This window comes from Pleurodeles waltl, chromosome 8 (assembly GCF_031143425.1).
Source record: "Pleurodeles waltl isolate 20211129_DDA chromosome 8, aPleWal1.hap1.20221129, whole genome shotgun sequence".
NCBI classification, from domain to species: domain Eukaryota; kingdom Metazoa; phylum Chordata; class Amphibia; order Caudata; family Salamandridae; genus Pleurodeles; species Pleurodeles waltl.
In genome coordinates this window covers 986,351,059-986,495,237 of record NC_090447.1, presented here as the reverse complement: position 1 = coordinate 986,495,237, position 144,179 = coordinate 986,351,059, and positions in this window count along the sequence as shown.

Genomic DNA, 144,179 nt, shown 5'->3' with positions numbered 1-144,179 from the left:
CTTTCTTCCGCTCAACAATGTAAAAGGAGGAATACCAGTGGTGCTATGTGGTGCAAAGTTCTAACTCCAGATCTTATGGTTAACAAATTCTTGCACCTCCTGTCCTGATGCTATTGCTCTCTGAATTCCTTCTTTCACTATTCTGTTTGCCCTTTCCAGCAAACCATTCAAGGATGGGGAATCCAATGTGACCTTTGCATGATGAACATCATTAATTTCAAGAAATGTGGGCATCCTGTGAGACGAGAAGTGTGTTCCATTGTTTGGAACAATTGTTCTAGGTGAACCCTCACTCATAAGCAGTCGCTCCAAAACATTGATGACGTTTCCAGTAATAGGATTCAAGCTAGCCTGGCTGAAGAATGGTGATACCCTGAAACCGGTCCCAGGATGCTTGTATCCGGTCCAGAGAGGACCTGGCTTGGCAGTTCGGGCTGGACTGTTCCCATGGGGAACAGGGTCAATACTGATTTGCATATGGCTGTGTCCAAACTGGGGAGGCATAGTGAGCAAAATAAATGATGGATTAAACCCAAATCTGTGACTGGGGGTGAATGTTTGATTGGTTCTGCATTCCGTCCATCATTTGTGTTTGTTTGCTTTTGTTGCCGTAGGTGCACCGGGTATGCCCAGACGTGGGTCCGGGCTCACCATGCAACTAGATTCAAGCTAGCCTGGCTGATGAAGGGTGATAGCCTGAAACTGGTCCCAGGATGCTTGTTTCCGGTCCAGAGAGGACGTGGCTTGGCAGTTCGGGCTGGACTGTTCCCCTGGGGAACAGGGTCAAGACTGATTTGCATATGCTGGGTCCAAACTAGGGTGGCATAGTGAGGAAAAGAATTGATGGATTAAACCCAGATCCGTGACTGGGGGTGAATGTTTGATTGGTTCTGCATTCCGTCCATCATATGTGTTTGTTTCTAGTACTAGGAGCATCACAAAACATGTGATACAACCACTTGGAATGATAATCTACTAGCAAAATCAAATATTTGATGTTGCTAGGTAGAACTTCATAAGGTCCTGAAAAAATCCATCCCAAGCTTGTCCCATGGTCTTTCCAGAAATAGAAAAGGATGGAGAGGTATCTCCTTTACTTTTCATCTTTTGTCAGACACCATACATTCAGTTCATTCATCCACCTAAACTTAACTTTTGACTCCAAGGAAGGCCAACAATAGTATCATTTGAACAGTTTACATGTCTTGGTGACACCCAAGTGCCCACTGTGTGCAGCCATTATAATGTCCTTTCTTATACTCTCTGGTGGAATGAACAAATCATGATGCATGATCATGTCATTAATGACAGACAACTCATTGGCCACCTGGAAGAAGAGTTTCAGCCCTCTAGACAATTTCCTGCCCTCAGGCCAGCCTTCTGCTCTGAACTTCTTGATCTGACCAAGTACTGAGTACTTCACATATGCTTCCTGCCATTCTTGTTCAGTGACAGGAGCACATTCCTCCACTGCATCCACTGCTGCAACCACACATTCAGTGTCTTCCATTTCATTTAGAACCTCCTCACATACAGCCATGCCTGACCAGCAATTCGCCCTGAAGTTCTTCCAACCTGGCAAAAGTTTTATACTGAAGTGATACACTTGCAGCTTGGACAAAAGCTGTACTAGCCTCACTGAGGCTCTTCCTGAACCACTTCCAGCTATGATATGCATGAAAGGTTTGAGATCAGTAAAAACCTTGCACTCTCGTCCCCAGAGGTATGTCCGGAATTTGGTGATGGCCCACACACAAGCAAGAGCCTCCCATTCTATTGTACTGTAATATGTTTCAGCAGCCCTCAACATTCTAGATGAGAAGGCAACAGTGTGTTCCTTGCCTGACACCCATTGACCTAGGACCGTCCCTAATCCATTTAAACTTGCACCCACATTAATTAAATCTTTGCAATTGTCCTGAAAATGATGTAACGCAGAGGCCCCCAGAATCAGATCCTTAACTCTTGCAAAAGCCATAGAGAGCTCATCAGACCATGCAAACTTTGCCTCCTTCCTCAATAGAGCAACTTAAGGGTTCCACAACTTGTGCATAACCATGCACAAACCGGGCGTAGTACTCTACTAGTCCCAAGAACGAACACAGTGCATCCCTGTCTTTGGCAATAGATGCTTCTCTAATTACTTTAATCAAAGAAAATTTAGGTTTGATGCTTTCCGATGAGATCATGTGTCCTAAATACTCCAACCGTTGTCTACCAAACTGCACTTGTCTTTTCATATAGTCATGACTACTTTGGGTAAAACAGACAATACCCTATGCAGTGTCACATTGTGCATCCCCCAATTTTTTGCAAAGACCAGTATATCATCTTGGTAGGCTTGTACCCCTTGAATGTCTTCCAACAAATTGCCCATGAGCTTTTGGAAGACAGTAGCTGCAGAAGCTAATCCAAACAATAGCTTGAGGTACTTGAACACCTCAAGAGGTGGGACAAAGGTGGTCAGTTCTTGTGAGGTGGCCATTAGCTGTATCTGGTGATAGGCCAATCGCAAGTATATAATAGAAAATAACTTGGCACCCCCCAACTAGGCTAGCAATTCTTGTATTTTGGGGAGGGGGTAGCAATCCACCAAAATGTTCTTATTTAAAGAGCGCAAATCAGCGCAAAGCCTGACCTCCCCTGATTTTGTTCTTGCTATCACAATAGGGGAAACCCATTCTGAATAGTCACAAGGCGCTATTACTCCTTCAGCACTTGGGTTTCTAAGAACAGACTTGAGCTCATCTCTTGCACTTAGTGGAAGAGAATGTACCATGTGAACAACTGTTTGAGCATCAGATTTGAGTTAAATCTGATGTTCAAAGCCTTTAATAGTCCACAGTTTGTCAGAGAACCCCTCTGGAAATTGTTTCAAAGATTCTTGACTTCCAGCACACGTGAACCATCACCCACACATGCCACATGGAGTGTCTCACCTTGCTAGCCAGCTGGAATGTCACCTAAAATGATGGCATTCTTAGATCCCCAGCACCAGGTACGGGCTCATTCTTGCTAAGTCCTGTCAACCAATGATATTACGCTCCTTGACAGCTACATATAAATTTGTGACAGTACATCTAACCAAACATTCTAGCTTGAAGACAAAATATCCCAGCATGTCTAGGTCTGATTCTCCAAAGGCCTTAGGATTCACTTCTGTCTGCTCAAGTTTGGTTTTGTCACTCCATTTTTCAAGGGACATGATCTCTGACAGAATAGTGATGAGTGATCCTGAATCGGCCAGGACTGGGATCTTGACTTCATCAATCACTGCAGTGGCCCACTGCCCTTTGACTTTGTTCTCAGTATTACACTCAGCGGTTAATATGCCATTGTGTAGTATTTCAGCATACACAGCCACTGAATCTGAGACCATTATGGTATTGGTTTGAGTGGATCTGTTACCTAACTTACATACCACCTGAAAGTGACTGGTCTTTTTTACATAAAGAACATCTCTTGCCATTGGCGGGGCACTTGATATTGTTGCCAAGGTTAAATTTTAAACCACACCTAAAGCAACTTAGGTTTTCCTTTTTAAAAGGTTGTTTGCCAATTTTGCATACATTTACCGCATTAATGGTGTCAGACAAATCCTCCTCTAGAACATTTAAGGCCTTTACTGTGTGTTCACTGTGAATTGCTTTTGTTGAAATCATTGAACGTCTAATGCTCTTTACAATGTCAATGGTCTCTAATAGCATGGGTTTCTTGCAGCTGAGCAGATGTTCCTGGATCTTCTTGGAGAAGCAGGCAAACATAAATTGGTCCCTAATATATTTCTCAGTATGCGCTTCGAACTCACATGTAGATGCTAAAATCCTCAAGGCCAAAGTGTACTCTTCTACAATCTCATCCCTTTGTTGCCTTCTCATGAAAAAATTATGCCTTTCAAGCATAATACTTGACTCCTCTGTGTACTGTTTACTCATGTGCGCTAATGCCTCTTCGTAGGAGTTCCAAACCTCCCCATCAACAGAGTTTCCTTCTGGTGACGGAATAGTTGAAAGATTCTCAAATACTCGCGTGCTGCAAGGCCAATGAAGCAATACAATATCGCAACTTTGGTTTCTGGTGAGTAATTAACTGAATTTATGGCTACCAGGTAGTTTTTGAAAATGTTTACGCCCTGAGATCACGTAATACCGGGTTTGCTTGGCTGCTGAAGAAAGGAAGGTGGCTGTGCAAAATGCAGTGCAGTGGTCATAACAACTGATGCAAAATTCTATTATGAACAATAAGTCACAGGTGTGCCTGTCACAGTGTGTACATACAATGATAAGAAGACTTACTTGTAATTTGTTGCAGGGCAGGTGTGCCTGTCACCTGGAAGACAGGTGAGACAAAACACTTGCTTTCTCGTTTTATGGCACTACCTGAGAAACACTGGGAAAGAGAGTTGGGCATTTCCAACCGCTAAACTCAAACCATCGGTGAGCGCAGAAATGATGCTCCCTTGAAACAGTATGTTGGCCCTACGACAGTTCCCAAACAAAGATGGGTGCCAGGGCATCACTTGCGTGATGACGTAATTCTGCACTGTGCGCTGACTGGAGTTCAATAGGAGGCTACAAGCGGTGCTTGAAAATATTGTGGTAACACCCTTGAATCATATGTCTTGCCCAGTAATGACGCTCACCACTTACTTTAAAAGTTTGCCGCTTAAAAGTTATGCATGGCCCAGTCAATGACAATGCAGCCTTCCCGCTGCGCACCTGTCAGGACGTTGGACAGCTTAAAGACCCAACAGATGTCCAGGAGAAAACGAAAAGGGCGGTTGGTGGGTGTTTAGCACTGGTGAACTACGTTTGTCTCCAAGATGTAAAGATGGGCTCTGGAGACATGTAGGTAGTTTTCAATGTTTATTCATGTTATCACACCCACAACCAGGAGTGTCCGTCATCTGCGACGTGTGTCCAACAACTGACTCAATGTTGCAAACAACCTCATAGATATCATTTGACTCCCAAATACAGAATGCATCTCAAACACAAACATGGCATACACAGCATCCTCGTGCAGGGGTTGCCAAGAGGATGCTCACAAGGATGCTCAAAACTCAACATTACAAGGGTGAATTAGAAGATGAGGTAAATATATATGAGAGATTCAACTGCAGTGCTAAGTATCATGTCTAGTGTGTTGCTGCACTGTGTACCAATCGAAAGGTTAGGACTGCTTAGGATCGAGAAGACCATTTCAGTGTCTGTTTTATTAAGGAGAGGAACCTAAAATTAAAGTTGATTACTTGTTTCGAGTTATGGATGAACATCTAGTAGACATAAATGAGTTCCTCTGCTGACAACATTAGTTGCTACACATTTGGAAAGAGTGGGACTCTGCCACAAACAGGTCCATCTTCTTGTACAGCTGAGCTGCAACACAGATACATCTGAGTTCCTGCATACATAGGGGGTCATTCCGACCCCGGCGGGCGGAGACCGCCAAAAGACCGTACCGCGGTCAAATGACCGCGGCGGTCATTTTGACTTTCCCGCTGGGCAGGCGGGCGACCGCCAAAAGGCCGCCCGCCCGCCCAGCGGGAAAGCCCCAGCAACGATGAAGCCGGATCCGAATGGAGCCGGCGGAGTTGCTGGTGTGCGACGGGTGCAGTGGCAGTTGCAGACACTGAAAATCTTAATGGGGCCCTGTTAGGAGCCCCACGACACCCGTTCCCGCCAGCCTCTTCCTGGCGGTGTAAACCGCCAGGAACAGGCTGGCGGGAAGGGGGTCGGAATCCCCATGGCGGCGCTGCTTGCAGCGCCGCCGTGGAGGATTCCCTGGGGCAGGGGAAAACCGGCGGGAAACCGCCGGTTTCCCTTTTCTGACCGCGGCTTTACCGCCGCGGTCAGAATTGCCCCTGAAGCACCGCCAGCCTGTTGGCGGTGCTTCCTCCGTCCCCGGCCCTGGCGGTCCATGACCGCCAGGGTCGGAATGAGGCCCATAGTGCTGAACCCCGGTCTAGACAGAGCAGAGTCCAAGCACAGATGGAGCAGAGATCATATATATTTATTGTTGAGCTAATTTAACAACAGTTGCTTTCTATCACTGAACTACTGCTGATTCCCTGGTATATATAGAGACCTTGTTTACAGGGCCAGTTGAGCTATTTCAGCATTCCATCCAACAAGGTAAAAGCTGATCTCTGTGGAGTTAAGATATTTGGCACAGTTGATATTCAGTGGATGTACCACAGACCTGTCTCCCAGGTTAGTCTCCAACATGGCTTGCCTATGATAGGAAGTGAGGAGGAGGAGAGGGGGGATGAGCTTGAGAGAGAGGGAATTGACTGAAGAAATTGTGGAGCGAGATAAAGAGAAGAGATAGAGAATAGTGATAAAGAATAAAGCTAAATTGTGAGAGAATACGGAGGGAAAAGAAAAAGAAAAGAGAGGCAAATGTTACTGAGACTGCAGAGTGTGAAATGAGAGATGGCAGAGTGACTGATTTGTGAACAAGCAGCACAAGAATGGTGCAAAAGCACATTATGCAGCACATTTTACTAATTCCGTTTGCTTCCTTCTTCACCAGATGTGTGGGTCTCTCATTGTCAGTAGCTGGTGCTAGCCCTGGCAGAGGACGCTGCAGGTAGCAATCTCCAATGCAACATTTTGAACACCAGCACCTTGACAGCTGGGGACCTGGGTTTGAATACAGCTTAGCACTTAAATGAAAATTGTGCAGTTCTGGGTAAAACATTTACGGGCATATTTACAAAAAAGTGGTGCATCATAGATGATGCGCCACTTTTCTTCGGTCCCCCTAACGGCACCTAACGACACCATGGTGTCGCTGTATTTATGATACAGCACAGCATGGCGGTCGTTGGGACAATAGCGTCAGAATTTATTACGCTAGTGTGGTGCTTTGCTGAACTAGCATGAAAAAGTTTGACGACAGTGCAGCAAAGTACAAGGAGGCCCATAGGTTGCTATGGGTGTGCCATTTTAATGCCCGTTTTGAGCAGGTGTTAAAAATGATGTAAAAAATGGTGCAGTTAAATCTTGTAAATTTCATTGCACCATTTTTGCGGACCTCCTAGTGCCGGAATGCCCCCTTGCATTCATTATGCCTGGTGCAGGCATAATGTGGAGCAAGGGGTCGGAAAGTGGCTCAATGCATGCATTGCGTCACTTTGTAAATATGGCGTGGCAAAAATGCCTCCTTAATTGCCACAGTTGCTAATGTGGTGCAAAGAGGTGCTAGGGGCTCGTAAATGTGCCCCTTAATCTCACTTTGCCTAAACTTTAAATATGTGAGATGCTAGTTTAAATGTGTGTAAGTCAAAGATTTAAGGCCCCACATGACATCACTACCCATAATGTACTGTGCTCTTTTGCTAACCAGTTAGATCAGTGAAATTTAAATATCACCAGATACTTGTTTTTACTTTGTGAACAGGTATTCTACTTATTGTGCTTTGTGAATCCCACTACAGTTTGAGCTCTCGGTGACCCATCCTCATTTTGTGACAGCCATGTATAAGCCCCCACCCATAACTTTATTATTCCCAGTACCTGCTCCACATCATTAATGGAAATTATGTAAGTCTACTTCTCTGTATCTGTGGGAGCACATTTATGTGCTCATTGTTTATTATTTTGGCTTCTGTTGTTTTACCTAAGAAAAGACTCCTCCCAATATGGCTTCACTGCTTTCTTTTCTGTGTCAGACATTAAGACCAGACACAGGACTCATTGGAAATCATTTTGTAGACTTCTGATGGTTCAGGTCTGGTGGACATGTTTGATGCTCCAGCGGTGCTAAATGTCTCAGGGGAAAGCACTGGCAAAGCCAATAGATCTGGCTAGAAAATATTGGCATGAATAAATGCTGTTGGCATGCATTAGCACATTAAAGGCACACCCGCTGGCTTTGCTAATATGTTTTCTCATACTGGCTCAGAGGATGACTCTGCCCCCATAGCTTGAACTACCAGCACCCTCCGAAGTTCAAGTCTAGCTGCGCCCGTGTCATGAGATGTGTCTCCATTGTATGACACTTAATTAATTTTAGCTTAAGTGTTATGGGGTTAGCACCACAGAAGGCTACATGTTGTTTTAAGGAGAGACTTTCAAAGCTTAAATGGAGCACTGAAAAACTAATCACAATGCTGGTGGACTGAAGATAATAAAGCCTGGAGGTGTAGAAAGAAACATGTTTTCCCAGAATGAACTTCGTGCGTCTCATCTAGGTGTGTGGTTGGAATCAGTACAGGGTAAGTGTTAATGTGTCTTTAAGACTTTGAGTTCAGTGAAACCTGAAGAAAGAATGGAAAAAAGAAAGAACAAAAGTGAGAGAGTTGGTTGGTGTGAGGTATCTTACTATCTCAGGGGTTTGTACCCCCACTCCCATCTGATCACTCTATATGTCTGCCATGCTACCCACACATTCTCCCATTTCTTAAGGTAGCCGCAGGATTGATAGATTACCTTTTCAGCTCTCTGGCACCAGCCTAAGTCTGACTTCCAGTCTTGAAATCTAGGTGGGTCAGTACTCTCCCAAACCTTTGCAATATTTTTCTTGGCCACTCCTGCAATCAATCACAACCATGTTTTCTGGAGTGTAGTCCGGGCCTCCTCTCCCGACACTAATAGGAGCCATTTTGCATCTAATGTCAGCTCAATTGACATAACTTGGGGCATAGCTTCCACCACACCCTTCCAATATACCTGTATAATCAGGCACTCCCAGAGGATATGATAGAAGATGCCTTCCAGCCCACAGCCCGTGAGGCATATTGACGTGGGAACCCTACACATCTTGGCCAGTCGAGTCCTTAAGTAATAGGATCTATGTAGTATTTTGAGGTGGACTAGTCTAAACCTGGTGTGACTTGATATTTCACATGGGCTTTGGATTGCTTCAGACCATTCTTCATCTTCAAGGTCACCTAGATCCGCAGCCCATGCTTCCCACAACTTCATCAGTGGATCAGTGGAATTAAAGACCAGCTTTCAATAAATAATTTTGATTGCTTTGTTCAGGATATATTCCATTAGAAGCCAATCCTCTACTGGCGATGCCTCCGGGAGCTGCTCCCCCTCTAATATATGTACCCTCAGTGCATGTCCCAGCTGTATTTATCTATAGTATTCTAAGTCTGCCAACTCGAATTCTTGACTAAGGGATTCAATTGTAATAAATGCCTGATCCCTCCAAATGTCTCCAAGATGTTCAATATCTATCATTTCCCAGTGCCTAAAACCTTCAATCCCCCCACCTCACTGAGATGATAGCTGGCCCATAAAGGTGTCTTGCCGGTGAGTCTATTGTTCTAACCCAATAGTCTATTCGCCTCCCTCCATACTCTGACTACAGCCTGAGTATATTCTGGTAGTCCTCTCTTACTTTCCTTCCAGTAAAGGATCACTTTGAAGCCACTGCGACCCATTGCATCTCCGTCCATTCTATACACCGGTTCCTGGCTAGCAGAAAAGCCCAGTCATTGATCACCATCAGCTGTGTTGCCCAGTAGTACTTATTTATGTCTGGAATCGCGAGTACCCCATCATATAAGCCCCTCGGAAGTTTGGCTAGGGCAATACGTGGTGCCCATCTTGCCAGAGTAAGGATTGGACCTCATAGTCAATTTTCTGAAAGAAACTGTGGGGGAGCTTGTACTGGGTGTTTTGTAGCACGTATATCAGGAGTGGCAGCGGCATTATCTGATATAATGCTGCTCTGCCCATCAGGGACAATGGCAGCGTGCTCCAGTGGGCAACATCTCTTTTCTTCAACTGTGGGAACAGGTTCTTACTCAAGAATTCTGTGGGAACAGGTCCCTACTCAAGAATACCCCAAGATACATAAACCCTGCTTCAACCAAGGGTGTCACACACCCCCTAAGGAGCTGTGTAGTGTCACCTGACATAGGGAAAATCAACGAATTAGCCCATTTAATTTGATTGCCCGAATAGGTGCCAAAAAGGTCAAATTTATGCAAACTCTTCTTATTGAATGGGCTGGGTCTGACAAATAAATTAAGACATCATCTTGCGCTCCTCCCTGCTCTCACCACATCTCACCCCGCAAATCAGCGGGTCTTGTTTTATCCAGGCCACAAGCGGCTCAAGGGCCAATGCAAATATCATTGGGGAAAGTGAACACCCCTGTCTTGTGCCCTTTTGTAATGTGAAGACCCGTGAAACCATCCCATTGACCCTAACTCTGGCCAGGGGCTTCTGGTATAAGAGCCAAACTCATCCGCAACACTTGGGGCCAAATCCCAGCCAAGACAGCACAACAAATATATAATTCTACTCAATGCTATTGAATGCCATTTTTGCGGCGAGAGACATTACCCCTGTCTAGTCCGATATCAACCGTGAGGTCTCATGGAGCACCCCAAACAAACACCTCAAATTGAGACAGGTGCTTCTGTGGGGCATGAATCCTGGTTGGTCTGCCTGCATAATAGATGTGATTATTGGGCGAAGTCTATTTGCCAATATTTTACTAACACCTTAGCCTTGACATTCAGCAGGAATATCGGTCTATAAGAGCTGCAATCAGTGGGAGGCTTACCCTTTTTATGTATTACTATGATAGTGGCTGTACGTTGGTTAGCCTGCGGACATCCTATTTTCTGCATCTCTCGGAACATAGCCAGCATATTTGGGGTTACCTTGTCAACCATTCATTTATACACTTCTGCTGGCAGTCCGTTGGGTCCTGCCGTCTTCCTGGATTGTAAGTTCAGCAGAGCCACTGCCAGTTCCTCAGTGGACAAGTCTGCCTCTAATGCCTCCCTCACCTCATTCCTGATTGTTGGCATATCTATCTCACCCACCAGTTCACTACAGTTGTTTGCAGTTCTAGAGGTCGTGGACGTATAGAGGCCCTCATAGTAATCTGAAAATGTATCTGCTATGAAGGCATTAGTTGTTCTGAGGATGGCGTGCCTATCCATGACCTCCAGCACCCAGGATTGATCTCTATCTCTTTTCTAGAGCCAGGCCAGTAGTTTATTAACCTTATCAACAACATCGTAGAAGCGGCACTGCACTGCCAATGCATGATGTTGTGCCCGCTCCTTGGCCAATATTCTAAAGTACTGCTGGTGGAGTTGCAGCTGGTGTCTACCCTCTGTCTGAATTCTGGCTTCTAAATCTTACATTTCGGCTTCAAGTCTAGTGCACTTTAGATTGTGCTCTTTCTTCATACCTCCTATTAGTGCCTGGGCTTTGCCCCTTAGGACAGCCTTGAATGCACACATAGGGAGTCTACAGTGCCTTGGTTTTCAACAAAGTAGGCTTCCACTCCCTCATTCAATTTCTCCCGAAGCTCCTATCCTACACGAACCATGGATCTATTCTCGGGGTAGTACTAATTCTTTTTCTGGTCCTTTAACAGGATACTCACAGGGGAGTGATCGGAGATCCCCCTAGCCTGACGTGCCACCTCTTGAAATCTTTCCGCACCCTCACAATGAGTGATCATATAGTCTAGCTGGGAGAAACTATTGTGTGGTGCGGAGTAGAATGTGTATTGTCTCTGCTGTGGATGGTGTAGTCTCCAGAGATCCACCACGCCCAAAGCCTCCATGAAGGACCATAAAGGCCCCCACTTACTTGTTGCACCAGCCGCAGTCTCCCTATCTACCCCTGGGTCTGGGTCTACCACTGCAGTCATGTTTCCCCCCAAAACCAGGATTCCTACTGGTAGGTGCAATAATAAGGCGCGTATTTCTGGCAAGGTCGTACTATGGCATTGTGGAGGGACATAAATGGAGCATATGTTGAGTGTTTCTCTTTCCCATTTTACAGTTATTGCCACATATCTACCCTGCAGATCATGTTGCAGTTTTAATGACACTGAGTTTTTGAGTAGGATTCCCCCGCCCCCCTCCCCACCCCGGGAGTCTGTGGTATAGCCAGCATGTGCCACCAATAAATAGCCAAATCTATTTAGGGCTTTATAGTGATTCCCTTTGAGATGTGTTTCCTGGAGTAATATAATGTCTGGGTATGCCGAGGTAGACACTCAAGCACCAACGTATGCTCTACCTTGTTTCCCAGACCATTTACATTCCAGGTCCAAATATTCAATTCCTTTTGCTTCTGGCTCCCCATCCTAACTTCGAAGTGATGCTCCCAACTCACCGTGTGCATGTATCCCACCCCTCGTGTGCTGCTACCTCATCTTTCAGCCGCCGTTGCCTCCCTGTTTTTGACCCTTGTGTATGTGAGCAATTAGCCAAACAGATAAAAACAATAATTAACTTCATCAATAATTCCAACCCCTCTAACTCCCACCTCCCTGCTACCGTGCTTTGTGAGTATAAAACCACCCACTGTTGCAACTTGCAGAGTGCCTGTCGCCCCACAGGAGCCATGCTATAACTGAGTATGGCTAGCTCCGCCAGTAATAACTCTGATGTACATCAATAAACAGTGTTTATTACTCCCCAAATTTTATAATGTTATAATCCAGTTCCTTCTGATCAACTAAGTGTCTGTGAAGTCAATACCTTCGTCCGTCTGATTCTCTCCTTACCACAATAGTCTTAAGGAGTAATTTTTAGCCCATTCCAGGTTCTCATATGTCCTTTAGTGATTCATGGACTCCTGGTGCTCCGGTGAGTCCGATCTCCACACCTCCTCCTCGGCTGTCCGTCTTGTGGCTCTCTGGTCTTTGGTGCCTTTTTTGCGTGCCATTCGCCAGCCCTCGATCCAGTCCCGAGCCTTCGCTGGGGAGGCAAAGTGCCATGACTTGCCCTCCTTCATCACTTGCAAGCGGGCTTAGTAGAGCATTATGTACTGGATACCTTTGCCCAGCAAGGTCTTCTAGACTTCTTCAAAATTTGTCTCTGCTTTTGAACCGGCAAAATGAAATCAGGAAAAAAACAGACTGTTGCATTTTCAACCTTCAGGTCCCCATGTGTGTGTCTCTGTCTCTATAGTTCAGTATCTTGGCTATTAGGGTCCTAGGTGGGGCCTGGGTTTCAACCGCAGTCCCGGTGTCCTGTGGGCCCTCTCTACCGAGAGAATTTGGACAACCGTTTACGCTTAAGGGTATTTTGGGTAAGATCCCCCAAGATGAGGTCCACACTTGGGACCTCTGCATCCTCTGTGACCCCTACAACTCAAATGTTATTGCGCCGTGCCCTTTCTCCCTGATCTTCCAGCTTGGCATTCATAACTGTGTTCGGGCCGAAACATGTCCCTCTAGCCATTTCGTTGTCACCTGTAGGCTGTCTATGTTCTCCTCTGCCATTGTCACCTTCACCGAGATTTTCCCCAAGTCAGCCCGCAATAATCCAATATCAACCGTGACTGTATCTAGTTTATGCACAAGTTGGCACCTCGATGTCTGCCCAAGCCTGCAGGGTCCTCTTGAGTGCACCCTTCTCCCCCAGTCTCGTCAGGACAAAACCCACGTGCTGCAATATCTGGTCTGGAGCAGTGCGTTTCTCCTGGGGGTTGGATGCCTCCCACGTGTTGCACTCTGTCTGCCTCAATGGTGTGGCCCTTGTCACCGCCGCCAATGCCTTTTTAATTATAGGGCAAGTAGTGGGACACCTTACGTTGCTTTCTTAGTGGGCAGCTAAGGGGTTGGTTGCTGTCTCGCATCAGCTGCTTGGGTGGGGGGGGATTGCTGTTTCAATTTCTCAGGGCCTAGATGTAAACAGGGGGCAACACCTCGCCGCTCCCTGCAACGGGTAGACGACAGGCCGATGTGGCACTCCTCGGGCCTCGGTGCAGTCCGTCTCCACAATGCACAGATGCCGCCTACGTCTGTGATAGTCTTCCCAGGCCCGGGCCTTTAACACATGTCCAAGTTTTGCAGCCTCTTTGTAACTGCCAGGGCGGGGCCAGTATCCACCTCACTCGGCCTCTGGCAAAAGAAAGTCACCAGTGGGAATGGCCTCACGCTCCAGGTCCCTCGCGAGCTCCCTCCAGACATGCTCCCCCCTTAGGGATTCAGGGAGGGCACAGGGGAGCGAGGACTCACCTCAGGCGCCTCACTCCACCAGTCCAGGACCTTCTGCAGGCCCCAGTCTCCGCCGCCGCCCTCGCCAAGCCGGTCGGTCCAGGAACCCAGCCTATCCGAATCCTTTCTGGCCACCCGGACCACCGTCCCTCACCCGGGCCGCTCCGGGTGGAGGGGTTATTGGGAGGTTGGGAATAGCGCCTTCTCCTGTAGGGCCCTAGTGCCCCGGGACCATAGCCACAATCTTAACCTTATTTTGTCAGTTCAGCTGCTCCTTTTCCCGTCCCATGACCGCAGATCGGGAGTAGATTATGTCTCCCGTTGATGCCAGGGTTGGTACTGTTGTATTGAAAAAGGAGCTTGGCAGATGGTTGTCAGATTGTGAGTGATATTTCACTGGCGACTATGGAGCCAGCTCAGTGTGTGGCCATTTTCTCTCATGGCTAGCCACGCCCCATTTCAGTCTCACTTTTTAAAGCCAACGCAGATACCATCAAACACAGCGGTCCTTTGCTGGTGTCTGGATCATGACAAGGCTAATTCAGCCTCTCATCCTCCTAAGAGAGATAAATTGAATCTCATTTGTTATAGTAATAATGTAACACCTGCTTCTTTAGTGTTTACAACCACAGAAGTACAACATGAAACCTGTATAATCCTCACAGTTGGTGATGCGGCATTTGGTAACTAGAGCTAGGTGATTTTTTTGCTGTTCAGTAGGTGACACTGTTAGACCTGGCAGCTCTTGGTGTGGTTTCCCCTGTCTTTTTGCTTCTGACCTCCTGTTTTTGATCCTGTGCTAAATTTATTTTTTGCTAGCTTTAGGGCTCTGGGAACTTTAAGCCTACTGACCAGTGCTAAAGTGCAAGTGATCCTTGTATAAATTCTATTGGTGATTGATTTCTTCATGATTGCCATATTGGGTTTACTAGTAATTCCCTAGAACAGTGCACCAGGTGTTCCCAGGGCCTGTAAATCAAATGCTACTAGTGGGCCTGTAGCACTGATTGTGCCACCCACCTGAGTAGCCCTGCAGACAAGTCTCAGGTCTGCTATTGCAGTGTCTGAGTGTGCAGTTTTAAACTGCCATTTCGACCTGGCAAGTGCACTGACTTGCCAGGCCCAAACCTTCTTTTTTACTACATGTAAGTCACCCATAAAGTAGGCCCAAGGCAGCCCCATGGGCAGGGTGCAGTGTATTTAAATGGTAGGACATGTACTAGTATGTTTTACAGGTCCTGATAGTGAAATACTGCTAATTATGGTTTTCACTATGGGAAGGCACACGTTACAAAGACTCCTCTTTGGAGTTTGCCTACTTCAAAGACAGAATTGGGTATAAGTACTGGACCTCTGACACCACATAGTTATAATCCTCCTGGACTGAGGAAATTCTGCCAGGAAGAAGTGCAAGATGCTGTAGGAGGGACTGCCACTCTGCCTGTTGCTTTTTTGTGCTGGCCTGCTGCTTGCTGCTTCTGTACTGGAAATGAAAAAACTGACCTTCGTTTTCTACATCCTTCCAAAGGTTCTCCAAGGGCTTGGACAGGGCTTGCCTCCTGTTAAGAAGTCTCAGAGACATCAAAGACTTCATCTGCCAGTACCTGGGTTCTTCTGCTGAGAGTCCTGACTTGCCAAGTGGTGCCAACTCCAGTCCATGGGCCACTGGAAGTGCAAGCTGGTGATTTGAAGGAGAAAATCCACACATTAATGCACTGTGATGGAAGAATGGACGCAGTGCCTATCTCTCGGCTGAAAATTTTATGGAGTGCTTGCCCTGTGGATGCCGAATTTATGCAGTGCCTGTTTCACAGTGGTCCCATAAACACAGCACGTCATATTTGTTCAATGAATATTTGTTCAGTGAATTGTCCCTGGGTGCCAATTTTTCATCGCCCCTGCACCTTAGTAAGGAACTGAGGCCAAGTGTCTGGAAATCTGCATCACCTTTCCTGCAAATAAAGAATTGACTCATCACCTCCTGTGCCAGTAATAAACTCACTCATTGTCTCACTTGCGAGGAACGAATCGACACATCACCTCCCCTGTGCAGTAAGGAACCTACACATTGCTTCACTTTTCTGGCACCTCATCTCCCCTGTGGCCCACATCATCTTTGTTTTTGACGCATCCCATGTACTATGTGCTAAAGAGATACATCCATTGATTCCTATGGATTAAGACTTTCTTAAACTTTTAAAAAGTGATCTCTTGACTTTTGTATGTTGGATTTTTGTTGTTTTGGGTTTTCCTCAGATAATTATTGGCTATTTCTCTAAACTGGTGTGGAGTCCTTCTGTAGTATTTTCACTGTGTTACTGTGTGTATGGGTACAACTACTTTACACATTGCCTCTGAGATAATCCTTACTGCTTGAGCCAAGCTACCCAGGGGATGAGCAGGGGCTATCTTAGCTGTGTAGCTCCCATACCCTGACTAGAGTGAGGGTCCCTACTTGGACAAGGTGCAAACCATTACCAAATAAAGACCCCATTACTAACAGTCACTTAAGATGAATGTATTTAAAAATGTGTGCACAAAGATGCTGTAGTAGCAAAGAATGTTGTACTGCTCTTCCTTCTGGTGCAGATTGCCCTGGAATCTGTGGGGTCCTTGTGCTGTGGGAAAGGGGGTCAGGTGATATGTCTCAGGAAGGATCCATCAACATCAAGGCTATGAGGATGTGCTGGGTGGATGGGGCACACAATGAAACCTAAACGAGCCTTAGAAAACATATGATGGAACCCAGTATGGCAGTCGGTGCAACTTGAAAATCACTGTCAAAGCCACAACAGTACACACTCTGGCCAGGACTCCAGATTTTGGAAGGTGAAAACAGAACAAATCTGTGTTTCTTAGGTCCATCCAAGTATCACAGCTTGCCTACAGAATTAGATGAGTTCATCATGTCCTCCTCATTACACTCCAAGTGAGAGTCACAAAGGGCTCTCAGTTCATGTCACTGCAGGCCGGACAGCACGAACCTTTTTGCACAGGTAACAACAATGAAGAGAATAATTAAATTTATATTGGCAAGATTACAGAATATTTTACATGCAAGAACATACCGTTTCCTAATAGAAATATGTACTGTTATGTGCAGACATACTGTGTAAAGAACTTAATGAATTCATGCATTTCTATCATCGAATGTCATGATGAAGCATTTAAGAGAGCGTGCAATCTGCCTCCAATACAGATATTATGAGTACCAACACGTTAACATAATTTACACTTCATTAACATCACCAGAAAATAATCAAGATTCTAAAGACAAAACTGCCCCGTATCAGGTCTTTAAAGCATAACACATATCACTACATGCTCGGAAATACAGTTATTTGCCAACATTGCACATAAGCATGGTAATTGGTCGTGTGATTCATCGATTTGATTTATTTGGAATGCAGCCAGTGGCTCTTTTTTTTAAAGTCAGTATAGCTGATCTATAGGTTTGTGTAAGTCATCTCTGGCAACTCTATAAAAGTGTGGTTTGAGATATAACCTCACTTTGGGCATTTGAAAAAGTAATTTTAATTAAAGAATCAATATATTGTTTTCCAAAATCGTGCCCTTATTTCATGATGTCTGTCGGCATAGTAACATATGTGTTTATTTGACATATAAAGTGCCCCAGTAGGGCAGTAGAAATGACTAAGAAAGGTTGAAATAAAATAGTGGCCCACCACTTCAAAACACATACAACAATTTATTTTTCTGGATTAGCATTCCAAGCAAAATTGTCTAATGCTGACTGTGAAAAGGCTAGATAGATGCAATGTTGGCGCGGCTCTACATCTAAGCAAATGTGTTTTTTATCTAGTTCTTGATGTTTATTATACAACCGTTCAATATCAAAGTTCCAATAATAAAGCAGATGGTTTATTATAACCTAATCTATTTAGTTTAGTGGTGGAAATAGGATTAATAAGGATGCTGCACATCAAGTTCTCTCCAACAACTCGACATATAGTTTTAAAGCCAAGAGTGGGAGATAGAACCTTGGTACGTTTCACATTTTATTGTGGCGTGGTTAGACTTCGCAGATGATGAATTGCTGAAAATATTTCCTAAAGCACAAAAGAACGTTGTTGGTACCCCATAGGAATTTGCTTTTCATAATTATGGTTGTTTAACCAATTTCTTTAGAACATTTGGTGTAGGTTTAAAAAGCACCACTTTGCCCTCTTTTCAATTTTTCTGTGGGTGAGAAGTCGTCCAATTCTCCCCTGCCATCTTGGAACATTTGGCTTTACTCACTCGCTCACAAAAATTCATGACCAGTATTAGGCCCAACCATTTTCGAATTTTACCAGCTGCCACTGCTAAACTCAGTCAATTACAGATCTATTAGTCACCATTCACAGGCCGATGGACAGGCTGAGAAGGTGAATAAGGCTATTGCACCATATCATGATTGGGGCATATGGACAGATAGAAGCATTTGTGCATAATAATTATATCCATTGCTCATTATGTTTTCCACCTTTTTCTGTTCATATGACATTCGCTCAAGATCATAGTCCTCCACTTCTGACATGGTAAAAGTACCATGAACATGTAAATATTGAAGCTGAGCAGCCTGGCTATTTGGTATGGCAAAGCTATCTCCAGGTTGGAAAGGGGCCTTGGTGTGAACGTTCACCACAAAACAAAATGATAGTTGCTTTCACAATAATTGAGGAAGATCTGAGCTACTGCATTCAATCATGTAGTGAAGGCTAAAATAAATTATAAAATACATGTTGATAAACTTCAATGGCCAGCCCCTAAATACTTACTCCGAGGCGTTAAGGACATTTTGAAGTCACTGGGATAGCCGGGCCTTCTCCAATCCTGGTGATTGCACTCTGTGGTGAATGTATCAAGAGTAAAACCAGCATGTGCAGCAGATCATGGTCAATCTCTGGCAGTGGTAGTTGAGGTTACACCAGGAAATGAGGTAAATGCAATATTAGATTGAAGAATATCAAGAAGTAAGTTACAATATTTCATTGATTGGTACGGATACGATGTTGCAGATCAGTCCTCAGAACCTGCTTCACTTGTACATACCTCCAGAATACTGTCACCTTTCTATCACAAGTTTTCACTCAAGCCTTCATGGTGATCCTGGTGCGATTGGGGGCACATGTGGAGTTGGAAAGTACTTTGATGAGGGCACTATTGTGAATCAACCAAAAAATCGTACTATGTCTATCTAAGTAACACCAAGCGAAAGTGAAGGCTAAGTTCCCATACGCCCCAGTGGAGAGTATGGCTTCTGGGCCTGTAGCAGCTGGGGCCCTCTGGCACAAGAGATTAGGTTCTCACCAAGGTCAGCGATGTCCTTCCAGGACTATATAAGTTGTGTTATAGGTTCTGCTTACGATTATCAGCCTTCTGAGTCCTCCATGTTTGTTTTGCTTCCCTCTGCTTACCACAATCAGCCTTTTGAGTCCTTCAAGTTTGTTTTGTTTTCTCTTAGAAGTTCTCCTTGCATTTGGTTTCTGTCTTGCTACCTAATTAGAGTTTAATTCTAACCTGTGTTCACTCCTCCCTTCGCGTTTTTATAGGTATTTCCTGGTGCTCGTCATAGTTAATATGCTGGAGAAACAGGTAGACCTTTTGAGCCATATGACAGTATATGTATATTACTATTGGAGGTTCATATACTTTAAATACCTATAAAGGTTTTCCATAAAGGTGATGGCCTTTGGTGGGCACTGCTCTTACCACTATTTCCGTATTGGTGTAATGTCCCTCCTTTGAGAGAGACACTGCCAGTGACACATCCTGGCTACTGAAGACCTTTCAGTGCCTGTGTCAACTTCGAACCGGCTCTCTTACCCACGTGTACAGTCCCAAGATATCTTGTCTTGTGCTTTTGGCTTATACTAGTGCAGAATTTTGGGATGTACATCTTAGTCCATGCACTACCATCTTGATTCATGACACAAAGGGTAGCAGCATCACAAGAGAAATTTATATTTTCTACCAGATTAGCACCAGCCCTTTCACATCAACCATCACCCTCATTCTTTCTTTTGTGGCTTTCCTGAGCTAGGCTGTTCCCTTCCTCTAAGAACAGGTATATATGCTTCTCGGAGGGTATGACATGAGTCGACCAATGAAGCATTACTCTGGAAGCAAGGGCATGTTTAATATTTCAAATAGTCTATCATTAGTGAGGCACCATGAATTGAGGTGCCAGATCCCATCACACGCCTTTGGTTCACTCCATAAACACAGTACTACCGGAGAATGGTGTGTTAAACCTCTAGCTAAAATCCACACTCTGAGATTAAGGGTACTTCAGGTGCAAACACAGAAAAATAGACTAACCGATTAAAGGACCCCTGGACTGGTGAATAGGATGTATATTCCCAGCGAAGCTGGTGCCCAGTATGCCAGATGTAAATGATTCTGAGCAACACGCTACTGTAAGTCTGTTAAAGGAGTGTGTTGGTTTGTTGCAGTGAGTCCTAAAGTGTGCCTATGCTTGTCAGAGTTCATAAACAAACCACAGACACGCCACCACAATATGTCCCGCCGGGGCAGGAGGCAGTAGTCTATAGAGTACATCAAGCTTACTTGCAGGTAGTTGAGGTGGAACATAAACACTCACGAACTTGCAGTTCAGTCCACTAAAGGCTCCAATCTCAAGGATATTTTAAGCTTATTTGTTGTGTGTTGTATAAGAAACTGAAAATTATTTTTCAAAACATGGCCACACCGCGTGTGACACAGTTAAAACATGTATCTACCAAGGAATTTGCAAATTGTGTCCAGTAAATAGTTTTCTTGAAGCATCACAGCGCCAGGAGTATAATTATTGACAGATTTAATGACTGCACTACGTTTAACTTTAGTATTTAGGTTATGTGCGTGCCGTATAATAACGGAATAGATGGGAAGTGTTAGAGAAACAGACATTGTGGGTGAGAACCCAATAAGGAGTCGAACATTTGTTACTCATGCCTATGTAAATAACAACCCAAGTTAAATTAACATCACCTAGCCCCTTTCCACAAACACAGATAGGAAGTATCTGTCATCCAATTCTGAACATCTCCCCCAGACTCTGGAACTGAGAGCAATGTTTAAAATGTTCAACTACTTGTGGACAAAAATAAGAGATGGGGAAAAGAACAGGAAGTAAAGACGATGCACTCAACCCTCGGCTACCAGCCTCAGCAGCAGGGTCAGTTAAGTCATCATTCCATAACCAAGGCTTAAAACCTCGGGGTACAAACTCACCTCCCCTTGTACCCTGCAAGAAGAGTAAGTGGCATAAACAAAATGGACAGAGGCAAGTGGTGTACCATCTGTTGCAGTCAGGTTCAGGGCAAGCTGTGATACCAAAATACAAGGAAGGTGATGTAGGGCCTTCCACAGGGTCTCAGTGTCTGAACTGTCTACAGATGTGTCGGACCCAGAATTTGCTAAATGCTCCACAGCCAGGTGTCCAGTTTTGCCCCTACGGTGTTGGTGTCTGTTATGCCACAGCCTTTCCTCCTTAGACTCCCTCCCTTGTACAGTTCTCTTTCCCACAACTCAGGAACCTGCACTTGTGTCACCAAGCTTTTCCTCTTGTAAATCCAGCCTCATGCACCCAGAGGAATTGAAGAGAACCTTTAACACAGGTATGTAGAGGAGCATAAAATCCAGATTAACTGCAGACAGTTTCTTTTTGGCCTCCTCAAAGAACTTGTGCTGCATTTGGATCTGCCGAGTGTGGTCGGGAAGAATGTAACTCATGAAGATTTATGCATAACCCAGCATTCATGAAGTGTTTTTTTAGACACATTATCGTATTCTCAAAAGTTGAGCAGTCTGGCTATTTACTATAACACAGCTACACCCGGGATAGAAATGGCCTTTTTGTGAACACCGGGTGGACAATGTCACCACAAAACATAATGATAGTTCTTTGGTGGGAGAAACATACAGAACCAATCCCCCAGAAACTGTTAAGGGTAGGCATCCTCCACCCCCTTTGGGAAGCCCACCTTACAAAGATTGTTCTGCCAAGCATACCCTTTGTGTCCCAAACCATGTTTTCTAGGTTTCTTGGTGAGTCCCCTAGTTGGGCAATGGTTGTTCTGAGCTCACTGGCAGTATCCTCAAATTCATAGATCCCCCGCCATGTTATGGAAATCTTGGTAGAGCAGTATCATATCAAACACAATTAAAACTATTTCCCCAGGGCTGTGTGGGTGTCACGAATGGTTTCAAAATCACCTCTCAGTAGGTGGTGACAGCTTTGGGGTCTCTCAGGTGGTCAGCTTGTGTTGACTCAAGCTGTTACCCACTACTACAAACGTATCCAGCATATCATGATTGTGCTCCCCTTATCTCACACTATGATGTTCTTTGCCCACATGAGGATGCAGAAGGAGCACAGACATATGTGAAGAAGGCCAGTTGTGAGTTTCCAGGAGACCCAGCGGTAAAAATAGTGGGCCAGAGGAGTGCACCATAACTATGTCCACATTAGTGCGTGCAAGAAAATCATTCTTGCTTGACGGCACAGGAGAATGTTCACACCTTGATGCTAGTAAAAAATTCCTGCTCAAAAGGATCCTGTGTCAGAGGTAGAAGAAGACTCTGCACAGGCATGCAATAAAGAGCCACCAGTTAAAAAGATACAGGGGCTCTGTCATACTTCAAAACTCCCATGGTTAGACAGAGAGAAGGCAGCAGGTCAAGGGTAAGACCACCCAGTAATACCACAGAAAAAATAGAGGAAAGGATGGCAACCACAATCTACCCCCATCCAGTACAGTGCCTGTCCACCATTTTAACTAACTAGTGCTGATCCGCAGCCTTTCCTTATGTGTGCCAAGGCAGCAGTTAATTTGTATCTTCAGCAACCACATCATAAGGAACCCGCTATGCTCTAGGGCTGACTCAGGTGACTGTTTAAAAAACTGTAATTTAATTTAGATGATTAAACCCTAGAATAAGGATCAGAGTTAGATGAAGGGCCTTTATCTTAATTAATTCAATCCCACTTACACTAGTTTAATTAATAATACTTTCTCCATTTTATATTTCACATTTTAGCTTGACATCTTTTTTCTAGTGGTGACTTTTTAGGTTTTACTTTTAGCACGATAATGTACTGAGAAGATACTGTATATGCAGCTTATTCCTAGAAGGCATTGCTGCCATATTGTCTGTACACTCTGTCCCCTGCTAGGCACATAGAATGCAATGCCCTTGTGTTATGTTGTCTGTTGGAGATAGCTCTAAGGCTCCAGACAAACTACAACATCAGCACCGGACCTTTGAAGCAATGCAATATAAACATTGCTTTTATTATATAAACAGCCTCTGTGCTACATTCATTAGAGGAGCTCTTCTGCTGGGATTATCTTGGAATGAAGTGCACTGTTACTGAGATGCAGCCCTTCTGACTCCGACCTCCATTGTGCAAAGGACGACAGCCTGCACCACATCAGACTAGCATGCTGGCACATCATACCTAGGTATGGAGTTTAGCCTATCCCAATGGATCTTGTAGAGGGTACTCCCGCTATTTTATTGGTAGTATAGGTAGTAATAGAGAGGAGTGTAACAGCAGAGTAACTCTACCATGGTTGAATTGTTTATCTTTTTCACCGTTCTCATAATGCTGATTATGATGCTTTGTTTCATCTGCTTATTAATCGCAGCTCATTCTTTCTATACAAGAACAGGATTGTTAAATTAATGTTTGAAAACCAATTTTTGTATCTTTCTTGTGTATAGTTTGGGCATGCATTGTAACAACCAAAGGGGCGGCTCTGTTTCCATTATTTCCCTGGGAATAACAGCAATCATGTTCAAGGATTATGATACCATCTGACACCCTGGTAAGGTTAGGGGTTCAGACGGAGCACTGAGAGCTAGCTTGGAATTGTGTTAAAAGTTTTTGATGGTAAATGTAGACTAAGGCCCTCATTACAACCGTGGAGGTAAATCCCGCTTACCGCCATGCTGACGGCCGTCAAGATACCGAGGCCGCGGTGGAAATCGGCTACAGGTATTACGACCCACATCTCGTAATCTGCCACAATACAGACACCCACACAAGTCCGCCACACCAAAGGTCAGTGATAAACTGGCAATAGCAAAACCTACACTGTCACGCCAACAGAACTATGCCCACACTATCACGACCCACGAATCAACGCGGCGGTCATTCAACCGCGGTAATCCATTGGCGGAACACACCGCTGCGCTCAAAATACACACACTTAGAAAACACAACCACATTGGACAATTCAAAATACACACACCTGATACACATACACACACCATACCCACACACCCAATCCACTATAAAACACACACCCACATTACCCACAACCCCTTACAATGACCTGTTTGGAAGAAGACCAGAGAGAGAAAATAGCAAACACAACACCAGCATCCACAGGCACATAACACCATCACTCATACAACATCCACGCACCTCCAACAACACACCCCAACATATCCCCCCACACATCACAACAGGCAGCTCCTCACACATCACCCACACCACATCATGGCACCTCAAAGACACCCCTGGTTTTCTGAGGAGGAGCTCAGGGTCATGGTGGAAGAAATCATCCAGGTAGAGCCACAGCTATTCGGATCACAGGTGCAGCAGACATCCATTGCAAGAAAGATGGAGCTATGGCAGAGAATTGTCGACAGCGTCAACGCAGTGGGACAGCATCCAAGAACACAGGATGACATCAGGAAGAGGTGGAACGACCTACGGGGGAAGGTGCGTTCAGTGGTATCCAGACACCAGGTAGAAGTACAGAGAACTGGCGGTGGACCCCCAGCTCCTCCCCTACAACTAACAACATGGGATGAGCAAATCTTAGCAATTATGCATCCTGAGGGCCTTGCAGGAGTAGCAGGAGGACTGGACTCTGGTAAGTCATATCTTTACTACTATATCCCCCCACCCTACCTGCATGCCATCACAAACTCCTACCCCTACCCTCACACCCATCAACCCAACACCCCACAGATACCCCACTATCACAACCCTCACATCCCAATCCCAAGGCATGCATGTCACACCAATGCATCGACACCCATCACCAAAGCATGTCCAGTACAGATACTCACCCAGGCCCCAAAATTAACAATCACACAAGGCCAAAGACAATTAGCCAACCACAGGAGTAGAGGGTAACTCACACATTTGACAGGAGTGCACACACAGATACAATAACTATGCATTTACCCCCCAACAGGACCCCTACCCAACGTCACCGGACAGGAGGTGCCAGCCACATCCAGTCCCCCCACAGAAGAGGCCCACAGTGACGACAGCAGCTCTGCACGCCTGGAACAAGATGACCAGCCTGGCCCATCAGGGACCTTGGGACAGTCGGTTCCCCTGCCACTGTCACAAACAACCACAGAACCTCCTCCCTCAGGAAACACCCCCACAGCACCCACCCAGCGGGCCCATGTCACTGTCCCCAGGACACGCCAATCAGCAGTGTGTCCACCACTACAGGGACCCCAGGCAAACCCACTAACCCAGGACAATCAGGGACCTGGAGTCAGTGGCAGTGGGCACACGGTTCTAGGGACAGAGGCACAGGATAACAGGGAAGCTGGGAGGACTGCTGTGCGATAGGGGGAAGACAGGCCCAGGGAACCCACTCTTCACGAGGCACTCTCAAACATCATGGAAGCATACCATAATTCCCAGGAGACCATAGGCACGGTACTGCCCAAGTTTCAGGAGACCCAGTGGCTGCAGGAGGAACACTACCTGGGGATCAGGGAGGATTTGAAGTCCATTAACACCACCCTGGTCACCATTGCAGGGGTGCTGGCAGGGGTGCTGGCAGACATGGCCAACACCATGAGGGACACAGTGGCACACCAAAGGGCCCCTGACACTAGCCTGAATGATGAACAGACCTCCGTCGGAGCTAGTGGACAGGAGGTCCCGCCACAGGACCAACAGGCCACCAGCACCCCACCCCCTGCAGAAGAAGAACCACCCTGCAAACGGTCCCTGCGATCCAGGCACAAGACAAATAACATTGGCAAGACCACCGCCAGGAAATAGGACTCTCCTGATAGTCACCCTTAAGTCCCACTCTGTTACCCTGTCCACCTTCAGCTGCCATTACTCCACTTCCTATGCCCCCTTGGACAATGCACCTGTGATGCCAAGAGACTGGACTCCACCATGGACATTCCTCCACCATCACCCCAGCCCATTGCACAGCCCCCTCCACTTATTAGCACAGAAATAAACACCCTTGAATCACAAATCAATCTGGAGTCAGTATGTACTTTCACAAATGTGTTATTGTAAACTTAGCAATGTCAATGTTAATTTTCACATACCAATGTTAGACAGTTGTTGTGCAGCAGTAAACATAGCAGAAGGCAGAAAGTGGTACACAGATCTGTAAAATGGAAAGCCAAAGTGAACTGTCAGGGTCCATACATAAATGGAAAAAGGCAGACTCATGCAATGTCCTACAGTAGTCTGATATGAGAGGAGCAGTGCCAGTCTCTTACCTGTGTCTCACTGGAAGCATTGCATGATGATGTTGTTTCGGTTGACAATATCTTCTTCCTCTGCCTCCTCTTCTTCACTGTCCACAGGCTCCACAGCTGCCACATCAGGCTCATCCTCCTTCAGAAAAGGCACCTGGCATCACAAAGCCAGGTTGTGCAACATGCAGCATGCCACGATGATCTGGCACACCTTCTTCGGTGAGTAGTAAGGGAGCCACCTGTCAGATGGAGGCACCGGAACCTGGCCTTCAGGAGGCCGAAAGTACGCTCAATTATCCTCCTAGTCCGCCAATGTGCCTCATTGTAGCGTTCCTCTGCCCTTGTCCTGGGATTCCTCACTGGGGTCAGTAGACATGACAGGTTGGGGTAACCAGAGTCACATGCAAATATAGAGGGACAACTGTGAGACATACACCAACCATCAGGGACTCTACCATAGCCAGACACCTATGTAATCTATGTTGGGACCTTGGGCTCACCTATTAGCCACGCACAGTGCCTCTGGAGTTGCCCCATCACATAGGGGATGCTGCTATTCCTCAAAATGTAGCGTCATGCACTGAGCCAGGATACTTGGCATTCACATGGGAGATGTACTGGTCTGCTAAACACACCATCTGTACATTCATAGAATGGTAGCTTTTGCGGTTTCTGTACACCTGTTCATTTATGCGGGGGGGACAAAAGCCACATGTGTACCATTAATGGCACCAATGATGTTGGGGATATGTCCTAGGGCATAGAAGTCACCTTTCACTGTGGGCAAATCCTCCACCTGGGGAAAAACGATGTAGCTGCGCTTGTGTTTCAGCAGGGCAGACAATTCTTTGGACAACACGTTAGAGAACATTGGCTGTGACATCCCTGATGCCATGGCCACTGTTGTTTGAAAGGACCCACTGGCCAGTAAATGGAGTACTGACAGGACCTGCACTAGAGGGGGGATTCCTGTGGGATGGCGGATAGCTGACATCAGGTCTAGCTCCAACTGGACACATAGTTAATGGATTGTGGCACGATCAAGTCTGTAGCTGATGATGATGTGTTTGTCTTCCATTGTCGACAGGTCCATCAGGGGTCTGTATACCGGAGGATGACGCCATCTCATCATCTGCCCCAACGTACGTGGCATATAGAGGAGAAAGGTGAGCAGAGGGTCATACCCCACATAGGTTTCATAAGGGTTTTTAGAACAAATGTGATGTAGTCTGTGTTGAGCGCTGTATGTCAGTATTCCTACACAAAACTGCTGTGACGCAGTAAGTTGGCTGCCATGGGGCTACCTGAAATGGCAGCTGCCTGACCTGTGAGGAGGGACAAGGGGAAATGAGGTAACTGCGCTTGCGTTGTACACCAAGACACAAAGACCGCAGTGCAATTCAACATTGGTTATCATTGGGCCCTATGGGTTCCAGGAGCCAATGACGATGTACGCCGGCGGTGACGATACGCACTGCCGCGGACATGACCTCCATTTTCTATCTGTTCACTCACTTGATACTGACCTTCAACAGGAGAGGACCTACACTGCAAGTGCTGCTGTGACCTGAGTCTGGAAGCGACAATGGCTACAGTGTCTGGGGAAAGGGCCCCTACCTTCACTGCGGAGGAGTTGGACAAACTGGTGGATGGGGTCCTCCCCCAGACAAACAGGTGAGTACACTGTGAGCATGATGGATGGGACATGAATGTATGGAGTGGCGTGGATGGAAGATACAGGTGGGGGTGTGCAGAGGCCAGCATGTGCGGATGGTCAGTGTATGTGTTTGTGAGCCAGGGTGGGTGGTTGTGGCCAATGAGTAAGAATAGCCGGATGGGGGAGTTAAATCCATTACTACTTTACATTTCCTCTAGGTCAGAGCCCACCAGAAGAAGGGTATTTGGTGTGCCATCGCCAAGGAAGTGCGGACCCTGGGGTTCTACCATAGACGGAGCACCCACTGCCACAAAAGATGGGAGGACCTGCGCCGCTGGAGCAAGAAGACGGCGGAGGCCCAGCTGGGGATGGCCTCCCAACGTGGAAGGGGTGCCCGTCGCACCATGACCCCCCTGATGTACCGGATCCTGGCGGTGGCATATCCGGAGTTGGATGGGTGCTTGAGGGCATCACAGCAGCCACAAGGGGGTGAGTACTGTCTCATGCAGCTGACTCTGCGCGCGTTATGAGGTTTCTGGGTGTGGGAAGAGGGCTGTGGGTTCCCCTAGGGCAGGGCAAGTGTGCCAGGGTTGATCCATTGTTAGGCAGGCTCAGTGCCAGTCCAACCCCAAAAGTGGTAGTGGCCCTCTACACCTAGTCAGGCTCCTATGGGTTCCAGGTATGCAGGAAATGGGTATAGGCACAGTCCCCCATGGGCATGTTATTTTCCCCCGAACTGTTAGCGCATGGCCTAGTGCATAGGGCTGCTCCCTGTGTGTTGTGTCCGCCAACTGTGGTGTTGTTGCAGGCATTGACCATGTCTCTCCTCTGTCTTTCCCCCCCTTTTTGTTTTGTCACCCTGTCCTTGTGTGCATTAGCATCATCTGGCGGAGGAGCAGTGGCACCGGAGCAGGAGGGAGCTGAAACCCACAAAGCCCTGGAGGGTGAATGTACGGAGTCGGAAGGCACCAGTGGGACGGAGGGCGAGGGGAGCTCCACGACAGGGACAGGAGGAGACACCAGTAACCTCGATTCCTCCTCTGATGGGAGCTCCTTTGCGGTGGCAGGCACCTCTGTGCCCCCTGCAAAAACAGGTACAGCTGCCACCCCCCCCCCCACCAGCACCGCGCTCCCAGCAGCTCCTCATCGAGTTTCTCGTGCCCGCTCACCCAGGAGGGTGGACATCTCCTTCGCCCCGGCACCTCAGGCCCTGCCCCAGTCAGCCCTGCTGCCCTCAGTGAGGAGGCTATTGACCTCCTGAGATCCCTCACTGTTGGGCAATCAACCATTTTGAATGCCATCCAGGGTGTCGAGAGGCATTTGCAGCAAACAAATGCATACCTGGAGGGCATTCATTCTGACGTGGCAGCCCAACAGGGAGCATTTCAGGCTCTGGCCTCAGCACTGATGGCAGCCGTTGTCCCTGTGTCTAGCCTCCTCCCTCCAACTTCCACTACCCAGACCCAATCCCCTCTACCTCAGCCTATCCCAAGCACACCATCAGTCCAGCATGCACACTCATCAACACACAAGAGTGGACATGGCAAACATAAGCAAATTCAGACCTTATCAGACTCTATCAGAAAGACCTTCAGGGTCTTCTCTATACCTTTCACCACAGCCTTGATCATGCTTCTATCTAGGATGTAATTCAATAAGTCAATTGAATGAAGTAGCGTCCTCACTCAGAGGTTCATCTCAGAGACCTCAGCAGACTGTCTAGATGTTACACACCATATGGCACAACGAGGTCCTCTTGCCTTCTTCCTCGCTATCATAGTAGTTGTTTTGGGTGTTTTAAAAGTAGAGTCACCATTAGTCACTCTTTAAGAACGTGCCCTCCTCATAATTTACATGTCAACACGGCAGGAAAAAGGCCTCCAAGGCACAAACAGAGTTGTGTCCTCATTTAAGCAGCTAGATCAGATCTGGAGGCTGTGATATCTTGAAGGCCCAGTCCGCCAGCTGGAGGAGTAGTAGTGCCACTCTTGGTTGCCCCATCACAAACTCCTTCCTTGCCAGCTGTCGGTCCCAGCTGTGCTGCCTGTCCACCATTGCACCTCAGATCACTTCTCCACACTCACCCCTCTAGAAGTAAAAGAAACCTGTGCTTACGGGATATGTCCCTGTCCCTTACTGAGGTGCTTGGGTAGGTGGCTCTGCTAGATTTGTGTGGTATACAACAAAGGACTTAGGCCAGAGGGCACAGAAAAGTTTAAAAGCACTGTTGGGGTTCATTTTCAACACACTGAGGAGTCCCTAATTCTCTCCCTGCCCCCACACTGTGAATCATTAACCGTAGTGGCGTCATAGTTTGCCCTAGAAAATGAACACCTGTGCAAATAGGGGCCCCAATCAGATGTTCCATTTGAATATGGTCATTTTGGAAACTGGTCAGCCCTGCCCGTCAAATAATTTGAATGAAATATTTAGGGTTAAAGTTAGAGTTATTAATAGGCTTTCGACAAGGGTATAGTTAAGTTTAAAGTAATTTAAAAGAATGTACTTAATGGTAAATTGTTATCAAAAAACGTAAAGTTATTTTTGATAATGGGCCAAGTTAAGATTAATGTTAGGCAAAGTTCAGAACAAGATGAAGGATTTGTGCTACAGTGAAATTACTGATAAATGGAGGTAACAAGGTAATGGAAGCTGAAGTAAAAGTGTCAAAGTAATGGTGGCAGAGGTGCTGGGTGGATAGGATATAGTATGTATGTAGTTTTTGATATCTAAAGACACTGTAGATTGAGTTACGCTTGATTTACTGCTGACCTATTCTTGAAATTCCAGGAGTAATTTGCACTCATGGCAGAAGGCTTTATGAATCCACTTAACAGTAGAAATGTCCCAAAGTTGATAAAGAAGCTGCAAATTAGTAGACAACTGAGACAGGAAAACTATATCAGGCCCCTTGCTCTCTGTTAAGACCAACTGTAACAACATAAAATAAACAGGTGAATTACTTTTCTAATAAGTTTAAAATATTAGACATAGCTGACCAATAATTCCATGACATACTCAGGAGCGTGATTCATCAAACACCTCATTGGCACAATGATGGACACATCACAGTTCTCTCTCAGAGAGAGCGGAAACCTGAAGGAAGTGGTGATGTTGATGGAGATGATAGAAGAAAGGTATAGAAAATGGTATGAGGAAAACCAAGGCTAGTCCTTATAAAAATTGGAATGATCTACAGATGACAGAACGGTGCTAATTATCATTAACATCTAGTGAAAGCCATGTGAAACTGTCACCCTTTAGTCCCGGAGGCACAGAATAACCAGCAGAGCAACCTGGAGACCTCAACTGCTCGAATTTCTTGAGTTGGCTGAAAGAGTTGGCCAGATCTCTAGAGCCAAATGCAAACCACAATACACTTTCTGAGCCACTCTGAGCATTTCATGATGTCAGAAGGGGTCGAAGCGAATCTTACTTGCAACTGTTTTCAGCTCAAAGATAGATATGTCGAGAAGAATTAGTAATAATTGAACCTGCCTTTAGTTTTCTGATGCTCACATAGGTGGTTGTCTTGACCAGTCATGAAGCACTCAGGGACTGATAGTGAACAATCTCAGGAATAGTTGGACGATCGAGTAGTTCAGTAGGACTCCTTTCTAGAGGAGCAGAAGCTTCCTCTGATGCTGAAAAGAAGTCATAAGGTCACACATTGCTTATAGTTCTGCTCCAATTGGTAACAAGCAGCCAGTGTTTCTTTCATGTCCATGGTAATTCTAGGTGAATCCGTTGTAATGCTGGGTTCTCCGTGAAATCTTCTCTTAATCTTGTAATCTGCCCTGAGACCCACTCCGAGGTCAGACAATTCCATACAGTACACATTTAGGAAGGAAAATACAACAGGGCATCGGTCTTTCTTTTCATTACACAGGGGACCTCATCTGCACGCCGGCTAGGCCAAACATGGGGGAAAATGTATGGTGTAAATAATGATGAAACTGCTCCAGTTGAATCAACCTCTTCAAGCCAGTTGCATTGTTCAGAATTAAGCCCTCAGGTAAAACAGTAGTCCACCGTCACGCGGTCAGATAATCCCTCACGGATATATATGCACATATGGGGCCACTTTACAGAAGTATGATCATGTAATCTGATCTTCTTTGTATTGCATATTACCAGGTGTGGAGGAGTAATATCAGCTTTCTCCATCCTCTCACTGTTGGATGTTTTCTCTTCCCCCCCTTGCCTCTGTTCCCTTTTCTCTTTAGACCCTCAGACCACGCACGCAACCTCGGATTCATCCTGGACCCTCTTCGCACCATGACCAAACAAGTCAACGCCGTATCATCCTCCTGCTCCCTCACCCTCTGCATGCTCCGAAAGATCTTCCGTTGGATCCCCGCCGACACCAGAAAGACCGTGACCCACGCCCTCGTCACGAGCCGCCTGGACTACGGCAATACCCTATACGCAGGAACCATGGCTAAACTCCAGAAACGCCTCCAGCGAATTCAAAACGCCTCCGCCCGCCTCGTCCTCGACATACCCCGCAACAGCAACATCTCCGCCCACCTGAGACACCTGCACTGGCTTCCCGTCAACAAAAGGATCACCTTCCGGCTCCTCACCCACGCACACAAAGCCCTCCACAACAAGGGACCCGAATACCTCAACCGTCGCCTCAGTTTCTACACGCCCACCCGTCAGCTTTGCTCCGCCAACCTCGCACTCGCCGCCGTCCCTCGCATCCGCCGCACCACGGCAGGTGGGAAATCCTTCTCCTACCTGGCGGCCAAGACTTGGAATTCCCTCCCCACCAACCTCAGGACCACCCAGGACCACCTCGCATTCCGGAGGCAACTCAAGACCTGGCTCTTCGAGCAGCAGTAACCTCTTCCTTCCCCCTAGCGCCTTGAGACCCTCACGGGTGAGTAGCGCGCTTTATAAATGTTTTTGATTTGATTTGATTTGATTTACTGCAGCTAATCTTTCAACAATCCCTTGTATCAGAAAACAATTGCTTACCCTGCTTCCCATCTCATCAATTGATTTCTTATTTTGCTTTATTTGAACAGAGCTTACATAAAGCCTATCCTTGGGTGTTAAGGTAAGCTTGTTAAGTAAATGTTAAAAAAACTTGAAGTTGTGTGTCTGTTGATGTAAGGTGGAGACTGTAGAACCGTATGCTTTTAAAAATCCTGAGCGTTTTTTCTTACTCGCTGCAAATACAGGGTGCTGAAAAAAAATTGGTACACTGGTACACACAACGTCCTTCCGCGTTCCACATTAATACTTGCTTGTATTCGCCGTGACTGTGTTGGGTTCTTTGGACATGCTATACTTTTAAAGTGATATAGCTGATTTCTAATGCTATGTAATTTAAAGTCTTTTGAACTTCTCATTTAATTTTCCCATGCTTGGTAATTAATTTATTTTCTAAGGCTTGAATAAAATACTTTACATTTTTACATTGGGTAACGCATATATTTTCATGTATAGCATCGTGTAATCAGTTACCCGGGAATAGCAATTTCATTTCAGTTCATAGTAGCCTGAGGAAATAGCAATTAAGGTGTTATTTTTTTTCCTGCTGCCGCTTGCTCGGACTACTAACCTCTAGCGAGACATACCACACAGCCTCGACGCTAAAACCGGTTAGTTTCGGATCAAAACAAATAGCACATTTTCTTTTTGTGGCATACTCAATATTAACCATTACCTACCTTTTTGATTACCTATTTAGATTTTTCATTTCTTTTTGAGTTTTTGGATTAGTTTTGCCATCATTTACAATGAATGTTCTTACCTCCTTTGCTTAACGCGGACGCTTGTCTATAACGATAAGGTATTGGTATTCATTTTAAAAAGTAAACGCTGGACAATAAGGCACACAGTTTTGCTTTTATTTAGTCTTTAGACGGTCCACATTCCATTTTAAATTAATTCATGTTGCTCTCTTGATTGAGGTCACATACTTTGATAGTGGGTGCTTCCATCCAACTAAAGAATGATCAAGCCAATCTGTATGCAGACGTTACCACGCAAGCAAGTACCACGTAGACCCCATTTTGGTACTTTACCCTGGAGTACTTTAAATGTAATTTGAAGGAAATAATAATTTAAGTGTTAAGCGATGGGTAAGGATTAAGGGGGGAGGTAAGAGGTTTTAGGATTTAGAGGAAGGTAGAGGTAAGTGGGTGAGCATTTCTTAGGGTTCAGTGGTGGACAAAGGCAGTGGCGGCTGCTGCCAATAAAGCTGGAAGGGGCGGGGGAGGGCTTTAAGGGGGGGTGGGAATAACAAAAAAAATACTTACCTGCTGCATATCGCCTCCGTGTTCCTCACTGCCTCTGTGCTTCGCTGCTTCTTCTCTCCCCATCCGTTCCAGACGCTTCTCTCATCCTGTTATCCAGCATGAGAGAAGCAGCAGATTGGTCTAAGCAGGCAGAAATGCCGCTCAGTTGGGGATTGTAAATGATAACGCGTCCCAGCTTTGATAATTTACTTACAATGGGACTCGTTTTAGCCCAATTAATCTTTTGATCCTGATTGGAGACTCCTCAGGACGAGATATCTGTTTAACATCCCAACCAACAGATCAATAACCAAATCAATATTCACAACAACTAATCACTAACACTTATCATTCACATTTAATAAGAATGGAACACACCATGACCTTTCGGCCATTGAATAACCACACAAATCTAGTAAGATTTTGGATATTTATTCCCTATTCGTTACAACCTACTAGCATTTTCATTAGTCTCAATACCAATAAGCACATCAACAAAACTACAATATGGCAACTGGAATAAGATTTTATCAATACAAAGATCATGAATATTAGCACAAAACACGAAGTCAACATGAATTAAACTTTAGCAAAGTATTATTAGTACATTATTCAACAAAGCATAGATTCAGTCATTTGTCTATTTGCCCCGATTTTGGTGACTCCTTAACTAACCTCTAATTAGCATCAGCATGTTGGGCTTCATGCGAAACAATTTAGTAACATGAATTTTGAAAACAGCTAACTATGGCCTCTGTCAAAAGAGCAGTTGGTACCTAGAAAGGAAAGGCAAACAGACAATTGCAATTTATCATCAGGTAGTTACCCATCCAAATGGGGCGGCATACAGTGACCGTCTTCGTCCTCAGAACAGCAGTCGATTCGCCATCAGCCAGGATAAGCAAGTAAGGCTCAGCAATGTATAGCAAAGGCTCTTCCCTCATAAGGAGGAGAAGTGCAAATCAGGCAAGGGGTATGGCGAGGATGGTTTAGGGCATCAAACAGCTAAAGACAAAGGCCCTCATTACAACATTGGCGGTAAATACCGCTTACCGCCGTGCAGAAGACCGCCAACACACCGCTGCAGCCGTGGAATTCCGCTACAGCTATTACGACTCACAGCTCGGAATCCACCAAAATCCAGACACCCACACAAGTCCGCCACACCTAAGGTCATTGATAAGCTGGCGATAACAAAACCGACACCATCACGCCAACAGGAATACGCCCACACTATCACGACCCACGAATCCACGCGGCGGTCTTTCAACCGCGGTATTCCATTGGCGGTACACACCGCCGCGCTCAAAATACACACACACTTACAAAACACAACCACATTGGACAATTCGAAATACACACACCTGATACACATACACCACTCCCACACACCCAATCCAATATAAAACACACACCCACATCACCCACAAACCCTTACGACCAGAATTGCGACAGAAGGCCAGAGAGAGACACCAACATCAACAAATTAGCATCCACAGGCACTCAACACCATCACTCACACAACATCCACACATCTCACACAACACACACAAACACATCCCCTCACACATCACAACACACACCACCTCACACATCACCCACACCACCCCATGGCACCGCAAAGACACCCCAGGTTTTCTGAGGAGGAGCTCAGGGTCATGGTGGAGGAAATCATCTGGGTAGAGCCACAGCTATTTGGATCACAGGTGCAGCACACCTCCATAGCTAGGAAGATGGAGCTATGGCGCAGAATCGTGGACAAGGTCAATGCAGTGGGACAGCATCCAAGAACATGGGATAACATCAGGAAGAGGTGGAATGACCTACAGGGGAAGGTGCGTTCCGTGGTCTCAAGACACCAGATTGCGGTTCAGAGGACTGGCGGCAGACCCCCACCTCCTCCCCCACAACTAACAACATGGGAGGAGCAGGTCTTGGCTATACTGCATCCTGAGGGCCTCGCTGGAGTAGCTGGGGGAATGTACTCTGGTAAGTCAAATCTTAACTACCATATCCTCCACCCTACCTGCATGCTAACGCATACCCCCACCCCCACCCTCACCCCCATCACTCCAACACCTCACATATGTCCCATTATCACAAACCACCCGTCCCAACAACAAGCCCTGCATGCAACAACAAAGCATGGACACCCATCGCCAAAGCATGTCCACTACAGATACCCACAAAGACCCCAAAACAATTATCACACAAGGTCCTACACAAGAATGTATGAGTGGGGTACAGGGTCACCCACCCATTGCACATGATGGCACACACAGATGCAATAATCATGCTTTTACACCCCTGCAAGACCCCTACCCAAAGTCACCGGACAGGAGGTTCCAGACATGTCCATCCTCCCCTCCCCCCACAGAAGTGGCCCACAGTGATGACAGCAGCTCTGTCCAACTGGATCTAGATGACCAGCCCGGCCCATCTGGGACCTCGGAACAGTTGGTTCCCTGACACAGTCACAAGCCACCACAGAGCCTCCCCCCTCAGGAAACACTAGCACAGCACCCACCCAGCGGGCCCATACCTCTGTCCCCAGGACAAGTCAAGCAGCAGTGTGTCCACCACTACAGGGAACCCAGGCAAACCCACCAACCCAAAAACAGCAGGGACCTAGGGGCAGTGGGCACACGGTTCAGGGGACAGAGGCACAGGAAAACTGGGGAACTGGGAAGTCTGCTGTGCGACAGGGGGAGGACAGGCCCAGGGAACCCACTCTCCACGAGGCCCTCTCCAACATCATGGGAGTGTACGATCATTCCCAGGAGACGATGGCAACGGTACTGGCCAAGTTTCAGGAGACCCAGTGGCTGCAGGAGGAACAGTATTTGGGGTTCAGGAAGGAACTCAAGTCCATCAACACCACCCTGGGCACCATTGTAGGGGTGCTGAAGGACCGTGTGAACACCAGGAGGGACACCGTGGCACAACAAGGGGCCCCTGACACTAGCCTGGACGATGAACTGCCCACTACCCCCGCCGGCGCTAGTAGACAGGAGGCACCGCCACAGGACCATGACACCAGCACCCCACCCCCTGCAGATGGAGAACCACCCCGCAAACGGTCCCTGAGATCCAGGACAAAGACAGAGAACAATGCCAAGACCCCCGCCAAGAAATGAGACCACCCTGAATGTCATCCTTCTGTCCCACTTTGTCACCCTGTCCATCCTTAAACTGCCCTAGCTCCACTTCCTATGTTCCTTTGGACAATGCACCTGTGAGACAAATAATTGGACTCTGTCATGGACATTCCTCCACCATCACCCCTGACCATTTTACAACCCCCTCCACTATTTTGCACTTAAATAAACACCCTTGAATCACAAAACATTCTGGAGTCAGTCTGTGCTTTCACAAATGTGTATCTGCAATAACTGAGGGAAATAGCAATGTCCATTGTCCATTGTATTGTCAACATACCTATGTCACACAGCTCTAGGCCATGTGGTAACATAGCAGAGGTCACACAGTGGGACCCACATCTGTGAAATGGAAAGGCAAAGTGACAGGTCAGGGTCCACACACTGGGTGAAAGTGACAGACATATGATAGGTCTAACAATTTTATCAGATGTAGGAGGCAGTGATGTCTTCTTACCTGTGTCTCACTGGAAGTATTGCTGGATCACGTTGTTTTTGTTGTCGATATCCTCTTCTTCTGCCTCCTGTTCTTCACTGTCCACAGGCTCCACAGCTGCCACAAGACCTCCTTCTGGACCATCCTCCTGCAGAAAAGGCACCTGTTGTCGCAAAGCCAAGTTGTGCAACATACAGCAGGCCACGATGATCTGGCACACCTTCTTTTGGTGAGTAGTACAGAGAACCACCTTTCATATGGAGGCATCGGAAGCTGGCCTTCAGGAGGCTGAAGGTCCTTTCTATCACTCTCCTAGTTCGCCCATGTGCCTCGTTGTAGCGTTCCTCTGCCCTTGTCCTGGGATTTCTCACTGGGGTCAGTAGCCATGACAGGTTTGGGTAACCAGAGTCACCTGCAAATGTCGAGGGACAACTGTTAGACACACACTAACCCTTAGGGACAACCCCAGACCCAGACAACTATTCACAGGGTATAGGGTCCTTGTCCTCACCTATTAGCCACACACAGTGCCTCTGGACTTGCCCCATCACATAAGGGATGCTGCTATTCCTCAGAATGTAAGCGTCATGCACTGAGCCAGGAAACATGGGAGATGTACTGGTCGGCCAAACACACCATCTGCACATTCATTGAATGGTAGCTCTTCCGGTTTCTGTACACCTGTTCACTCCTGCGGGGGGGGACCAAGGCCACATGTGTCCCATCAATGATGTTGGGGATATGTCCCAGGGCATAGAAGTCACCTTTCATTGTAGGCAAATCCTCCACCTGAGAGACCACGATGTAGCTGCGCATGTGTTTCAGCAGGGCAGACAACACTCTGGAGAACACGTTTGAGAACATAGGCTGGGACATCCCTAATGCTATGGCCACTGTTGTTTGAAAAGACCCACTTGCCAGGTAATGGAGTACTGACAGGACCTGCACTAGAGGGGGGATTCCTGTGGGAAGGCGGATAGCTGACATCAGGTCTGGCTCCAACTGGGCACACAGTTCACGGATTGTGGCACGATCAAGTCTGTAGGTGACTATTACATGTCTCTCTTCCATTGTCGACAGGTCCACCAGCGGTCTGTAACCCGGAGGATGCTGCCATCTCCTCATCTGCCCCAGCGGACGTGCTCTATGGATGAGAACAGCGAGCACAGAGTCAGCCAACACTGAGGCAGTAAAAAAATTATTTTATTGCACACATTTGTCAATCCGCTATGTGCCTGTCTTTGTGTGTATGCAAGGCCTAGATATGTGTGACGCATTTAAAAGTAATGCCATGTGGCACCCTGAAATGGCGGCTGCCTGATCTGTAATGTGGGATAAGGGGATATGAGGTAACTGCGCTGGCGTTGTACACCGTCGTGGTAGGCGGTCGAAGACCTCGGCGCAATCCTGCATTGGTTAACCGTGGGCCCTATGGGTCCCAGGAGCCAATGACGATGTACGCCGGCGGTGACGGTACGCACCGCCGCGGACGTGACCGCCATTTTCTGTCTGTTCACTCACTTGACACCTGATCTTCGTCAGGAGAGGACCTACACTGCAAGTGCTGCTGTCACCTCAGTCTGGAAGCGACGGTGGCTCATGTGTCTGGGGAAAGGGCCCCTGCCTTCACATCGAAGGAGTTGGATAAACTAGTGGATGGGGTCCTCCCCCAGTAGACGCTACTCTACGGTCCTCCCGACAAACAGGTGAGTACACTGTGAGCATGCGGTATGTACCTGTCTGGAGTGGCACTGAACATGTCTTTCTTCATTCTTTCCCCCCTTTTTGTGGTCTCCCTGTTCTTGTGTGCATTAGCATCATCAGGCGGAGGAGCTGTGCCACCAGAGCAGGAGGGAGCTGCATCCCACATGGCCCTGGAGGGCGAGACAACAGAGTCTGAAGTCACCAGTGGGACGGAGGGCGAGGGGAGCTCAACGGCGGGGACAGGAGCAGAGACCAGCAACACCGACTCCTCCTCTGATGGGAGCTCCCTTGCGCTGACGGGCTTCTATGTGCCCACCGCATCTACAGGTACAGCCGCCACCCCCCCTACCAGCACCGCCCTCCCAGCAGCCCCTCAGAGTGTGTCCCGTGGCCGCTCACCCAGGAGGTTGGGCATCTCCTTCGCCCCAGGCACCTCAGGCCCTGCCCCAGTCAGCCCTGCTGCCCTCAGTGAGGAGGCCATTGACCTCCTGAGATCCCTCACTGTTGGGCAGTCTACCATTCTGAATGCCATCCAGGGTGTAGAGAGGCAGTTGCAACAGACAAATGCATACCTGGAGGGCATTCATTCTGGCCAGGCAGCCCAACAGAGAGCATTTTAGGCTCTGGCCTCTGCACTGTTGGCAGCCATTGTCCCTGTGTCCAGCCTCCCCCCTCCAACTTCCTCCACCCAGACCCAATCCACAGTACCTCAGCCTATCCCAAGCACACCATCAGACCAGCATGCACACACCTCAACACACAAGGGTGGCTCTGGCAAACATAAGCACCACACATCTCACAGGCACTCACACAAGCATAATACCCATGCACTCATACCAACATCCACTGCCTCCACTGTGTCCCCCTACTCCACGTCTCCCTCCTCCCTCCCTGTCACGTCTCCACTCACACCTGCATGCACTACATCTTCAGCCACTACCTCCATCACCAGCATGCTCATCACCACACACCGCTCACGTGCACTCACCACCCCCACTACCATTCACACATCCCCTGTGTCCTCTCCCAGTGTGTCTGTGAGCCCTCCTCCCAAAGTACACAAATGCAGTCAAACACCCACCCAACAGCCATCCACCTCACGACAGCCTCCAGCCCATGCACCTTCACCCAAAGTCAGCAAACGAACACCTCCTACAACCACTACCTCTTCCTCCACTCCCAAACCCCCTCCATCTACCCGTCCCAGTGTGTCTAAAAAGCTTTTCCTATCAAATGTTGACCTCTTCCCCACACCTCCCCCACCCCGTCCGTCCCCTAGGGCCCGCCTAACCAGGTCCCAACCCAGCACCTCAGCTACCACATCACCGGGCACAGTGGTGCCAGCAATAGCCGGATTTTGGAGTGCGCCAAGCAACAGGGCTTCCAGTGTCCCAAGGAGCGAGGCCAAGGACATTCCCCCAACTCCAAAACTGAAAAAGTTGCCCACATCCCGGAGTGAGAAGGCCAAAACACCTGCCACCAAGGGCTCAGGCAAGACAATTGTTGGAAGTGGCAAGACAGCTGCACCACCATCCAAGGTGGGGAAGGGCCTGAAAATGGAAGGCAAGTCAACGTCGTCGCCAACCTGCACGGCGGACAAGACCGTCACTGCCACCAGCACCGCCACCACGGACACTGCCGCCAGCACCCGAGATACTGAGCCCTTCACCAGCACCGCAGACACTGTGCCCTTCAGCAGCACCGCAGTCAGTGAGCCCACCACCAGCACCGCCGCTACTGAGACCGTCGCCTGCACCGCAGTCAGTGAGCCCGCCACCAGCACCGCCGCTACTGACACCGCCGCCAGCACCGCGGTCAGTGACCCCGCCACCAGCACAGCCGCTACTGACACCGCCACCAGCACGGCAGTCAGTGAGCCAGCCACCAGCACGGAAGTCAGTGAGCCAGCCACCAGCACGGCAGTCAGTGAGGCTGCCACCAGCACTGTCGCCACAATGACTGCCGCAAGCACCACCACTACTGACCCCGCTGCCAGCACCGCCATCGGCACTGTGACATCCTGAGCCGGTGGCACCACCGCAGACATGGCTGCCATCCCCAGTGGTCATTCTTAAGAGGCTGGTGGTCAGTTCCAGGGGCCTGGGCAGCTTGCATGTTGCACCACCGTCAGTGGAGTGTCACATCCACTACCTCAGTCCTTGGCAGGATAAAGCACTCTGGGCACAAAGCCCCCTCCAGAACCAGTGGAGAAAGACATCCACTACCTGAGTCCTTGCCAGGAGTAAGCACTCTGGGCACAAACCCCCCTCCAGAACCAGTGGAGAAAGGCATCCACTACCTCAGTCCTTGGCAGGATGAAGCATTCTGGGCACAAAGCCCCCTCCAGAACCAGTGGAGAATGACATCCACTACCTCTGTCCTTGGCAGGATGAAGCACTCTGGGCACAAAGCCCCCTCCAGAACCAGTGGAGAAATACATCCACTACCTCAGTCCTTTTCAGGATGAAGCACTCTGGGCACAAAGCCCCCTCCAGAACCAGTGGAGACTGTTATCCACTTGAGAGACTGTAGCTTTGCACTCCCCAGGATAAAGCAGTGGGCAAACCACCCACTGGAGAGACTTGAGAGACTGTGGCTTTGCACACCCCAGGATAAAGCAGTGGGCAAACCACCCACTGGAAAGACTTGAGAGACTGTGGCTGTGCACTCCCCAGGATGCAGCAGTGGGCAACCCACCCACTGGAGAGACTTGAGAGACTGTGGCTTTGCACTCCCCAGGATAAAGCAGTGGGCAAACCACCCACTGGAGAGACTTGAGAGACTGTGGCTTTGCACTCCCCAGGATACATCAATGGGCATGGAGCCCCCTCGTGGAGCTGGCGTCGTGCACTCATCTGACTGAGGTGCCCCCCTTCCCTTCCCCCGAGGTGCCTGTTTTATTTCGATCTGATGCCCCTGCAGAGTTCTCTCCGTTTTGATCGGGTATCGAGTGTATGCCTCGCCCATGCATTTTGGGCCCAGAGGTCCACGGACTATATAGATGCAGTACCTGGACTTGAATTCTTGGTGTACATAATTGTTTATAGTGTATATACATTTTTGACTAATGGATTATTCTTGATTACAATGGTTACAATAATTTCCTTTTGTCATTGCGTTCTTTCAAGGGGGATTGGGGGGTGTATATGTAATGTTGCAGCATGTATTTGTGTGTATGTTGTTGTGGGTGAGGGTGGGGGTGGGGGTGTTGCGTGTTGTGTGTGTGTGTGTGTCACTCTCTTTTCCCTCCCCCCCTCCCCTGTGTTGTAGGTGCAGTACTCACCATGGTCGTCGCTGCCGTCATTCGTGCTCCTGGTAGAGGAGCAGGAAGACTATCGCAGGGAGGATTTGGAGTTCAGGCTCCATGGCGTCCTGGTTCCTCGTGGGGTGTGTAGAGGTGAGAGTTTTCCCTTCCAAGTCCTGTTTCCGCCATGTTTTTGTTCGCATTGAATCCGCCCCGGAAAAGGTGGCGGATTGGCCTGTCATAATAGTGTGGGCGGTACATTGTCTTCCGCCTGTATGTTGGCGGTGACCGCCATGCTGTTTGTTTGTACCGCCGTGGCGGTCGGAATGTTAAAGTGATTGTCTATGTTGGCGGTTTCTGCCATGGTCAGAATTCCATTTTTTTTACCGCTGGCGTGTTGGCGGTTTTACCGCCGCTTTACCACCGACCGCCAGGGTTGTAATGAGGGCCAAAGGTTCTTCAGGAATAAGGACAAGTAACAGCATCAAAGTGGCGGGGAGGACAGCTAAGAATGGCTGATTTCTCCTTGTGTCACGCTGTTATATTAAACTTGTCGAACAAGTCTCTAATTTCCAATTGGGCAATATTTGGTGCATCGTTATCTTTGTCCAATAATCCGTCGCTCACCTTACTAGAATTTTCACCTAAGACAGTTCTCATGCAGTTTATTGGCTCCTGTGATTGACGTCTTCAACGGGTAGAATGTCAGGTAGGAAAAGTTACACTAGTCACTCCAGTCAGTAGTTCCATTGTCTTCCTTTGGTTTAGGCGACCTTGTACCTGTTGCAAATTACACTGTTGCATTCGGCAAGAATGTCTCCTTGAGCAAGTCGGGTGTCATGAGAAAGAATTTACTACGGTTACACACACATCTCTAGCTTCTGGAAAAGTACAGCATTGTGTCCTTCAGGAAATCAGCACATTGCACGTTAGAAAACACAGTTAATATGAGACCAGGCAGCTAGGCCCAGACCCTTGCTAACTAAGGCCTAGTGATTAATTTAGCAAAACCATAATACATAACTCTTAACGCTAATACAAAATCATACGTGAATACAATATTTAATTCATCATTTGTCAGTTTCATTAATCATCCTATACAATGGTGGCCACTCTCCGTGGGCACATTTCAAACGCGTTTATTAGTACTATATTAACACATTTTCTATGCTGCTTTATTATACATTATTTTGCAAGCTTTTCATGTTAATATTGATTATAAAAGTCACACTCCAACAATCCCTCCTCTGATGACTCTTGTCATCGCACAAATCCCTTTCCTTCACAATTTCTTCATCTTCTAAGTTCTTTCATCTAAGTTCTTCCTCCACCTTTGCTTTTCCATATTTTGCTCTGAACATTTTCTCCCCTTTTCTTTTCTTCCCTCCTCGTATTATGTTTTGCCAATTTTTCTCTAATTCTTTTACTAATTTTGCATGATAACCATAATTCAAATAGACAAGCTAAAACAATCAATATTCCCTGTATGATTTTTGCCAATATCCCATGCCAAATGGTACTAAACCAACTCCCCACGTTAGCAAGTCCATTTCCAACCTTTTCCCAGACACCAGGCTCCTTCAATTCCTTCAAATCTGTACTATCTCTTGTTAGGTTAGTAAGCATACTTCTAATCTCATTGCTATTGTCAGGTGTGTAGGCACAACAACGTCGCTCATTAAGCATCTTACAGACTCTGCCATTTTTCGCTAAAAGAATGTCTAAAGCAAGCCTGTTCTGAAGAGTCATAGCCCTCTCCGCAGCCAGTTCAGTATCCATCAGGAGTATAGCTCCTGTAAAATTTGTCACCATGTTATCCACAATAGTAGACAACTTTCGAATCTTTATTGAATTCAAGATAACTCCCACTGAAGGAATTATTGCTCCAAATATGTCTCCTACTATACCAGCAGCAGTCTCTCTCTTTTGTCTAGTACGATGTAATTCAGACAACTTTGGAAACTTCTTCAAATCCTCTAACTGATATATCTTTGGGAAAACTATCCCCAAATAACATGTCCCATACCATCCCTTTGGAAGACGGTAATAAGCATTAAGTCCACATATATAATAGATCCCAGGGATTGCTGGATCCTGTCCATTTGACATGAACGTCCACTTACTCTGAAACAAAAACACATGCTTGCATTCACTCGTTCCCACAAACACATTGTCATAATATGACTTAGGTCGCGTTAGGCAAAGCTTTCCTACGTATAGTGCATCTAGAGCTAATTTCCCTTGTTCCCTAACTGCACTATAGCTCTCACTACTAATAAAGGAATGTTGTTGCAATCCCTTCTCTAATTTCCCTTTCAAAGCCCTTCTCCTATTTGTGTGATCTAAAAAGCTTTTCTCTACAGGTGTAAGCAAACATGTCAGGTTATTGCGGTGTGCATAAGATGTACTAATAGCTAATGTCGCCTCAAAGAATCCTTTAACTAATTTTATGGTATAATAATACTTCGCTACACTATTCAGATCCTCTATGATAGGCACATAAGAAAACACAAGATCATGATTAGAGTAAAAGTACGGTATCTCTTCCTGGTTATAGAATTGGGTTAATAACAGACTACAGCTTATCCAATAGGTTAAAGGTAAACTATGATAGGTAACTCCCTCTTGCACTGAAACAGGAAATTGTGTACACACATAACAATTTTTCGCATCCATAGTGTCAACATACTCACTCAGCAAGCGATAGAACACATTAGTAGATAGTTCCTCTTTCATGTTAGTTCCCTCATGCAAATATCTTGTGTCCTGCTCAAATCTCTCCCAAGCTTTTAGTGAAGCAGTGGTCTCAGGAATTGTAGCATTGTTAGTTTCGTCCTTATCTATCAAAGGATTACCCACAATCAGGAGTATAATAAATATCACACACACAATACCCAGAACAACACCCAAACATTTACAACGCCTACTTCCCCTATCATCATCTCTAGTGTTAGCCATGATCTGTAAAGAATCAGAAAGCAGAGTGCTATAAGTGTAAACAACCAACTGAGGATGATTTAAAGCTTTTCTCTTTTTTTTTTTTGGCAAAAGCTAAGCAAAGTCTCTCTTTAGCAAGTATTTACAGGTTTTCATTCACTCCCAGGATCCTTGTCAATTTAGGTTAGCAGCCTGTCAAAATTAGGTTTCAAAAGTCAATTCAGGTTAACAGTGTCACCTCCAGTAACTTATCAGTCTCTTTTCTCAGCTTCCCTTAGCTCAATTTCACCTTAACACAGTCTCTTTTCTTTGTGGCCAAACTCAGGTACCATAGTATTGACCTGGGACTTCTCGATCAAAGCAGAATGCCAAGAACTCTTGTTGCCACTCATCTGATGTTGCATATGCCCATTCAGGACCTGCGTACCTTCTGTTTGCTACTCTCTTTCTTTTCAATTTACGCTCGCCATGTAATTCTCCTTCACTGAGATCTTCTTTCCTTGTAGTATCAACTTCTTCTTCTATTGTTTCATCAACAACCACCTTTCCTTTTGTCACTTGCGACTCTGGCCACTTATCTCCTTTCAGGGTCTCCTTGGTCTTTGATTTTTCTTGTGGCAGCTCGTGGCCCTCCTCTGACTCTATGGTGCTTTCTCTCGATGGACCTGCAATTTTCTCAGGAGGAATCTGAACACTCTGACTTTCTCCTGTCTCAACTCCTTCGCCTTCTGGGTCTGTCAGGGGCTCTACTTCAAATCCATATCCGTCTGCTTCTGGGAGAACCTCTCTTTGGGTCGGTCGTCCTGGCGCCTCAGTTGAGATAGGCTCACTGTCACCCCTTTGGGTCTCGTCTCTTACTGAAGTGACCAAGCCGTCCTCAACGGGCTCTCCTTCTGTCTCAGTTCCCCTTTGATTGCTCTCCGGCCCTGAGACTTCCTTTTCTGAAGCTGGTATTTTCGACAATTCAATTTCCTCATCAGTTGGGCACGTCAACTTTTTCGTGTGACTGGCATGGATCCAGTTTGGAATTCCCGCACATTTCACAGCAGTAGTAGTTGTCAGTATTACTTGATATGGCCCCTTCCAACGTGGCTCCAAACACGACTTCCTCACGTGTTTCTTGATGACAACCCAGTCACCAGCTTTCAGATTGTGACCTGGATCATTTATCAGTGGCAATGTGGTAGCTTCCACCTGGTGAGAGAAAGAGTGGACCACGTCAGCCAGACCCTTGCAGTAGTCCAACACCATATCATCCGTGATATTCACAAGAGCATTTGCAGGCACTGCAGGAAGTCTCATAGCTCAACCCATGAGAATTTCATGTGGGGACAGTCCTGTTTTCTTGTTGGGTGTATTTCTCATTGACATTAGCACCAAAGGTAATGCATCAGGCCACTTCAAATTCGTAGCTGCACACATCTTTGCCATTTTCAACTTCAAGGTACCATTCACCTGCTCCACTAGTCCTGAAGCTTCAGGGCGGTAACTACAATGCAACTTCTGCTCAATGTTCAATGCTGCACACAAGAGCTTAACCACCTCGTTGTTGAAGTGATTTCCTCTATCTGATTCTAAAGAGATCGGAAACCCGAAACGTGGAATCAATTCCCTAAGCAGCAGTGACAAATCACTTCTGCGGCTTGTCTGAACTTCCGGCTAAACCAGTCAATTTTGAACAACCTGATCATGGCATCTCTTCCAATATGTGCTTGTCCATGGTAAAACCTTGCAAACTGTGACAGAAGACTGTTTGGTAAAACCATCTTCCCCTCATCTGAAAACCACAAATCATCTGGTCTCTGTACACATTGCATCTTAACCCAAGTGCGTTTCTCATCTCTGCAGGCACATCCCTGCAACAGTTTCAATTCCTCCGACGTGTCAACCACCCTCAATGCATAACCTGTGCATGTCTCATTTTCTGTTTCCGGTAACAATTCCCATTGATCCTTGAATGATATACAGTTCAATGCGCAAAACCTTGCGACTTGATCCGCATATCCATTTCCCATTGAAACTAAGTCTTGTGATTTCACATGGGCACTGCATTTTACCACGGCAATTTCCTGAGGTAACTGAATAGCGTGCAACAAATCCTTATTTCTTTCACTATTTTTCACAGGAGAACCAGAAGAGGTCAGGAAACCCCTCGGAGACCATAGCTGACCAAAGTCATGAACAATTCCAAATCCGTATCTGCTGTTGGTATAGATAGTAACTTTCAGTTTGTCAGCGGCATGACATGCCCTGGTAAGAGCGTCCAATTGAGCCACTTGAGCAGAGTATACTCTTTCAAGCCAGGAGGCCTCTAGGATACCAGTGATTGTACACACAGTGTATCAGGCTCTCAGTACTCCTACTGAGTCTCTCAAACATGAGCCATCAACAAAGGTAATGTAGTCATTTTCTTCCAATTGGGTATCTTTAATATCAGGTCTCGGTTTGGTGCACAGTTCTGTTACCTCAAGACAATCATGTTCTACATCATCAGCATCCTCAACTTCTTTATTCTCATTTGGGAGTAAAGTTGCCGGGTTCAGCACTGTACATCCTTTCAAAGTCACATTCGGTGACCCCAGTATGATTGTTTCATATTTTGTCAATCTTGCATTTGTCATGTGCTGCGTTTTGGTACGGGTTAACAAAATCTCAACTGAGTGTGGGACCATAACTGTTAAAGGATGTCCCATCACTATGCCTTCACACTGTGTGAGGCTTTGACCAACTGCTGCCACCGCACGCAGACAACCTGGTAAAGCTGCTGCGACTGGGTCCAAAGTAGCTGAAAAATATGCTACTGGTCGGTTTGCACCTCCATGGACCTGTGTCAGGACAGACAAAGAACATGCATCACGTTCATGACAAAACAGAACAAAAGGCTTCGTGTAATTAGGCATTCCTAAGGCTGGAGCCCTGCACATACACTCCCTCAGCTCGATGAATGCTTTCATCTCTTTCTCCAACAAAGCTATGGTATCTGGGTCATCCTTAACCTCCTTAACCGTCAATCTTACTAATGGCTTGGAGATAACTGAGAAATTTGGGATCCACTGACGACAGTAGGCCACCGTTCCCAGAAACATCCTAACAGCTCTCCGTGTTGTTGGGGGACTCATCTGCAATATGGCGGTCACTCTTTCCTTGGATATTTTCCTTGACCCTTTCTCAATTAGATGACCTAGGTATTTCACCTGCTTCTGACAATATTGCAGCTTCTTTGGGACACCTTATGCCCATTCTTTCCCAAATGGTTTAGTAAGGCATTGGTATCATACTTACAATCATCTCTTGTTTTGGATGCAATCAACAAATCATCAATGTACTGCACTAGAGTCGATTGAAAAGGCATTTCCAATGACTCCAAATCTTTCTTCAATATCTGATTGAAGATGGAAGGTGATTCCAAAAACCCTTGGGGATTCGACACCAACTGTAAACCTTGTCCAAGAATTTGAAACTGAAAAGAAATTGGCTGTCCTCATGAAGAGGCACAGAAAAGAATGCTTGGGACAAATCAATAACTGAGAACCATTCTACATCGCATGGAACCTGGAACATGATCACAGCTGGATTTGGTACCACTGGACAACACTTCACCACTATGGTGGTCATTTTGACCTCAGCGGTCTTTTGAGAGGACCGCCGAGGGACCGCCGTGCTGAAGACCGCCAGTGGTGGCGGTTTTCCGCTCAGCGTATTATGACTGCTGGCAGCCCTCCGTCCTTTTTTGGACGGAGAGCTGCCAGCAGCCATACTGGCGGTCGGCGGGGAAGTGGAGGTTGCTCCACCTCCACCGCCACGTCAACAGAACACCGCCCACCAAATCACGTCCTGTGATTCGGCGTGGCGGTGTTCTGTTGACGGTGTGGTGTCGGCGGAGCAGGCCCCATGGATCCCGTTCCCTCCCAGAGGATCAACGGACCAGGTAAGTTGATCGTCCGTTAGGGGAGGGGGCTCGGGGGGTGTTGTGTGTTGTGTGGGTGCATGGGGGTGTGCGTGTGTATGTAGAGGGGGAGTGTGAGTGCGTGTATGCTTGCGGGAGTGTTGTGTGTTTGGAAATGAGTGCATGTATGTCTGTAGGTATGTCTGTATGGATGTGTGCGTGTATGTTTGAATGTGGGTGTGCGTGTATGACTGTGTGTGTGGCTGTTGGCATGTATGTCAGTGTGTGTGCGTGTATGTGTGTTGGTGGTGCCTCCGTGCGTGTCGGGTGAGTATGTGTGTTATGATGTTGGGGGTAGGGGTGGGGAGGGGGGTCCTGCCACCGTTGGGGGTGGCAGGGGTGGTGGGGGGTGTAGGGGAAGGAGTCGGGGTGGGGGTTGGGGGTGGGGGAGACCCCTATCAGTGCCAGGGAAGGAATTCCCTGGCACTGATAGTGCTTACCGCCATGGATTTCATGGCGGTTCCAACCCGCATGAAATCCATGGGGGTCAGCCGGGTCAAAATACCGCCGGCGGTCTTGTAACAACCGCCGGGCTGGAGACCCAGGTCTCCAGCCCAGCGGTCGTCTCCACCCTGACGGGCGGAACGGAGAAGTGGCGGATGACCATGGCGAAAACCGGCATGGTCATAATTGCAAAAATTTTACCGCCAGCCTGTTGGCGGTCTTACCGCTGCTTCTCTGCCGTCCACCAGGGTCGTAATGACCCCCTATGTCATTGAACTTTCTCAAATCTTGGACAATTTGAACTTTCCCACAAGGCTTTCTCAGTCCCATTATGGGTGAATTACATGGACTGCTCATCACTTCTTTCAGGACCCCTTGCTTCACAAAGTCTGCAATTATCTGCATTACCTGTATGAGGACATCTTGCGTCATATGGTACTGCGGTACCTGGGGAAACACAGCATTTGGTTTCACACTGACCTTAACTGGTTCTACTCTTTTTGTCAGTCCCACCTCCTTTAATGTCAAATCCCATACCTCCTCTGTTACCGTCCCCTGCAAGTCTGCTGGCAGATCAGTCACTGTGAACATTGGGAAGAAGCTTATCAGGGGGTACTCCTCATCTGTGGTCTCCGTCTCAGGCTCTTAAATCTGTCCGTCATCCCCTTTATCGTCACTTTTTGTCTGCACTTCAATACCTTCATTGGAACAGGTGATAGAACATCTCGTTTTGCACAGTAAGGGGGTCATTCCGACCCTGGCGGTCCATGACCGCCAGGGCCGGGGACCACGGAAGCACCGCCAACAGGCTGGCGGTGCTTCCTGGGCTATTCTGACAGTGGCGGTAAAGCCGCGGTCAGAAAAGGGGAACCGGCGGTTTCCCGCCGGTTTTCCCCTGGCCCAGGGAATCCTCCATGGCGGCGCTGCTTGCAGCGCCGCCATGGGGATTCCGACCCCTTTCCCGCCAGCCTGTTTCTGGCGGTTTTCACTGCCAGAACCAGGATGGCGGGAACGGGTGTCGTGGGGCCCCGGGTGGGGGGCCTGCACTGCCCATGCCACTGGCATGGGCAGTGCAGGGGCCCCCTCACAGGGCCCCATACAGATTTTCACTGTCTGCTTTGCAGACAGTGAAAATCGCGACGGGTGCCACTGCACCCGTCGCACCCCTGCAACTCCGCCGGCTCCATTCGGAGCCGGCTTCCTCGTTGCAGGGGCTTTCCCGCTGGGCCGGCGGGCGGCCTTTTGGCGGTCGCCCGCCGGCCCAGCGGGAAAGTTGGAATGGCCGCCACGGTCTTTTGACCGCGGGGCGGTCATTCGGCGGTAACCGCATGGCGGGCGGCGACCGCCGCCCGCCGCGGTTAGAATGACCGCCTAAGTCTCTTCCCAGTAGGGATACAGGACTTGAGTCACAAACCACAAATCTGTGCAATCCCTGAAAGGTACCAATCTCAACCTGAACCAGATCAGTAATCGGATTAGTCAGGAGCTGATTTGCTACTCCTACTACCTTTATCGTACGTCCGAAAGTGGCAACTTTGGAACCTCTGCACTTCGGACTGTAGAGAGTGTAGCTCCTGTGTCAACCAAAAATGAAACCTTGTGACCCATTACCTTCCCTTGCACATAGGGCCCTCTCTGATCTACTTCTAGGGACGCTGCAAGTCTACACTCCTCACTATCTGAACTCTCGTCCGACCATTCATCGTTTATTCCATTCTCACCATGCAATGGGAACTGTTGTACTGTGTTACTTTGACTAATTCCTTGACCTGTGACCTGTTGAGGAAGCATCACCTGTTGCTGTCCTATTGGTGCTAAGGGCAACTGCATTTGCTGTCTAGGTACCACGGGAATCTGCTGTTGCACCTGCTGCATCTGTACTGGTTGTACACGTGGCATCTGCACTTGTTGCATGGGTTGAAGACCCTGCATCTGGACCATGTTATTCTGGAAGTTTGGATAAGGACCTCTTATCCCTGGTCCTTTAACATTTTGGAATGCATTGACATCATTGCTTTGTTGAACAACACCCTCCTGCACCATCACCGGGCACTCCCACTTCCAATGTCCGACGCCCCCACAAGCATGACACGGTAACACCTTCTTCATCCCCTGTACATCATTTTGAACCACTACAGTATTCAAATCTGGGCCACGATTCACAAAACCTCCTCGACCTCTGCCTTTCGCTTGCATCTGAAACACACCGTTTCCTTGCGGCTGTTGCACCATCTGTTGCAACCCATTTCCCTGCATCCCTGCTTGTGCTGCCTTGATTTGCATCACCATCACTTTCTCCTTCAACTTTCTCTGCTTCAACTCAATTTCGTCACTACAGTATTTTGCATACTTCAACACCTCATCAATCGGCTTCGCTTGCCAACAGATCAAATGATTCTTGATCATCTGGCTAATCTCTGGTCTCAATCCCTCAACAAACCTGAACACAAGGTGATTCATGTCCTTTGCCTCTATGACCTCTGTACCACTGTAGTGCTTGAACGCTTTCAACAACCTCTCATAGTAGGCATGTATCGACTCTTTGGCTTCCTGTGCCGTTCGATCAATCTTTTGCCAATCAATATTTTGCGGCGACACCTTTTGCTCCAAAAACTCAATCACCTTATAGTAGTACCTCATTACATCGGGAGACGGTGCTCCTGTCGTTCTGTCCCTTGCCGGTTCCGCTGTCGGCCAATCAACACTCCTCTTGCATTCAATCCACAAGTCAGCTGGAACTATAATCTCAAACAGCGTGTTCAAGTCTTCCCAAAGACACTTCACAAGCTTCACAAACCTGTCTGTCTGCTGATACCACTCTATCGGCTTCTCCCTCAGCCTGGGGAAGTCATTTGTAAAAGACAAAATGTCACCTCTGGACCATGGTACGTGGACAAGAACCCCTCCAGCTGTCTCTCTCATGGGGTACGCTTTTATTGTACCAGTGTCTGGCACTGATTTTGTCTGCTGCTGTTCTGAGCAGTCGCTTTTCCTTTTATCTCTTTTCTTTGCCCATCTGCCTTCCCACTTCTCTAAGGCTCCCCAGACCTGTGCGCTCTGCAGAATTTCTTTAAGGTGTGTCTTCATTCCAGTAGACCTCATGTGATCAAAATCCTTAGGCTCAAAGTCTAACCTGTAACTCCTCTTCAGATGCTTAGTATTGTCTAGGTCTATATCGTATTCATCTGCTAGGTTCGCCAGTCTCTGGTGTACTTTGCTCACTTCTTTAGTTATCTTTGGGCACAGATACCTCAAATCTGCTTCAGTGTACGACTCTAGTCTGTTCACTCCCATGCTCCCTTCTACTAGCTCAGCTGCTTCCATGCCCAACTTCACAAAATTCAGGTACTCCTCTCTTTCCGACCGCTCTGCTGTTGCAGGAGTAGTCTGAGGTGAATTTAACTTATCCAACCATTCATTCAGTTGTTGCGCGGTTAACCCTTGCAATGAGATATTCCCAGCCTGCATCATCGGTGTCTGTGGTACATTCACACTTGAGATCTGCAGAGTCAGCAGTCCCAAACCTGATTGTCTCATGGCATCTGGAGGAGCCCCTATCGGACTGAAGTCTAATAGTGATCTAGATCTGTCAATTGTCTGTTTCACTGGAGTTATTCCTTGAGGGCTTCTTGTGAACCCTCCTCTTGTCACCTCTTGGGTCATGACTCCCTGATCGCATACCCCAGGCTTCGCCTGTGCATACAATGGTACTGGTGGACCAACTGTAATGGGTAAGGATATGGCAGCTGGCGACTGCCTGCTCCCCAAAACCTGTGGAGCATTAGCTCCCATATTCCGATTCATTATCGGTGCTGTAGCTAACTGCGGTCCTGTGCCTGAGGCATGATTCGGAACCATCTATTGCTGTGCTTGGGGCAGTAAAAGTGGAGTTGGCTCAATCTGCACTAATTTTGGTCTCGTATATGCCGGATCTGACGGCACCATCGGACTCGTGGTTGCCTCCAATATTGGGACATCAGGATAAAGCCTCTGAACGGGTGGCGGCTGCAACTGTGTCTGCATCTCTGGAGCAGTAGACACACTGACGCTATTCCGTACCGGAGCTGGTGTCGCAACTGTATTTGCCTGTGCTGTATTTGTGGTTTCCTGATTCTGTGTCGAATTTACAGGACCTGCGCTTGTACTTGGTCTACTACCATCTATGGCATATGGCGGTGGTCGATCATGCTGCAACTGATTAAGGAACTCATCATCATCTGAGTCATCTGCCTCTACCCAGGACTTTTTAGTCTCCTTTTCTTTGCTAGACCCTTAATCCGTCTTACAAGTGGCTTTTCTTCCTTGTGTGCCGGCTTCTTGAGTTTCTTGAGTTATTGCCGGAAACATCCTTACTCCATCTATTATATCCCTTCGCCACATCCTGTGCTCACTATCCCACCTAGCCTCCGCTAGTGTCTTTTTTGCCTTCCTCATTCTCTCCTCAAACTTTTGTTGCCGTTGACGTATGGCCATCAACTCCCAAATTGCTAATGCCTCAAACTGTGCTGGCCTCGGAGGCGGCTTTTGCTCAGTTAACGCCTTCCGCAAATTCTCTAAGATCATTATATTAAACGATCCGTTCTCAGGAAACGCCAAACTCCCATCCTTTTCTGTTAATTTGCACCATTGCTTTAGCAAAAGACATGGCGCGACTCCCTTCTCCTCCATCACTGCATAAGCCGGAGTATCCTCTGGCGGTGTAGGCTCCCCCACACTTGCGGTAATGTACACATCTCCCCTCAAAGCGCTCCTTATAGCTTTGAAGAACTTTATTTTTACGTCTTTTATTTTGTTTACAATTGAATCAGGAAGTGACTTTAATTCCCAGAACTCTCTTCGCCTACCTTCCCAACCAATTGCCTCTCACGGACGGCTGCCAATCCGTGTGCGACCCTTCTCACTAACCGACCTATCCCAGCACGGCTCCACTGACATCACACTCACACACACTGTGGCTGACAAAGTCTTACAACTCTCGATTCACACAAACTAATGCAATATATTGTGAGCACTAACAAAACTCAAATTTGCCGGTTTACTACAGGAAGGGTAACACAATCACTTCAGAGCTTTACAGAGATTTCAGTTTAAGCCTCGGCCGCTACTCTCTCCTTCTCAGCTCCCGCATTCGCAAGCAAACTTTGACCCGCAAATTCTACTCTCGACTTTTCAATGGATTGTCCTAGTGCACTTTAGAACTCCCCAAATCTCCATCGAAGTCTTCATTCACTCACTTTGACTCAAACTCGACTCGTCAACCACGCCCAATTGACCTATTAAACTATGCAAATTACAACATAAACCATCAATATACTCCGGAGTCTTAGACCACGCAAGGTCCGTACATCATCAACAACCACGTGGATAATTTGTTTTAGCACAAAGCGCTACACTCACATGAAGTTCGCTGACTTCCCTACTCTCATACTGTGGAGTGCTCACTCCTACTAAAACATCACCTGGCCTAAAATTCTCACAACCCTCACAATTCACCTGCGGTATGCATAAGCTGTGCAAGCGCAAACCGTACGTCATTCACACTATCACTAGAACGCCGAGAACATACCCTACTTAATTCAGCAAGCTCCGAGATTCCGGGAAAGTCATTTCGTACTTAGGGGCACATCATCTCCCCAATTTTCATTATCACAGAAACAATTTTCAAACAATGGTCCCTCAACCTAGGGAACCCAAAGGGCCTAAACCGTCCTCTGCTACCAGAACTGATAACGCGTCCCAGCTTTGATAATTTACTTACAATGGGACTCGTTTTAGGCCAATGAATCTTTTGACCCTGATTGGAGACTCCTCAGGACGAGATATCTGTTTAACATCCCAACGGACAGATCAATAACCAAATCAATATTCACAACAACTAATCACTAACACTAATCATTCACATTTAATAAGAATGGAACACACCATGACCTTTCGGCCATTGAATAACCACACAAATCTAGTAAGATTTTGAATATTTATTCCCTATTAGTTACAACCTTCTAGCATATTCATTAGTCTTAATACCAATAAGCACATCAACAAAACTACAATATGGCAACTGGAATAAGATTTTATCAATGCAAAGATCATGAACATTAGCACAAAACACGAAGTCAACATGAATTAAACGTTAGCAAAGTATTATTAGTACATTATTCAACAAAGCAAAGATTCAGCCATTTGTCTATTTGCCCCGATTTTGGTGACTCCTTAACTAACCTCTAATTAGCATCAGCATGTTGGGCTTCATGCAAAACAATTTAGTAACATGAATTTAGAAAACATCTAACTATAGCCTCTGTCAAAAGAGAAGTTGGTACCTAGAAAGGAAAGGCAAACAGACAATTACAATTTATCATCAGATAGTTACCCATCCAAATGGGGCGGCATACAGTGACCGTCTTCGTCCTCAGGACAGCAGTCGATTCGCCATCAGCCAGGATAAGCAAGTAAGGCTCAGCAAGGTATAGCAAAGGCTCTTCCCTCATAAGGAGGAGAAGTGCAAATCAGGCAAGGGGTACAGCGAGGATGGTTTAGGGTATCAAACAGCTAAATACAAAGGCCCTGTTGCCGCCTGCCAAGTTGTAACTGCTGTGCGGTCGCGAGTTTTCACCCGCCGGCCCAGCGGGGATGTCGGCCGCAACACAGGAGCTGGCTTCAAATGGAGCCGGCGGTGTGACGGGTGCAGTTGCACCCGTCGCGCTTTTCACTGTCTGCTATGCAGACAGTGAAAAGCTTCATGGGGTTGTGGCAGCGGGCCCCTGCACTGCCCATGTTATAGGCATGGGCAGTGCGGGGGCCCCCAGGGACCCCGCGACTCCCCTTTCCGCCAGCCTTTTCATGGCGGTTCCTACCGCCATGAAAAGGCTGGCGGGAGGGAGACTCGTAATCCCCTGGGCTGCGCTGCAAGCAGCGCTGCCCTGGAGGATTACAACCGCCAGGACCAACGTGGCGGTAAACCGCTGGTCCCGGCAGTGAGATGGCAGCACTTCCGCCGCAGTCGTAATACCAAGGATTGCACCGCCAGCCTGTTGGCGGTGCAACCGACAAAACTGCCCTGGTATTTGCCCTGGTATTTGACCGCCAGGGTTGTAATGAGGGCCAAAGTCTCTTAAGGAGTAAGGACAAGTAACAGTATCAAAGTGGCGGGGAGGACAGCTAAGAATGGCTGATTTCTCCTTGTGTCACGCAGTTGTATTAAACTTGTCGAACAAGTCTCTCATTTCCAATTGGGCAATATTTGGTTCATCGTTATCTTTGTCCAATAATCCGTCGCTCACCTTACTAGAATTTTCACCTGAGACAGTTCTCATGCAGTTTATTGGCTCCTGTGATTGACGTCTTCAATGGGTAGAATGTCAGGTATGAAAAGTTACACTAGTCACTCCAGTCAGTAGTTCCATTGTCTTCCATTGGTTTAGGCGACCTTGTACCTGTTGCAAATTACACTGTTGCATTTGGAAAGAATGTCTCCTTGAGCAAGTCGGGTCTCATGAGAAAGAATTTACTACGGTTACACACACATCTCTAGCTTCTGGAAAAGTACAGCATCGTGTCCTTCAGGAAATCAGCACATTGCACGTTAGAAAACCCAGTTAATATGAGACCAGGCAGCTAGGCCCAGACCCTTGCTAACTAAGGCCTAGTGTTTAATTTAGCAAAACCCTAATACATAACTCTTAACGCTAATACAAAATCATACATGAATACAATATTTAATTCACCATTTGTCAGTTTCATTAATCATCGTATACAATGGTGACCACTCCCCATGGGCACTTTTCAAACGTGTATATTAGTACTGTATGAACACATTTTCTATGCAGCTTTATTATACATTATTTTGCAAGCTTTTCATGTTAATATTGATTATAAAAGTCACACTCCAACAGGAACCTGCATTGGCTCTTCACCCAGGCTGCGCTACACAGCCCGGTTGGAGAGTTCTAAGCGTGCATGTCAGTTTGGCCGGCCTAGAATGGCTGGCCAAACCGACATGCGCACTTAGAGTGCACACTAATTTTCCTTCCCCTGGTGATGACGAGGATGGCCCCGCCTACACTCCGCAGACTAGCCAAGGAAGAAGCAAAAATGAAATGATTAAAAAATTGTTTTATTATCATTTTATTTTTCTGCTGCCTTTAAGCAGTGGGGTGACGCTCATCTGCCATAACGGAGGGGCCTCCCCTGGGTAAAGGGGCAGTAAGAGTTTGTTATGGTTCAGGGGTAGATAGAGGTAAAACGATGTAAGGGATTTTTAGGGTCAGAGAAGGGTAGCAGTAAAGGGAGATGGCTATTTCAGGGTTCAGGGGCGGGTACAGGTAAAGAGAGGTAAGGTGTTTTTTAGGGCTCAGGGGCAGGTAGGGGTAAATAGGGGTAAAATGTTTTTAGGATTTAGAGGAGGGTTGAGGTAAATGAGGTAGGTGTTTTTTAGGGTTCAAAGGCGAGTAGAGGTAAAGGGGGTAAAGGGTTTTTAGGGGTCAGGGTAGAGATAAAGAGAGGCTATTAATTTTAAGAAAATTGGGTTTATACCAACAACACAAAAAGGGAGAGAGAGGTCAAGAGAGAGGGATAGGGAAGAATATCACACTTTATAACAGCATTGTGAGGTAAAAGCATCCATTGTAAAGCCCTATGTGGCATTACAACGTGTCAACGCATTGTAATACCCTATGAGTAAAGGCATGCAGGGGTAAAGACCGCATTATAAAGTTAGATATTCAAGGCAATCACATGTGTTGTGGCCATTGCCTTTGCTTAGTTCTTCTGACTAATGAATGTGAGGGTCAGATTTTGACGTCATCAAATGATTTTGCAGATCGTTTGAAAATGTAAAATTTTGTATTTTCTATTGATGGTGCAACATTACTATACGCTTCAGGGTCTTCCTACCTAGTAAACAACTCTAGCTATGTCTTTACACTACCAACATATTTCATTCATACTGATGTAATAAAGAGGTTTCCCATTGGGAGCAGATAAAGATGTGGAGTTTGGGATCTCGGAACTTAAGAATTTAAAAATACATCTTTCGGTGAAGTTGTTTTTAAAATAGTAAGGTTGAAAATGCCACTTTTAGAAAGTGGTTATTTTCTTGCTTAACCATTCTATGCCGCTGCCTGGCTGCTGAATACAGGTCTGCGTCAGACTGACAGTTGGGCTGTTTGTGCATTCAGTCTAGGCAGTCACACAAAGGGAGCTGAGGTGTGTCCTGCATATCCTGATGGATCTTCCTTCGGCTAGAGTGGAGGGAGGAGTTGACACTTGCACCTGAATAGGGTTGTGCCTGTCCTTAAACAAAGCAATCTCCAACCCCCTAGAGTGTGTCTGGGGCCAAGACAGGGAGAGGCAGGGTTTTGTGAACTGCAAAGACTTTCCTCTGAAGTTTGCCTTCTTAAAAGGCAGAAATTAGTATAATTTTTGGACTGCTGACCCCACAACTTCAGAACACTTCTGGATCAAAAGGAGACTCTGCCAAGGAGAAGAGCTGTGAGGAGTACTGCCCCTTTGCTGTGTGTGCTTTGCTGAGTCGGCATGCAGTTCCTGCTTGTGCTTTGGAGAGGACAAATACTGGACTTTGCTGTGTATCCTGTTTGTGAAATTTCTCCAAGGGCTTCGACTGAGCTTGGCTCCTGTTAAGAAGTCTCAGGGACATCAAAGAGTTCATCTGCCAGTCCCTGGGTTCTCTTGCTGATGACCCTGACTTGCCAAGTGGAGCCTAGTCCAGTTCTTGGGCCCTTGGGCGTGAAATCTGGTATAAAACAAGAAGAACCAGGCACACTGACTCTGGACGACTCCAGAACCGGTGTTGCCGTCCTACTCCACGCCGCTGCCTGCACCTGAAGCCGTGTTCCCAGCTGAAGTGTGATGACTGACACTGCAGGCACGATCCGCAGCAGCGCCTCTAAAGTTCCGCAACACCATGAGTCTCGAGTGCTGTGTCACAGATGTCCGTGACACCTGATTCCCCTGCAGCACCTGTGCCCGTGGCATGACCAGGACACCGCTAATTCACCTAATCGCATATTGACCTGATGGACTAATCGACCCTGCCGAATCGTAAGGAACTTATGCCTCACCTCCGACGCGGCCTCACCTCAGTTGCCTCCGTGAGGAACCGACGCTTCATCTGCCCTACATAGCAGTAAGGAACCAATGCCTCACCTCCTGCGTAGCAGCATGGAACCAACGCTGCACCAGGGGAAACGCCCTTAAGGCTGACTCCTGAACAACGAAGTCCTGGTTAACGAAAGCGGAACAACGCTTTCCTTAAGCACGACTTTGTTGTTTTGTGCCTTAACCATGCATGTGCTGAACAACGCACATGCGTGGTTAAGGCACAAACAAGGAAGTCGGCTGAGGAGGACGACGCAACAAGGTGACGACTCAGGTAAGTGAGGTGGGGGTGGGGGGTCGGGGTTTTAGTTTTAGGGGCGGGTCGGGGTATTTTCTGTTTTAGGGCCGGGGGTGGGGGTAGGGGTGTCGGGGTTTTAGTTTCAGGGCCGGGGTGGGAGGTCGGGGTATTTTCTGTTTTAGGGGTGGGGGCGGGGTGGGGGGTCGGGGTTTTAGTTTTAGGGGCGGGGTGGGGGGTGGGGGTCGGGGTATTTTCAGTTTTAGGGGCGGGGTGGGGGGGTCAGAGTTTTCGTTTTAGGGGCGGGTGGGAGTCGGGGTATTTTCAGTTTTAGGGGCAGGGGTGGGTTGGGGGTTTAGGTTTTAGGGGTGGGTTGGGGAGTCGGGTAATTTTAGGGGTGGGGTGGGGAGGTTTGGGGGGGTTAGGTTTAGGGGCGGGGGGGCTTGGATAGTTTTAGGGGTGGTGAACTTTAGATTTCAGGGATGGGTGGGGGTTGGGGTTGTTTTAGGTTTTGGGGGTAGGGTGGGGTCAGTTTTAGGGTCGGGGCTGGGATGGGGGATTGGGGTTTTAGGTTTTAGGGGTGGGTTCGGGGGTCGGGTAATTTTAGTGGTGGGGTGGGGGGTTGGGGGTGTTTAGGTTTAGGGGCAGGGTGGGGGGCTCGGAGTAGTTTTAGGGGTGGGCGTTGGAGTACTTTAGGTTTCAGGGTTGGGGTGGGGGTTGGGTTTGTTTTAGGTTTTGGGGGTAGGGTGGGGTTTGCGGTAATGTTAGGGAGGAGGTGGGGATTGGGGTAGTTTTAGGGGCAAGGGTGGGGGGTTGGTGTGGTTTTAGGTGGGTGAGGGTGTCGCAGTAAGGGATGGGGATGGGGGGCCAGGGAGGACGCATGCAGGAACAATGGATGCCTATCACTAATGCCTTTACCAGGAATGCCTTTACAAAAAAAAAACGTTGTTAAGGCATTCGTGGTAAAGGTATTAGTGGTAACAACGAGGTCGTTGTTCCGACCTCGTTGTTCAGGCATTCGTTGTTCCGGCAGGCGTCGTTCCGACATACACTCCTGCACCAGCAATGCCTCACCTCCCCGACTCTGTGCCACCTCTTTGACTCTGCCTCGTTTCTACGGTACTATACCTGGGGTCCGTGCAACTCTGTGACCGGCGTGGCACTCCTTCACAAGCAGCGTCAGACTGTTGCTAATGACTCCGGCACAGTGCCATGATGGCACCAGTTGGGCCTATTGTGTTTTTAAGCACTTTATTGGGAGTTAATATTTAATCAATCAAATCTTTGGTTGTCTGTGTTGGATTTTGTTGTTTTGGTCTTGTTTTACTTAGATAAATATTGGCTATTTTTCTGAAATGATGTGCTGTTCATTTGTAGTATTTTCACTGTATTACTGTGTATGAGTACAAATACTTAACACATTGGCTCTAAGATAAGCCTGACTGCTCATGCCAGGCTACCAAGGGGTTGAGCAGGGGATATCTTAGGTGTGTGACTCCCTTACCTTGACTAGAGTGGGGATCCCTACTTGAACGCTCTCCTTGTCCTTGGCCTTCCACTGGCCTTGGTAAGCAGTAAAATAAGGATACAAGCAACGGGAGGTTAGGTCCTGTGAAGCTGAGATAGGTGCGGAATCAATAACAATAAACATTAAACAAAAGAGACCCCCATTGGCTATCAATTACTTAATTTTAAATACACAAAACATTACATCAATCCTGTGTGTGTCAACTGATTTTGTATCATACTTTAAATTTCAATAATTCAAAAGGTTCATTCAGTGTGCACAAGAAAAACCTTAAGGTTCAAGTTGTATTGCACAATTATAGTGAACAAAAACACTTAAAAAACATAACATGCCTAACATAGGAACAAACATTAATGCTGATATTATATCAAGTTCTTTTATCCCGAGGTATTAATGAAAGAGCTACCCATCTAAAGCCCTGCCTTATGCGTTAGCGTAGTATTCGAATTTGCTTGTCTCCCAGAAATCACTATGATCCACTGTGAATCAAACAGCAGTGCTTTGAAATGTAAAGGGATTTCTCTTCCTTTTTCCCACCACTGTGTCCCCACCCTGCTCACAGGAATGCAGCAATACACAAATCTGCCTGGGAGAATTTCTCTCCTCCTCATGTCTTTACCAGGCAGGCCTGGGTTTCCCACGGTGGAAGCCAAGGTCCTCTGTACAATGTACTATTGCAGATACACTCACTCAAGCTACTTTCACAGCACACTTTCAGACCAACACTTCTTCTCCATTCATTGTACCCATGCGTTCAGCAAACACACTCCATCTGTGTACCCTATTCAGCACTGAAGCTTTTTTAAATTTAACCAGGGTGTGCTGTTTACTAACACACACTGCTCGCACACGCTCACTATGTGCGCTCTGTACAACACTTCACCTTTCATAATGTACTTCATGCAAGCACATATACACGCAGGATATTCTTTACTACAGATTCACTGCACTGCACTCCTTCTTTCATAATGTATTCCTCTCGGCATACGTACACCTCTACATGTATTAACCCCACATGCACTGCAAGGTACTGCTCCATCCTTGTAGTATACCCTTCCCAGGCACACATACAACTAACTCAATCACTACTTCTGTGCTATGCAGCACTCCACAATTTACCAAATGAAGGCCAAGGGCAAATTAAGCACTCAGCAGTGGAACTTTTGAAAAGGAGAGTGGACCTGTAGGCTTTACTCCAGTGACACAGGTAAAAAGGTACTGTTCACAATTACTAATCACTACACAGGATGCTCCCACCACTGTTTTCATGCTCCCTAACTCCTGGTAAAGGCAGTAGTCTTCCACCATTATGAGGGTAGCACTTAGGGCACCCCTTACAAGACCACCAAGACTGCTATCCATGAGATAGAAATATGTTGTGGCGCACACACATGATCTGTGTTCCTCTATGACATAAAATCAGCATTAGGGATACAGACAACAGTACAGTTGGGCACTCAGGGCAGGGATACAAGCCTCATACTATACAGAGGACTTTTCCATTCCAGCTCTCTCAGTGGCTGGGTGACAGTATAAGTTGCTGTTGAAACAGCTTGAAATGTAGCAAATGATGCTGGAGGACAAATTAGAGACAAACAGTTCATCTTTTAAAGATTTCTGGAAACTAGAAATAAAAGTGTTGGTGCAAAAAACTGAAAAACTTTACACCATTGCAAATTTAGAGCAAATTTAAGCATTTAGCACTACCACTGCTTAAATTATACCATAGTAAAAATCTCTAAAACATGAAGTGCAAACCTACTTTAAAACATGCATGTGCTAGCAGAGTTTACAAACAGTAGTAAAAATCTGAATTTAAAAATGTGCTACATAGATATCATTAAAAAATGTGAAATCTGCAAAAGGTTTAAAATAAACACATAGAGCAGTGAAAAGTGTTAACATTTCTTAAATGTCATGTGACTAAGGGCAATGTAAGTCACCATGCTTTGATGACCACATCACGTTTGGAAGATGTTAAAGGACGTATGCATGCTGGAAAGTTGTGGAATGATGGGGAAAGAAACACATATGTAACATTTGCAGCTAACACTGGCAAAGCCTACTGGTCTCGCCTTTAAAAGGTGGGTGCTACCTATGGGCTTTTGCAAACTGGTTTGAATTGGTACTTGAATGCACATTTTTTTTCATTTCTGCAGGAGCGGCTCCTCCATAAGGGCGGAGGAGAATCGCCTCTATGCCAGCAGCAATCCCTTCCTTGTGAAAGGGGTGGGGCATTGGGGGTGACGAGCAGGTGGGGGTGCACTGTGCCCCTCAGAGCGCATGTCTGTTAGGCCGGCTGTCTCAGGCCAGCCAAACACACATGTGCAGCAGGCTTTCTCCAACCCAGGAACACAGTTGCTGGGCTGGAGAGATCCTGCACAGGCTCCCAGTCTGCCTGGGAGTGCCCTGGCTGGGTGCTCCCAGTCAATCCAGACGCTGCTTTGAGCAGCGTCAGGATTGGCCACAAGGCAGGCTGGGAGCCTGTGCCTGCATGCAGCAGAGGAGCAGAGGGGCGGAGTGGGAGCGGAGGTAAGTCTTTTAAAATTATATTGTTTTAATTGTTAATTATTAACCCCCCCTCCTCGCACGCCGTACCACCCCACCCCCAGGAATCCCCACGAGCTCCAACTGCATTTCTGACATATGCATCAACCATGGCTACCAAAGAGGCCGTTTTGGAGTGGTAAGACAAAAAGTGTTGCACACACGTGCATCATGAGACGCTAGTAGCCATTTTGCCTTTTTCGTTTATCATTCTTACGTGGCTGATGGCCATGTGAGAATGGCAAACTAAAAATAAAATAAAAAGTGTAGTGAAGTGCATTAAATTGAAGCGAATAGTCCAGTAACACTTTGCAAGTGTCAAAACCTTGAACAAAATAAAACAATGCCTGGCTAGTGGGATCCTTCATAATTTCATTCAATTACATTTACAAATCATTGATGTCAGAAGCATTAGTTGTATTGGTTACTTTATTTGTTAAATGTAAGCCCAGGCCTGGAACAATGCTGTCCTCCGGTCATGAAGCAATCTGATAACCTTCTACCTAACACTGTGCAATATAGGCAAAGTCATCATCATCGTACATATCTCTTGCTACTTAGAACACGTGCTTAGGAGAAAGATCACCCAACTTGTTTAAGAGCACCCAAGTCAGGGTTGATACCTGCACATGTCACAGTGATGATATGGCTGATTCAAGCTCCTGTTGTTAACTAAGACTGTCACTTACATTCCAAATGAATTGTGACACAGGTAAAATAATTAGTTAATGAAACTGTGTAAGTTGTCATACATGGGTTTGTACCACTTTTTTTATTTATTATACATTTGGGAACCTATGGTCACCTAATAATTGTTATGTGGCCTAATTATGTATTAAGGATGATTATTTAAAACGTATGTTATTAATTTACTCTAGCTAACTTGCTAATTCGTTGTATCTTTTAAAGTGCATCTTTGTAAGAACTGAGTTTGGTGAGCTCTATATACATAAATCGTACTGATTTGCACATTTATATTAGTGCATTGAGCCCCAGCATTCTGCCAGTGGCAATGCATCATTGTATTTGCTTGCTGTCATGTGGTTTAAACAGATGCAGTAAAACCACATAATGAAACAAGATGTTTGCCCAGAATTAAATGACTGACAAACGATATGCCAATAAAACATTAAACCTGCCTGTTATGTCATAAAGTGCTTTAGATCTTTTAGATTGCTCTTCTTGGTTTTAATTAAAATCACAATATAACTGAGAAATACATCTAAGTGCTATTCTTTTTATAGTCCACACACAGTGTGACATTAAGGTGTTATGGTTTATCTAGGATATTAAGAGACGGTGTGGCTCATTGGCACTTTCCAACACCTGATATATTTTGCAACAAGGAAATTAATCACACTCTTTTATTTACATGTGTGAAAAACTCTTTCCTTACTGTAACCATCTCATTTCATTAGATTTTAAGACACATTCCCTTGTAGTCTGAAACATTAAAGCAAAACATATCTCCATGTTAGAAGAATCAACTGCAGTTTGTCATAGGAAGTTGGCTGACACTTGGCCCTCAGTCTCTGACCAAACAGCAATTACGGACAGGACAGAACACTTCAAGAGAAAACCTCTGTATAGCTGGTTCTACTGCTTAAACCCTAAAATAATATCTGGGGCAACTGCTGCTCTTCCTGCATACAGAGTTCAAGTGCACCTGATGAGAAGGGGGGCGGGCATGGCTAGCCTTTGACCACGATGACTGCCTCAATGCTCCCTCCGGCAAATTGAGAAAACCTGGCGAATACAAGGATCATATTGCATGATGAGGGACAGGCCTTGCTGTCGCTCATCTGGAACAATGCTGCTGCAACACCGGTGACCGTTTCCCTCATTTAAGCAGTGTCAGGAACACCAGAGGACCGTTATGGACGTTGCAAAGGTCAGGTGAGAAAATGGCCATTGCCATGCCTTTCCTGCATTTCACACGGTGTTACTTGTGAATCACCATCATTTTTTGAAAGTGGGCTCCCCCACTTCTCTTTCCACTTATACCTGATGATTTCCGGACAGGCTGTGTTTAGTTTGTAATCTGTGCTCTACAATCTGAAGGTCAGGCATCAGCTCTGATGAAAAAATGGACGCTCTGGATACCAGTTCAGTCCTTTGCTTCTAAATGACTGTAAATCACGTTCTCTACTTCACTGGGTGCTCCTGTTTCCTAAACAAGGCGTGTTGGATACATAATTGTTTCTGCTTATCGAGCAATGTGAGACTTGTGATTGTGGGTGTCCATTAAGATTGGAGGTAAGACCTATGTATAATTCTACGTCAGAACCGGAAACGAGGATTATGCATAACTTTCTTCACTTTATTAATAAAGCAGATTCAAAGAACACAAAGAAAAAAGCAAGAGACTGCATATCCCATGAGACCAATGGTATCAGAATCCAATCATAGTCCAATCAAAACACAATCCAATAAATAAATAGGCATGACGTCCCTTCCTGTTCCTCTTTCTTCACTGCTCGTCAGTTAAGTTCATTGCTTCATTTACTACTCTCTTTTTGTGACGTATTGTTATCTTTGGGATAGTTTTTTCTAAACATTATATTATTGCAGCCTAAATTCTGTTTTCAGGTTTATTAGCTCAGTAGGCTTTTGCCCGAGCGCTCATTTATTATTTCCCTCGCAGGTCCATGTAGACCCTTTCTTTGGGGTCCCCCATGGAGGGGAGGGTGTATCAGATGCTGAACTTTCCTCTGATAAGGATCAAGAAATCACTAGACCTTGGCATCCTAACTCGGTTTCCCCTGACTCTCCTGATCAGGACGTTGGTCAATCTGACATGTTTAACTCTACTTATCATTAAAGATCTTCTGAATGGGTTCCAGAACCTAAGGTTGCCGATTATGTGGCCAACATGACTTGTCACACCTTCAGAGATAGAAGTCAGGGCAAAACTGAGGGCAGAGTGCCCCAGACCTTCCCTACCTGGTAAAGGTGCAGTTACACCTGATACCGAGTCACCAGGGCTTAATCGCTCCCCTCCCTCCTTCATATTGCATAGGGCCAGCCCCAGGGAGGTAATGATCCCCGGGGCAGAAACAGCCCTGAAGAGGAGATGCATGGGCCCCCTCTCACTTCTATACTAGCTATGCCCTGGGAAGATGGTGGTCCCTGGGTCTGAATATGGCCCCGAAGTGGGAGCGCACAGCCCCCTCCATCTTTTTTAAAGTATTGTGTCCCGGGAAGGTGGCAGTCCCGGGGGCAATCTGAAAACCGGAAGGGAGGGTCTGCGCGACCAACCCCCCTTCCTATTAGCAAGCCAAGCCCAAGGGAAGTGGCGGTCCCAGGGGCTTCAAAGGCCTATGAAGGGGGGCCGCACAGCCCTCCTCCTCATAATTTTACTGACAAAGCCCCAGGGAGGTAGCAGTCCCAGGGGTCCAAACTGAGCATAGGGAGAGGGACCAGATGCACCTTCCTCCCCCTTTTTGTAAAAATAATTTGCAATTTCACTGCATGAAGTTCACAACGAAAAATTAAAAACAAAAATATTTTTTGTCTCAGTCGGCATCCCTAGGGGACCCCAGCAGCATGCCTAAGGAGTCAGGGTATTCCTACCCTGCCCCCCTTTCTTTACTTTTCACTCTTTTAGGGACTTGGCTGAGCTTCAGTCCAAAAATGGGTGGCAACACTTTCTGGTCGAAATGTTGGCAGCTAGTTAGATATCAGCACAGGAACTGTCAGATCCGCAGAGGATTTGCGTCCCTAGATATACAATTTTCTTTTTCTTTTGATAGCTCTAAAGCTACTGAACAGATTTACACCACATCACAAAAAGGGCTCTTGCTGGACCAAGAGCTACCTTTCTGCCAAATTTGATGTAATTTCATCCAGTGGTTCGGGCTACAGTCGTGTTCAAAATCCCTATGGGAAATTGAATGGGGAAAATGTGTTTTTGGACTCCTGTTTTTCTTGGGCCCTGCTTTAGGGATCACCCGGAAACTTTCAACACAGCAGCAAAACTGACTGTTGTACTAGTTTTGAAAATATTGTGAAGGTTCATCAAAGTGCGCCAAAGTTATTGCCAAAACAAAATGCTTTTCCTATGGAAACTAGGTCCTAACTATAACTACCTACTGGCAACCACCAGTTGGTAATTGTAGGAGGCTGGCCTAGCTTATAGTGGGCACCTTGTGGTACTTTCACCTTGTGCCAGGTCCAGTTATCCCTTATTAGTAGATTAGAGGTGTTCTAGCAGCTTAGGCTGATAGCAGTAGCTATAGCATAGCAGCTTAGGCTGAACTAGGAGACATGCAAAGCTCCTACTATACCACTTATATCACTTAGCACTATATCATAAGAAAACACAATACTCAGAGTTACTAAAAATAAAGGTACTTTATTTTAGTGACAATATGCCAAAAGTATCTCAGAGGATATACTCCCTTAGGAGGTAAGTAATATACACAAAATATACACACACAAACCAAATCAGGTAAGTAAACAGTTAGAAAAGTAGTTCAAACATTGTAGAAAACAATAGAATGCAATAGGGAAAAATAGGCCTAGGGGCAACACAAAGCATATACTCCAAAAGTGGAATGTGAACCACGAATGGACCCCAGGCCTAGTGTAGTATGTAGAGGGTCGCTGGGAGTGTAGGAAAACACCAAGTGTGTCCAAGATACCCCACCCCAAGACCCTGAAAAGTAGGAGTAAAGTTACCCTACTACCCCAGAAAGACAGTAAAGTTGAGATAGGGGATTCTGCAAGGACCACAACTGACTGCAAAGCACTGAAGACTGATTCCTGGACCTGTAAAGGAAGGGGACCAAGTCCAAGAGTCACGCAAGTGTCCGGGGGGGCAGGAGCCCACTAAACCCTGGATGAAGGTGCAAAAGGGCTGCCTCCGGGTGGAAGTAGCCAAAGATTCTGCAACAACAGAAGGTGCCAGGAACTTCTCCTTTGGTCAGAAGATGCCCCACAGTGTGTTGGAGGATGCAGAGTTGTTTCCACGCAGAAAGACCGCAAACAAGCCTTGCTAGCTGCAAGAGTTGCGGTTGAAGGTTTTGGGTGCTGCCAGGGCCCAGGAAGGACCAGGAGGTCGCCCCTTGGAGGAGGAGACAGAGGGGGCACTCAGCAACACGGAGAGCCCACGCAGAAGCAGGCAACACCCAGAAGCACCTGAACAGGCATTCAGAAGATCTGAGCACGACGGTCAACTCAGCACAACAAAAGGGAGTCCCATGAAGTCGGAGTCCAACTCAGCGAGTTGGGCAATGCAGGACAGAGTGCTAGGGACCTGGGCTAGGCTGTGCATGAAGGAAGTCTTGCAAAAGTGCACAGAAGCCCTAGCAGCTGCAGTTCATGCAATACACAGGATTACTGTCTGGCGTGGGAAGGCAAGGACTTACCTCCACCAAGTTTGGACAGAAGGGCCACTGGACTGATGGGGACACTTGGACCCAACTCCTGTGTTCCAGGGACCAGGCTTGTCAAGATGAGAGGGGACCCAGAGGACTGGTGATGCAGAAGTTTGGTGCCTGTGTTGGCAGGGGGAAGATTCCGTCGACCCACGGGAGATTTCTTCTTGGCTTCCAGTGCAGGGTGAAGGCAGACAGCCCTCAGAGCATGCACCACCAGGAAACAGTCAAGAAAGCCGGCAGGATGAGGCGCTACAATGTTGCTGTTAGTCTTCTTGCTACCTTGTTGCGGTTTTGCAGGCGTCCTGGAGCAATCAGCAGTCGATCCTTGGCAGAAGTCGAAGAGGGAGGTGCAGAGGAACTCTGGTGAGCTCCTGCATTCGTTACCTGAAGAGAAACCCTCAGGAGAGACCCTAAATAGCCCTCAGAGGAGGATTGACTACAGAGAAAGGTAAGCACCTATCAGGAGGGGTCTCTGACGTCACCTGCTGGCACTGGCCACTCAGAGGTGTCCATTGTGCCCTCACACCTCTGCATCCAAGATGGCAGAGGTCTGGGACATACTGGAGGAGCTCGGGGCACCTCCCCTGGGAGGTGCTGGTCAGGGGAGTGGTCACTCCCCTTTCCTTTGTCCAGTTTTGCGACAGAGCAGGGCTGGGGGCATCCCTGAACCGGTGTAGACTGGCTTATGCAAGGAGGGCACCATCTGTGCCCTTCAAAGCATTTCCCGAGGCCAGGAGAGGCTACTCCTCTCAGGCCCTTCACACCTATTTCCAAAGGGAGAGGGTGTAACACCCTCTCTCAGAGGAAATCCTTTGTTCTGCCTTCCTGGGACTGGGCTGCCCAGGCCCCAGGGGGGCAGAAACCTGTCTGAGGGTTGGCAGCAGCGGTAGCTGCAGATAAAACCCCGGAAAGTTAGTTTGGCAGTACCCGGGCTCTATGCTGGAGACCCGGGGATGCATGGAATTGTCCCCCCAATACCAGAATGGTATTGGGGGGACAATTCCATGATCCTAGACTTGTTACATAGCCATGTTCGGAGTTACCATGGTGACGCTACATATAGGTATTGACCTATATGTAGTGCATACGTGTAATGGTGTCCCCGCACTCACAAAGTCCGGGGAAATTGCCCTGAACAATGTGGGGGCACCTTGGCTAGTGCCAAGGTGCCCTCACACTAAGTAACTTTGCACCTAACCTTCACTAAGTGAAGGTTAGACATATAGGTGACTTATAAGTTACTTAAGTGCAGTGTAAAATAGCTGTAAAATAACGTGGACGTTATTTCACTCAGGCTGCAGTGGCAGTCCTGTCTAAGAATTGTCTGAGCTCCCTATGGGTAGCAAAAGAAATGCTGCAACCCATAGGGATCTCCTGAAACCCCAATACCCTGGGTACCTAGGTACCATATACTAGGGGATTATAAGGGTGTTCCAGTGTGCCAATCAGAATTGGTCAAATTAGCCACTAGCCTGCAGTGACAATTTTAAAAGCAGAGAGAGCATAAACACTGAGGTTCTGAGCAGAGCCTCAGTGATACAGTTAGGCACACACACAGGGAACACATGCCACAAACATATGAGCACTGGGGTTCTGGCTAGCAGGATCTCAGTGACACATATCAAACATACTGACAACATAGGGTTTTCACTATGAGCACTGGGCCCTGCCTAGCAGGATCCCAGTGAGACAGTAAAAACACCCTGACATATACTCACAAACAGACCAAAAGTGGGGGTAACAAGGCTAGAAAGAGGCTACCTTCCTACAGTAATAAAAATCTAACAATGAAAGAATTAGTTGTGGAGAAAACACGTTTATTTATTTAAAGTAAAAAAATTATATTTGAGGGTCAATTTCTTTTCAAGACTAATATGTTGGAACATATTAGATCATTTGATGAACATAAAAAGCAGTTTTTTTGTGATAAAATTGGTCTAAAGTAAAAATATAGACTGTGCTTTGGCACAAAATGAGAGAATTTACAAAATATTTTAACCTGATATTAGAGTGATCATTTATGGTTGATTCTGGGAAAGTTAATGTTGAGGTTATGGCACCATTCTTGCTGCTTTCATTGTCATTTCATAACACGTGGAGGCATTTGCAACTTTATTTGGTATCTTTTATGATCTATTATTACTCTAGGTCACGCCTAATATTACTCTAGGTAACACCTATCAGAGGCCTCATGTTTCAAAATCAATACAACCTATATCTGCTCCCTTGAACTGTATAGCTTGCGGGATACGTTCGATATCTAAAGAAGATTATGACACGTGCAGCCTTTCCGTTTCCCATCCTTGTCCTCTCAAAGAGATTTGCGCTGATCGTATCTGACATAATCTCTACTTGGAAGTGGAATGACAGGACAATGAAAGGAAGCGAAAGGCAGCAGTGAAGGTAGGTGTTTTGAGCATTCTGAAAAGGGTTAGATGGCTATACAACATCACATATCCAGATCATTTGGTCTGTCAGCAAAACCTATAAGTTTGTAATAAAGTGCCTTGTTTGGAATTTGTGGTGTAAAATGTACTTATGACCAAGTACTTTCAAAGCCTAAAAGGGAAGGAACCCCCACAAACACCATGTAGGAGGGTTAGGTTCACTTTGCAAACCAAGAAGTATTGACATTTTGAATGAGTGCCTCTTCAGGAGTGCCTGCTGTTGCGAGGAAAATGAAGGAAAAAAAGACAAGACTCCTCTTGGCAAGGCAAGGCAAACACAGCTCTTTACTGTTGTGGCAGGGAGAGTAGCAATTGCCACACAGGTAAACAACTGGTCTCCATTTGCTGCTTCACAGGCTACCACCTATATAGCAACATGAACAATACGTATTACAGAAGGTCAAATCATAAGTTACTTACTAATTACTTGTTTGTTGCAATGCATCATATCATCGGTGTCCCTAACCCTTTAACCTATTTCTTACACAATCTTTATTGCAGTTCTAACAATGCTTAAGAAACTAACTATTCACTACTCATGAATGCATGCATATTTGTGTACATGTTTTATCACTCTGCTCCCAAGACCTCTTATCAGATTCTGTGTACCCTTGGCTAATTTAATCTCCTACTCCCATTCTTCAATCATGTTTTTGATTGACTTGGACAACATAATGCAGGTTTGTGTGCTAAAACCATAAATTCCTTCAAGCTTACAAACACGGGTTTTCCTTTAACTGAGACCTTGCTGGTCATGCATTCTGTTTTCAAGTAAACTCTTCATCTCTCTGGCATCAGCACAAATTTTAGGCCTACACTGCTCTTTCACTGCGTATGATTTTATATAGTTTTTACCAATGTCCGATGTAGCGTAATTTCTTCACATTTCATGAGTTTTACAGTAAAGTCCATTGGGCGCTTGTGTTATACAATTCTCCATAATGCCCACTTTTTTTTTTAACCTTCCATGAAATCCCTAGTGGGTTTGGACTCACTGATTGAAACTTGGCAAGATTATCACAGCCCACCTGTTTGCAAGCTGACCCAAATTGCTAGGTGACCTTCAAGTTAAGAAGCAAACAACCAAACTGTTTTTCTGAATTGATGGACTTGGAGAATGAAACATGATTTCTGTCTCTTGTTACAGTGAGTAAGATAGTTATGTCAAGTCATGGCTAGACATTTCACTCCACATGCACAACGCTTACATTCACCTGACCACTCCTTTCACACTTCTTTTTGGCCACCAACCTCCATTTAGTCATTATTAAATTATGATGGTTGAAGTCATGCCAGTTCATAATATAAAACTTAATGCCTCTCTCGTGCCCCCTCAACTATAAATCTTTAACATAAAATCATGCTCCATTTCATTCAGCGTGAGTTCCTGTTTCAAACATTAATTGAAAAGCATAATATGTGAGCATAATATCCCACAGGATTTCTTACGTACGATTCTATAGGCGATTTCAGTAGTACCCAATTCGAGCTCTTGTACAACCTATCTTTATGACAGGCCATGTATCTATGGGTATGGGAAGTTAGACCACGGGGGCTCTTTTTCTGGGATGAACCACTGAGGCGGTCAGAGTGACATGTATATTGTCCTCAAGAGCATGGGCTTACACATTGCTAACTGCTCACTCAAGTTGCAATGGCAGATCAGTTCATGGACTCTCATAAACATGGTTGTTTGTTGTGGGTGTGAGTGTCTGACATAATGGTAAACTCGAGTCCGGGGTGTTGAATAGTCATTCTTGGCAGACTCCTGTGGGGCTTAGACTGCTTGCAGAATGGTGGACCCAGTGGTAGAGCACGGTCTCAGTCTACTTGACAGATTCAGGAAGGTAGGTGAAATATCCCTACTATGGTGACATCCTTCAGAATGGGACAGTTGCTAGAAGGAACTCAGAGATGGGGGACTAATGCCAAATGGGGTGAGACATTTGCTCTTAGGAGCCTAGCTAAAATGTCAGTGGCATCATTGATTACAAAATTTTACTTTTTTCTCATTTAAGAATGTTTGCCACTTGCTTAGGACTGCAGACGAGGAGCCAAAATCTTTACCATCCTGATCCTCAGAAGTCATTGCTTGACATCTAGGCAATTTTAGGATGGAACTCGCATTACTGTAGCACCCTTTGCTCCGCGTGTACAGTGCCAAGCACGCAACTATATTCAGAGTAATTATTGAAGCACAGATGATAATGTCCCTTGGTGTGCTACCTTGCTAATAAAAAACACTTAGAACTGACCCCCGAGGATAAATCTATTTTCTGTTTAGTGTGTGTGGCTTCCATTAGCCCAGACTGTGATACTATTATTTCAGAATACACCCAAAACCCAGGACTCTCTTTACTGCTGTATGCAATTTCGCAATCGAATGCTAACGCCTTTTTAATTGGTGCTTGGGGTTAATTTCCTGAAAAAAGCACAAATGAGAGGTGCATGTGCCGCTGTAAACGAGAAGCCACTGAGTTGATTGCTTATACAGTATTACACAGCAAATACATATATGTTTTTATTTAAATTAATCCTAATGCTGAGGGGTGCTGAAGTTAACAAACAACTTTTTCCAAAGATAGTGATGAAACACAGGAGTTTTTGTTATTGTTTATGTTGACAGCACTGATTCTTTTCAAGATAGACTCCCCAGGCATTGCTACTGCATCACCTTGCAATCTGCCTTAGCACATGCATACAAATGAAAAAGAAGTAGGAAGAGAAAGATGGAGAAATCACAACAAAGGGAGAATGGTGGAACCTCCAAGAGTGAGATAAATGGGCAAGAAGAGTCTGGTGGTGGATTAAATAGACAAGAGGTATTATCAAGAGTATGTAGCTATGGTTTATGGCACCCTGACCTTCAATAACACTAACTACAGGCTTCTAAGCAAAGCTTTGTCTGCTGCACTTATTATTTTATAAATTAAGCACTCAGTGAAACAGAAATGAAAGCCATAGATGAACCCAGAATGCTGTACATTTCTGAAAACTAGATGGAGTAGTACATTTTACAAGGGGGCGCTTGGATAGCTATCTCAAGATGTTCCTAAGGAAACTAATTGTTGAAATAAAATTTAAAAAAATAATATAAAAGACAAAAGAGAAAATGGTGACAATGTTTTAATTTTTAATTTTTTGCACTTAAAACTGATCTACAAATATAATATACCGTTATGTCTGGCAGACTCATTTGGTATCTTCTATATATGTCTAGATTTGTCCAAAACCCGATGATACTCAGAGCTGTCAACTGAGTTGTAGCTTACAGAGATTTTTCACTGTGTACCAATCATGCTTCCTTCCATGGAGAAAACACAGATTAATACAAAAGTGGATATAAAAGAAAGCTGTGCATGTGTTAAATGCACCAAGTCAAAATTTATGCAAATGAGTTATCTGTGCCAATCCAAATGTTGGATTACTGATTATGCCAGTGTAAGAAATTGGATTATTATTTGGGGTGGGTGATTGCCCACTACAAATAATAATCACAACAGTCTTCAGGGTGAATCGTCAAAGTCACTAAATTAACCTGAGCTCAACCCTCTGGTAGTTAAGGCACAGAGCAGACAGGCTTAACTTAGGTCAATGTGCAAAAGTATTTATACAGTACCAAAACAGTAATAAAAGAAAAATGCAAAACAATAATAATTCCAAATCTGAATTGGAAAAATACAAACTGACAAAAACAATAATGGGAATAGGAGATATTAATTTTTAAGTTTGAAATAGAGCCAAAAAGCACAATGCACCAATGATAGTGAAGGGTTGTGGTACACCAGTAAATAGGCACCAACTGAGGCTGATGGCGATGGGGTGTGGGTGGGATACACCAACGATGTTCTTCTGGGTCAAAAATATTACCTTCTGAGTTAGTCTTTTAAATCCCAACCAGCTACAGGAGTACACTTCTAAGGCATGAAGGATCACCGGGGACCAAATCCAAACTTTTTAGTCATTTTTGTATTTTCAGTGTGAATTGGATTTTGCTGGAGTAGAACCATGCATTCTTTTTAGCTTTCCCAACAAAGCAGCTTGGGTACCCTATATCAATGAGGCAATGACACAAGAAGCTATTTTTCCACGGATATGTTAAAGGCAGAAAGATTGCTAAAAGGGGAGATCATTACTCGAGTCTTGTGGGTGGTGGGTGATAAAAAATGAAAGAGTGTTTGTCCTACTGGCTACCAGAAGGTTTAATGATCCTACATTTTGATTCCCAGGTCTAGGTAGCTAACTTTGCTAGAGTTGCTAGGTTCAGGTGAAATTATAAGAAGTGTTTTTTTACTTAATACTCTGTTCTGCGTTCTTTGGTAATGTAATTTATTGAACAACTTCCCACTTCAATACTGTGTTGACTGAGAAGAGATCTTGCAATGGATCCTCCGATTGTTTTACTCTTTTTGCTACCGTTATTGTTTAATCTGATGATGGATGCCTGCCTGCTAATCATCTTTCTTTTATAACTTTCACATAGCAGTGGACAAATATTTGGTCACTAATCACTTGTTTAATTCAATTTTTAAGTTCACAACTTGCGGCCAGGATGCCCTCATCTGTAAGTTAAGCCTCTACAGCCTTGTGTGCCGGTTGGCAAAGAGTGTATAATTTATGCCTTTCATAACTCTACTTGTTACAGACAAAACATTATTTTGCATGTGTAATATTGCTTCTTCATTAAAAACGAAGGCCCTGATTTATACTTTTTTTTGTGGCGCATTACCATAATTTATTGACTCAAAAGCAGCGCAAACTTACACAATACAACTGTATTTTGTACGTTTGCGCCGCTTCTACGTCAGAATATGACGGTACTGTGGCGCAAAAAAAGTATAAATCAGGGTCTAACTCTTCTAACTCATTCTTTGGCACAAACACATATGTGATTATGTTTTGTACTTTATTTCTTAGATAATGAGACAAACTTGAAAATGTACTCTTTGGAGAGATCGTGCATGCTTCGGTTACTGCTAGGTAATCACTACTGTGTGGAATCAGTTCTTCCATTTTACCATGGAGTTACCTGGGAGCCACATGTACAAATATCAGGTTTTGCGACTCGCAAAATGCGAGTCGCAAAACCTGATGTGCAAAAGTGTCGATAATACTGTTTGCGAATCCCAATGGGGTTGCAAGGGTTATGTATCTACCTCATAAATATTCATGAGGTAGGTTGCAATGTGGGACCCCATTGGGAATGGCCCCAATCGCACGGATGGTGGCCTGCTGGGGAAAGCAAACCACCATGTCTGTGACTGCTTTTAAATAAAGCAGTGTTGTTTTTTTTTTAAATACAACCCGTTTTCCTTAACGGGATGCATTAAAAAAAAAAAAATGAAAAGTGTTCCTTTCATTTTTTCAGGACAAGACCACTGCCTGCGCTGAAAAAATATTTGTGCATCCATTCAGAAAGGGAAAGGGGTCCCGTTGGCGAATGGGTTAGCACCATTTTGAAATTCGTGCTAACCGCATTCACGGTCACAAAACAATCACACATTGCACTGCGACTCACAATTAGGGACGCCCCTTCCTAATTGCAACTTGCAAACCCTTTTTGCAATTCGATAAATAGATGACCAAATCGCAAAATTGGGTCTGTGCATCGCAAAATGCATTTTTCATGTCGCAAACAGGCTGATGCGCAAAATTGGGCCGTTTGTGACAAGAAAAAAGATTTGTACATTTGGCCCTATATTCCCATCAATTACAAATAATTGGAATTAACCAGAAGAACCTAAAGCTTAACTATTGTGGTTCCCATGCCTAATCCCATAACCATGCTAGAGGCTTTGTCCACATTTGATGAGACAATAGCACACTCTACTTGGTGTATGATATAGTTCACTATCCCATTTTAATGCAAGGATAGGTTATGTATCAACCTAAAGTTGCCTTTCACCTTTCTAGGCATTATACCAAAAGAGTTGATCATCAAACCTTCAGAAAGTATCATCTGAAATGGTCCAGTCATTCTGTCTTCCCTCATTTCTTTGACTAGTCTGTAACCCAGTAGGTCTGCTTACCCTTCACGGATGCTACATTCTTGACCCATCAACTCCTTCTCCATCCCTTATTGGAATTCTGAAGCCATCTTTGAAACGTTCCTCCTCCCCTGCAGCATAGTCCTCATCTGGGTGTTATTCCAGCCACACCCTCAACCTGTGATTCACAACCAAAGTATGAGTTCTTTCCAAGCATCCAGCGTCTCCAACCTTTACACTTGCAGTCATCCCTAACCCATTGCTGTGTACCACTTAGTGCCTACACCATCACTTTGATTATTCATGAGTAAACGTTACAACTGACCGGTATTTGAATGAAGTGATCATCCTGTGAGGATATTTCTCATCTACTATGCTCGCAAAAATGTAAAAGCTAAGGTCTTATTGTTTGCATTTAAGAGCACCTTCCATCCAAATATAATGTTCCCGTCCTCCTCCATGGGGCCTTATTTACACCTAATATCTCTATGTGGAAGCATAAAGATCTCCTCAAATTCTCCATCTATATTTTCTCCTATACTTCAAAGATAACTCTAATGGCTTTGTTATACTCTTTGCTCTATGCTTTGTATTGCCATCTGACTCCCTTCACACTGCTTGTTATAACCTGGAAGTCTGTTTTTCGACAACAATTCTACCACTTTTTCTGTCTTTGTTTCTTCCATAGAAAAACACTTTCCAGGCCTGTTCACTGTATTGTTAATGCACATTGTGGTGGAACCTTATTTCCACATTCTTCTCTCCCTTCTATTCTTCTCAGGCTTCCATTCTAAGTATTTCTTTCTCTCTGTCACTCTTTCACTCTTGCTTTTTCTGTCCTTTTTTCTATATTCTCTAATTTTCCTCTATTACTTTTCTTTTCTCCCCTCTTTCCTCTGTTCCCTCCCCCGCAAAGCACCTTTCCCGCCCTTCTGCCTCGCAGCTGACCGCTCCCCCCACCCCCTCTCCTTCTTAATGACGGCAGCACTGCGGCCCCACCGCTGGCACACCTTCGAAGACAAGCCCTTCTGTGCCCATCCATGCCTGGGCTGCGACCAGCACCAGGAACCCCGGATCTCCGTTAAACCACCCCCTGGACTTCCTCCATTACAACTCCAAGACCCTCCTCCTCCTCAACACCGGACATCTCAGCAACTGCTGCAACATCTCTCCCAAGTACACCCACAGACCTTTTACCTGCAGGAAATGCAACTTCAACGCCATCCTCAACAAACCAAAGGTACTCTCCATACAGAAACATACCAACAATCCCCACAACCCCATCAACGGCCTGCTCCTGAACATCCAGTACCTCCACAAACACGCCACCGAACTTTGGGACTTGATTGACACTGTCAGACAGGACATCGCCTTTCTCAACGAGACCTGGACCAACCCAACCTTGAGTCCAGTCATCGCCATTGCCATTCTCAATGGTTACAGCATCTTAAGGAGGGACCAGCCCTCCTGTCCGGGTGGAGGACTCGCCATCGTACACAAGTTTTCACTACGTGTCAAGGCTGTCCCAGAAGAACACTGCACCACCATGGAACACCTTCACCTCCTGGCTCACTTCAACCACAACTCCTCCATCCGCGGCACCCTGGTGTACAGGCCACCTGGCCCCCCCCAGCTTTCCTAGATGAAGTCGTAGACATTGCTACCCCCAGGCCCTGATGGAAGTCGACTACCTCCTCCCCTGTGACCTGAATTTCCACCTCGAGGACCGCAATGACCCAAACACCACCGCTGTACTCGACAACCTCGCCACACTCGACCTCAGACAGCAGGTCTCCGCATGCACACACATCGCAGGACACACACTGGACCCCATATTCACCTCAAGCAACCGGATCACCATCAAGACCATCTCCACCCCAGATTGGACCGACCACCGCTGCATACATTTCACAATCACCACACCCAGCAGCCACACCGCTCCTCCAGGACCCCCCACAGGAGATGGAATGAAATTACCAACGAGCAACTTACCTCATCGCTCCCCAAATCCCTCCCTCCGACTACACCAACACAGCAGCATCCAATCTCATTGATCACCGAATGCATTGACACCCAAGACCCTCTCCAGCTGACATCAGCCAAACGTGTACCTAAGAAAGCCAGCTGGTTTACCACTGAACTCCAAGAATCAAAGCGTACCCGCAGACGTTTGGAGAAAAAATGGAGGAACAGCCAAACCAGTGAGGACCTTGCCTCATTCAGAGCCGCGGCCACCGACGAATAATCAATAACACAAGGAAGGACGCACTTTGGGAGTGCATCAATTCCTCGGCACACAACTGTAAGGAATTCTTCTCAGTCATCCGCAAGTTCACAGATCCCCTCTATGAAGCCACCAGCATCCCCGTCACAGAACCTCTGCAACAAACTTGCCTCCTTTTTGCACCACAAGATCCAGGACATCTATGACTGCTTCCTCCTGGAAAATCCTGGCACGGAACCTGTGACTGACCCATCCCCAAGAACCCACCCAGACCATCCATAGCTCGTCCATCCTCACCACAGAGGAAACAGTCAAGATCATGAACAGCACCCACTCTGGAGCCCCCTTGTACCAATGCCCGCACCACATATACATCAAAGCCAGCACATCCATCGCCTTTGAGCTCCGTAACACAATCAACTGCTCCATCAACACAGGCACCTTCCCCGAGGACTGGAAACACGCCGAAATACGCCCTCTCCGCAAGAAACCTTCAGTCGATACATCAGAACTAAAGAATTTCCGGCCCATCTTGCTGCTACCCTACCCCACCAAAGTACTGGAGAAAGCAATCAACGCACAACAATGGAATTACATTGAGTCCATCAACTCCCTGGACAGCTACCAGTCCGGCTTCCACAGCAAGTAAAGCACAGAGACAGCCCACCTGGCAGCCACTGACAACATCCGATTACTCCTAGACCCCTGCCACACCGCAGCACTTATACTCCTAGACCTCTCAGCAGCATTCAACACGGTCTCCCACAGCACTGTGCGCACCAGACTCCACGACATAGGAATCAACAAAAGAGCCCTGGAATGGATCCACTCCTTCCTCTCTGGGAGGACACAGAGGGTCAGACTCCCACCCTACACTTTCAGATCCATAGGAGTCAACTGGGGAGTCCCCAAGGGTTCCTCACTGAGTCCCACACTGTTCAACGTATACATGGCCCCATCGTGAGAAGCCACGGTATGAACATCGTGTCATATGCCGATGACACATAACTAATTAGTTCCCTCACCGAAGACCTGGACACAGTCAAAAGGAATTTCCACTCAGGAATGGAAGCTGTCGCCACTTGGATGAGAGAAAGCTGCCTCAAGCTCAACTCCCACAAGACTGAGCTCATCATCTTCGGAAACGCCACCTCAGCTTGGGGCGACTCCTGGTGGCCCACATCCCTCAGCGCCCGTCCCCTGCGCCAACTGAGACTGCCCGCAACTTAGGAATCATCCTCCTCCTTGTGGCACACACCCCACAAACTTCGGAAGATCTTCAGATGGATCGCAGCGGACTGTCGCAAGGCAGACACCCATGCCTTAGTCACTAGCAAGTTTGACTACAGCAACGCCCTCTATGCGGGCACCTCAACTAGGAACATCAAAAAACTTCAACTCATTCAGAACGCTGCCGCCAGACTCATTCTGGACCGTTCTCACTGAGAACACATCTCCCAACAACTGAGGACCCATCACTGGCTAACGGTCGAGAAGCAAATCACCTTCAAGCTTCTCATCCACACGTACCAGGCCATACACAACGCTGGACCAGCCTACCTGAACCACAGCGTCTCCTTCCATACCCCTGCCAGATCCCTCCACTCCGCCTAGATGGCCCTGGCCACCGTCCCTTGCAGCTACAAAACCACCACCAGAGGACACTCTTTCACCTACACTGCAGCAAAGAGCTGGAACAACCTCCCCCTGCACCTCAGACAAAGCTCATCGCTCACCATCTTCAGTAAGAACCTCAAGATGAGACTCTTCGGATGAGGCTCCTTCTCTCCCACTCAGCGCCTTGAGACCCTAACGGGTGAGTAGCCTCACTTTATAAATAATGATTGATTGATTGATTCCTCCCCTGATCTACTGCCCCGTCTTCATGCCTTTGGGTATTCCATGTGTCTCACTGAGGTTTTTTCATATTTTATTGTTTTTTCCTTTTGTCCCTTTCAACTTCATCCTGCCATTCCACACTTCTTATACAACTAACAGATCACGTGTCCCTCTCATCCTGTGTCCCACATCAGCTTTCTGTTGACCTTAGTATTTATGCTGTTCCAGGTGTTGAGCACTCTCCAGACAGATGGTTCTTTTGCTGAGTGTGATGAATGTCTCCCTCGTCCCTCCTACTCCCCTGGTCCTTTTCAGGACTTTGTCTAGTTTTCAGCCCTCTCATTTGTTCCTCCTCCTCATGTCTCTCTCCACCACTAAGGAGCCTTGTACCACTTCTCGCATCTTATCATCAAGCTGGAATGTAACCGTGCCATGCGACCCCTTCAAATACAACACACACATTTCACAATTTTCTCCTATGCCGTGCCCATGCTCCCTTTCTATAAGCTGTTTCTTTTTTTTCAATCTCTCCTCAACTCCTCTATACACCCAGCTGCACTACATAGGGCCTCATATTTTCTCTGACTAGTGTCTTATCCTTCGCTTGTGTAGCTGTCGTCAACCCCCATGTCTGCTTCTATTTTGAAGCCCTTCTACTTCCTCTAGTACATTCTCTCTGGGCACTGTGATACACAGCCTTTTCCTACATGCTTAATTTTCCCTCTTGTCAATTACAGGCTCCACACCACACTGGTCCTCTGAGCACTGTGGTTTATCCATGTCTCAAGATATATGTGCCCCCTCTGATATTCAGTTGCCTGCGTGCCCCCTTGCTCTTAAATGTCTTTACAGCTACAGCTATGCTAGTCTGTTGTCATTTTGGACCTAACCCTGGAAGGTCTCACACTGACCCTCCCTTCCCATCCATTGCTAATCTTTTCAGCTATTCCAAGCCTTCTTCTGTTATTTACTCTGCTAATGGATAGCACTTTAATCACATCTTCCATGGCGGCCTTTTCATCTTTTAAATCTCTCTTGTGCACTTATTCTCTTACAAGCTACATAGTGGTCAGCTGAACCCTTATCCGGCTAAAACCTCTCGCAATTTCTGCTATGGGATTGATTAGTTTGGTGACATGCTGTCAGGTTATGGTCATTTCAGTGGCATCAACACTTTATTAATCACTTTTAACCCCTGTGTCATCCACCACTATTTCTTAGTCTGACTCTGCATCTGGACCTTTGCCTTCCTGCCGACCTGGTCTTGTCAGTATCATGGAGCCACCAACCATCTCCCATTAGGCCTGCTGTGTTCCATTGTTGTAAGGGAGGCACAGTGTGCGTCTGTTCTGCTTAGCTTGAAAATAAGAGGGAACAAAGCTAAAGACTGCAAAGAATGCAGCACTCTTAGTCTGAGTACTTAATTTATTAAGGCACTTCCCAGGTCTCAAACGAGGGCATACAGAAATATTAATGTGAGCATTTAACTTGAATGCAGCAAAACACATGCAGATACTAAAATAATCACAGCAGTTGAATAATAATAAGCAGAAAAAGTGTTTTATATGAGCAATAAATATGTATGCAGTGAATATATATATATTTATACACGCACACAGCAAAGCTAGATAATTAAGAATTAAAAATGCATCACTACAGGGATCAAATTCAACATCATCCTTGTCCTTGCCAACATCAAGCTGTGGAACCCTGGACAGCTGAGACAGGAGAAATATTCCCCACTATGACTCTGATTTTTCGAGCAGTGCATTCACCCTCAAAAAGTAGTTCCTTCTGCCTCAGCACCAAGTTTCCCCATCGTATATACCTTAAACAAACCCAAGAGAAAGGTTCTGGTAACCTTCCCCTTCCCTTCGAGTAAGTTGTGAAATTCAAGCGCTTGCTGTACTTGGTCTATGTTGAAAGCACACAGAAGAATTGGCCAGCTCCCAATGTTCATTTCCAAGACAGATCCATACCCTTCTCTGCTATAAACATTCTCATCCTGGAAAACTCTTATCACGTCGCATCCCCCATGATATGTTCCCTTCTCTGATGAGAAGAGCGAAAACATGTTCAATGTAGAAAACAAGCTATGCGTGGAAAAATACCTGTGCCACCGATGTGACGGCATTTGAACCTAAGCTAAGCATAAAATGGAGTCAGTGGTCAAGATGGAATCGATGGGTGAATACAGATAGCATTACAGCGTCATATAGGAAACATAGCCACATCCGCCACAGCAGTGAGGGCCACCTCATATCAGTCTGAGGGCCTCTAGTTGCCCAGTCACCATCCAAAAGTACCCCAGGCATCCTGCTGCTCGGAGGACTGCCAACACCACTCAGTGGCAGTTACACTGACACAATTGTCCCTTCCCTTTGTCTAACACAGTACAAAGAAAAGGAGGCTTTTCCCACGATACTCCAGTTTTGATTTGATCCATACGTTTCTGTTGTCTTTTCTGATAACAGGCCCATGTGATTATTTCTATGGAGGGTGAAGAGGGCAAGTGCCATTTCTGTCATCAGAGCTTTTTGTATAGCTATATCAAAACAGAGGGCTATCTGTTCTTCACACAGTTCTTCATTGTGGGAGACTGGCTCTCTATATTATGTACGGAAATGACGTGCACTAAGCAGAGAGTCCTAACAACCCCACTTTGGTATCCAGAGGTAAAAAGCAGACCACCTAATGCTCTGATTTTGTGGTAGTGTGGGCAAGCAGTTAGGCTGATCCAGGAGATGAGCTAAGCGTTTTTGTACTTACAGTATTAATAAATGTGGACACACTCGGAAGAATACCTAAAGACCAATTTAAAAAAATACTTCAGATTTTCAAAACATTTTTAAGACCAACATCATCAATATGTGGTAAGTACTTCTTTGGTTATGATTTTTCAAAGTTTAGAAAATGTTCTGTTTTTGTGCATAATTATGCACCATAGGAATCAATAGAAAAATCTTTACAAAATGCATATAAAATCAAGCAATCCTCTCACAAGTGTCACCTACTGTTCTTAGCTCGAGGTCATCGAGAGGTTCTTTGGGCAAGCCGGAGAAGTTCAAGCGGTACCCAGTTTGAGCGGCAGCAGCGGCTGAAGGTCTTGGAGCTGGTGCATAGACGAGAAGGGGCCCACGTGGAAACACTGCAGGGAGGGACTAAATGGTAAGTCCGCTGGGTCCCCTTGGAAGGTGGAGGTCACAAGTGCTTGGGGACCCCTAGAGCACAGCTTGTTGGTCGGTGCAGGGGCCAGAGAGGCCAGGTGCAGTGCAAACAAGTCAGCTAGGTGTTGTCTGTCTCAGAGTTCTCACTGTCAGGCATCTTTGAGGGCAGGTTGCAGGTCAGCTGGTCCACTCAGGGGGTGGACCTTGGGTGTCCTGAAGTCCCTCGACTGGTGATTGCTACTGTGATTTTGGGAGTCCGGAATGGACTCTTCTTCTGCGGTTGGGATGTAGGGGGTCTGGTACCCCGGGTAGCGGCACGCCACAGCCCTAGAAAGTCCTAGTGTGACAAACTTGGCATAGTGGCAGGTCTTGTTCTTGGGAGCTGTTGTATGGTTTTTGTTTGAGCTGCGGGGTCAAAGTCATTGGTCAGCAGCTGGTCAGTAAACCGGACTTCATGGGTTCATTGCCTGCAGGGAGCAGTAGAGTGATACCTTCTCTCTGAGGGAGGTTCTCAGCACTTTTTAGAAGGTTGGAGGTCTCTGGGGTTGTGTAGAGTCCTTCAGGTTTCCAGGTGACACCTCAGCAATGATGGTCGAGTCTTTAGAGCAGCAGGCAGGGTTTTTCGCCATTTTCTTTGTGCAGCAGGACTTCAGATCTCATGCCTTGTGTCTCCTTTTTCATGGTCTTCTTTGTGTCCATCAAATCTCGGTCTAGGGATGCCCTCCAAATACTGTATTTAGAGGGGCTTTAGGGGGAGTACCTGGTACTGGCCAATAGGCGACCCACCTTAGGGTGGCTACACCCACTAGGAGACTACTTCCTGTGGGAAGAGGACACATCCCTGAGCCCGATTGTCTCTTTTTACTATCATCAAAGATGGAGGAAAATGAAATAGAGTGGTCACCTCACCTGCCACACATGAGGGGTGGTGCAGGCTGAGGATGGCAACTCCTCCTATTGTTGCTAAGGTTTCTGCTGGTTTTTCAACCTAAAGTGGGGGTAAAATCGTTGGGCTGTCATCTGCTAGCACCAGAGGCTGGGCTCAGATTTCAAAGGTAGCAAAGCCTTTGAAGCTGACTTTGGTGCAAGTTGCCTGCCTGGGGGAGGAGGTGTGACACATCCACCCAGGAAAAGCTTTGTGTTCTGGTTCCTGAGAGCAAAGGCTTTCAGCCCAGGAGTCTAGAATCATGTCTGGTGGTGGCTGGCTGGTTAAGACCAGTCAGCAACCATGCCAGGGCTGTTAGGTTTTGCAAGGGGGCCTTTGAGTACATTTTATAACAAATCCCACACTGACATCAGTGTGGATTTATTATTCTGAGATGTTTGATACCAAACAACCCAGGGTAAAGTGAGGCAATCATGTAGCTGGGGAACTTGAAGTGACCAGTGTCCAGCACATGCATTTGCTATGGCTTCCCTGTACACTTACAATGTCTGAGAATTGGCAAAGACACAGTAGGGGCATGTCTGCTCATGGACATATGCTCTCACATGCATTATGGTGTACCCTGCCTTAGGGCTGTAAGGCCTGCCAGAGGGGTGACTTGCCTATATTGCATGCAGTGTTAGTGGACCTGGCACCCATGGTGAGTGCCATGTCGAGTTTGCATCTTTGGGTACACTTTGTCATGCACTTGCAGTGGCAGTTTGCATGAGGCTAGTGTGGGGCCTCTCAGAGTGGCACAATTGGTGCTGCAGCTCTGGGGGCCCTCTTCAGTAACCATACCCTAGGTACCAGGGGTACCATTTACTAGAGACTTACAAGGGTGGCTGAAGTGCCAATTACAGTACAGTTTTGGGGAAAGAGATCTGGCCCTGGGAACCTGTTTAGTAGCAGCCCAGGGCACTTACAGCTCGAAACCACATCATGTTCCAGGCAAAAAGTGGAGGGTGGAGGTACTGCAACCAAAACCCAGCTCTGTACATCGACCCCTCCCCAATCAACAGGCCAGAAGACTCAGCCAAATCTGGTGGAGTCCTCTTAGTCTGTCAGGCGAGGAAGAGTAAGGGAGCAGGCAGCATTGTTGCAGGGCCTACTCTGCATCACATCCTACTGTCCAGGACACTTCCTTTGAGAAGGTGACCCACCTCAACAGTGCCAGGACCCCACTCAGAAGGTTTTTCATTTCTTTGATCCCTTTCCTTAGGATGAGATGTGTCCATCTCTGCTAAACCTATCTTAGCCAGGGCAAACCCCAGCTTACCCAAAGTGGTTGCCCACAAATGGAGTAACCCCACAATGACCAACAGGGTCAGGGGGGCTAGCTTGCTCTTTGACATGGGTTTGGACCACCATGCAAAGGATAATGCAGCCATAAAGGCTAACACCCAGCAGAGACCACAGATAGCTGACAGAGCCCAAACCTTTAGCTCTTCACTGACAGGCTTCTTTGGGTTCAGGGTGCCTGTCTGCTGTTTTAAAGGGGGGAGTCACTACATCCTGAAGCAAACACCCTTTTTCCACTCTCCTTTCTGTTAGCTGAGGAGCCAACATCTCAAGCCTAAATGTTGTCTGATTAGTGAGGACTTCTTATGGGTCAGGCTGAACTTCACCAGTGCCAGCTTTGGAGTTCTTCCTCACTGGAGCAGAATCTCCTTGGCTTACTGGAACATTGGTTAAGGCTGCCCACCCTTCATATACTTCTTTCCTTTCTTTTTCTTCTGGGGTCTACTTGCACTCACTGCAGGAGCAGCACCCCCAGAATCCTTTGAAGAGGGCTGGCACTGGACCGACTCTTCATTTGGGCTATAATGGGAGGTCATAACCAAGGAGACAAACAAGGAGGAGGTCTGTACTGACTACCACCCTTCTCCAGCTAAAGGTCCCAGCTATGTCTAGGGTCACTAAACCCACAGGCCTAACAGTGACCTCCCTTGGGATAACCCTTACCCTAGCCGTCTCACCTGGGATTTACTGATTTGAGAGTACCAGTCTGTCATGCACAACAGTGTGACTAGCACAGGTATCTCTCAGGGAGGTAGGTGGTGGAAGTGTTTACTCCCTTCTTGAATCTCCAACTCACCTGTTGGCCCCACCTTCTACTTAAAAGCTAAGAGGACCTCGTCATCTGAGGAATCATCCACTATGGCTACACTGATAACCCCAGGGGGTTTACTAGTGGGTTTGTTTTTAGGACCGGCAGTGTCCTTTGTTCGGTGCTGTGAGCGTGACTGACCTTATTAGTTTTTGTTATGTTAGTTGATAAGGGGACTCCTTCAACAACTTCATTTGGAGTACGCAAACTCCCTAAACCCTCACAGTCATCACAATTCACCTGCAGTATGCTTAAGCTGTGCAAGTGCAAAACCTATTCCATTCACACTATCACTAGAACGCCAAGAACATTCTCAAACACGCATAGGCAATATCCATTGATCTGGGATATTCATCCTAGGCTTTTAGGCACACATTTTCTCTCTTCTTTGTAGCATTGAATCTGAAAAGTCTTAACCAAATCAATTTGACCTCTTATCTTTTCCACTGGACTTTATGGTGATCTTATAAGGAGACAAACCATGGACTATACTTAAGGATGTGCTCTTAAAGAGACAAACCATCCTACCCTGCTCCCCTTTCTTGTGAGAGTGTCTGACCTTTATGGTTTCTTTATGTTAGTGGATAAGGGGACGTGTTCAGGTGTCGATGGACCTTTTAACTTGTTTAAGATGTTCATACCCTAAGCCTGTACATATCATAAATATTATTTTTTAAAAATACAATCTTTGGAGTCAGTACCTTACACACACCAGCACCCATTAGGTCCTGAATAACCACAACTTTAGTATCACTTAGAAAATGCATTTCCCTAGATTAACAATGCTAGTATCACATACATTTGTCCCAAAACCACATGATACATGTATATAACAACACTGGTTGACCGATTCTTCTAAAGACTCTCAACTTACCTAAAGCATTAATAACTAATCCCTCTAAAGCCAAAGTACAAATCAACAACAAGAGTAATTTCACAATGGAAATAACATACATTTGAATTCAGCAATTGAGCAACATCAAATAGTGATTTAGTTGGATGTAGGAAACCTCTCTAACTTCAGATTAGCATCAGCATGTTGGGACTTCATGCAAAAGATTTTAGTCAACATAAATTTGGAAAACATCTAACTATCGCTCTATCAAAAGCAGCAGTTGGTACCTAGAAGCAAAATACAAATATAATGTGGTTGTTGGATAGTTTTGTAGGTTGGAGGGTTTAAATGTCTTTTCCTTCTGGCCGCTACAGCTCGTCTTCTTCTTTCTTTTCCTTCCAGAGGCCTTGCAGGAAGCGTGTGGGAACAGAAAAGAAATAGATATGGTAAGTGTGTGGTTTTCGCCTTCCTCTTTTCTTTTCTCTCTATCTATTCTCTCCACTCTCTTTTCTCACTCCCTGGTTTCCCTATCTTTCTTTTCTTTTAGTCTCCTTGCTGTCTCCTCTTAGACATTCTTTAGTCTCTTTTCCTGTCTTCCCCTCTGCCCTGGTGTTAGCTTGAGTTCTCTTCTTTTCCTTTCTCTTACTCCCTCGTATTTTCCTCTCGTCTCTCCTTTTCTTTGTCTGCAATATTGTAGGTGCACTGGTCTCTCTACTGTCCTTGTCCTTTTCTTTCTCTTTGGCCTGTTCCTTTTGTTTCCGTTGGCTTCTCTTGGCTCCTTGTCTTCTCTTGTATTCTTTATCCGATTCTTACACTTATTTCCTTCTCATTTGCTTACTCCTCTTCCCTCCCGCTTTTCCCCGTGCTCATAGTGCAGTGCCCGTGTTTTCTTTTACCCGTCTCCTTCCACCTCCCGCCTCCCGCTCCTTTCTCCCCGTCCCGCACTCCCATACCTGGATTGGCCACGCTTCTCCTGAAGCGTGGCGGCTCACTCGCATGCAACCCGGGGCTAGCGGTCCTCGTCTCTGCAACGGGTCTTCACAGTTCTGGATCCCAGCTTCTGTTTGCTCTTCTGAAGAGCAGTTTCGGCGTCTTCCGGGTCAGCGTCCTCTGTGGTCCTTCGTTCTTCTCCTCCTGTCGGCTCCTTCAAACTCCAGCTCCGAATCCCGTCGTCCTCACCGTCAAAGGGAAGAAGCCTCTTTTTGACCATCTCCAGTTCCCGCGGCGGCGGCAGGGAACCAATGGGAAGGCCGTCGTCCCGGGTCGCTTCCGTGGTGTCAGGGGCAGTGACAGCACAAGCAAGAGCAGAGTGTGGGTCAGACTGGTGCGACCCATCACAGTACCATTAATTTGTTCCACAAGTCCTGATGCTTCAGGGCAGTAACTACAGTGCAGTTTCTGCTCAATGTTTAAAGTGGAGCAAAGCAATTTGATTACTTCATTGTTGATGTGACCTCATCTCGCTGATTCTAAAGAGACTGGAAACCCAAAATGTTGTATCAGTTCCATAAGCAGTAACTTCGCTACTGTAAGGCTGTCGTTTCTTCGTGTAGGGTAAGCTTCAATCCAATGACTAAAGATACACACAATCACCAACACATATCTCAAACCTCCGCACACAGGCATCTCAGTGAAATCCATCTGCATTCTGCTAAATGTGGCACAAGCTAACCACTGTACCTTTTCCCTCATTCATCTGCTTTCAAACAATATCCCTATAGCAAATTGCTTCGGCAACCTGTCTAAACTTCAGATTGATCCAATGTTGTTTGAAGGTTTGAACCATTGCATCCCTTCTAATATGTGCATGACCATGATAATATCTAGCTATTTGAGTTAGCAAACGATTTGGCAAAACCACCCATTCTTCTTCTGAGATCCATACACCATCTTCCCTCTGAACACATTTCATCTTAATCCATTCCCACTTTTCGTCTTTTGGTACATTGTCCTGCAATGCTTTCAATTCCTCCATGGTATCTACAACATGCAAAGCATAACTAGTATGCATTTCATTGTCATCAGGTAACAGTTCCAATTTCCATTTGAAATGATATACAGTTCAATGCACAAAACCTTGCGACTTGATCCGCATATCCATTTCCAATTGAAACAAATTCTTGCGATTTGAGGTGTGCACTGCATTTCACCACAGCAATCCTTTCAAGCAACTGAGTGGCTTGTAACAGTTCATGAATCCTCTCACCATTTCTCACTGGTGAACAAGGAAACCTTTCTGCGACCACAATTGGCCAAAGTCATGGACTATTCCAAACCCATACTGACTGTCTGTATAAACGGTGACCTTAAGCTGTGCGGAAACAAGGCACGCCCTGGTAAGAGCTACCAGCTCTGCCACTTGTGCAGAATATACTCCTTGAAGCCAGGACACTTCTAGTATACCAGAGATAGTACATATGGCATATCCTGCTCTCAATACACCCGTTTTATCTCTCAGGCAGGAGCTATCAACAAAGACAATTGGGTCATTCTCTTCCAAACAAGTATCTCTAATATCGGGTCTTAGATTTGTGCACAGTTCAGTTACCTCTAGACAGTCATGTTCAATGTAATTAGTTTTATCAATTTCAACATTCTCGTTTGGAAGTAAAGTTGCCGGGTTAAGCATGGTACACCTTTTGATTGATACATTTGGGGACCCCAGGATGACCGTTCCATATTTGGTCAACCTGGCACTGGTCAAATGCTGGGTCTTGAACCTAGTGAGTAAAACCTCAATAGTGTGAGGGACCATTACTGTTAGAGGGTGTCCCATCACAATGCTCTCAGTCTGAATGAGGTTCTGCTCATCTGCTGCAATGGACCTTAGACAGGCTGGTAAGGCTGCTGCAACTGGGTCCAAAGTAGCTGAAAAATATGCTACTGGGCGATTTACACTGCCATATGCTTGTGTCAAGACAGACAAAGAACATGCATCACGCTCATGACAAAACAGCATGAAGGATTTTGTGTAATCAGACATACCCAAAGCTGGGGCTTGACACAGACTCTCTCTTAATTCCGTAAAGGCTTTCAGACAGGCTTGGTCCAACACTAGAGGATCAGTAACCTCCTTGGGAGTCAGCTTCTGCAAGGATTTTGAAATGACTGAAATATTTGGAATCCATTGGCGGCAGTAGCTCACCATTCCCAAGACCATCCTAACATCTTTCTAAGTGGTTGGAGGATTGATCTGCAATATGGCTGCAATGCTTTCTCTGGATATTTTCCCAATTCCTTTCTCAATTAGATGACCCAAATATTTCACTTCTTATTGACAATACTGCAATTTTGCTGGAGACACTTTGGGGGTTATTCTAACTTTGGAGGAGGTGTTAATCAGTCCCAAAAGTGACGGAAAAGTGACGGATTTACCACCAGCCGTATTACGAGTCCATTATATCCTATGGAACTCGTAATACGGCTGGTGGTATATCCGTCACTTTACCGTCACTTTTGGGACGGATTAACACTCCTCCAAAGTTAGAATAACCCCCTTTATGACCATTCTTCCCTAATGATTCGGCAAGGCAATAGTATTGTACTTATTCTTCCTTTGTTTTGGATGCAATCAACAAATCATCAATGTACTGTACTAATGTCGACTGGTAAGGCATTTCCAGTGACTCTAAATAATTTTTCAAGATCTGATTGAAAATGGAAGATGACTCTGAGAACCCCTGTGGGATTCTACACCAACAGCAGACTCGATTTAAGAATTTGAAACAGAAGAGAAATTGGCTATCTTCATGAAGAGGAACAGAGACGAATGCTTGTGACAGGTCCACTACGGTGAACCATTCAGAATCGCACAGGATTTGAATCACTGCAGGATTGGGTACCACCCGGCAACTTTTAACCACAATGTAATTTATCTTTCTCAAATCTCAAACAATTCGAAACTTCCTGCATGGTTTGCACAATCCCATTATTGGTGAGATACATGGACTGCTCAGCACCTCTTTCAAAACACCTTGGTCTACAAATTCTGCAATTATTGGTGCCAAACCTTCAATTGTCTCTTTTGCCATGTGGTACTGAGGAATCTGGGGAAAAACTGCATTTGGCTTGACTGTAACTTTAACTGGCTCAACTCCCTTTATCAGCCTGATATCTTTTCCAAGAAAATCCCACACTTTCATCTTGACAGTTCCCTGTAAATCGGAAGGAAGATCTCTTACAGTGAAAACTGGAAAGAAACTAATCAGAGGGTATTCCTCAGTCACTGTGTCACAATTTGTCTCTGTGAGTAAGTCATCTTCATCATCACTGTTTGTCTGAATTTCAATTCCCTCATTTGAGCAAGTAATTGAGCATTTTGTTTTGCACAACAAATGCCTTCCTAGTAGGGATACAGGGCTCAAGTCCCAAACTACAAATGTTTGCAGTCCCCTAAAATTGCCAATTTTAGCCTGGGGCTGGTTCTGTAATTGGGTTTGTCAAATATTGGTTTGCAACTCCTACAATCTGAACTGTTTTCCCTAAAAGAGGCAGGTTTGGAACCTTTGCAGTTCTCACTGTAGAGCATGTAGCTCCAGTGTCAACCAAGAATGAGACTTTGTGACCCATCACTTTTCCTTTCTGATCTACCTCTAGTGATGCGGCCAACCCACCTTCTTCTTCATCCGAACTCTCACTCACCCAGTCATCAGTTTATTCCATTCTCCCTGTGTAGGGGAAATTGGTGTACAGTATTATTACTCTGGTTAAAACTTTGACCTGTGACAGGCTAAGAAAGCATCACTTGCTGCTGTTCCATTGGGGCTTCAGGTATGTGAATGTGTTGTCTAGGCACCATTTGGACTTGAGTTTGCATCTGTTGTGTCTAGGGTATCTGTAATTGTGGCAACTGCACCTGCTGCATGGGCTGGAAACCTTGCAGCTGATTCACATTATTTTGAAAATTTGAATTTGGACTTTCATTCATGGCCCTCTCATATTTTGGAAAGAATTGACATCACTCATTTGCTGAACAGCACCTCCCTGACTTACCATGGGTCACTCCCGTTTCCAATGTCCGAGGCCTCCGCAAGCGTGACACGGCAACATTGTTCTCATTTCTTGTACTTCACCTTGTACTACTACAGTGCTTAAATCAGGACCACAATTTACACTTCCCATTCCTCTGTGACCTCTACCTCTGCCTTGATTTTGAAACGGCATGCTTCCCTGTTGTTGCTATTGTGGAAAACTTCCCTGTAACCCTGTTTGTGCCACTTTAATCCGCATCACCATTGCCTTTTCTTTCAACTTTCTCTGCTTCAACTCAATCTTGTCACTACAGTATTTTGCATATTGTAACACCTCATCAATCGGCTTTGCTTGCCAGCAAATCAAATGGCTCTTAATCATCTGGCTAGTTCCAGATCTCAGTCCTTCAACAAATCTGAACCCAAAATGAATCATGTCTTTCGGCTCAATTGTTTCTGTACCAATGTAATGCTTAAACGCCTGCAACAATCTCTCATAGTATGCGTTTATGGATTCTCTGCCTCCTGAGCTGTCCTATCTGTGCGCTGGCAGTCAATGTTTTTCGGCAAAATCCTCGTTTTCAAAAATTCACTCACTTTATATTAATATTTCATTACTTCAGGAGATGGTGCACCTGTTGCTGGATGTTTCCCTGGTTCCTTTGTCAGCGAATCTACACTCCTCTTGCATTCCACCCATAATTCTGCAGGGACTACTATCTCTAATAGAGTGTTTAAGTCTTTGCATAGGCATTTTGCAGGTTTCACAAACCTATCTGTCTACTGGTACCATGCTACAGGTTTCTCTCTCAGCCTGGGGTAGTCATTTGTAAATGACAGAACATCACTTCTGTTCCAAGGGACATCAACAAAGTTCCCTCCTGGAATTTCTCTCATCAGTAACATTTTTACTGGGTCCTCAGCCTGCTGCATATTTGTAGTTTCATAATCCTTTTTTTTATCTCTTTTCTGCACCCATCTGCCTTCCCATCTGTCTAATGCTCCCCATGTTTGAATGCTTTGAAGCAATTCTCTAAGGTGCGTTTTCATGCCTGGAGTTCTCATGTGTTCAAAACCTTTTGTGTCAAATTTTAACCTGTAGCTTCTCTTCAAATGTTTAGTTTTCTCAATGTCTGTATCATATTTATCTGCTATTTCTGCAAATTTTTGATGTACTATTCCTGCTCTTTTTGTAATTATTGGGCACAAGTAACACAGCTCATCTTCTATGTATGACTCAAGTCTGTTTATTCCCATTGTTCCTTCGGTTAATTCCTCTGCTTCCATCCTAAGTCTAGTCTAGTTTAGGTAATTCCCTCCACTAAAATCGTCTCAAGAGCTACTCAGCTTTTCCAGCCATTCAGTTACTTGTTGGGCTGTCAAATCTTGTAATGAAATGTTGGTGGGCTTAGCATTTGGCAACTGCTGTAAGGTTAGGTTTGGAGTCTCTGGTGTCACTGATCTAAGGCAAGGGCTCATTTGTGAAACTTGTCTCAGTATATGGTGGAGTTCTGTAAGGACTTAAGTCTATCAATGGACCTGCTCCATCAAGTGTCGGTCTCATGGGGGATATTAATCTGGCATTCTTTTCAAGTCTCTTTCCAGATACATTTTGGTTCATGACTAGTCCTGCTATTTCCCTGTGCAAACAATGGTATGACTGGACGGATGGTAACTGGTATTCACACTGAGTCTGGACTTGGTCTGACATTTGGGTTTTGTGGGTGCATCATTCCTGTATTCTGAGTCATCAGTGCAGACATCTCTGTCTGTGATCCTGTTACAGAGGTAAACCTTGGAATCGTCTGTGACTACACTGAAGGCATTAAATTCAGAGTTGACTCTATCTGAACCAATGCTGGTTTTGGGTAAACTTGTCCTGTCAGCAATATCAGGCTCGGTGTATTATCTATAAGGGGCACATCTGGGTAAATTCTGGGAATGTTCGACTGTGACATTGGATTTTGAACTACTGAAATAGTAGGCCCACTAGGACTACTCTTCATCAGACTCTGTGTCGGTTCAACTTTGTTAGTGCTGTAGTGTCTACATTAGTGTTTGAGCCTTTCTGATGTGCTGCATATGGTGGGGGACAATTTCTCAATAACTGTGAAATGAACTCATCATCATCTGACTCTTCATTGAGAGTCAAAGACTTCCTAGATTTTGTCGATCTCTGCTCTTTGCCCTCAGAAAGACCTGTATCCTTCTTTCTGGTAGTTTTTCTTGCTTTGTTTTCATTGACTTGTGTAATTGCAGGAAACAATTTAATGTGTGTAAAGTCTCAGATCTCCAAAATTTCTGATCACTGTCTCATCTAGGCTCCGCTAGTGTCTTTTCAGCCTTTGTCACCCTTCTCAGAAATTTGAACTGCTGTTGCTGTCTAGCTACTAGTTCCGAAATTGGTAACACTTTGAACTGTACTGTCTTGGAGGAAGTTTCAAGTCATATAATACCCTCCTCAAACTCTCTAAAATCCTCAGATTAAATGTCCCATGGGTAGGAAACGCTAGACTCGCATCCTTTTCTGTTGCCTTGCTCCAATGTTTTGACCAAAGGCATGGCGCAGCAACCTGCTCTTAGAATACAACATATGCGGGTGTACCTTCTGGTGGAATAGCTTCCCCTATTGTCACTGGAATATTCACATCTCCTCTTAGGGAACTCTTTAAATCTTTGAAAAATTTAATTTCTGCAAAATTTACGCTACTTTCAAACAAATCAGGAAGTGATTTATAATCTCAAAATTCTTTTCGCCGACCTTCTCAACCAATTTGCTTCATAGTTGTCCGCCAATCCGTGCGCGACCCTTCTCACTAAACAACCTATCCCAGCGTGGCTCCAATGACGTCACACTCACACTTACAGTGGCTGACAAAGTCCTGAGGCTTGTCCTCCTCAACTCTGATTCATACAAAACTAATGCAAAATTATTGCGACACGTAGGGTAACACAGTCACTTCAGAAACGTTACAGATTTTTTACTGTTGGCCTTTCGCTCTAGCAGCTACTCTTTCTTTCTCTGTTTCCCTGATTCACAAGCAAGATTTGACCTGTGAATTTTACTCTCAACTGATCAGTGGGTCTGTCCTGGTGCACATAGTACTCCCCTGATCTCAGTCAAAAAACCTTTCATTCACTTTAACACGTACTCTTGAGTTTGTCAACCTACTAAACAGACAAATTACAACAAAAAACCAAGTGTCTTATACACTTTTCAATATACTGTGGAGTCTTAGACCTCTCAGGGTCCACATACCAACAACCACGTGGACAATTTTTGAGCACAAAGCACCACACACATGTGAAGTTTGACGATTTCCCTACTCTCACACTTCAGAGTACGCAAACTCCTTCAACAACTTCATTTGGGGTACGCAAACTCCTTAAACCCTCACAAACATCACAATTCACCTGCAGTATGCTTAATCTGTGCAAGCGTAAAACCTATTCCATTCACACTATCACTAGAATGCCAAGAACATTCTCAAACACGCATAGGCAAACTCCAAGTATCTGGGAAAGTCATCCTAGGCTTTTATGGACACATTTTCTCTCTACTTTTTTATCATTGAATCTGAAAAGTCTTAACCAAATCAATTTGACCTCTTATCTTTTCCACAGGACTTTATGGTAATCTTATAAGGAGACAAACCATAGACCATACTTAAGGATGTGCTCTTAAAGAGACAAACCATCCTACTCTGCTACCATTTTTTGTGAGCGTGTCTGGCCTTATTGGTTCCTTTATGTTAGTTGATAAGGTGACGTGTTCAAGGGTCGATGGACCTTTTGACATGTTTAAGATGTTTACACCCTAAGTCTGTACGTATCATAAATATCATCAAAACAACCAATAAAATCATTGGAGTCAGTAACTTTCACACACCATGACCCATTAGGTCACGAATAACCACACCTTTAGTATCAGTTAGAAAATGTATTTCCCTAGATTAACATTGCTAGTATTGCGTACATTTGTTTCAAAACTACATGATATATGTATAAAAACAACACTGGTTGACCGAATCTTCTAAAGAATCACAACTTAACTAAAGCATTAATAACTAATTCCTCTAAAGCCAAGGTACAAGTCAACAACAAGAGTAATTGCACAAAGGAAATAACATACATTTTAATTCAGCAATTGAGTATCATCAAATAATGATTTAGTTGGACGTAGGAAACCTCTCTAACTTCAGATTAGCATCAGCATGTTGGGGCTTTATGCAAAAGATTTTATTTAACATAAATTTGGAAAACATCTAACTATGGCTCTATAAAAAGCAGCAGTTGGTACCTAGAAACGAAAAACAAATCAACAATGAAGACATTAGCAATTTGATTTACCTTTCCATATGGATCAGCAAGCTGCGATAATCTTTGTCAGGTAGACATCAGTTGGATCAGCAATCGGCAACCGTACATGAAAAGGGGTAATGGTTTAGAATCAGTGGACACTAAGCTCTATAAACCATTAGAAAGAAGTGTCTAAGGTAGGCAGCATTTAGCATCAGAAGTCTAATCAAATTAAAGTTAAAGATCAGGAATTCTCTAAGTAGTAGAACCATCAAAAGAAATGAGCTCTGAGTATCGAAGGTGAGCACCAGCATTACGCATGGAGCTCAAAAGGAAGCGAGAGTGGGGAGAGGCTGCTGAGAACTCTCAGTGCAGTGTGGTTAAGTCAAAATCGTCCCACATTCTCATTGGTCAAGGAATCATTCGATAGCCATTAGTCCAATAAAATTATTATTTTAAATCGAATACAAAACTAAGCAGTCTTTCACATGTTGATGATTGGCTCATCTTCTTCTGTGCATATCATTCCACTCGTCCAGAATTAATTTTAATATCCTTCCGTCCTTCCGTCAGTACATCCATTGTTAGTTCCTGGGAACAGTGCTTTCTCACACGCTTTGAGTTAACATTTGAAACGGTTTAGAACATTCAGGTTTCTACACACATTTCTTCATAAGACATTCTGCTACTACTATGATTTGGTCAACCTTCAGTTAGCACAGTACATCTTTATTATTCAGCAAGCATAAGATCATATTTTTTTCTGACATTGCATTTTTTCAATACGAGGCTGTTCAAGTGGGCACATTTTCCGAGTTGCACATTATTTTCAATGTTAATTCGTTTTCTATCCAGATTCAAAATACATAATACATGAGCCTGTCATGCACAATAGTGTGACTGGCACAGGTATCTCTCAGGGAAGAGGCTGGGATTCCATTCATAAGTAGGTGGTGGAAGTGTTTACTCCCTTCTGGAATCTCCAGCTTACCTGTTGGCCCCACCTTTTACTTAAAAGCTAAGAGGACCTCCTCATCTGAGGAATCATCCACTATGGCTACACTGTCAACCCCTGGGGGTTTACTAGTGGGTTTGTTTTTAGGACAGGCAGTGTCCTTTGTTCGGTGCCCCGACTGCTTACAGTTTTTACCCCAGTTTTTACCCTGGTACCCAGTTTTGTTTTGTGAGGTGTCTTGAGACCGACCCTCCTGGACAGATTTTTGGGGGCCTGAAGAAGATTTTTTGTTTTTGTTTTGGTTCCTATCTTTCCCTTGGGGGGGCTTCTGGTCACCCCCACCAGTGGTAGTCTTGGTCACCCTTTTTTTGAACCAGTGGTCTGCCTTCTTCTCCAACTCTAGAGGAGAAAGAGGGCCTAGGTCTACCAGGAACTGATGTTGTTTCTCATTGTAACAATTACTCAACAGATGCTCTTTCATAATTAAATTGTACAGCCCACCATTATCTTATACCTTGGTACCTACAAATTCTACCCGGGACTGACCCTGAGTTTTTCGAGTCTCACTGAATCTTATTCTATATTCTTCTGTGATAAGTCCAGCACCCTCAATCAGGGTAGCCTTCATGACTTAGCATCTGCCTCATTCAATGTCAGGAGTCTATCCCTGCATTTACCTGAGAACAGTTCCCACAATAGAGAGCCCAAATGTTTCCTATCTACTTCCCTGGCTATGCAGGCTCTTTCATAGTCAGAAAACCATTTGATGATATCACCACCCTCTGTGTAAGGGGGGACACCTCCTTTGGGGAGTTTTAGGTTAAAAGATCTCTCTTTCCCCCCTAGTTATGTGTATGTTGCCATCAGAGGTAGGCCCTAAGTCACACTCCCTTCTTTTTAACTCAAGTTCCAAAAGCTGAGTTTCTAAAGCCAAACTTTTGTTCATCCTTTCTAGAGCCAAATCTTCCTCTGAGGGTACTCCTGTCATCCTCAGCATCATTTGTGTTTTCCTGATTTTCTGAGGGTTCTCCTCCTCCCACTTGATTTTCAGTCTCATATTCTGCCACAAGCCTTCTAAGGGTTTCTATGGTAGCATGAGCACCAGTGTGAATTTTGTATGCTTTGCAGAGAGCCTTTAGCTGGGGGTACTTATACTCCATCCAAGGGGTTAGGTTGAGCTCCTGAACCTGGTTCTCTGCATCAGACATTTTATGATGCTAAATTTGGGACACTTTTCTTTTTAAAACGTTTGAAAACGTTTTACAAGTCCTAACAAAAATAAGGTCTTTTAACATTTTAATTAATATTTCAGGGACCTAACCCAGGCCCTAGCAATTATTTTTAAATTTTTTAAAAAATAGTCCAATTGAATTTTTTTTTGCAATTAGGCTAAAGACAAATAGTTTTTAGTTATTCATGTGATCGCTTATTGGCAAAATGGTATCAGCAAATTGAACTCTTGTATCCCTCCACTGATCCACCAAATGTAGGAGGCTGGCTCTCCATATAGAGTACAAAAAATGTGTGCTGTGCAGAGAGTCTAAGCAACCCCATGTTGGTATCCAAAATTAAAAAGCAGGCCACCTAATGCTCTCTTTTCATGGTAGTGCGGGCGAGCAGTTAGGCTAATCCAGGAGATGTGCTAAGCATTTGTTGTCCTCACAGTATCAATAAATGTGGACACACACACCTGGAAGAATAACTGGAGACCAATTTACAAAAATACTTCAGACTTTTATGAAATGTTTAAGACCAAGATCATCAATATATGGTACGTACTTCTTTAGTTACGATTTTTCAGAGTTTAGAAAATGTTCTGTTTTTGTGCGTAGTTACGCACCAAATGAATCAATGGGAAAATCTTTAAAAATGCATATAAATTCAGGCAAAGCTCTCACAAGTGCCACCTTCTGTTTTTAGGTCGAGGTCATTAAGAGGTCCTATGGGCCAGCCGGAGAAGCTCTGGCATTTTCCAGTTCAAGCGGTAACAGCAGCTGAAAGGTCTTGGAGCTGGTGCACAACGGAGAAGGGGGTCCCTTGGAAACACACTGCGCTGAGGGACTTAGAGGTAAGTCTGATGGGCCCTCTTGGAGGGTGGAAGTCACAAGGGCTTAGGGACCCCTAGATCACAGCTGGTTGGTTGGTGCAGGGGCCGGGGAGGCTGGATGCGGTGCAGATAGGTCAACCAGGCATTGTGTGTCTTGGAGTCCTCCTAACCAGGAGCAGGGGTCCTTGAGGGTGGGTTGCAGGTCAGCTGGGACACTCAGGGAGTGCATCTCAGGTGTCCTGAAGTCCCTCAACTGGTGCCTGCTCCACTGCTTTGGGAGTCCAGAATAGACTCTTCTTCTGAGTGTTCTTACACAGGGGGTCTGATCCCCTGGGTAGTGGTAGACAACAGCCCTAGAAAGCCATAATGCCACCAAACTTGGCACAGTGGTAGGACTTGTCCACTGGTGCTGTTGTACGATTTTTGGTTGGGCTGCTGGGTCAGAGTCATTGGTCAGCAGCTGGTCAGTAAACCAGACTTTATGGGTTCCATGCCTGCTCGGTGCAGGAGAGTGAGACCTTCACTCTGAGGTAGGTTCTTGGCAATTTTAGAAGGCTGAAGGTGCTCTGGGGCTTTGTAGGGTCCTTCAGGTCTCCAGGTGACATTTCAGCGACAATGGTAGAATCCTCGAGTCAGCAGGAAGGGTTTGGCGCCTTTTTCTTTGTGCAGCAGGACTTCAGTTATTGTGTCTTGGGTCTTTTTTTCCTGGTCTTCTTTGTGTCCATCAAATCTAAAGTTCTTGTTCTAGGGATGCCCTCTAAATACTGTATTTATGGAGTGTTAGGGGAGTACATGGAAGTGGCCAATGGACCACCTACCTTAGGGTGGCTACACCCACTAAGTGACCACTTCCCGTTGGAAGGGGACACATCCCTGACCCTGACCCTGATTGGCTATGTTTCCTACCATCCTAAATGGAGGAAAATTAAATTGAGTGTCACCTCGCCTGCCACACCTGAGGGGTGGTACAGGATGAGGATGGCCACTCATTCTATTCTTGCTAAGTTTCCTGCCAGTTTTACCACCTAAAGTGGGGGTAAAACCATTGGGCTGCCATCTGCTTCTAGCAGCAGGAGGGGGGGGTCAGATTTCAAAGGAAGGGTGCAGGGTGCCTGCCTGGGGGAAGTGTGACACCTCCGCCCAGGAAAGTATTTTGTGTTCTGGCTCCAGAGATCAAAGGCTCTCACCCAGAAGTCCAGAATTGTGTCTGATGGTGGCAGGCTGGTTAAGATCAGTCAGCAACCATGCCAAGGCTGTTAGGTTTTGCAGGGGACACCTCTAAGGTGCCTTTTGGGTACATTGTTTAATCAATCCCACACTGGCATCAGTTTGAATTTATTATTCTGAGTTGTTTGGTACCAAACAACCCAGTGTTCAGAAAAGCCATCGTGTAGCTGGGGAACTCATAGTGACCAGTGTCCAGCAAATGCATTTGCTATGGCTTCCCTGTACACTTACTATGACAAATAATTGGCAAAGACACTGTAGGGGCATATCTGCTCATGCACATATGCCCTCACATGCATTATAGTGCACCCTGCCTTAGGACAGTAAGGCCTGCCAGAGGGGTGACTTACCTATATTGCATGTAGTGTTAGTGGACATGGCACTCACGGTGAGTGCCATGCCGAGTTTGCAACTTTGGGTACACCTTGTCATGCACTTGCAATGGCGGTTAGCATGAGGCTGGTGTGGGGCCTCTCAGAGTGGCACAATTGATGCTGAAGCTCTGGGGGACCCTCTTCAGTACCCATGGCCTAGGTACCAGAGGTACAATTTTTTGGGGACTTAAAAGGGTGGCTGAAGTGCCAATCACAGTACAGTGTTGAGGAAAAAGATCTGGCTGTGGGATCCTGCTTTGCAGGGTCCCAGGGCACTTACAGTCTGAAACCACATCATGTTCCAGGCAAAAAGTGGGGGAAACTGCAACCAGAATCCAGCTCCCTACACTCCTGCGCAGCCTTACAGTGTATGGTCCCTGCGTGAGGGAAGTGCAAGATTGTGTTCTGTCAGTTAAATACTACTCATTCCATCCCACATTCCATTCTGCGTGTGACCATCTCATCTTACAATAAATGTACTATTGGCCAGATGTATCAAACTATTTTGCATTAAAAAACAGTGGGAATCGCAAAATTCCACTGTTTGCGAAAGCAAATTAGCCTTTCATGATTTATGAAAGGCATTCACAGTGCAATTGTAAAGAAACGCCAAAATACCGATTCCCTAAAATTGCGACTCAATTTTGTGAATCGCTAATTGTGATTCCCCAAATAGGAAATCGCAAATAGGGAATACATATTTGCGATTATATATGTTCATGTATCATGCTTTTCCGAAATGCGAACAGGGCATTTAGGTAATGCAATTACCACCAACTTGGAGTTGGTGGCACAAATGCATTTTTAAAAGTGCCATGTATCGCACACATGCCCCTAGGACATTTGTGCGCTTCACATTGCACATTTATTTTGGGGGGGTACATCAAAGGGGGCCTTAGGCCCCCAACACCCTTGGATTTGCATTACCTAAGTTGTGAATTCCTGACTGGAATTTGCAAATTAAGAAATGCAAGACCATATGCACCTGTGGGTCTTCAGCCTCACAGGGATGAATGGAGACTCATTCTCTAATAGCGATTCCCTAATAGCGCTTGCAAATTTTAAGAAATCAATATTAGGGATTCAATATTTTCATACATACCTTTTTGCATTTCTCAAACAGCGATTTCTTAAAATTAGCTATTTAGGGAATGCAAAACGCTACTTTGTTACATCTGGCCTATAATTATGAACTAAAGCAATGCCCATGGGTAAGCAGTGTTTTGCACAGGTTTCGTAATGTTCAACACTTTTCTGGAGCCGGTGATTTAAACAGGTTTAGTCAGAATGTTATGGGTGTTTGTGAGGGTGGGGGTGTGTGAAGAGAGTATTGTTTACAGAAGTTGAAGAAATAGTGGTGAATTGTTTAGAAACCTTGGCTCTTGCAAAGACAGATGCTAAGAATTACATTTCTGGGCATCGAGTTTGTCTTGATTTTAATGGAGTAATTTCTGCTGCAAGAAAAGTTAGACTGAAGGAGTTGGTATATGAGGTGAAAAAAAGAAAGAGAGTGTGAGTTGAAAAAAGCACAATCGCTAGGGCATTCACACTTTGCTTCCAAAATGACTGCACCATGGAAGGCATTTGTAGCATAATGGATTATGCCATGTTGGCAGCATGCAGGTCTCACTACGGGATGAGGTTTTCAAGTAGGATTAGAGAACATATTCAAATGTGCAAAGGGTTCATGGAGGAATTAAATGGGATCACTGTGTGGATATTGTATCAGGTATCATTCAGCAGCAGACTCAAAATTTTAAAACACGGATAAAGCAAGAGGTTTTTTGTCATACTGGAACAGCAAGTAGTGCACACAGAAATGGCTTGGATGTTTGGAACACAGGGAGCATAACATAACCTTTCTGGAACGGTTTTGAATGACAAAGCAGTATAATTTGTGAGAGAGCGTGTTAGTGGAAAAAGCAGTGGTATTTGGAATGCAATGAGGCTGTAGTGCCAGAAGTTAACAAGCATTTGCAATGCAACGGGTCTCGCATTTACTCGAGTTAGAGCTATTAGCGCTGTAAACTCCTAAGCGGGCTTTTCTTGCCATACGAATTGGAAGAAAAAAAACAAGTGCGATCGCACTGCATGGAAAATAAAAAGATAAAGTAGTCTGGAAACCATGCTGAAAACATGGAGCCTTGTATGTTTTCAGTAGTTGGTCAGTGCGCACAAGGAGGGCTAAACACTGGGAAAGGCATGACATATGCCTGCCTTTCACTAATAAAATCAAGCAGATTTTGAAAAGGCTAGCCCATGAACCAATCAAAGTGACAGGTGTGACACAGGCGTGGTTAAAAGCCCACAGAAAGATTACAACAGGGACGGAGCGCTTGTGTGCTCAACCCTAAAAACTGACAAGAAGAGACAAAGGACACTAAACATTGTGAAAAACAATGCAAATCAAAGTGGTAAAAACCCTGAACTGAAGAAGTGAAAGGAGTTGAAACGGTGTCACATAAGGGCAGTGGGAGAGAATGGCAAGGCAAGAGCTAGTCTTACTGTATGTAGACAAGAGGTATTCCATGAGTAGATACATCAAATATTGGGTGTCATTGATTTAATTTGATTTGATTTGAAATAGCAGGTTTTATGTAGCAGAAAGATAACCAAAAATCTAACATGCTTCATAGAGCTTAGTTATGTACACTCCTAGAGCTTAGCCAAGTAGAGTCCATATAGAGCAAAAGGAAAGAAACTGCCTGGATATCATTATGGAAGAGGCATATTTTCAGTGGGTTTTAAAAAAAAAAATGAGATCAGTAAAGTTTTTCATTTCAAGAGAGAGAGTGATGCAGATGAGAGAGGATTCCATTCCCTCCCCGCAAGCCTGTTTAGCTCTTGGTACTACTAAGAGCATATCTTTCATTTATATATTGTCCTGGGAAAGATGGTGTTTGTGGCATTTACATTGCTCAAAATATTGCCCTCCTACATTTATCCATAATGATGAGAAAATGCCTACAGAAATAGCAGCCGCAACCTAGCATTTTTGGAACACAGTTGTCCACGATTGGGCAGCACCAGATAGGCATAGATAGGCATAAAGAAAAAGGAGTTTATGAAGTTGGGACAGTAGTTTTCAGAGAGGTTTAGAGGTTATGTACATGGGCATACAGGTAGTGAGTTGAGAAGTGTTCTGCTAGTAATACTTTTTTGTATTATGCACAGGGAAGAATCTGGCTACAATATGGATGCTTATCCTATGGGTATGGGGACACTCTATTGTAAAGTTGTTTGGAACAAATATATGGGAAACAGCTTGAATCTTTTTTTTATGTGTTTATTAATATTAGCATGGTGCAGTAAATTGAATACAGTGATTACGTGCATATATCTCTGCTCAATTATCTGACAATCGTATTATTGACAAATCATTTATAATGGGATAGAGAGTATGCATATTTCCTAAGGAACATCGCTTCATCACCACTGAACTAGAGCATAGATAATAACGCAAGAGAAATAGCAACAAATAAAGAACGTGTTTTAAGTCAAACAATAGGATGTTCTCCCTCTCCCCAAGCTTCCAAGGTGCTCAGCTCACAATAGCACAGAATATGTCAATCCACATGTGTTCATTCAATATCCTTTAAATGTATGTCTGTGCAAGTGGTGCAGCACTTTGACAGCTCCTATCCAGTATGTATGGGACCTGTAGAAACATGTATACTCCGGCCATCTAAGTGCCCTATTCAGTATCATCTCCACTATTCCGATCAATAATAACCTCCTCTGGTGGTTCAAACAGTGCCTGTGTGATAGTTCCCCCTGCCGCCAAGGCATCTGCCATCTTTCTGTCTCTGCACGTACATCTCATATGGGCGTCTTCAGCCCCAGCATCTTCAATTAATTCTTTCCTCCAGTCTCTAGGTTTAGGGGGTGGGGGCTAAGTCAGTGTATGGCAATGCACCACTTTGGCATTATAAGCCCCTCCATGGCATATTACCGGCTTAAGGCCTTCTTGGGATTTTTGGGGACCAAACCTAGCAGACATTGGGTGATTTGTCTGGGTATCAGCCATCCAGTGCTGTATGTGGGAAAGTACTGATTCCCAGAATCGAATCATCTTCATGCAGAGCCATACCAGGTGTACAAACTCGGCATCAGCCACTCAGCATCAAGGGCAGTGAGGGTCTCTATCAGGGTAAATGGTATGCGTTGTTTACGAGAGAGATATGTCATATGCACTGTATTATATTGCATCTGACCTGGAGCCATCTCAAATTAAATACCTCCAAAACAGAAATACTCATATGTGGTGACTGGAAAAATTATGACCCTCTGTGCATCTGGCCTGACGATCTCGGACCACCTCCTCAATTATCCAAGGAAGTTAAAAACCTAGGAATCACCATGGATTCCAAGTTAACTATGAATGCCCAAGTGGACAAATTAGCACGAACAAGCTTCATCACCTTGAAGACTTAACGACGCATCTTCCCCCACCTCGGATTTCCACACAAGGTGCAAGCTACTATCTCACTTGTACTATCCAAACTGGATTATGCCAATGGCCTCTACCATGGATCATCTTGATCTATTATGAAAAAACTACAACATATCGAGAATTCCACAGCCAGGCTACTATTACATGTAAAGCTGCAAGCCCACATCTCCCCTGCCTTGAGAGCACTACACTGGTTACCCGTTGCCAGAAGATGCACTTTCAAGCTGCTTTGTATCACCCACAAAGCTATACATGGAACAGGACCACTTTTTATCAGAAACAAAATAACCAAATACATCCAACAAAGAAACCTCCGCTCGAGATTGGCACCCCGCCTTAGAACATCACCATACAAGAAAAAGACTATAGGTGGTACATCCTTCTCCGTTCAAGCAGCCAAACTATTAAATTCATTACCCCCAACTATAAGAGCCACAGATAACTTTCTTGTCTTCAGAAAACTACTCAAGAGTTGGCTCTTTCCTTCATAACCACCATATTCAAACAACTATGGACTGCATATGCCTATGTTGATAAATATTTTTTTCAGATTATGTGTATATTTCTAGTTACGTATAGTTCTTTTGAAAATATGTATTGCTACTATCTCATAACAATAAAATACACACACACTCTTTAAACCTGTTTGACTAAGTATATTTTACCCATGGTTCTAATTATGTATTGTATATGCATATTTGTGTGTATTCATGTGTCTTTGTATGTGTGTGTGTATATATATATGTATATATGTATATATATATATATACAGTACATATATATATATATATATGTATGTATGTGTATATGTTGTTTCTGTGCTTGGCATGTTCATGGGTCATTTCATGGCTCCTGGGTGGGTTGTTATACTAGATATCTATGAATTCCTGCTCTCATCTTATCACACTTATCTACCCATCATCATATGTCATGTCTCTATCAAACTATCCTCTATTCCCACTCTGACTCATTCCAAATCCTTTCTACTACTTTCATCTCCTAAATAACTCTGCCTAAGCTCTTCCCTCCGCTTCCACATCTAACTCACCAAACCTCACTCTACTACTGTGACCTCCCACACAACCCTACTAAATTCTCCAGCATTTATCTCACCCTGCTTCTATGCTCTCCCTAACCCTTCCACATACTCTTCCCTCCTCCATCCCCCTTTACTCATCCCAAGCCTTTGGGTTGAGTAAATTAAGGCTATACTCCGAATTAACACTTCTGGATTTCTTTCCTCCTCCACCCCTCCATTACTCCAGTCAATCTAACTAACAAACTCTCAAATCCGCGGCTCAAATTAACTCATAATAATACTAAAACTGTACTCATTAATTCCCAATACTAATCCATCACTTATTCTTGTTGGGTTCCAGAGTAGCGTGCTACTCACGAAACGCGCTTCAACGCCTCATCAGGGGTAGTAAGCGCTATATAAATACAATTACAATTACAATTACAATCTGAACTGTGCAGAGATGGACTTTTTTCGGATCACAGTATGCATCCTGCACCAGTCGTTCAGTGAAAGTGGTTAGTCGCAGAGACGTTGCCACATCTCTTCTAGGGGTAATGATGTTTGTTTGTCAGCCCAAAGGGCCCTATATAGATGCATTATGAGGTGTCGACCATCGGCTATGGCCAGTAGCATCAGGTTCGTCCGAGAACGAGGGCCACGAAAGTTGGACAGTGGCAGCAATTCTTCATATTGAAGGAATCGGCCACTGCCCAGTCCAGAAGCGTCCATTGCCCCTCCCCGCCGCCCAGTTACAGGTCCGATAGCATTAAGCATCCTCCCTACTTTCATCTGACAACAGACATACATTTTTCAACTTGGGGAAATGGTTGCACGACCCAGACATCAGGGTCCGGGACATAAGGGGTGTGACCAATCATACTCTGAACGGTCCTGCCCCATATCTTGCCCTTCAGTCTAATCAATAATGGTAAGATGTCAGGTATATCTCAACCCCTTAGCAGCAATCTTTCTAGATGGTAGCCATCATGTGAGCCCTCGAATAATGATCTCAAACAGTTGGGTTCACCGTCAAGCCAGTACTGCTGCAAGTTGCAATTGGGCCGCAAAAAAGTGCAGCTCCAGGTCTGGGACCTTCATTCCTCCTTTGCACCATTCCCTCTTTAATACAGTAAGGGCTATCCTGCATCTTCTACCAGCCCACATGAGTTCCACTAAAATTGAGTCTACAACTTGAAACACCCTTCAAGGTATTTTGTACACCTCTCCCTGCAGAGTATATAAGCATCAAGGCAAAATCACTATTTAATTAGTGCTATCTTCCCCATTAGCAATAATTTAAGGGTATTCCAGAACTGAATCAAGGTGTGTAAATTATTTATCTCCATGCCCAAGTTCAGGCCAAATGATCATTGCTCCATATGAGTGATGTATATTCCTAAGTATTTAACCTTGTCTATTGTCCAGGGTAGGCCAACAGTAGGGAGCTGTCAGACCAGTGTGTTTTGTAATTAGCCTTGTGGGAACAGTATAGATTTGGTGTCATTGAGGTACAGCCCTGAGTATTCCCAGAATTCCTACATGATATCAAGTAACAGTGAAACAGAAATGTCAGGATGCCGAAGATAAATCATAGCATTGTCAGCGTATAGCGACACTATGTGCTCGGTGTTGCTGTTAGAAATTGGGTTTTTGGTTGGCAGTCAGGTTACCCTCTGTCCAAGCAAGAACCCTCACTCTAGTCAGGGTAAGTCACACACAATCCAAACTATCCTGTGCCCACCCTCTGGTAGCTTGGCACTGAGCAGTCAGGCTTAACTTAGAAGGCAATGTGTAAAGTATGTGTGCAATAAATCATACAATAACACAATATAGCACCACAAAAATACACCACACAGTGTTTAGAAAAATATATAATATTTATCTGGATAATTGCAGGTCAAAACGAATAAAGATGCAATGTGAAATTGTAGAGATATCACTAAAAAGTGATATTAAGGGGGTCATTACGACCTTGGCGGTATAAGGCGCTTACTGCCGTGCAGAAGACCGCCAATACACCGCCGTGGCCGCGGTAGACCGCCACAGCTATTATGACACACATCTCGGAATCCGCCGAAATTCAGACACCCACACAACACCGCCACACCAAAGGTCAGCGATAAACATGCGGAAACAAATCCTCCACCTCCACGCCAACAGAAACACGCCCATGCTATTACGACCCACGAATCCACGCGGCGGTCTTTCAACCGCGGTATTCCATTGGCGGTACACACCGCCGCACTCAAAATACACACACAGCTCCAAAACACCGCCACATTGGACAATTACAAATACACACACCTGATACACATACAAACACCACTCCCACACACCCAATACTATATAAAACACACCCACATCACACACAAACCCTTACAACCACAATTTCTGAGAGAAGGCCAGAGAGAGACAGCACAGAATAGAGAACCCCATCACACAGAGGCACACTACACCATCACCCACACAACACCCACGCACAAAACACCACATACCACTACACTCACCACACTCATCAACACATACACAACCCCACACATCACACACACCACCCCATGGCACGCCAAAGACACCCCCGCTTCTCCGAGGAGGAGCTCAGGGTCATGGTCGAGGAAATCCTACGGGTAGAGCCACAGCTATTTGGCTCACAGGTACAGCACACATCAATAGCCAGGAAGATGGAGCTATGGCAAAGAATAGTCTACAGGGTCAACGCTGTGGGACAGCACCCAAGAAATAGGGAGGACATAAGGAAGAGGTGGAACGACCTAAGGGGGAACCACGGTATCCAGGCACCACATCGCGGTACAGCGGACTGGCGGCGGACCCCTACCTCCTCCCCCACAACTAACAACATGGGAGGAGCAAGTCTTGTCCATCTTGCATCCTGAGGGCCTCGCAGGAGTCGTTGGAGGAACGGACACTGGTAAGTCAAATTTCAACTATCATATCCCCCACCCTACCTGCATGCTATCACACACCCGCACCCTCACACCCTCCCCTATCACTCCAAATCCTCACCTATCTACCCATGACACCAACCACCCATCCCAACCCCAAAACCTGCATGACCTAACTAAGCATGGATACCCATCACTAAAGCATGTCCACTGCAAAGACCCACAACACCCCCCAACTATCACCACACAAGCCCCCACACAGGAATGCCTGCACTGGGGTACACGCACACCCAAACATTGCACATCATGAAACACACACATGCAATAATCATGTACTCATACCCCCGCAGGAACCCGAAGGAACGTCACCACACCAGAGGGTCCAGACAACACCACTCCACCCCCAGAAGAGGCCCACAGTGACGACAGCAGCTCTGCCCCACTGGATCTTGATGACCAGCCCGGACCATCACGGGCCTCAGGACAGTCGGTTCCCCTTGCCCAGCCACAGCCCAACACCGAACTGCCACCCTCTGGGAACACCAGCACAGCACCCACCCAGCGGGCCCAAACCTCCCTACCCAGGACAGGTCAATCAGCGGTGTGTTCACCACTACAGGGCACCCAGGCTAACCCACCACCCCAACAACAACAGGGACCTGGGGGCAGTGGTAGTGGGCACAAGGTCCAGGGGACGGAGGCACAGGAACACAGGGGAGCTGGGAGGGCTGCTGTGCGACAGAGGGAGGACAGGCCAAGGGAACCTACTCTCAACGAGGCCCTCTCTTCCATCATGGGAGCATACCACCACTCCCAGGAGACGATGGCAACGGTACTGGACAAGTTGCAGGAGACCCTGCGTCTGCAGGAGGAACAGTATTTGGGGTTCAGGGAGGAGCTCAGGACCATCGGCTCCGCCCTGGGCACCATTGTAGGGGTGCTGACGGACATTCAAAAGACCTTGAGGGACACCGTGGCACTCTCAGGGGCCCCTGACACTAGCCACGACGATGAAGTGCCCACCACCTCCGCCGGCGCTAGTGGACAGGAGGCACCGCCACAGGACCAACACACCAGCACCCCATCCCCTGCAGACGGACCACCACCACGCAAGCGAGCCCTGAGATCCAGGAACAGGACAGAGCAAGATGGCAAGACCCCCGCCAGGAAATAAGACCACCCTGATTGTCCTCCCACTGTCCCACTTTGTTACCCTGTCCAAATCGGAACTGCCCCAGCTCCACTTCCAATGGCCAGATGTGCAATGTACCTGTGAGACTAATAGACTGGACTCTGCCATGGACATTCCTCCACCATCAACCATCCCCATTTGACAACCCCCCTTCATTGTTATGCACTTAAATAAACACCCTTGAAACACTAATAAAACTGGAGTCAGTCAATGATTGTGAACTTTGTATTGTCAATTACAGTGTTAAAAAAGGTTACCCATTGGAAGGCCAACAGACCAATGTCACACATCACAAGTCTTTCAAGGGTGCAAGCTGTTGACACGTAGGTTACCACAATAGTGAAACTGAAATGGAAGGGGACAACTCAGTTAACAAATAGGGAGTGAAATGTAGGTACAGGATAGAGGTAGACGTGTGAAAGTTAATAATATGTGAAACATGAAAATGTACTCACCTGTGTCTCACTGAAAATATTGCTGTATGACTGACTCCCTGTTGTCGTTTTCATCTTCATCAGCTTCCTCCTCATCACTGTCCACAGGCTCCACAGGCTCCCCCGCTGCAACAACACCGCCATCTGGATCATCCTCCTGCAGAAAAGGCACCTGGCGTCACAATGCCAAGTTATGGAGCATGGAGCAGGCGATGATGATGTCGCACACCTTCTTCGGTGAGTAGAATAGGGATCCACTAGTCATATGGAGGCACCTGAACCTGGCCTTAAGAAGGCCGAAGGTGCGTTCGATTACCCTCCTAGTCCTCCCATGGGCATCATTGTACCGTTCCTCTGCCCTGGTCCTGGGATTCCACACTGAGGTCAATAGCCAGGACAGGTTGGGGTAACCAGAGTCCCCCAATAGCCATACACGGTGCCTCTGGAGTTGACCCATCATATCAGGGATGCTGCTATTCCGCAGGATGTAGGCGTCATGCACTGAGCCAGGGAACATAGCATTTACCTGCGAGATGTACTGGTCTGCCAAACAGACCATCTGTACATTCATAGAATGATAACTCTTCCTGTTCCTGTACACCTGTTCATTCCTGCGGGGGGGACCAGAGCTACATGGGTCCCATCAATGGCACCTATGACATTGGGGATATGTCCAAGGGCATAGAAATCACCTTTCACTTAGGGAAAATGATGTATCTCCTTACGTGTTTCAGCAGGGCAGACAACACTCTGGACAAGACGTTGGAAAACATAGGCTGGGACATCCCTGATGCCATGGCCACTGTTATCTGAAAAGACCCACTTGCAAGGAAATGCAGCACTGACAGCACCTGCACGTCAGGGGGGATTCCAGTCGGATGGCGGATTGGTGACATCAGGTCTGGCTCCAACTGGGTACATAGTTCCTGGATTGTGGCACGGTCAAACCGGTAGGTCACAATGACATGTCGCTCTTCCATTGTCAACAGGTCCACCAGCGGTCGGTACACCGGCGGAATCCGCCATCTTCCAATATGTCCCAACTGACGGTGCCTAAGAAGGACAACAGCAAAGAAACTGTCACCATTCCTCCAGGTATGTACCCACAGTCACACACAAGACTACAACAGACAATTAACCCATCCGGGAAAGGTTTTGAGTGTAGGCCTCGGTATGTGTGACGCAGTAGTAATTGAAGCCATGTGGGCCCCTGAAAAGGCGGTTGCCTCACCTCTAAACTGGGACAATGGGATTGTGGGGTAACTGCGCTGGCGTTGCAAACCGTCACGGTAGGCGGTCGTAGAGCGCGGCGCAATGCTGCATTGGTTAACATTGGACCCTATGGGTCACAGGAGCGAATGAACAGGTGCGCCGCCGGTGATGATGCGCACCGCCGCGGACGTCACCGCCGCGGACGTCACCACCATTTTCTATCTCTTCAATCACTAGATAGCTGACCTTCGACAGGAGAGGACCTACACTGCTAGTGCTGCTGTGACCTCGGTCTGGAAGCGACGATGGCTGCTGCACAGGAGTTGGAGAAACTTGTGGATGGGGTCCTCCCCCAGTACACGCTACTCTACGGTCCTCCAGACCAACAGGTTATTACACAGGGAGCACGTTGGATGGGCTAGGCTTGGGTGGAGAGGGCTGGGTGGTGAGGGAAGGGGGCAGAGTACATAGAACAGTTATGCATGGGGATGAATGGGCCACAGGGATAGAGTTGGGAGGGGGCCAATCACAGCGACGGTGCAGTAGGTAATGACTGTCCTCTTTCCTTGTGCATGTCATGTAGGTCAGCGCCCACCAGAAGAGGGACATTTGGCGTGCCATCTCCAAGGAAGTCCGGACCATGGGGGCCCACCAGAGACGGGGCACCCTCTGCCGTAAGAGATGGGAGGACATTCGCCGCTGCAGCAAGAAGACGGCGGAGGATCAGCTGGGGATGGCCTCCCAATATGGGAGGGGTGCCCGTCGCACCATGACCCCCCTGATGTTCCGGATCCTGGCGGTGGCCTACCCGGAGCTGGATGGGCACTTAAGGACATCACAGAAGACACAAGGGGGTGAGTACTACCTCATCATATGGACTTTGCGTGCAGTGGAGGTGTCTGGGTGGGGGTGGTGGGTTGTGGGTGTCCCTAGGCCAGGGCGAGTTAGGTAGGCAAGGCCCCTCCGTTATGTAGGCCATGTGGCATCTCTACCCCAGCTCAAAACAGAGGGAAGTTGATATATAGTTGCCCCTTTGCCATCCATGTGGGCAGATTACTACCATTGCCATGTAGGCCATTTCCCAGAAATAGCATGTGCAGAGGTCAGGAGCACGGCGTAATGCATGGGGCTACTGCGTCTGTCTTGTCCGCCAACGGTAGCGGTATGCCATGCACTAAAACTCTCTTTCTTCTGTCTCCCCCCTTTTCCTGCTCTCCCTGTCCTTTTGTACATCAGCATCAACAGGCGGAGGTACAGTGGCACCGGAGCACGAGGGAGCTGCATCCCACATGGCCATGGAGGGCCACACCACAGACTCTGAATTCACCAGTGGGACGGAGGGCGAGGGGAGCTTCACGTCGGCCACCAGATCAAGATCCAGCGACACGGACTCGTCTGCCGATGGGAGCTCCCCTGTGGTGGAGGCACCATCTGTGCGCCCCACTTCTACAGGTACAGCCGCCACCTCCCCTACCAGCACCACCCTCCCAGCAGCCCCTCAGCGTGTGTCCCGTGCCCGCTCACCCAGGAGGGTGGGCATCACCTTCGCCCCAGGCACCTCAGGCCCTGCCCCAGTCACCCCTGCTGCCCTCAGTGAGGAGGCCATTGACCTCCTCAGGTCACTCACTGTTGGGCAGTCTACCATTGTGAATGCCATCCAGGGTGTAGAACGAGAGTTGAAACACGGTAATGCATTCCTGGAAGGCATTCATTCTGGTGAGGCTGTCCTTCAGCGAACCCTGCAATCTCTGGCTTCAGCACTGATGGCAGCCATTGTCCCTGTGTCCAGCCTCCCGCCTCTAACCTCCTCCACCCAGACACAATCCCCTGTACCCCAGCCCATCCCAAGCACACCTACAGACCAGCAGGCACACAAGTCAACACACACAAGTAGCTCAAGCAAACATAGGCACCACAGGCACTCACACAAGCATCACACCCATACAGACACAGCAACATCCACTGTCTCCACTGTGTCCCCCTCCTCCCTCCCAGTCTCGTCTACACACACACCTGCATGCACCACATCTACAGGCAATAGGACTCGCACCAGGACACCCAGCACCACAAGCCGCTCACCTGCACTCACCACCTCCACTGCCATTTACACGTCCCCTGTGTCCTCTCCCAGTGTGTCTGTGACGCCCCCTCCCAAAGTACACAAACGCCGGCAATCACTCACCCAACATCCATCCACCTCACGACAGCCTCCAGTACCTGCACCTGCACCCAAAACACCTAAAGTGACACCTCCTACAACTACCTCCTCTACCTCCACTCCCAGACCCCCTCCAACTACCCATCCCAGTGTCCGTCAGAAACTGTCCCTCTGTCAAATTGACCTGTTTGCCCCCACCCCCCCTCCAGTTTATCAGTCCCGTTGTAGCACCTCAGCCAAAAAGCCTCCAGTACCAGTGGTGCGTGTTCCAGGTTTTTGGAGTGCACCGTCCACCAGGGCAAGCAGTAGGACCCGGAGCCAAGGCACTGTCAGCCCACCCCCTGTAAAGGCACCGAAATTGGAGAGTGGACGACGGGACCGTGTCAAGACTCCTGGTGGGACAACAAGTGAAATGGGATCCAAGGCGATTGGTGAGTCAGCTGTAACTCCAAAGAAGGTGGGGAAGGTTCCGAGGAAGTCTGCCCAGCCTGTTGTGAGTGTCACGGCGGAGAAGTGCGCCATCATTTCCGGCGGTCCAGACACAACCGCCAGCACTGTCGTTACTGGTCAGGAGACCACCGCCAGAGTCATTGCCCAGGAGGGCTCAAGTATCGTTACTAGTCAGGAGACCACCGCCAGAGTCAGTGCCCAGGAGGGCCCGAGTATCGTCACTGGTCCAGAGACCACCGCCAGAGTCACAGCCCAGGAGGGCTCAAGTATCGTCACTGGTCCAGAGACCACCGCCAGAGTCACAGCCCAGGAGGGCCCAAGTATCGTTACTGGTCAGGAGACCACCGCCAGAGTCAGTGCCCAGGAGGGCCCGAGTATCATTACTGGTCAGGAGACCACCGCCAGAGTCAGTGCCCAGGAGGGACCAGGATCCCACAGCCCCGCTGGGCGATGATGGAACGTCATGCCACACCCCAATGTCCAGTGTGGAGTTCGTCATGCCACACCCCAATGTCCAGTGTGGAGTTCGTCATGCCACACACCAATGTCAGTATCTGAACCGCCATCTCATGCTACCGCTGAACAGTCCATAGCCAGCCATGGCAAAGCACCGCTGAACAAGGCCAAGACTGCCATGGCAAAGCACCGCTGAACAGTCCATCGCCAGCCATGGCAATGCACTGCTGAACAAGGCCAAGACCGCCATGGTGAAGACCGCTGAACAGTCCATAGCCAGCCATGGCAAAGCACCGCTGAACAAGGCCAAGACCGCCATGGCAAAGCACCGCTGAACAGTCCATAGCCAGCCATGGCAAAGCACCGCTGAACAAGGCCAAGACCACCATGGTGAAGACCGCTGAACAGTCCATAGCCAGCCATGGCAAAGCACCGCTGAACAAGGCCAAGACCGCCATGGTAAAGACCGCTGAACAATCCATAGCCAGCCATGGCAAAGCACTGCTGAACAAGGCCAAGACCGCCATGGTGAAGACCGCTGATCAGGGCAAACACCGTGTGGGTATGAATATGCCGCCACATCAGGCATCCTTCTCCCATGTGCAGCTGGGACAGTGACAGGACAGGAACTCTCACGGGGAGACTCATCCAGTCTGGCCACCAGTCCCACCCAGTACCAGTTGAGAACTGCATCTACTTGCGTCAATGTGGCTTTGCACTCCCCAGGATGGTCCAGTGGGCAACCAACCCACTGTAAATACTTGAGAGACTGTGGCTTTGCACTCCCCAGGATTGAACAGTGGTCAACCCACCCACTGTAGAGACTTGAGAGACTGTGGCTTTGCACTCCCCAGGATTGAACAGTGGGCAAACCACCCACTGTAGAGACTTGAGAGACTGTGGCTTTGCACTCCCCAGGATGGCACAGTGGGCAACCCACCCACTGTAGAGACTTGAGAAACTGTGGCTTTGCACTCCCCAGGATGGCACAGTGGGCAACCCACCCACTGTAGAGACTTGAGAGACTGTGGCTTTGCACTCCCCAGGATACATCAATGGGCATGGAGCCCCGTCGTGGATCTGGCTTTGCAGTCATGTGGCTGAGGTGCCCCCCCTTCCCTTCTCCCTGAGGTGCCTGTAGTGTTTCAATCTGATGCCCCGGCAGTGTTCTTTCGGATTTTGGTCAGGTATCTATTGTGGGCCTCGCCCATGCATTTTTGGACTGTTGGTGCATGGACATTGTTGTGTACATATCTGCACTACTTTTTGTATTGTATATATAAATATGACACATTTTGAGATATGATTCAGTATATTTTTATATGACATGTATATTGGCACATTACAATATTTGAACGGATCTCGCTTTGTGTTTGCATTCTTCCGGGGGGATTGTGGGTTGTTACTGTTCTTTTTGTGACTGCATTGGTGTGTATGTTGTAATATGCGAGGGTGGGGGTGGGGGTGTTTGGTGGGTGTCCCCCTAACTTTTGCCTTCCCCCTCCCCCGTGTCGTAGATGCAGTACTCACCGGTATGTTCTGCGCCTACGTCGCTGTTGTTCGTACAGGAGCAGAAAGACAAGGGCAGGTAGTATTTGGAGTTCCGGCTCCATGGAGTCGTCGTTCCTCGTGGAGTGTGTTGAGGTGAGCGTTTTCCCATAGCAAAGGCTGTTTCCGCCGTGTTTTTATCCACGGTGAATCCGCCCCGGAAAAGGTGGCGGATTGGTGTGTTGTAGTAGTGTGGGCGGTACTTTGTCTCCCGCCTGTCTGTTGGCGGTGACCGCCACGCTGTTTGTCTGTACCGCCGTGGCGGGCGAAGTGTTAAAGTGGCTGTCTTTGTTGGCGGTTACCGCCAGGGTCGTAATTCCCTTTTTTTTTTCGCCGGTCTGTTTGCGCTATTACCCCACCTTTTACACCGTCCGCCAGGGTTGTAATGACCCCCTAAGTGTCTTAAGTTTTTAAAAAGCAAACAAAGGCCCTCATTCTGACCCTGGCGGTCGGTGATAAAGCGGCGGCCAAGCCGCCAACAGGCCGGCGGTCTAAAATATGCAATTCTGACCCTGGCGGGAACCGCCAACACAGCCCGCCGTATTAACACTCCGCCCGCCACGGCGGTACAAACAAACAGCGCGGCGGTTCCCGCCAACAGCCAGGCGTCAGACAATGTACCGCCCACCCTATTACGACCCACCAATCCGCCACCTTTTCCGGGGCGGGAGCACCGCCGATAAGAACACAGCGGAAACAGACTACGAACGGGAAAACGCTCACCTCTACGCACTCCACGCGAGATTCCGGCAGTATGGAACCAGAGTTGCAGGTCATCCCCGCACTCCTATACCTGCTCATATACCAGGAGCTCGCCCGGCGGCGCGGAAGACATCGGTAAATACTGCACCTACGACACAGGGGAGGGAAAAGATTACCGGCACACACCCACCCACACCCACTACAACACACACATCAATGCATTCCCACAGATCACTGTCACAACCCACAAACCACCCCCCTCCGAAATAATGCAAAGACCAAAAGAAGAGATCATAAACGGGCAGATATATTGAAATATGTACACCAGTAATCCCAATAAATAAATAAACTATGTACAAAATATATACAGCTACTAAATGTAGTCCAACCACTGTCCGTGGATCACAGGGGTCCTGTGCAAAGGGGCAAGGCCCAGTCCCACGACAAGAACTCCACGGAGAGAACACTGCTGGGGCATCAGAAAGAAAATAGGACAGGCACCTCAGGGGGAAGGGAAGGGGGGGCACCTCAGCCACTTGAGTACACGACGCCAGATCCACGAGGGGACTCCATGACCACTGGCCCATCCTGGGGAGAGCAAAGCCACAGTCCAAACAGTCCATACAGTGGGTGGCCTGCCCACTGGGCCATCCTGGGGAGAGCAAAGCCACAGTCCAAACAGTCCATACAGTGGGTGGCCTGCCCACTGGGCCATCCTGGGGAGAGCAAAGCCACAGTCCAAACAGTCCATACAGTGGGTGGCCTGCCCACTGGCCCATCCTGGGGAGAGCAAAGCCACAGTCCATACAGTCCATACAGTGGGTGGCCTGCCCACTGGGCCATCCTGGGGAGAGCAAAGCCACAGTCCAAACAGTCCATACAGTGGGTGGCCTGCCCACTGGGCCATCCTGGGGAGAGCAAAGCCACAGTCCAAACAGTCCATACAGTGGGTGGCCTGCCCACTGGGCCATCCTGGGGAGAGCAAAGCCACAGTCCAAACAGTCCATACAGTGGGTGGTCTGCCCACTGGGCCATCCTGGGGAGAGCAAAGCCACAGTCCAAACAGTCCATACAGTGGGTGGCCTGCCCACTGGGCCATCCTGGGGAGAGCAAAGCCACAGTCCATACAGTGGGTGGCCTGCCCACTGGGCCATCCTGGGGAGAGCAAAGCCACAGTCCATACAGTCCATAACAGACCCCACTGCCACTGGAGGAGGCAAGTTGGCCAGAGGACATCCTGCAGCCCTGCCCGAGATAGATCCTGCCCTGCCACGTCTGCCAAAGGGCCAGCGGTTCTTGCCTTGAAGGGCCCAGTTCAGCGCTCCTTGCCTTGAAGGGCCCAGTTCAGCGGTTCTTGAGACGGCGGGGCCCAGTTCAGCGGTTCTGGAGACGGCGGGGCCCAGTTCAGCGGTTCTTGAGACGGCGGGGCCCAGCGGAGCGGTTCTTGAGACGGCGGGGCCCAGTTCAGCGGTTCTTGAGACGGCGGGCCCAGTTCAGCGGTTCTTGAGACGGCGGGGCCCAGCGGAGCGGTTCTTGAGACGGCGGGGCCCAGTTCAGCGGTTCTTGAGACGGCGGGGCCCAGCGGAGCGGTTCTTGAGACGGCGGGGCCCAGTTCAGCGGTTCTGGAGACGGCGGCCGGTCTATGGCCAACTGCTAATTGCCTGGTGGTGCCCTCCTGGGCAGCGGGGATGGTGCTCCTTCAATGCCCACCTGGGCTGTGGGTGGTGGGGCCCTCCTGGCCAGCTGGGCTGGGTCCTCCCTGGGCAGCGGCTATGGGGGTGGTGGGCTCTCCCGGGGCAGCTGTTCCGGTTCCTCCCGGGGCAGCGGCTATGGGGGTTGTGGGCTCCTCCTGGGCAGCAGGCCTGCTGCCTGACCTCTCCGACTTGCTGCCCTTGCCCTCCTTAGTCGTGGGCCTGTGGCCCTTTCCTCCCTTTGGAGCTGTGGCTGGTGACTGTCTCTGGGTGGTGTCCGGGGGGGATGTAGAAGGCGGGCTCCTGCGTCGCCCCTTCCGCCTTCTGCTCCTCTTCCCAGGGGGTGGGCTGGCTGTCCCCTTGCTGCTGGGCGAAGATCCAGACATGCGGGCTGGCGGGCTCCAATACCCCTGCACCCTTGTCAAGGGGGCTGCAGGGCTGGTGGTGGCTGAGGTGCTCTTCTTACCCCGACAAGAAGGAGGGGGGGGCTCAGGGTCAGGAAAGAAGTTAGTAGTGGCGAGGAAGAGCTTCTTGGGACAATGGAGAGTGGTAGGTACAGTGGGAATGGGAGTGGAGGGAGAGGATGTGGTTGTAGGTGAGTCACGTTTGCTGTCTTTGGGTGCAGGTGCAGGAGGGATAGGCTGTCGTGAGGTGGATGGCTGTTGGGTGGGTGGGTGGCTGCGTTTGTGTGGTGTGGAAGAGGGGGTGACAGACACAGTGGGAGAGGACACAGGGGACGTGTAAATGGCAGTGGGGGTGGTGACTGCACGTGTGCGGACTGGAGTGGAGGGTGTGCTGGTGATGGAAACACTGGCTGATGGTGAGGTGAATGGAGGTGTGAGTGTAGACGTCACAGGGAGGGAGGAGGGAGACGAGGAGGTGGGGGTCACAGAGGTGGTAGTGACTGTTGGCATGTCTGCATCGGAATGTTGCGTGTGTGAATGTCTGCGTGATCTGTGGTGCTTATGTTTGGATGAGCTTCTCTTGGGTGTTGAGGTGTGTGCAGGCTGGTCTGATGGTGTGGGTGGGACAGGCAGAGGAACAGGAGACTGGGAGGAGGGAGTTAGTAGAGGCAGGCAGGAGACAGGGACAATGGCTGCCGTCAGTGCTGAGGCCAGAGCCTGGAACGATCGCTGATGGGCAGCCTGACCCGAATGAATGCCCTCCAGGTACGCATTGCTGCGATGAACCTCCCTCTCCACCCCCTGGATGGCATTCAAAAGGATAGTCTGCCCAACAATGAGCGTTCGGAGGAGGTCAATGACCTCCTCACTGAGGGCAGCGGGGGTAACAGGGGCAGGGCCTGAGGTGCCTGGGGCGAAGGAGATGCCCGGCTTCCTGGCAGAGCGGGCACGGGGCGAACGCTGAGGGGCTGCTGGGAGGGCGGAGATGGTGCGCTGGGTGGCGGCTGTACCTGTAATGGCGGGGGGCACGGATGGTGCCACCCCCGCAAGGGAGCCCCCTTCCGAGGACGTGTCCGTGTCGCTGCAGGGTCAAGTCGTCCCCGTCGTGGAGCTCCCCTCGCCCTCCGTCTCACTGGTCCAGTCTGACTCTGTGGCATGGCCCTCCTGGGCCATGTGAGATGCAGCTCCCTCCTGCCCCGATGCCACTTCTCCTCCGCCTGATGATGCTGATGCACACAAGCACAGAAAGACAAACAAAAAGGGGGGGGGAGAGAGAAATAAAGGGATATTGATTACATGGATCTCCGGTACAGTTAGCGGACATGACAGACACAGATGCCCCCTGCACTAAGTTGCGCACTTGGGGTCCGCTACGCATTCCGTGGAACATGCCCTACACGCCTAGAGTTGACAACTGCACCCATGGATGACACGGCCCAGGGATGGCTGTACTGACAAACTACTGAGGGTGGTGGCTGGGGACACAGGGGCTTACGGGGGTGCCCAGCCTACAGATATCGCCCTGGCCTAGGGGGACCCCCAGCCCTCCTCCCCCACCCAGACACCTCCACTGCGCGACAACAGAGTAGATAATGCTTGTACTCACCCCCTTGTGTCTGCTGTGCTGCCCTCACGCGCCCATCCAAATCAGGGTAGGCCACCGCCAGGATCCGGAACATCAGGGGGCTCAGTTGACGGCAGGCACCCCGCCTACGTTGGGAGGCCATCCCCAGCAGAGACTCGGCGGTCTTCTTGGTCCCGCGGCGGATGTCCTCCCACCTCTTGCGGCAGTGGGTGCCCCGTCGATGGTGGACCCCCAGGGTCCGGACTTCCTTGGCGATGGCACGCCAAATCCCGATCTTCTCATGGGCGCGGACCTATGTGACACGTACAGGGAGGGAGAAATACCACGTTCAAGTTTGTCAGCATTTTCCTTGCCAGTGGCCCAACGCCCCCCATCCCCGCCAGGCCCCCCGCCATGCCCAACATGCCCCCCATCCACGCCAGGCCCCCCGCCATGCCCCCCGCCAGGCCCAACATGCCCCCCATCCCCGCCATGCCCCCCGCCAGGCCCAACATGCCCCCCATCCCCGCCAGGCCCCCCGCCATGCCCCCCGCCAGGCCCAACATGCCCCCCATCCCCGCCAGGCCCCCCGCCATGCCCCCCGCCAGGCCCAACATGCCCCCCATCCCCGCCATGCCCCCCGCCATGGCCAACATGCCACCCATCCCCGCCATGCCCCCCGCCATGCCCCCCGCCAGGCCCAACATGCCCCCCATCCCCGCCAGGCCCCCCGCCATGCCCCCCGCCAGGCCCAACATGCCCCCCATCCCCGCCAGGCCCCCCGCCATGCCCCCCGCCAGGCCCAACATGCCCCCCATCCCCGCCAGGCCCCCAAGCCAGCCAGTGGCCCCAAATCCAGATTGAATTAAACTCACTTGTTGGTCTGGAGGACCGTAGAGTAGCGCATACTGGGGGAGGACCCCATCCACAAGTTTCTCCAACTCCTCTCCAGTGAAGGCAGGGGCCCTTTCCCCAGGTGCAGCAGCCATTGTCCCTTCCAGACCGAGGTCACAGCAACACTTGCAGTATAGGTCCTCTCCTGTGAAAGTTCAAGTCGCAAGTGGATAAGTAGATAGAAAATGGCGGTCACGTCCGCGGCGGTGCGTACCGCGGCGGTGCGTCCCGCCACCGCCGGCGCCCTTCGCCATTGGCTCCTGAAACCCATAGGCTTCAATGTTAACCAATGCGGCTTGGCGCCGCGGTCTTCGCCCGCCGCCCGCCGCGGTGTGCCACGCCAGCGCATTGACCTCACATCCCATTGTCACACTTCACAGGTCAGGCAGCCGCCATTTCCAGGGCCCACATGGCTCAATTTCAACTGCGTCACACAGGCCTAGGCCTTGCATAGCCACTCAGACACGCCATTCACTGCATAGAGAATCGTTTACTGTGCTAGCTGTGAGTACGTACCTGTGGGTTGCTTGACTGTGTGCTCCATGTTGTCCTTCCTAGGCACCGTCCGCTGGGTTGGGCGAGGAGACGGATGAATCCTCCCGTGTACCGACCGCTGGTGGACCTGTCGACAATGGAAGAACGCCACATTATCCTGACCTACCGTCTTAACCGTGCCACTATCCATGAACTGTGTGCCCAGCTGGAGCCCGACCTGATGTCCCCCATCCGCCAACCCACAGGGATTCCCCCTCTGGTGCAGGTCATGTCAGTACTCCATTTCTTGGCAAGTGGGTCATTTCAGACAACCGTGGGAATTGCTTCTGGGATGTCTCAGCCCATGTTTTCGAAGGTGTTATCCAGAGTGTTGTCTGCCCTGATGAAATCCGTGAGGAGCTACATCATTTTCCCTGAGATGGGCGAATTGGCTACAGTGAAGGGTGATTTCTACGCCCTTGGACATATTCCCAACGTAATTGGTGCCATTGATGGGACCCATGTGGCTTTGGTTCCCCCAAGAGACAGGGAGCAGGTGTACAGGAACAGAAAAAATTACCATTCAATGAACATCCAGGTGGTGTGTTTGGCTGACCAGTACATCTCGCATGTAAATGCCAAATTCCCAGGGTCAGTGCATGACGCCTACATCCTCAGGAATAGCAGCATCCCTTACGTGATGGAACAGCTACAGAGACACCGTGTATGGCTAGTGGGGGACTCTGGGTACCCCAACCTGTCGTGGCTACTGACCCCAGTAAGGAATCCCCGGACCAGGGCAGAGGAACGGTACAATGAGGCCCATGGGCGTACTAGGAGGGTGATCGAACGCACCTTTGGCCTCCTAAAGGCCAGGTTTAGGTGCCTGCATATGACAGGTGGATCCCTAATGTACTCACCTAAGAAGGTGTGTCACATCATCGTGGCCTGCTGCATGCTTCACAACCTGGCTTTGCGCCGCCAGGTGCCTTTCCTGCAGGAGGATGGTCGAGACGGTGGTGTTGTGGCAGCGGTGGAACCTGAGGAGAGTGACGAGGAGGAAGACGACGGGGCTGAAACAGACAACAGGGACAGAATCATTGAACAGTACTTCCAATAGGACACAGGTAACATTTCAAAGATAATTTAGTAAATGTTAACTACTCTCCTGCATCTCTGCTGCCTGTCTATTTGCCCCAGTGTATGATGACTGAGTTGTGGCTTTTCCCTCCCTATTTCAGATCTGGGGTCCCCACTACGAGTCCTGTGCTTCGTTTCCCCATGGACTACAGCTTTGTGGCAGCTGTTTGTTGACTTCACCATGTACAAGGACATATTTGCACTGTCATGTCAATTACAATATATTGAAATCACAGCCAGACTCCAGATATTTTGGTGCAAAATAGGTGTTTATTTAAGTGCTCAAAATGGGATGGTTTCAAGTGGGTGGGGGCTATGGTGAAGGAATGTCCATGGCAGAGTCCAGAGTAACAGTCACACAGGTGCATTGTCCAGAGGCCTGTGGAGAGATGGAGCATGGGCAGTTCAAGGATGGACAGGGTGACAATGTGGGACAGTGGGATGACATCAGGTGGTATCCATTGCTGGCGGGGGTCTTGACATCCTACTCTGTCTTCTTGCGAGATCTCAGGGCCCTCTTGCGGGGTGGTTCTTCTCCTGCAGGAGGTGGGGGTCTGGTGGGCTGCTGCTGTGCGGGGGCCTCCTGTCCACTAGCGCCGGCGGAGGTGGTTGGCTGTTCTTGGTCCAGGCTAGTGGCAGGGGCCCTTGGGTGTTGTTGAGTGTCCGCCCTGGTGTTGACGAGGTCCTGCAGCAGCCCTACCATGGTAACCAGGGTGGTGTTGATGGCTCTGATGTCCTCCCTGTACCCCCGATAGTGTTCCTCCTGCAGTACCTGGATCTCCTGGAACCGGGCCAGTACCGTCGCCATCGTCTCCTGGGAGCGGTTGTATGCTCCCATGATGGTGGTGAGGACCTCGTGGAGAGTGGGTTCCCTGGGCCTCTCCTCCCCCCCCTGTCGCACAGCTGCCCTCCGAGTTCCCCTGTTTCCCTGGGCCTCTGCCCCCTGGCCGGTGTGCCCACTACCACTGCCCCCAGGTCCCTGTTGTTGTTGGGGTGGTGGGTTATCCTGGGTGCCCTGTAGTGGTAGACACACCGCAGATTGACGCGCCCTGGAGACAGAGGCATGGGCCCGCTGGGTAGGAGCTGTGCTGGTGTTCCCAGAGGGATTTGGGTCTGTAGTGGCCTGGGCCTGTGTGAGGGGAACCGACTGTCCAGAGGTCCCCGATGGTCCGGGCTGGTCATCGGTGTCCAGGTCGACAGAGCTGCTGTCATCGCTGACGGCCTCTTGGGTGGGGGGTGTAGAGAATTCTGGCCCCTCCGCCGCGGTGTGTTGACGGTCGGGTCCTGCAGGGGTATAGAGGTATGGTTATAGTTTCAATGTGTGGCATATGGGTGTATCTATGGGTTCTCGTGTCCCCAAGTGCTGGCATTCGTGTGTGGGGGCTTTGGTGAGGGTGGCTTGTGGGGGGGATGTGTATATGCATTGGGCATGCTTTGGTGATGGGTGTCCATGCTTAGTGGACGCATGCAGGCCTAGGTTTTGGGATGTGTGGGTTGTGATGGTGAGACATTGGCGGGGAATAGGTGTGCTGGGGGTGGGGGTGAGGATGGTGGTGGGGTGGTGAGGATGGTGGTGGGGGTGAGGGTGGGGGTGAGGATGGGGGTGAGGGTGGGGTTCGAGGATGGGGGTGAGGGTTGGGGTATGATTTGGCATGCAGGTGGGGGGAAGCAGTATTGAAGCTTCAACTTACCAGTATCCATTCCTCCGCCGACTCCTGCGAGGCCGTCAGGATGCAGGATGTTCAAGACTTCCTCCTCCCATGATGTGAATTGTGGGGGTTGAGGTGGGGGGTCAGTCTTCTGCACGGCGATGTTGTGCCTGGATACCATGGAACGCACCTTCCCCCGTAGGTCGTTCCATCGCTTCCTGATGTCTTCCCGATTTCTGGGGTGCTGTCCCACTGCGTTGACCCTGTCGACAATCCTCTGCCATAGCTCCATCCTCCGGGCAATGCTGGTGTATTGTATCTGTGTGCCGAACAGCTGGGGCTCTACCCGAACGATTTCCTCCACCATGACCCTGAGTTCTTCGTCTGTGAAGCGGGGTTGTCTTTGGGGTGCCATGGGGTGGTGTGTATGATGTGTGGGGTGGAGTATGTGTATTTAAGTGAGTTGAGTGTGGTGGTGTGTGTTGTTTTGTGTGTGGATAGTGTGTGGGTGATGGTGTTGAGTGGCTGTGGCTGTTAGTTTGTGGATGCTGGTGTCTCGCTCTGGCCTTCTTTCAGAATTTTTTAGCGTAGGGGTTTGTGGGTGATGTGGGTGGGTGTTTTATATTGTATTGTGTGTGTGGGAGTGGTGTGTGTATGTGTATCAGGTGTGTGGGATTCAAATCGTCCAATGTGGCTGAGTTTTGTTCGTTTGTGTGTATTCTGACCGCGGCGGTGTGTCCCGCCAATGGAATACCGCGTTTGAATGACCGCCGCGTGGATTCGTGGGTCGTAATGGCATGGGCGTATTTCTGTTGGCGTGACGGTGGAGGTTTTGTCACCTCCACTTTTCCGCCGACCGCTGGTCTGGCGGTCTGTTGTGGCGGTCGGATTTTCGGAGGTTTGCCTTCTGCGGGTCAGAATGACCGTGGCGGGTTTCCGCGACCGCGGCGGGATTATGGAGGATTTCTGACCGGCGGTAGGCGCCTTTTACCGCCGAGGTCAGAATGACCACCAAAGTCTCTTTCAAGCACAAAGTACCTTGTTTAAAGTGGAAAATCTCCGCCAAGGGCCGCAGAAGAAGCGATACGTGGAAAAATGGTGTGTGCGTCTATTTCTCCCCTGCTCACACGGACTTGCGTCGTTATTTTTCACGCGGGGAAGTCGTGCGTCGTTTTCCGGCACGCGGACAGTCTCTTTCTGTGGGTCGCGGGATTACCAGATGTCCCGGGGTCTGTGTGTGGATTCTTCGGCTTGTTTTCCGGCTGCGCGTCGTTCCGGGAGGCTGTGCGTGGAATTTTCGTTCTCATGGCAGGCGTTGCGTCGATTTCCCCTCTGGAAGTCGGGCGGCGTTGTCCTTGCGAGGCCGTGCGTCGAAGTTCCGGTCGCCCCGAAGGCGTCGCGTCGATCAGCATCGGTGTGCAGCGATTTTCTCACCGCGGAGCAAGCTGTGCGTCGCAGTTTTCGGCGCACAAAGAGTCCAAATGAAAAAGAGAAGTCTTTTTGGTCCTGAGACTTCAGAGAACAGGAGGCAAGCTCTATCCAAGCCCTTGGAGAGCACTTTTACAGCCAGAGAAGAGTTCAGCAAGGCAGCAGGCCAAAAGCAAGGCAGCAGTCCTTTGTAGAAAGCAGACAGGTGAGTCCTTTGAGCAGCCAGGCAGTTCTTCTTGGCAGGATGTAGTCTCTGGTTCAGGTTTCTTCTCCAGCAAGTGTCTGAGGTGGTAGGGCAGAGGCCCTGTTTTATACCCAAATGTGCCTTTGAAGTGGGGGAGACTTCAAAGAGTGGTTTAGAAGTGCACCAGGTCCCCTTTCAGTACAATCCTGTCTGCCAGGGTCCCAGTAGGGGGTGTGGCAGTCCTTTGTGTCAGAGCAGGCCCTCCACCCTCCCAGCCAAGGAAGACCCATTCAAAATGCAGATGTATGCAAGTGAGGCTGAGTACCCTGTGTTTGTGGTGTGTCTGAGTGAATGCACAAGGAGCTGTCAACTAAACCTAGCCAGACGTGGATTGTAAGGCACAGAAAGATTTAAGTGCAGAGAAATGCTCACTTTCTAAAAGTGCCATTTCTAAAATAGTAATATTAAATCCAACTTCACCAGTCAGCAGGATTTTGTATTACCATTCTGGCCATACTAAATATGACCTTCATACTCCCTTCAGATCAGCAGCTGCCACTTCAACAATGTGTGAGTGCAGCCCCAATGTTAGCCTATGATGGGAGCAGGCCTCACAGTAGTGTAAAAACGAATTTAGGAGTTTTACACTACCAGGACATGTAAACTACACAGGTACATGTCCTGCCTTTTACCCACACAGCACCCTGCTCTAGGGGTTATCTAGGGCACACATTAGAGGTGACTTATGTGTAGAAAAAGGGGAGCTTGAAGCTTGGCAAGTACTTTTAAATGCCAAGTCGAAGTGGCAGTGAAACTGCACACACAGGCCTTGCAATGGCAGGCCTGGGACAAGGTAAAGGGGCTACTTGAGTGGGTGGCACAACCAGTGCTGCAGGCCCACTAGTAGCATTTAATCTACAGGCCCTAGGCACATACAGTGCACATTACTAGGGACTTATAAGTATATTAAATAGTCCAATTGGGTATGATCCAAAGTTACCATGTTTAAAGGGAGAGAGCATATGCACTTTAGCACTGGTTAGCAGTGGTAAAGTGCACAGAGTCTAAGAGCCAGCAAAAACAGAGTCCAAAAAGTGAAGGGAGGCAGGCAAAAAGTTAGGGGTGACCACCCTAAAGCATGTCAGGTCTAACATGTGTCCCCCCCAGCTGAAAGTGGGGAGAGCTAACCGACCTCCTGGGAGCTCTCATCGCTAGGGCAGAAGTATCTGGAGAGACCATCAGCGTTGGCGTGGTCAACCCCTGGGCGATGCTCCACCGTAAAGTCCATCCCCTGTAGGGAAATGGACCACCTCAAGAGTTTTGGATTCTCACCCCTCATCTGCATGAGCCACCTGAAGGGCCTGTGGTCTGTCTGAACCCGGAAGTGAGTCCCAAACAGGTAGGGTCTTAGCTTCTTCAGTGCCCAGACCACAGCAAATGCTTCTCTCTCAATAGCACTCCACCTTTGTTCCCGTGGTAATAGTCTTCTGCTAATAAAGAATACTGGTTGGTCTGAGCCCTCCTCATTTAGCTGTGCTAGAACAGCCCCTATGCCATACTCTGAAGCGTCTGTTTGCACAATAAATTCCTGGGAGTAGTCAGGGGCCTTGAGCACGGGGGCCGTGCACATGGCTTCCTTCAGAGAATCAAAGGCTTTCTGACAAGCCTCAGTCCAATTCACCAACCTAGGTTGTTTCTTGGAAGTGAGTTCTGTCAAGGGGGATACAATGGTACCATAACCCTTGACGAACCTGCGGTAGTACCCAGTGAGGCCCAAAAAGGCTCTCACCTCGGTCTGTGTTCTAGGTGGTTGCCAGGCCTTGATAGTCTCCATCTTGCCACCACCTACTAGGTGTCCCAAGTACACCACGGAACCCTGCCCAATCTGGCACTTACTAGCCTTGATAGTCAGGCCTGCCTGTTGCAGAGCCTGAAGCACCTCCTTGAGGTGCAGCAGGTGTTCCTCCCAGCTGGAACTGTAGACAGCTATGTCGTCCAGGTAAGCTGCACAGAAGGCATCTTTACCAGCTAGGACCCCGTTAACCAACCGTTGGAAGGTAGCGGGGCATTTTTCAGCCCAAATGGCATCACCCGGAATTCGTAATGGCCATCAGGGGTGGAAAATGCTAATCTTTCTTTAGCCCCCTCAATCAGGCCGATCTGCCAGTACCCTGAAGTAAGATTGAATGTACTCAGGAACTTGGCAGCGCCTAGCCTGTCAACGAGCTCATCAGCTCGGGGGATGGGGTGAGCATCAGTCCGGGTGACTGAGTTGAGACCACGGTAGTCCACACAGAACCGGAGTTCTAGCTTTGCACCTGGGGCAGTAGCCTTAGGACCCAATCCCACAGGGCTGGCCCAGGGACTACTGGATTTCTCAATAACCCCTAAAGTCAACATCTTGGAGACCTCCTCCTTGATGCTGGTCTTCACCTTATCCGACAACCTGTAAATTTTGTTCTTCACAGGGGGACTGTCACCTGTGTCAATGTCATGAACACAGAGGTGGGATAGTCCAGGAGAAAGGGAGAACAGGGGGGAGAACTGCTCTAACAGATCATAGCAGTCCCCTCTCTGGGTTAGTGTCGGGGAGTCAGAGAGAATGACACCCCCCACTGACCCATCCCCTTCTTTGACAGCGAGGAGGTCGGGGAGAGGTTCACTCTCCTCTTCCATGCCCTCATCTGTGACCAGGAGCATACTGACCTCAGACCTCTCAAAGTGAGGTTTGAGCCGGTTGTGATGGAGGACCCTTAGAGGGTGCCTAGGGGTTTTGCGCTCCACTAGGTAAGTGGCCTCCCCTTTACGCTCCTTGATCTCAAAGGGGCCAGCCCAGCGGTCCTGAAGAGCCCTGGGCTCTACTGGCTCCATCACCCAAACATTGTCTCCAGGTGAGAACTCAACTAGAGTGGCCTTCTGGTCATACCACTTCTTCATCACCTCTTGATTGGCCTCGAGGTTACTCTGGGCCTGCTTCCAGAAGCGTTGGGTTTGGTTGCGGAGGGCCAGCATGTAGCTGACCACATCCTGGGGAGGTGACTTGGGAGCTTTCTCCCAGCCCTCCTTAACAATGCTAAGGGGTCCCCTGACAGGGTGACCATAGAGAAGCTGAAAGGGGCTGAACCCCATCCCTTTCTGGGGCACCTCTCTGTAAGCAAACAACAGGCAGGGTAAGAGGATGTCCCACTTACGCCTCAAGGCATCAGTCAGGCCACCAATCATGGCTTTCAGGGTCTGGTTGAATCTCTCAACAAGCCCATTGAATTGAGGATGATAAGGGGTGGTAAACCGGTAGGTGACCCCACACTCATCCCACATGGACTACATGTATGCAGACATGAAGTTTGTGCCCCTGTCAGACACGACCTCCTTAGGGAATCCCACACAGGTAAATATTCCCAACAGGGCTCTGGTCACCACCGGTGCAGTCACTGTTCTCAGAGGGATTGCCTCTGGATAGCGGGTGGCATGGTCCACCAAAACCAGGATAAACCTGTTGCCCAAGGCAGTTTTGGGGTCCAAGGGACCAAAAATGTCAATGCCCACCCTTTCAAAGGGGGTACTAACGACTGGGAGTGGGAGTAGGGGAGCTTTAAGTCGTTTCCCTGTCTTCCCACTAGCCTGGCAGGTGGGGCAAGCTCTGCAGAAGTTATCTGAGGCTGTCCTCATTCTGGTCCAATAAAAGTGGGTGTCAAGCCTGTTAAAGGTCTTGTCTTGGCCCAGGTGTCCTGCCAGGGGGATGTCGTGAGCCAGGCCCAGTAGGAAGTTCTGGTAACACTGGGGTACCACCAGCACACGGGGTGCCCCAGGACCTGGAACCTTACGCTCACTGTAAAGGAGATCATTCTCCCAGTAAATATGGTGAGTGCCAGAGGCATCACCTGCTGCTTGGGCTGTGGCCTGTTTCCTCAGACCCTCAAGGGTGGGGCATTCCTTCTGCGCCTTGCAGAATGCTGCCCTGGTTGCCCCCCCTCTACTTGCCAGCCAGCAAGTTCAGGTAGTTTACCCAGGTCAGCTCTGTCCTCCCCAGTTGGCTCAGGGGCCTCCTCCTCCTCAGGGGCCTCGTCCACCACTGTGGGAACATTGGAGGTGGGTTTCCCGCGCCTCTTGCCCTTCCTCTTGGCAGCTGTCTGGGCCATCTTTCCAGGCTCCAGACGCCCTTGACTCCCTTACCGGGCAGCCATGGACCGTGTGGTCATGCAGACCCACTCAGGTAACCCTAACATCTCCAGGTGAGATCTGAGCTCTACTTCTTTCCAAGCAGTATGCTCAAGATCATTGCCTAACAGACAATCTACAGGCATGGCAGGACTCACAGCTACTTTCAGAGTGCCAGAGACCCCCCCCCACTCAAAGGGAACCAGAGCCACCGGTAGGTGATTCTCACGATTGTCAGCGACCATGACCTGGTGGAATGTATTAGGGACTATCTGCTCTGTTGACACCAGCTGACTCTTGATAATAGTCATAATGGCTCCTGTGTCATGCAGAGCCTCCACCTTCTGCCCATCAGTGGTGACCCACTGCCTGTACTTGGAAGTATTTCGGGGCATGGGGGCTTTGGGCACCACTTCTCTTTCTCCCAGGGACACTAGGGAAATCTCTACCTGCTCCCCAAAGCTATCTGGGTCCATCTCCCCCCCAACCGCTACACTAGTCAACCCAGGTGTCTGTCCGGTAGTGGACGGTGCCCTATTTGAGCACTGGGGGTTGCCTTTATAGTGAAAATACTGGTAACACTCCATGCATTTGGGGTTGGATTTCCCTGATTTATCATATGTCCCTGGCTTTTTCCCAAATCTGGAAAAGGAAGTGTTGCCACCCCCTCCCTGGGAATTCTTTTGGGGGCCTTTTGAGAGTTCCTTATCTGTAAGTTTATCTCCCCCCTCTTTCTTCTGTTGGGAACCCTGACCACCTTTGCGGGTGTCCCCCCCAGGTACCTTTTTGGACACTCTGGTGCTAACCGAGAGGTCCGCCTCCTAAGCAAGCTTCCTGGGATTAGTCAGCTTACTATCTACCAAGTGCTGGCGCAACTCTGTAACAGTAGATTTGAGCATATGCTCTCTCAGAATCAAGTCATATAACCCTTTATAATCGTCTACTTTGTTGCCCCGCACCCATCCATTCAGTGCCTTACTGGAAAAGTAAAAAAAAATCTACCCATGTTTGTGTGGATTGTTTGGTGCTGTCCGTGAACCTCTGACGGTATCCCTCAGGGGTCAGCCCAGACTTGGCAAGTAAAGTGGCTTTCTGAAGTAGGTATGTGTTTTGATCAGGTTGATCCAATGTGAGAAGTGTGTCCCTCCCCAATGGTGGCACATAACCCCACATAGCTGTTCCCCATTGCCCTTCAGGAACCTCATGAGCCCTTAGTGCAACTTCATAAGCAGCTAACCATTTATCTATGTCATCTCCCACCACAAAACTGGGCACCACATTTTTGGGTATACAAACCTTCTTTTCTCCAGCAGGTCCTGTCTGTATGCTGCCACCATTATTGCTGGATTCAGACTGCCTCGCCTTGATCTCCAGCTCCTTGAGACTCAGTTCATGAGCCAACAATAGTTTATTTTCAGCCAAAGCTTTCTCAGCTGCAGCTTCAGCTCTTTCAGCTTCCACCTGTTTGGCTGCTCTTTCAGCCTTCCTTTCCTCCTGTTGGGCCTCAATTTTCAGTTTTGCCATTTGCAATTGGAACTCCCTTTCTTCTCTCCTTTCCTCTGCGGTCAGGCTTTGCTCAGAGACACTGCTCCCTGGTCTGGAAGGGGGCACAATTGCAGTGGTAACATTACCCACTGATGGCAATAAATCCTCTGAGAGGCCATTTTCTGGATCCTCTTCCTCATCACTTTCCTCTAAATGGGCTTCTGCCCAGGCCCTCAGCGCCACTTGAAAGTCCTCCTTTTTGGAGGCCCCTTGGGTGGGTACTCTCATCACCCTGCAGAACCCTTTTAGCTGTTTGACAGTATATGTCTCCAACAGGGCTAGGCCCAAATCTCCTACTTGAGACCCAGCCAGAGACATGTTGAGTGAGGATTTCGTGTTTGAAAATTGTCAGGAAAAACTAATTTGCAAAAAGAGATAAAAATCAAGTTGATCTTCAACTGTGGGTAGGTAGTGAAATACTTAGCTACTGTATGTCACTGCACAAATACAATGTGTAAAGTATTTGTGCAATAAATCATACAATAACACAATATAGCACCACAAAAATACACCCCACAGTTTTTAGAAAAATATATAATATTTATCTGGATAATTGCAGGTCAAAACGAATAAAGATGCAATGTGAAATTGTAGAGATATCACTGAAAAGTGATATTAAGGTGGTCATTACAACCCTGGCGGACGGTGTTAAAGCGGCAGTAAGACCGCAAACAGTTCGGCGGAAAAAAAAGGGAATCATGACCGTGGCGGAAACCGCCAACAAAGGCAGCTACTTTAACACTCCGACCGCCACGGCGGTACAAACAAACAGCGCGGCGGTCACCGCCAACAGACAGGCGGGAGACAAAGTACCGCCCACAGTATCACAACCTACCAATCCGTCACCTTTTCCGGGGCGGATTCACCGTGGATAAAAACACGGCGGAAACAGCCATTTCAATGGGAAAACGCTCACCTCTACACACTCCACGAGGAAGGAAGACACCATGGACCCGGAACTCCAAATACTCCCTGCGATAGTCTTCCTGCTCCTGTACGATCATCAGCCGGCGCCAAAGACAACGGTGAGTACTGCACCTACGACATAGGGGAAGGGGGAGGCAAAAGTCAGGGACACACACATGCAACACCCCCACCCCCACCCCGACCCTCACCCATTACAACATACACACCAATGCATATCCAAACATTACAGTAACAACCCCCAAATCCCCTGGAAGAATGCAAAGACAAAAGGAAATGAGTGGAACCATTGTAATTTAGCAAAATTCGGTTAGCAAATATATACATATATACACCATTAACAACATATACATCACGAATAGTAGTCCAGGTAATGCACCATTCAATGTCCGTGGACCACTGGGCCCAAAATGCATGGGCAAGGCCCACACACGATACCTGAGCAAAACGGAGAGAACCCTGCAGGGGCATCAGATAGAAATACAACAGGCACCTCAGGGGGAAGGGAAGGAGGGGCACCTCAACCGGATGACAGCACCACGCCAGATCCACGAGAGGGCTCCATGCCCACTGCCATATCCTGGGGAGTGCAAAGCCACAGTCTCTCAAGTCTCTACAGTGGGTGGCTTGCCCACTGCCATATCCTGGGGAGTGCAAAGCCACAGTCTCTCAAGTTTCTACAGTGGGTGGCTTGCCCACTGCCATATCCTGGGGAGTGCAAAGCCACAGTCTCTCAAGTCTCTACAGTGGGTGGGTTGCCCACTGCCATATCCTGGGGAGTGCAAAGCCACAGTCTCTCAAGTCTCTACAGTGGGTGGGTTGCCCACTGCCATATCCTGGGGAGTGCAAAGCCACAGTCACTCAAGTCTCTACAGTGGGTGGGTTGCCCACTGCCATATCCTGGGGAGTGCAAAGCCACAGTCTCTCAAGTCTCTACAGTCTCCACTGGTTCTGGAGGGGGACTGGTGCCCAGAGTGTTTCTTCCTGTTAAGGACAGACGGAGTGGATGCTGTTCTCCACTGGTTCTGGAGGGGGACTGGTGCCCAGAGTGCTTCATCCTGTTAAGGACAGACGGAGTGGATGCTGTTCTCCACTGGTTCTGGAGGGGTACTGGTGCCCAGAGTGCTTCATCCTGTTAAGGACAGACGGAGTGGATGCTGTTCTCCACTGGTTCTGGAGGGGCACTGGTGCCCAGAGTGCATCACTCTCCCCGTGACGGTCCCACTTCCGTCACTGCCCCTGCCGCACATGGGCTAGCGGTGCTTGAGTTGGCGGTGCTTGCCCTGTTCAGCGGTGCTTGCCATGGCGGTCTTTGCCCTGTTTAGCGGTGCTTGCCATGGCGGTCTTTGCCCTGTTCAGCGGTGCTTGCCCTGTTCAGCGGTGCTTGACTTTACTGTCTCTGATCTGTTCAGCGGTGCATGCCATGGCAGTCTTTGCCCTGTTCAGCAGTGCTTGCCCTGTACAGCGGTGCTTGCCATGGCGGTCTTTGCCCTGTTCAGCGGTGCTTGCCCTGTTCAGCGGTGCTTGACGTAGCTGTCTCTGACCTGTGCAGGTGGTGTGTGCCATGGCGGTCCCTCATTGCCCAGCGGGGCTGTGGCTGCCGGGGCCCTACTGGGCACTGACTCTTGCGGTGGCCTCCTGGCCAGTGACGATGGGACTGCCCTCCTGGGCACTGACTCTGGCGGTGGCCTCCTGGCCAGTGACGATGGGGCTGGCAGTGGCCTCCTGGGCAGCGGGGATGATGGCGGGCTTCTCCGCCGTGTTGCTCTTCCCAGACTTTGGCGCTTTCTTCTGCCCCTTCCCCACCTTGGGAGGAGTCACAGCTGAGTGGACAGTCCCCCCGTGACCCTTGTGAGCGGCTTTGCTGGCTGGAGTCTTCCCCCTATCCCGTCGGGCACTGTCCAACTTCTGGTGCTTCACAGGGGGGGGACTGGCTGTGCTGTGGCTCCGTGTCACACTGGCTGCCCTGGTGCCCGGTGCACTCCACATACCTCTAACTGGCACCACTGGCCCCAGAGATTTTGTGGCTGAGGTGCTAGTACGGGACCTATGAATTGGAGGGGGGGTGGTGGGAAAGAGGTCAAGGTTGCTCAGGAAAAGTTTCTGACAAACACTGGGACGGGTGACTGGAGGGGGTCTGGGAGTGGAGGAAGAGGAGGTGATTGTAAGAGGTGTAACTTTTGTTGATTTGGGTGCAGGTGCATGCGCTGGAGGCTGTCGTGAGGTGGATGGATGTTGGGTGTGTGTGTGCCCGCGTTTGTGTACTTTGGGAGTGGGCGTCACAAACACACTGGGAGAGGACACAGGGGACGTGTAAATGGTAGTGGGGGTGGTGAGTGCAGGTGAGCGGGGTGTGCTGGTGGGTGTGCTGGTGTGGGACATAGTGGCTTTAGTGGTAGTGCATGCAGGTGAGAGTGTAGACGACACTGGGAGGGAGGAGGGAGACGAGGAGGAGGGGGACACAGTGGAGGCAGTGGATGTTGGTGTGTCTGTATGTGTGTGATGCTTGCGTGAGTGCCTGTGGGATGTGTGGTGCTTATGTTTGCCTGAGCTTCCCTTGTGTGTTGCCGTGTGTGCAGGCTGGTCTGATGGTGTGCTTGGGATAGGCTGGGTTACAGTGGATTGGGTCTAGGTGGAGGAAGTTGGAGGGGGGAGGCTAGAGACAGGGACAATGGTTGCCATCAGTGCTGATGCCAGAGATTGCAGGGTTCGATGAAGGGCAGCCTGACCAGAATGAATGCCCTCCAGGAATGCATTACTGTGTTGCAACTCCCTTTCTATACCCTGGATGGCATTCACAATGGTAGACTGCCCAACAGTGAGTGACCTGAGGAGGTCAATGGCCTCCTCGCTGAGGGCAGCAGAGGTGACAGGGGCAGGGGCTGAGGTGCCTGGGGCGAAGGTGATGCCCACCCTACTGGGTGAGTGGGCACGGGGCGAAGGCTGAGGGGCTGCTGGGAGGGCAGTGCTGGTAGAGGGGGTGGCGGCTGTACCTGTAGAAGTGGGGGGCACACATTTTGCCACCACCACAAGGGAGCTCCCATCGGAGGACGAGTCCGTGTCGCTGGTTGCTGATCCTGTCCCCGCCGTGAAGCTCCCCTCGCCCTCCGTCCCACTGGTGTATGCTGAGTCTGTGTTGTGGCCCTCCATGGCCATGTGGGATGCAGCTCCCTCGTGCTCCAGTGCCACTGTACCTCCGCCTGATGATGCTGATGCACAAAAGAACAGGGAGAGCACAAAAAGGGGGTGGGGGACGACAGAAGAAAGACAGGTTGAGTGCATGGCTTACCGCTACCGTTGGCGGACAATACAGACACAGCAGCCCCCTGCACTACGCTGCGCTGTTGGGCTCTACTGATGCAGTTCCTGGGATATGGCCTACATGGTTATGGTGGACAACAGCACACATAGATGACACAGGGGCATGTATACCTGTAATTGCCACTCTACAGAGGTGGGGTGGAGTGCCACATGGCCTGCATTATGGAGGGGCCTAGCCTACGGAACTCGCCCTGGCCTAGGGAAACCGACAGCCCTCCTCCCCCACCCAGACACCTTCACTGTGCGCAAAGTACTCACCCCCTTGTGTCTGCTGTGATGCCCTCAAGCGCCCATCCTCCTCAGGGTAGGCCACTGCCAGGATCCGGAACATCAGGGGGGTCATGGTTCGACGGGCACCCCTCCCACGTTGGGAGGCCATCCCCAGCTGAGCCTCCGCCGTCTTCTTGATCCAGCGCGAATGTCCTCCCATCCTTTCCGGCAGTGGGTGCTCCATCTCTGGTGGACCCCCAGGGTCCGGACGTCCTTGGCGATGGCACGCCAAATATCCTTCTTCTGGTGGGTGCTGACCTACATGACATGTACAGGGGGAGAAGAGAAGTCATTAGCAACTGCACCGTCGAAGTGAGTGGCCCACATCCCTACCCTTGCCATGTGGCACATGCATTCACAGTCCTTCATGCTCGCTGAACTCTGCCCCCTTCCTTCTTACAACCAGCCCTCTCCACCCAGGCATAGCCCATACAACTTGCTCCCAGTGTACTCAACTGTTGGTCTGGAGAACCGTAGAGTAGCGTGTACTGGGGGAGGACCCCGTCCATGAGCTTCTCCAACTCCTGTGCAGTGAAGGCAGGGGCCCTTTCCCCAGACGCACGAGCCATTGTCTTTTCCAGACCGAGGTCACAGCAGCACTTGCAGTATAGGTCCTCTCCTGTCGAAGATCAGGTATCGAGTGATTCAACAGATAGAAAATGGTGGTCACGTCCGCGGCGGTGATGTCCGCGGCGGGGCGTATCGTCACCGCCGGCACACTTCGTAATTGGCTCCTGGGACCCATAGGGTTCAATGTTAACCAATGCAGCATTGCGCAGCGGTCTTCAACCGCCTACCGCGACGGTGTACAACGCCAGCGCAGTTACCGCACATCCCATTGTCCCACTTTAGAGGTCAGGCAGCCGCCATTTCAGGGGCCCACATGGCTTCATTTTCAACTGCGTCACACATACCTAGGGCTGGACTCAACACACATACAGACACATTTTTGGATTATGTTTCGTGTTCTGTGTAGCTGTGGGTACATACCTCTGAGTTGCTTGACTCTGTGGTCATTGTTGCCCTTCCTAGGCACCGTCAGCTGGGACATGTGAGGAGATGGCGGAATCCTCCGGTGTACCGACCGCTGGTGGACCTGTTGACAATGGAGGAGCGACATTTAATCATCACCTACAGGTTTGACCGCGCCACAATCCAGGAACTGTGTACCCAGTTGGAGACTGACCTGATGTCAGCAATCCGCCATCCCACAGGGATCCCCCCTCAAGTGAGTGCAGGTGCTATCAGTGCTCCATTTCCTTGGAAGTGTGTCTTTTCCAACAACATTGGCCATTGCATCAGGGATGTCCCAGCCTATGTTTTCCAACGTGTTGTCCAGAGTGTTGTCTGCCCTGCTGAAACACATGAGGAGCTACATCGTTTTCCCTCAGGTGGAGGATTTGGCTACTGTTAAAGGTGACTTCTATGCCCTTGGACATATCCCTAACATCATAGTTGCCATTGATGGGACCCATGTGACTTTGGTCCCCCCCCACAGGAGTGAACAGGTGTACAGGAACCGGAAGAGTTATCATTCGATTAATGTACAGATGGTATGTTTGGCAGACCAGTACATCTCCCAGGTAAATGCTATGTTCCCTGGCTCAGTGCATGACACCTACATCCTGCGGAATAGCAGCATCCCTTATGTGATGGGTCAACTCCAGAGGCACCGTGTGTGGCTATTAGGGGATTCTGGTTACCCCAACCTGTCATGGCTACTGACCCCAGTGAGGAATCCCAGGACCAGGGCAGAGGAACGCTACAATGAGGCCCATGGGCGGACTAGGAGGGTGATCGAACGCACCTTCGGCCTCCTGAAGGCCTGGTTCAGGTGCCTCCATATGAAGGGTGGTTCCCTATTAAACTCACCAAGGAAGGTGTGCCAGATCATCATCGCCTGCTGTATGCTTCACAATCTTGCTTTGCGACGCCAGGTGCCTTTTCTGCAGGAGGATGGTCCAGGTGACGGTGTTGTGGCAGCTGTGGAGCCTGTGGACAGTGATGAGGATGAAGCAGAGGAAGAAGACATTGACAACAGAGACTCAGTCATCCAGCAATATGTCCAGTGACACACAGGTGAGAACACTTTCTTGCCTACTACAAGTACTTGTACCTCTATCCTGTCTGTCAATTTCAAGCAGTATTTGGTAACTGAGTTGTACATTTCCATTACGGTTTCACAGGTTTGGTTACCAACGTGTGTCATCTGCTTGCATTCTTCATGGACTTGTGATGTGTATCATAGGTATGTTTACATTACATTTGAGAACGGATTTTGGCATTGTCATAGCTAATACACATTTTCAAAACCACAGACTGACTCCAGATTGTTTTGTGCTTCAAGGGTGTTTATTGAAGTGCTCAATATTGGAGGGGGTGGTAAAATAGTAAGGGGGGATGGTGGAAGAATGTCCATGGCAGAGTCCAGTCTATTAGTCTCACAGATGCACTGCCCATATGGGCATAGGAAGTGGAGCTGGGGCAGTTCCAATATGGACAGGGTTACAAAGTGGGACAGTGGGATGACAATCAGGGTGGTCTCATTTCTTGGCGGGCGTCTTGCCATCGTGCTCTGCCCTGTTCCTGGATCATAGGGACTGCTTGCGGGGTGGTTCTCCATCTGCAGGGGGTGGGGTGCTGGTGTGGTGGTCCTGTGGCGGGGCGTCCTGTCCACTAGCGCTGGCGGAGGTGGTGGGCAGTTCATCGTCCATGCTAGTGTCAGGGGCCCCTTGGAGTGCCACGGTGTCCCTCATGGTGTTCAGTATGTCCTTCAGCACCCCTACGATGGTGCCCAGGGCGGAGCTGATGGTTCTGAGTTCCTCCCTGAACCCCAAATACTGTTCCTCCTGCATGCGCTGGGTCTCCTGAAACTTGGCCAGGACCGTAGCCATCGTCTCCTGGGAGTGGTGGTATGCTCCCATGATGGAGGAGAGGGCCTCGTGGAGAGTGGTTTCCCTTGGCTTGTCTGCCCCCTGTTGCACAGCAGCCCTCCCAGTTCCCCTGTGTTCCTGTGCCTCCGTCCCCTGGAGCGTGTGCCCACTACCACTGCCCCCAGGTCCCTGTTATTGTTGGGGTGGTGGGTTATCCTGGGTTCCCTGTAGTGGTGGACACACCGCTGATTGACGTGTCCTGGGTACGGAGGTATGGGCCCGCTGGGTGGGTGCTGTGCTGGTGTTTCCAGAGGGTGGAAGGTCTGTGTTGGGCTGTGCCTGTGCGAGGGGAACCGACTGTCCCGAGGCCCACGATGGTCCGGGCTGGTCATCTGGATCCAGTTGGCCAGAGCTGCTGTCATCACTGTGGGCCTCTTCTGTGGGTGGGGTAGAGATGTCTGGACCCTCCTGTCTGGTGACGTTGGGTAGTGGTCCTGCAGGGGTGTAAAAGCATGATTATTGCATCTGTGTGTGTCATGGTGTGCAATGGGTGGGTGAGCGTGTACCCCGGTGCTAGCATTCCTGTGTGGGGGCTTGTGTGATGATGGTTGGGGGGGTGTTATGGGTATGTGCAGGGGGCATGCTTTAGTGAGGGGTGTCCATGCTTTGTAGTGTCATGCAGGGCTTGGTGTTGGGATGGGTGGTTTGTGTTATTAGTACATTAGTGAGGAGTTGGAGTGATGGGGAGGGGGTGAGGGTGGGGGTCTGTGACAGCATGCAGGTAGGGTAGGGGATATGATAGTTAAGATTTGACTTACCAGAGTCCACAGGAGTGAACAGGTGTACCGGAACCGGAAGAGTTATCATTCGATTAATGTACAGATGGTATGTTTGGCAGACCAGTACATCTCCCAGGTAAATGCTATGTTCCCTGGCTCAGTGCATGACACCTACATCCTGCGGAATAGCAGCATCCCTTATGTGATGGGTCAACTCCAGAGGCACCGTGTGTGGCTATTAGGGGATTCTGGTTACCCCAACCTGTCATGGCTACTGACCCCAGTGAGGAATCCCAGGACCAGGGCAGAGGAACGCTACAATGAGGCCCATGGGCGGACTAGGAGGGTGATCGAACGCACCTTCGGCCTCCTGAAGGCCTGGTTCAGGTGCCTCCATATGAAGGGTGGTTCCCTATTAAACTCACCAAGGAAGGTGTGCCAGATCATCATCGCCTGCTGTATGCTTCACAATCTTGCTTTGCGACGCCAGGTGCCTTTTCTGCAGGAGGATGGTCCAGGTGACGGTGTTGTGGCTGCTGTGGAGCCTGTGGACAGTGATGAGGATGAAGCAGAGGAAGAAGACATTGACAACAGAGACTCAGTCATCCAGCAATATGTCCAGTGACACACAGGTGAGAACACTTTCTTGCCTACTACAAGTACTTGTACCTCTATCCTGTCTGTCAATTTCAAGCAGTATTTGGTAACTGAGTTGTACATTTCCATTACGGTTTCACAGGTGTGGTTACCAACGTGTGTCATCTGCTTGCATTCTTCATTGACTTGTGATGTGTGACATAGGTATGTTTACATTACATTTGAGAACAGATTTTGGCATTGTCATACCAGAGTCCATTCCTCCACCGACTCCTCCGAGGCCCTCAGGATGCATAATGGTCAAGACCTGCTCCTCCCATGTTGTTAGTTGTGGG